The 144,179-nt window shown below is 45.9% G+C and overlaps 4 protein-coding genes across 12 annotated transcripts in view; all 4 read left to right on the top strand.

Moving 5' to 3' along the window:
* The first annotated feature begins 13,507 nt into the window (after positions 1 to 13,507).
* Positions 13,508 to 23,486, top strand: LOC139583504 (gamma-aminobutyric acid receptor subunit rho-3-like). The gene is made up of 10 exons (XM_071414659.1): positions 13,508 to 14,425; positions 15,077 to 15,189; positions 17,545 to 17,612; positions 17,713 to 17,936; positions 18,030 to 18,112; positions 18,309 to 18,446; positions 21,078 to 21,230; positions 21,365 to 21,426; positions 21,531 to 21,662; positions 21,964 to 23,486. Exons 1-10 carry the CDS (start codon positions 14,277 to 14,279, stop codon positions 22,267 to 22,269), a joined length of 1,428 nt encoding a protein of 475 aa, XP_071270760.1. The 5' UTR covers positions 13,508 to 14,276; the 3' UTR covers positions 22,270 to 23,486.
* Positions 23,487 to 32,433: 8,947 nt separating this feature from the next.
* Positions 32,434 to 60,391, top strand: LOC139583505 (uncharacterized). Of its 2 annotated transcripts, none has more exons than XM_071414660.1 (16): positions 32,434 to 35,880; positions 39,266 to 39,392; positions 39,535 to 39,663; positions 39,758 to 39,806; positions 40,761 to 40,897; positions 41,111 to 41,214; positions 54,040 to 54,150; positions 54,580 to 54,633; positions 54,831 to 55,034; positions 55,114 to 55,193; positions 55,374 to 55,598; positions 59,268 to 59,313; positions 59,449 to 59,595; positions 59,672 to 59,769; positions 59,945 to 60,044; positions 60,137 to 60,391. In XM_071414660.1, exons 1-16 carry the CDS (start codon positions 32,524 to 32,526, stop codon positions 60,287 to 60,289), a joined length of 5,121 nt encoding a protein of 1,706 aa, XP_071270761.1. In that variant the 5' UTR covers positions 32,434 to 32,523; the 3' UTR covers positions 60,290 to 60,391. The 2 variants fall into 2 exon arrangements, with proteins under 2 accessions (XP_071270761.1, XP_071270762.1); XM_071414661.1 differs by having other exon boundaries at positions 55,117 to 55,193.
* A 1,649-nt stretch (positions 60,392 to 62,040) lies between these two features.
* LOC139583506 (disco-interacting protein 2 homolog C-like) lies at positions 62,041 to 120,672 on the top strand. Of its 5 annotated transcripts, none has more exons than XM_071414666.1 (37): positions 62,041 to 62,162; positions 68,038 to 68,109; positions 68,659 to 68,760; positions 68,949 to 69,074; positions 69,464 to 69,766; positions 69,846 to 69,968; positions 70,431 to 70,691; positions 70,868 to 71,065; positions 71,157 to 71,248; positions 71,390 to 71,500; positions 71,675 to 71,798; positions 71,916 to 72,025; positions 72,216 to 72,318; positions 72,528 to 72,592; positions 72,685 to 72,778; positions 72,935 to 73,054; positions 73,149 to 73,263; positions 73,442 to 73,581; positions 73,713 to 73,849; positions 74,102 to 74,310; positions 74,462 to 74,576; positions 91,120 to 91,321; positions 112,859 to 112,959; positions 113,056 to 113,136; positions 113,309 to 113,432; positions 113,918 to 114,039; positions 114,598 to 114,709; positions 114,799 to 114,908; positions 115,124 to 115,254; positions 115,339 to 115,507; positions 116,097 to 116,267; positions 116,477 to 116,538; positions 116,624 to 116,681; positions 116,892 to 116,966; positions 117,077 to 117,251; positions 117,334 to 117,457; positions 117,657 to 120,672. In XM_071414666.1, the coding sequence occupies exons 3-37, from the start codon at positions 68,661 to 68,663 to the stop codon at positions 117,907 to 117,909; spliced, it is 4,716 nt and encodes a 1,571-aa protein (XP_071270767.1). In that variant the 5' UTR covers positions 62,041 to 62,162; positions 68,038 to 68,109; positions 68,659 to 68,660; the 3' UTR covers positions 117,910 to 120,672. The 5 variants fall into 5 exon arrangements, with proteins under 5 accessions (XP_071270767.1, XP_071270763.1, XP_071270765.1 ...); XM_071414662.1 differs by lacking the exon at positions 62,041 to 62,162 and adding an exon at positions 62,362 to 62,747; XM_071414664.1 differs by lacking the exon at positions 62,041 to 62,162 and adding an exon at positions 62,362 to 62,747 and having other exon boundaries at positions 70,500 to 70,691.
* Positions 120,673 to 124,865: 4,193 nt separating this feature from the next.
* Positions 124,866 to 144,179, top strand: part of LOC139583507 (vasoactive intestinal polypeptide receptor 2-like) — a 24,166-nt gene continuing 4,852 nt past the window's right edge. Inside the window, exons 1-6 of one of the 4 annotated variants that reach the window (XM_071414668.1) lie at positions 124,866 to 125,578; positions 133,860 to 133,958; positions 134,368 to 134,475; positions 135,007 to 135,101; positions 142,830 to 142,927; positions 143,227 to 143,365. In XM_071414668.1, the coding sequence (XP_071270769.1) occupies positions 125,443 to 125,578; positions 133,860 to 133,958; positions 134,368 to 134,475; positions 135,007 to 135,101; positions 142,830 to 142,927; positions 143,227 to 143,365 (675 nt within the window). In that variant the 5' untranslated portion in view covers positions 124,866 to 125,442. Of the gene's footprint in view, positions 125,579 to 133,855; positions 133,959 to 134,367; positions 134,476 to 135,006; positions 135,102 to 142,829; positions 142,928 to 143,226; positions 143,366 to 144,179 lie in introns of all 4 variants that reach the window. The other 3 variants (XM_071414670.1, XM_071414669.1, XM_071414671.1) reach the window with 3 other exon arrangements.

A 144,179-nucleotide genomic window follows, 5' to 3' on the forward strand; every position in this document is an offset into this window, starting at 1 on the left:
AAAGGAAAACCAGCTATGTTGCGGACACCGACGCCTTGCTTCCAGACAAGCTAAATACGTTCTTTGCCCTCTCTGAGGATAACACTGTGCAACCGACGTGGCCAGCTACCAAGGACTGTGGGCTCTCCTTCTCTGTGGACAACGTGAGTAAGACATTTAAACGTGTTAACCCTTGCAAGGCTGCAGGCCCAGACGGCATCCCTAGCCGCATCCTCAGAGCACGCGCAGACCAGCTGACTGGTGTGTTTAAGGACATATTCAATCTCTCCCTATCCCAGTCTGCTGTCCCCACATGCTTCAAGATGGGCACCATTGTTCCTGTTCACAAGAATGCAAAGGTAACTGAACTAAATGACTATTGCCCAGTAGCACTCGCTTCTGCTTTGAGAGACTAGTCAAGGATCATATCACCTCCACCTTACCTGTCACCCTAGACCCACTTCAATTTGCTTACCGCCCCAATAGGTCCACAGACGATGCAATCACCATCGCACTGCACACTGCCCTAACCCATCTGGACAAGAGGAATACCTATGTAAGAATGCTGTTCATTGACTATAGCTCAGCATTCAACACCATAGTACCCTCCAAGCTCATTAAGCTCGGGGCCCTGGGTCTGAACCCCGCCCTGTGCAATTGGGTCATCCCAATTGCACACCACCTGACGGGCCGCCCCCAGGTGGTGAAGGTAGGAAACAACACCTCCACTTCGCTGACCCTCAACACTAGGGCCCCGCAAGGGTGCGTGCTCAGCCCCCTCCTGTATTCCCTGTTCACCCATGACTGTGTGGCCATGCATGTCTCCAACTCAATCATCAAGTTTGCAGATGACACAACAGTAGTAGGCTTGATTACCAACAATGACAAGACAGCCTACAGGGAGGAGGTGAGGGCTCTGGGAGTGTGGTGTCAGGAAAATATAATCTCAGTCAACATCAAAAAATCAAAGGAGATGATCATGGACTTAAGGAAACAGCAAAGGGAGCACCCCCCGATCCAAATTGACAGGACACCAGTGGAGAAGGTTGAAAGTTTTAAGCTCCTCGGCGTACATATCACCAACAAACTGAAATGGTCCACCCACACAGACAGTGTGGTGAAGAAGGCGCAACAGCGCCTCTTCAACCTCAGGAGGTGGAAGAAATGTGGCTTTTACAGATGCACAATTGAGAGCATCCTGTCGGGCTGTATCACCGCCTGGTACTGCAATTGCACCGCCCACAACCGCAGGGCTCTCCAGAGGGTAGTGAGGTCTGCACAACGCATCACTGGGGGCAAACAACCTGCCCTCCAGGACACCTACAGCATCCAATGTCACAGGAAGGCCAAAAAGATCATCAAGGACATCAACCACCTGAGCCACGGCCTGTTCACCCTGATATCATCCAGAAGGCGAGGTCAGTACAGGTGCATCAAAGCTGGGACCGAGAGACTGCTTCTATCTTAAGGCCATCAGACTGTTAAATAGCAATCACTAGCACAGAGAGGCTGCAGTCTACATACACAGACTTGAAATCATTGAGACTTTAATAAATGGAACGCTAATCACTTTAATAATGTTTACATATCTTGCATTACTCATCTCATATGTATATACTGTATTCTATCCTATCTACTGTATCTTAGTCTATGTCACTCTGACATTGCTCGTCCATATATTTATATATTCTTAATTGCATTCCTTTACTTAGATTTGTGTGTATTAGGTATTTGTTGTGAAATTATTAGATATTACTTGTTAGCTATTGCTGCACTGTCGGAACTAGGGGTGGCAAAAGGTTGCATCCCTGAGCTGACAAGGTAAAAATCTGTCGTTCTGCCCCTGAACAAGGCAGTTAACCCACTGTTCCTAGGCCGTCATTGAAAATAAGAATTTGTTCTTAACTGACTTGCCTACTTAAATAAAGGTAAAATAAATACACTAGAAGCACAAGCATTTCACTACACCCACAAAACATCTGCTAAACATGTGTATGTAACAAATAACATTTGATTTGATCATTAGTAGCCTACCAAACTTGCTAACTGCCTGGTACTCAGCACTCTGTTGTCCCTCTAATCACTCTGACATCAATGCAAATGTTATTGAAAATCTAATCTAACATTTAGGGGCGACAGTGTTGGGCCAGTAACCGAAAGGTTGCTGGATTGAATCTCTGAGCTGACAAGGTAAAAATATGTCGTTCTGCCACAGAGCAAGGTAGTTAACCCGCTGTTCCCTGGGTGCCGAAGATGTGGATGTTGATTAACGTTCTAAACACGTTTCATGGGACGTTGCAAGAAAATTAATGTGTCCAGTTTTCTGAGGATTGGGAGAATATTCCATCAACGTTCCACCAAACATACACAGAAGATGTTTGCCATGTTTTGGGAATATACAATATTAGTGTCCAAGACACGTTTCATTGAACGTTGCAAGAACATTCATGTGTCGTCCAGTTTTCTGAGGGTTAGAAGAATATTCTGTCAACGTCTCACCAAACATACAGACATGGATATAGAACAAGACAAGGCACGTTTCATGGGAACGTTGTAAGAACATTTCTGTGTATCAGTTGTCAGGACGTCGCCTGATGATTCTAAAGAAACGTTGCCCCCCCCATATTTTAAAATTACACCTTGTTAGTTGCCAAACCCATGATTGGTGAACCACTGATGCATTCACAGCTCTTTTTTGTCTGTTGGCAAGGTTACACGCACACAGTGCTTTTAACATGTTTTCAACTTACATATAAACACACGTGATTATATTGGGCATGTTAATTTATACAGAAATTATTATTCAACATGTCGTCACCTGGGATTTGAACTCACAACCTTTTGGTTCACTGCATTCAGATATTCATTCTACACTACCATGTCTGTGGAAGTTATCAGTTACTTTGATTATTCTCTCATCATTGATTTGATAGTTGTCTAATGTTGGTGGGGCATATTTAACCTTTTTTAATGATACTCATGAATCACTACAATCAATAAAGTGTTTCTTGATTGTACTTTTACCAGAGCTGATAGTTACTTCAAAGTGCATTGATCCTATTGTTTACACCTATCAAGTTGTTTCAGATCTACACAAGTGCCGAGGGAGGAGGGGTTAGGGTTTCTTCTGGACAGAGCCTAACTACACTGGTCAAATAAGAACAAGCTCTACAGATATCCCTTATTTGGACAGTGTTTAGGGTGTTCGTCATTGGTGGTGGTCTGGGTTTGAGACGTGCTAGTGGAGTCACCATGCTCTCACATTCCTACTCTCCCCTATCGGATCTCAATCCCAGACCACCAGCACCAATGACTAACTCCCATATCGCTGTCCCATAAGGGATATATCTAGGGCATGTGCTTATTGGACCAGTATAGTATAGGGTGAATGCACTTTGAACTAAATCTCAGCTCTGTTAAAGGTAGACTCAAGAAAATATTTTATTGATCATGGTGATTCAGGAGTATCATTAAAACACGTTAATATGCCCCACCAACATTAGTCAACTATACAGAAAGCCCTTAAGTTTCTGAAATACGTGAAGAAAATCAATGATGAGAGAATAGTCTGATGAACTGATACCTGACATGGTGGCGAAGCAGGAAGATTGGAGTACCGTGAACCAAGAGGTTGGAGTTCAAAATCCCATGTTAGAACATGTTGAATAATAATTACTGCAATGTTCTCATTTAACGTGTGTAGAACATTAATAGTTTATATTCTGAGAATATGTCAACCATGTTCTGTGTGTTGTTGGTGGGACGTTGATGGAATAATCTCCTAAACCATAGAAAACTGGACACGAATGTTCTTGCACCATTCTCATTTAACGTGTCTAGAACATTCATATTTTATGTTCTCAGAACATGGTAACCACATTCTGGGTATGTTTAATTTAACATTTCGAGAATGGTCTCTTGGTGATGGGTTCTGACTTCTCAACTTGAAATATGGAATATCCTTGTTCATGGTACGGAGGGAGAGAGGTGAATGCGAGGGGAATGCGTTCTGTCAGAACACATTATTGTTAGACATCAGGTATCCTTTGGAAAGGAGAAGGGCCACAGTCTGGTTGCTACACGAGAAGTGAATGATTATCTGTAGGAGGAATTTATATGGTGGAGTCAATCAAGGTTGCATATAAGCCATGGCCTCGGAATGTTACTGAGTAAGGGAAAGGCAATCACATGGTTGCTGTCACTGATAAGGATGGATAGCGGTGGATTAGTGAGGAATGGGGGCCGAGGAGGAGAACAAACATAGGAGGAAGGTTTAAATACCAGTGCTTGAATCAACATGTCGTTGTCTGTTCTGTTGTCTGACCCTTTGGGGGAAAAAACGTAATTTGAGCTTTTCATAGTTGTCCGCCAGTTTTTACCCTGTTATTTAGAACCTAACATCGGAAACAGGAACATTCCTATTAAAACGTTATTTAATTACCTAATGAGACTCTTGGGTGGGGAATAGGCAGGGTATATGCTATTTAAATACTGTAGTATTTACTATAGTTAACAAAAATGACTTTTGTGATTTTGCGGACATTACTGCAGTATTTACTACAGAGTTCTGTTATAGATAATACTGTAGTATTTACTATATCATTCTAGAGTATACTACAACATTCTATAGTAAGTAATGCACATGATCGAGGGATACTTCCTTGTGCAGTATAGTATTCTACAGTATACTACTGTTTAATACAGAATTCTATAGTATTATAGTATTCTGTAGAAAAGTGTTGTATATTTCCATGTGAGTGTAATACATACAAAAATGCAGGTAAACACTCTTGGATTTTGTATTGGTATTTGGTCATGGCAATCCTTGATACTGTACATTACTTTGCCTTTACTCCTGACTCCTTTACTCCTGAGATAGCTTAGTCAAAAACTCAGTTATCCAGTCTGTATCACATCCGGACGTGATTGGGAGTCCTATAGGGCGGCGCACAATTGGCCCAGCGTCATCCGGGTTTGGCCGGGATAGGGCGTCATTGTAAATAAGAATTTGTTATTTAACTGACTTGCCAAGTTAAATAAAAGTTAAATAAAATAATTTTAAAATACTGTAAGTTAAACTGACCAGCAAAACTGTCTTGATTTGGGTACATGGCTCTTTAGACAAAGGCTTGGCGCTCCATTCTGGTGTACGTTTGGTCAGACAGTCAGGAGAAACCACTGCCACCTCACCCTGGCCCAGCCACACTCTGACCTGAAGAAAGACTACTGCACCTTATTCCTCCCTCTTACTCATAGCACAGCACCACCTATTCCAGGAAACGCAGAGATTTACTTGTACTGTATATTAATAACCTCTACTTGCTACCAAACCCGGATCCGGGAGCACCCCCCACAGTAAAAAAGCTGACTAGCATAGCCTAGCATAGCGTCACAAGAAAATAGTAGCATCTAAATATCATTAAATCACAAGTCCAAGACACCAGATGAAAGATACAGATCCTGTGAATCCAGCCATCATTTCTGATTTTTAAAATGTTTTACAGGGAAGACACAATATGTAAATCTATTAGCTAACCACTGATAGCAAAAGACCTCATTTTTTTTTCACCATTTTTTTCCTGCATCAGTAGCTATCACTAATTCGACTAAATAAAGATATATATAGCCACTAACCAAGAAACAACTTCATAAGATGACAGTCTGATAACATATTTATGGTATAGGATAGTTTTTTTGTGCATTTGTGCATTTTTCAGGTATAAATTACAGTTTACCATTGCAGCTGCAATCTGAAATAGCGTTGGAAGCAGCCGGAATAATTACAGAGACCGACGTCAATTACCAAAAGAATCATCCTAAAACACTTCAGAAAAATACACAGCCTACAGCAATCTAAAGACACAGATCTTGTGAATCCAGAGAATATTTCAGATTTTCTAAGTGTTTTACAGCGAAAACACAATATAGCATTATATGAGCGTACCACAATAGCCAGAATCACAACCGCATTTACCAGCTGTAAATGTTAGCGATCGTAATAACCCAACAAAAGATATATAATTTTACTAACCTGGATTTACTTCATCAGATGACAGTCCTGTAACATCATGTTACACAATGCATATAGCTTTTGTTCGAAAATGTGCATATTTAGCAGCATAAATCGTGGTTATACTATGTAATCACTACAAACATTGCATGTATTCTGGCCGGCGCCATTTTGGATTAGCGCCTATTCTTATAAAAATACTATTCATAAACTTGACAAAAAAATATAAGTTGGACAACAATCGAAAGATAAATTAGTTCTTAATGCAATCGCTATGTTAGATTTTTAAAATTAACGTTACTAGACATATAGTGTGCGTTGCAGCCAGACCAGTGCCTGCAAAAGTGGCGCGCAAACACTATGACATTTTTCCACATAAATACGTAATAACATCATAAATAGTTCCTACTTTTGGACGAGCTTCCATCAGTATCTTGGGCAATGTGTCTTTTCTTCAAAAGAATAGTTGCTTTGTTGTAAAACGTCCTCTTCACCTTTGGAACTAGCTGCTACCATTAGCTATGTCGCACAAACATGTCCAAATCCTCAAACTAGATACAAAGGAAATTCAGAAAAATAGCACTATACTCGCATAAACTGATATAAATCGGTTTCAAATAACATCGTTATGATGTTTCTAAAACCTATATTTAATTAAATTACAGACGGATACATCTCTGGTCGATAACTGAGCGTTCCAAAATTTCATCCTGAGTTGTTGCCAGGCGCCATTACGAACGAGGAAAAGAAATGTACTCTCGTTCCATCCGGCTTTATAACCTCGGACAGCTACGTAGAGAGCCGATTCCACTTCTCATTGGTTACTGACATCCAGGGGAAGGCGGGGGCAGTTCATTTCCAGCCATAGGATATACACAGGCTTTAAAACTGAACCCAGATCAGAGGATAATTCTCAGACCTTCGCAAGTCATGTCAGGATTTTTGCTGTAGAGGGAGTTCTGGGTCACCCACAGACATAATTCAAACGGTTTTAGAAACTAGACAGTGTTTTCTATCCAATAGTAGTAAGGATATGCATATTGTACGATCAAGAATTGAGCAATAGGCCGTTTAATTTGGAGACCAATTTTCGCTAAGTCGAAACAGCACCCCCTATATTCTCAAGATTAAATAACTGTGTCACGTTCCTTGGGTATGAAGAGAATGTGACCATTCAGGCTGTGCACTCATAAAATAATAACTTGTTCCTTTACCATGCTCCTTTTCTGAACATCAAACATTTTCACAATAATCATAATAATGCAGTCTCCACCACACTGTAAAAAAATGATGTTGATTCAATGTACAATTATAAGGCAACCAGCTGCAATAGGATTGTGAGTTGGCTGAAGATAATTTTTACACACAAACTTTTTGTTGTGAGTTTGCTCAACAACATTTCTGTTTGAGCACAATCCCATTGCAGCTGGTTGCCTTATAATTGTACGTTGAATCAACATACTTTTTTCCAGTACAAAGTCTGTGCGTAAATGGTTTTGCTTTGACAAATAAAACACTTATAAAACACTTAAGATCACATTAATTTCTCTGTGCTGTGGGTGAGCTGCCCAAATTAAACTATGATAAGATGCAGTAATAATGAGCAATAAAAATAACATGTCTTATATTGATTTGTTTATAACCAAAATGTTTTCAAATTATACATTTTCTGAATTACCATGTTTCACCCTCAACCCTTATCCAGATGGAGAGAGGTTTACAGATGTTCTGGAGACAGATGTTCCAAAACACAACTCAGTTGTTAACATCTCACCTGTTACTCCCTTATCAAGTCAGATTGTATCAGTAGTACCTGTTCAGGCTGGGCGTGGAAATTAGTCAGAGTTATGTTGTATTTTCAGAGTTAAGTTTATTTCATTAACCCATGCCCTTCTGAAAAGCTATCATCGAGGCAAAGGGTGGCTACTTTGAAGAATCTAAAATATATTTTGATTTGTTTAACACTTTTTTGGTTACTACTTGATTCCATATTTGTTATTTAATAGTTTTGATGTCTTCATTGTTATTCTACAATTTAGAAAGTAGTAAAAATAAAGAAAAAACATTGAATAATTAGGTGTGTCCAAACTTTTGACTGGTACTGTACATCCCTCATTGGCCTATCCCTCTGTTCTTTCACATATCTACTATTCACAAAGAACCTGTCAGAATCCCTCAACCTTGATCCACCCTCCTCTACTGTCTTTAGTACCTGAGCATATGACATCTTCTGCACTACTTTGACCCTGGCCACCTCAACCTGCCTCTCTGACCCTGGCCACCTCAACCTGCCTCTCTGACCCTGGCCACCTCAACCTGCATCTCTGACCCTGGCCACCTCAACCTGCCTCTCTGACCCTGGCCACCTCAACCTGCCTATCTGACCCTGGCCACCTCAACCTGCCTCTCTGACCCTGGCCACCTCAACCTGCCCCTCTCGTACTGGACACCTCCGATCCCCGGCAACATGGGCAACCCTACAGTTGGCACACATACATTTTTTCCACTGAAACTACACAGTCCTCTGTCCCATGTCCTCCTGCACACTTTCCACATCTTGGATTCTCCCTCCCACACGCAGCTGCAACATGCCCATAAACGTGACACCTATAACACCTCAGTATATTCGGCACAAAAGCTCTAACAGCATAACTCATATATACAAATATTAGTTTGTCAGGTAAAGACTCTAAATCAAAGTTCAAAAGAACAGAGGAAGTCTGCCTAGAAGGCCAGCATCCCGGAGTCCCCTCTTCACTGTTGACGTTGAGATTGGTGTTTTGCGGGTACTATTTATTGAAGCTGCCAGTTGAGGACTTGTGAGGCGTCTGTTTCTCAAACTAGACACTCTAATGTACTTGTCCTCTTGCTCAGTTGTGCACCGGGGCCTCCCACTCCTCTTTCTATTCTGGTTAGAGCCAGTTTGCGGTGTTCTGTGAAGGGAGTAGTACACAGCATTGTACCAGATCTTCAGTTTCTTGGCAATTTCTCACATGGAATAACCTTCATTTCTCAGAACAAGAATAGACTGTCGAGTTTCAGGAGAAAGTTCTTTGCTTCTGGCCATTTTGAGCCTGTAATCGAACCCACAAATGCTGATGCTCCAGATACTCAACTAGTCTAAAGAAGGACAGTTTTATTTTTTCTTTAATCAGCACAACAGCTTTCAGCTGTGCAAACATAATTGCAAAAGGGTTTTCTAATGATCAATTAGCCTTTTAAAATGATAAACTTGTATTAGCTAACACAATGTGCCATTGGAACACAAGAGTGATGATTGCTGATAATGGGCCTCTGTACGCCTATGTAGATATTCCATAAAAAATCAGACATTTCCAGCTACAATAGTCATTTACAACATTAATAATGTCTACATTGTATTTCTGATCAATTTGATGTTATTTTAATGGGCAAAAAATTTGCTTTTCTTTCAAAAACAAGGCATTTCTAAGTGACCCCAACCTTTTGATCGGTAGTGTAGGTGACAGCCACATGGTGGTACCACAGATAGAACAATGAGACAAATATTTCACTGGGTGTATACTAAGCAAAAATATAAACGCAATATGTAAAGTGTTGGTCCCACGTTTCATGAGCTGAAATAAAAGATCCCAGAATTTTTGATACACACAAAACCGGACAAATTTGTTTACATCCCTGTTAGTGAGCATTTCTCCTTCGCCAAGATAATCCATCCACCTGATAAGTGTGGCATATCATTTATCCAATCAGATCAAAACACACACACACACACACACACACACACACACACACACACACACACACACACACACACACACACACACACACACACACACACACACACACACACACACACACACACACACACACACACACACACACAGAGCGGAATACATCAGAAAAGAGGGCAGAGAAATCACAGGACAGGATGGAGCAACACATGGAATCAGAGAGAATCAGAACCAGGTTAGACATGGAACACATCTCCAGAATAATCACACTTGTTGAGTCATTACCCTCTGGTGCAGTGTTTCTCTTCTCTGTTCTAGCCTCCCACACGGGCACATGATTCAACTAATCAAGTGCTTGATGATTAATTGATTAACTAAATCAGGTGTGCTAGTGAAGGGCTAGAACATAATTATGATCTGGTGTATACCCATGCAGAAATAATAATGTTTCCCAGTTCATAAAAGCAGAAACACTTAACATGATCACACTTAATGATACCAACAAGTATTCAGCTGTTCTTTACTTCTTTATATCTTTTATTTTAATTTCCCCTTTATTTTAGCAGAGAGTCCCACTGAGACCAAGGTAGAGACCAAGGGAACCCTGCATGACCAACCGCAATTACTTGTACACATTAAATACTTCCATCAAAAGTATTAAGTGTTGATCAGAGTTATCTGGCTAACTTATTGATTCTGGTGTGTAAAAAAACACCCTGGTGTTGGTTTGTGTTCTGGTTAGGATTTTGGGGGTTAGTGTTAGGAAGGAATGGACTAAATGACTTAATATTATTACTACGTCTATAAAGTGTGTGTTCAGTGCTATATTGTGTATAGCTCTGTAGTGACTAAGTTACTTCCTATAAAAAAGAGAGAACTGAAAAGCACACTTGCGTGAGATAGTTACTACCCTGGTCCATGTTTAGAGAACATTAGGGAGGAAGAGGGGAGAGAGGAGGCCAAAGAGAGAACTGCTCCCAATTTCTTTTGAGAGTGAGGAGTTTGACTGGACTGAACCAACTGGTTACTTGGAGAACAAACACACACAGAAAAATCCCTGTGCTTTGAGGGAGAGTCAGGGGGGTAATTAGTTAGGAGGTGGGTATGACCAGTGGTGGAAAAAGTACCCAATTGTCATACTTGAGTAAAAGTAAAGATACATTCATAGAAAATTACTAAAGTCAAAGTCAAAGTCACCCAGTAAAATTCTACTTGAGTAACAGTCTAAAAGTATTTGGTTTCAAATATACTTAAGTATCAAAAGTAAATGTAATTGCTAAAACATACTTAAGTATCAAAAGTAAAAGTATAAATCATTTCAAATTCCTTATATTAAGCAAACAACATTACACCATTTTCTTGTTTTTTACATTTACGGAAAGCCAGGGGCACGCTCCCACACTTAGACATAATTTACAAACAAAGCATGTGTTTAGTGAGCCCGCCAGATCAGAGGCAGTAGGGATGACCAGGGATGTTCTCTTGATAAGTGTGTGAATTAGACCATTTTCCTGTCCTGCTAAGCATTCAAAATGTAACAAGTACTTTTGAGTGTCATTGAAAATGTATGGAGTAAAAAGTACATAGTTTTCTTTAGGAATGTAGTGAAGTAAAAGTAAAAGATGTCAAAAATAGAAATAGTAAAGTAAAGTACAGATATCCCCCAAAAGTAGTACTTTTAAGTATTTTTACCTAAGTACTTTATACCACTGGGTATGACAACACACACGCGCACGCACGCACGCACACACGCACACACACACACACACATTAGAGAGAACTCAAATACTGATAGATATGTGGACGTTCAAAGACACACACTAATGCGCACACACCTGGTCGTAGATGTTAATCCTGTGTAATTACAGTATATGCCATATTTGTATTAATTCGCAAGTGGAGTACAGCCTGATTACTGAAGGGAGTGTGTGTGTACAGTGGGGAGAACAAGTATTTGATACACTGCCGATTTTGCAGGTTTTCCTACTTACAAAGCATGTAGAGGTCTGTAATTTTTATCATAGGTACACTTCAACTGTGAGAGACTGAATCTAAAACAAAAATCCAGAAAATCACATTGTATGATTTTTAAGTAATTAATTTGCATTTTATTGCATGACATAAGTATTTGATACATCAGAAAACCAGAACTTAATATTTGCTACAGAAACCTTTGTTTGCAATTACAGAGATCATACGCTTCCTGTAGTTCTTGACCAGGTTTGCACACACTGCAGCAGGGATTTTGGCCCAATCCTCCATACAGACCTTCTCCAGATCCTTCAGGTTTCGGGGCTGTCGCTGGGCAATACGGACTTTCAGCTCCCTCCAAAGATTTTCTATTGGGTTCAGGTCTGGAGACTGGCTAGGCCACTCCAGGACCTTGAGATGCTTCTTACGGAGCCACTCCTTAGTTGCCCTGGCTGTGTGTTTCGGGTCGTTGTCATGCTGGAAGACCCAGCCACGACCCATCTTCAATGCTCTTACTGAGGGAAGGAGGTTGTTGGCCAAGATCTCGCGATACATGGCCCCATCCATCCTCCCCTCAATACGGTGCAGTCGTCCTGTCCCCTTTGCAGAAAAGCATCCCCAAAGAATGATGTTTCCACCTCCATGCTTCACGGTTGGGATGGTGTTCTTGGGGTTGTACTCATCCTTCTTCTTCCTCCAAACATGGCGAGTGGAGTTTAGACCAAAAAGCTCTATTTTTGTCTCATCAGACCACATGACCTTCTCCCATTCCTCCTCTGGATCATCCAGATGGTCCTTGGCAAACTTCAGATGGGCCTGGATATGCGCTGGCTTGAGCAGGGGGACCTTGCGTGCGCTGCAGGATTTTAATCCATGGCGGCGTAGTGTGTTACTAATGGTTTTCTTTGAGACTGTGGTTCCAGCTCTCTTCAGGTCATTGACCAGGTCCTGCCGTGTAGTTCTGGGCTGATCCCTCACCTTCCTCATGATCATTGATGCCCCACGAGGTGAGATCTTGCATGGAGCCCCAGACCGAGGGTGATTGACCGTCATCTTGAACTTCTTCCATTTTCTAATAATTGCGCCAACAGTTGTTGCCTTCTCACCAAGCTGCTTGCCTATTGTCCTGTAGCCCATCCCAGCCTTGTGCAGGTCTACCATTTTAGCCCTGATGTCCTTACACAGCTCTCTGGTCTTGGCCATTGTGGAGAGGTTGGAGTCTGTTTGATTGAGTGTGTGGACAGGTGTCTTTTATACAGGTAACGAGTTCAAACAGGTGCAGTTAATACAGGTAATGAGTGGAGAACAGGAGGGCTTCTTAAAGAAAAACTAACAGGTCTGTGAGAGCCGGAATTCTTACTGGTTGGTAGGTGATCAAATACTTACGTCATGCAATAAAATGCAAATTAATTACTTAAAAATCATACAATGTGATTTTCTGGATGTTTGTTTTAGATTCCGTCTCTCACAGTTGAAGTGTACCTATGATAAAAACTACAGACCTCTACATGCTTTGTAAGTAGGAAAACCTGCAAAATCGGCAGTGTATCAAATACTTGTTCTCCCCACTGTATATGTGTGTGTATGTGCTTGTGCATGTGTGTGTGTGCCCTCCCTCAGTTAGTAGATTAGTGAGAGATTGCCAGGGCTGCAGATAAGAGGATTTGAGTGGAATTTGTGTCATTCTATCGGCGGAGGAATAGATTTATATTGATTTTAATCAGAGAGAGACAGATTCACTGAACCACAGATAATATAGATGGGGAGAGATAGAGAGAGGCAGAGAAGGTGTCAGAGGTAAACACAGAAAGAGAGAGAGCAAGCAACTGACGAGAGGAGAGAGAATATTAGAGAGAAGATAGAGGTTCTCCAAAACAAAAACACACGACACGCTGGCCGGGTGTTTCTACACTTGGAGAAAGAATGAAAGATCAATGGAACATCAGGACACTTTTATGAGGACGAAGAGCTAACAACACACTCATCACATCTTGGAGTATTTGAAGAAATGCAGCTGTGTGGTGAGTGATCATCGACCACAACCATCAACATTGCAACCACGACCACAACCATCAACAGTGCAACAAGGACCACAACCATCATCACTGCAACCACGACCACAACCATCAACTGTGCAACAACGACCACAACCATCATCACTGCAACCACGACCACAACCATCATCACTGCAACCACGACCACAACCATCAACAGTGCAACAAGGACCACAACCATCATCACTGCAACCACGACCACAACCATCATCACTGCAACCACGACCACAACCATCATCACTGCAACCACGACCACAACCATCATCACTGCAACCACGACCACAACCATCATCACTGCAACCACGACCACAACCATCAACAGTGCAACAAGGACCACAACCATCAACCCCAACCCCTGACTGTGATCGGAGCGATCATAGTTCTATTGGAGTCCCTGCTTTAAGTGACCGTCATTTATTTTTCTAATATGCTTTTATTAGTTCATGTTTCCCTGGAAAAACAGTGACACATGTTATTGCTCTGTGGACTATACTGGCTACATAAAGATGAACTGAACTCCTGACCTCTAACTCCAACCCTGACCACATCATGAACGCTGTCCTTCTGGCCGTGAAGTGGCTGTGCTTGGTCTGGGCCGTGACGTGGCCTGTAACAATGGTGACAGGGATCCGTAACCCGGGACGACGGAGGCACAAAGACGTTTACGTGGGGGAGCACAGCAAGAACAAACACAGAGGGTAGGAGGACACATACTATAGGCACGCATGCTGGCCGGGTGTTGGGGTCAATTCCTTTTGAATTCCAGTCAATTCAGAAAGTACACTGAAATTCAAACTCTCCAATGTTTGGAATTGGAATTTGGTTTACTTTCTGAATTGACTGGAATTGAAATGGAATTGACCCCAACCCTGGCATGCACACACATAACTTCGTAACCCTGTAAACCACATACCTCCATAACCCTATACATCCTGTAATTCAGTGCTTCTCAAACCTCTCCTGGGGACACACAACCGTTCCATGTATTTGATCTATTCAGTGCTACAACAAAATTGTGAAATGTCTGGCAGTCCCAAGGAGACGTTTGAGAACCATTGCTGTTATTTTTTCATTGCTCTTACTCCCCGACCTGGGGTCCACCTTGGCTTCCAGCTATATCAGTCTTCATCAAGTTACGGAGTGCCGGCCCGGAAGAAGTCTGGAGTGATTCCAGGGAGTAGCTAATTACCAAATTTGGCAGTGTGTGTATGTGGGAGGGCTGTTGTGAAAACCGCAGGCTGTGTTTCTTCAATCAAACCCTACAATTACATTCTTATTAAAGAAACATATTTCTCAACTATTGCAGGGTGTTGGGGTGTGTGGGTTTATAATGTGTGTTGTCTTTCCAGGCGTATAGACCATAAACTGACGAGGCAGGACAGCACCAAGTCTCTACTCATTAAGACTGAACAGCTGCTGAGGATCGAGGAGCACGACTTCGCTATGAGACCTGGCTTTGGAGGTGAGAAACACGCATGTCCACCATACACAGGAAACACTAAAACTAATCCAATCAGTCACTCTCTGTCCCCCTTTAATGATGCGTACGATGGCTGTGCTATGAGAGGATCTGCAGGCCACTGGGTTTCCCTGAACACATCGCTCCCAAACCAACACTGACCCACATTACACTGTGTGTGTGTGTGTGTAACAGATGTGAAATGGCTAGCTAGTTAGCGGGTACGCGCTAGTAGCGTTTCAATCAGTTACGTCACTTGCTCTGAAACCTAGAAGTAGTGTTGCACCTTGCTCTGCAAGGGCCGCGGCTTTTGTGGAGCGATGGGTAACGACGCTTCGTGGGTGTCAGTTGTTGATGTGTGCAGAGGGTCCCTGGTTCGCGCCCGAGGTCGGGGCGAGGGGACGGTCTAAAGTTATACTGTTACATGTGTGTGTGTGTGTGTGTGTGTGTGTGTGTGTGTGTGTGTGTGTGTGTGTGTGTGTGTGTGTGTGTGTGTGTGTGTGTGTGTGTGTGTGTGTGTGTGTGTGTGTGTGTGTGTGTGTGGCCTACATACTACCCAAAGGCCTTCATACTACCCAAACAAGTAATTGACAGTGAGAGAGAGAGTTGACTGGTTAATAAGGCTTTAACTTTAATATAGAGATGTTTATTCTGTTGGTTTATGAGTCACTCTGTGTAACAGGAGGAAGCAGAGGCTTAATTAGAAGATGTGGTGTGTTTGTGTGGTTTGTTTAATTGTGAGGGAGGTTCATTTAAAACAATGTTTATTGGGCTGAAAGGCTGCTAGCATTCAGAGAACATCAACATACTTCACACCCATAAAAAAATGATCAATAAAAACACACACATATAATAATGGCACCACCGTTGATGGCTGCCGTTTTACGGACTCCCAACCAACCGTGCTATTATGTTTATTTTTTTGCATTGTTTGTAACTAATTTTGTACATAATTTTGCTTCTACCGTCTCTTATGACTGAAAATAGTTTCTGGTCATCACAACAGTGATTACTCACCTCCAACTGGACAAAGATTTTGTATTTAATGAGTCTGATGTGAAGGATATACTGGTTTGTCAAGACAAGGCCCAAATCACCGTCATCAGCGTGAAGAAAAGACGGAGAAAAAGGGGGTGGAGTGCCTTGTAAGAATTCGCCGATGAGTAGGTAAACCACCACTACCCTTCGTATTATTGGCCGACGTGCAATCATTGGAAAACAAACTGGACGATCTACGATTAAGACTATCCTACCAACAGGACATTAAAAACTGTAATATCTTATGTTTCACGAGACGTGGCCAAACGACGACACGGATAATATAGAGCTGGCTGGCTTCTCCGTGCATTGGCAGGACAGAGCAGCTACGTCTGGTAAGAAGAGGGGAGAGGGTGTGTCTATTTGTCAATAACTGCTGGTGCGCGATGTCTAATATTAAAGAGGTATTGTTCGCCAGAGATAGAATACCTTATTATAAGCTGTAGAACACACTATCTACCAAGAGAGTTATCATCTATATTTTTCATAGCCGTCTATTTACCATCACAAACCGATGCCAGCACTAAGACTGCACTCAACCAGCTGTATAAGGCCATAAGCAAACAAGAAAATGCTCATCATCCAGAAGCGGCGCTCCTAGTGGCTGGGGACTTTAATTCAGGCAAACTTAAATCCATTTTACCTCATTTCTACCAGCATGTCACATGCAACCAGAGGAAAAAAATACTCTTGACCCTCTTTACTCCACACACAGAGACGCATACAATGCTCTCCCTCGCCCTCCATTTGGCAAATCTGACTATAACTCTATCCTCCTGATTCCTGCATACAAGCAAAAACTAAACCAGTAAGTACCAGTGACTCGCGCAATAGGGAAGTGTTCAGATGACGCGAATGCTACACTACAGGACTGTTTTGCTAGCACAGACTGGAATATGTTCCGGGATCCATCCAATGGCATTGAGGAGTTTACTACCTCAGTCACCGGCTTCATCAATAAGTGCATCAATGACGTCGTCACCACATTGACCGTACGTACATTTCCCAACCAGAAGCCATGGATTACAGGCTACATCCGCACCGAGCTAAAGGCTAGAGCTGCCGCTTTCAAGGAGCGGTACACTAATCCGGACGCTTATAAGTGCTCGTCGGATGTGGCAGGGCTTGAAAAATATTACGGACTACAAAGTGAAACCCAGCCGCGAGCTGCCCAGATGAGCTAAATGCCTTTGATGCTCGCTTCGAGGCAAGAAACACTGAAGCATGCATGAGGGTGTTGGTGTTTGTTTCTCTGTTTTGGTGGTTTGGATGAGGAGCTCTGCCGGTCCTGACCAGATGTGTGTGCGTGTGTGTTCTCAGGTGCAGCCATCCCTGTAGGCATTGATGTTCAGGTGGAGAGCATCGACAGCATTTCAGAGGTCAACATGGTATGAGCCTGTGTACCCTTGGTGTTTAATCTATACATGTGTGTGTATAATCCACACACGTGTCTGAGTGTGTTTAATCATGAGTGTGTGTTCTGCTCAGGACTTCACCATGACTCTGTACCTGCGCCACTACTGGAAGGATGAGCGGCTGGCGTTTCCATCTCGTAGCAACGTGAGCAGGACATTTGATGGGCGTCTGGTGAAGAAGATGTGGGTTCCTGACGTGTTCTTCGTCCACTCCAAGAGGTCCTTCATCCATGACACCACCATGGAGAACATCATGATCAGGGTTTATCCTGACGGAAGCATACTCTACAGCGTCAGGTAGAGCATCAATGTGTGTGTGTGTGTGTGTTACTATATGTAGGTTTACTGTATCTTATCTGTTGGCATACGATTATTATGTGGGTGTTATAGGATCACAGTGACTGCTCTTTGCTCCATGGACTTCAGCAGCTTCCCTCTGGACACACAGAACTGTTCACTGGAACTAGAGAGCTGTGAGTCACACTGACATACACACATCACGCAGCAGCACACATGCACACACACACATACTGTAAATATAAACCTGCATATATAAATATAAACCCTAAATATAAACCTGCACCCACACTAACATTCTGATTGCTGATTGATTGGTTAAACAAGTACACACCAAACTCTCTCTCTCCCTCTCTCCATCCCCCTTTCTAGATGCGTATAATGAGAATGATCTAATGTTGTATTGGAAGAATGGCAACGACTCTCTGAGGACAGATGAGATGGTTCTGTCTCAGTTCTTCATCAAGAAGTTCCACCCTTCCAGTGGGCTGGCCTTCTACAGCAGCACAGGTCTGTCTGGATATTTGTGTGTGTGTTCTGCGTTCCATGTGTCTCATCTCTCATACCATTTAGACCAGGGGTACTCAACTACTATTTGAGAAGGTCCGGTCACACAAATTTCCTAGGTGGCAAGGGTCCGGATAGATATTTATTGGCATAGTAACAAACCCCCACCCAGTTTAAAAGCAAATTTCTTGCAATACTACACATTTTGCCATGTCTTATGTGTTTTCATATGATACCTGAGTGACTCAACAAAATCAATAGGGGCCCCCTGGGGGTCGAGGCCCCTGGGCACGTAATCTGGGCATGATAAATACAAGATTTAGATTGGTACGTTAGGCTAACCAGCTATCTAGCTAACATGGGCTAGTTGATCAACTGGACATTTCTGACAGGTTATAAATAGCTCTCTGACATCTATCAGTGAATTACATAACAAGAGGAAACTGCTGATGCACAACCAAATATCGAAATTGCACCTTGGGCATTACAGTGCCTTCAGAAAGTGTTCACACCCCTTGGCTTTTTCCACATTTTGTTGTGTTACAGCCTGAGTTTCAAATTGATTACATTGAGATTTTATGTCACTGGCCTACACACAATACACCATAATGTATAATGGAATGATGTTTACAAATTAATAAAAAATGAAAAGCTGAAATGTCTTGAGTCAATAAGTATTCAACCCCTTTGTTTTGGTAAGACTAAATAAGTTCAGGAGTAAAAATGTGCTTAACAAGTCACATAATAAGTTGCATGGACATATTGTAATAGTAGTGTTTAACTTGATTTTTGAATGACTGCCTTATAAATCTGCCTTCAAACTGGACAGTTTTATCTCAATCTCTTCATTCAAAGACTCAATCATGGACACTCTTACTGACAGTTGTGGCTGCTTTGCGTGATGTATTGTTGTGGCTGCTTTGAGTGATGTATTGGTGTCTCTACCTACTTGCCCTTTGTGCTGTTGTGCACAATAATGTTTGTACCATGTTTTGTGCTGCTACCATGTTGTGTTTCTACCATGTTGTTGTCATGCTGTGTTGCTACCATGCTGTGCTGTCATGTATTGCTATCTTGCTATGTTGTTGTCTAGGTCTCTCTTTATGTAGTGTTGTGTTTTCTCTCTTGTCGTGATGTGTGTTTTGTCCTATATTTATATGTTCATATTTTTTAAACATTTTATCCCTGCTCCCGTCGCGCAGGAGGTCTTTTGCCTTTTGTTAGGCCGTCATTGTAAATAAGAATTTGTTCTTAACTGGCTTGCCTAGTTAAATAAAGGTAAAATTATCTGTAAGGTCCCTCAGTCGAGCAGTCAATTTCAAACACAGATTCAACCCCAAAGACCAGGGAAGTTTTCCAATGCCTTGCGAAGAAGGGCACGTATTGGTAGATGGATCAAAAAAGCATACATTGAATATCCCTTTGAGTATGGTGAAGTTATTAATTTCACTTTGGATGGTGTATCAAGTCACCACAAAGATACAGGCGTCCTTCTTGACTTAGTTGCCGGAGAGAAAGGAAACTGCTCAGGGATTTATTTCACCATGAGGCCAATGGTGACTTTAAAACAGTTACAGAGTTTAATGGCTGTGATAGGAGAAAACTGAGGATGGATCAACATCATTGTAGTTACTACACAATACAACCTAAATGACCGAGTGAAAAGAAGGAAGCCTGTACAGAATAAAAAATATTCCAAAACATGCATCCTGTTTAGAAATAAGGCACTAAAGTAAAATTGCAAAAATGTGGAAAGAATTTATCTTCATGTCATGAATACAAAACGTTATGTTTGGGGCAAATTTAACCGAACACATCACTGAGTACCACTCTTCATATTTTCAAGCATGGGGGTGGCTGCATCATGTTATGGGTATGCTTGTCATCGGCAAGGACTAGGTATTTTTTGGTGGATAAAAATAAATGGAATAGAGCTGAGCACAGGCAAAATCCTAGAGGAAAACATGGTTCAATCTGCTTTCCAACAGACACTGGGAGATGAATTCACCTTTCAGTAGGACAACAACCCAAAACAGTAGTGCAAATATACACTGGAGTTGCTTACCAAGATGACATTGAATGTTCCTGAGTGGCCTAGTTCGAGTTTTGACTTAAATTGTCTTGAAAATCTATGGCAAGACTTAAAAATGGCTGTCTAACAATGATCAACAATCAATTCGACAGAGCTTGAAGAATTTTAAAAAGATAATTAGCAAATATTGTGCAATCCCGGTGTGTAAAGCTCTTAGAGACTTACCCAGAAATACTTAAAGCTGTAATCACTGCCAAAGGTGATTCTAACATGTATTGACTCAGGAGTGTGAATACTTATCTAAATTAGATATGTCTGTATTTAATTTTCAATCAATTTGCAAACATTTCTAAAAACTGGCTTTCGCTTTGTCATTATGGGGTATTGTGTGTAGATCGGTGAGAAAACAAATATATTTATTCCATTTTGAATTCAGGCTGTAACACATCAAAATGTGGAATAAGGGTATGTATGTAAGGGATTTAGTCACTTTGTCTCAATCTCTCACGCTGTCCCTTTCTTTATCTCTTTTTCTCTCCCCTCTCTCACCCCATCACCTATCCCCTCTCTCCCTCTCTCTCTCTCTCTCTCTCTCTCTCTAGGTTGGTATAACAGGTTGTATATAAACTTCATCCTGAGGAGACATATCTTCTTCTTCATGCTGCAGACATATTTCCCCACCATGCTGATGGTCCTGCTGTCCTGGGTCTCCTTCTGGATTGACAGGAGGGCTGTGCCTGCACGTGTCTCCCTAGGTAAACACAAACACACACCAGGAAACACACCCCTGAAAACACCTGGCTACACACCCAATTCACATGATTATACGCACACTCCTCTCCCTTCAGAGCTCTACAGCCCTAACACGCCTGCCGTCCTCTCCCTTCAGGTATCACTACAGTACTGACCATGTCCACCATCATCACTGGTGTGTCCTCCTCTATGCCACAGGTAAGTGACTGAGTGTGTATGTGTGGGTGGGTGAGGAACTAGCGAGTTTTCTTGAGTGTTTAATTCTTACTCTGTGTGTGTGTGTGTGTGTGTGTGTTTTCCAGGTGTCCTATGTGAAGGCAGTGGACATCTACCTGTGGACCAGCTTCCTGTTTGTGTTCCTGTCAGTGATAGAATATGCTGCTGTCAACTACTGCTCTACGCTGGAGGAGATGAGACGACTGAAGAGAGGAAAGGTCAGAGGTCATCCATATTATACCTGGAGCAGAGAGCGCCTGTCCCTGACAGGATATTTGTGGGGAGAGTATTCTCTCTGCACAACACTGCTCTCTAGTGGTTAGATAGAGAAAGGACGCCAAGAAATCATCACTTCCAGAAATCATCACAAGTTTCTCGCTAACTTTGTCCCCAGGTTGGAGACGATATTAGTTTATCTCCTAGTCTCCATGGTCTATGTGTATACATCTATAGATACACAGTATATCTATATGGAGATGTTATATATCTGTATGTGTGTCTGTCTGTCCCCCCATTCAGCTCCCAACCTCGTACAACGCCAGCAAAGCCATGGCCTTCGACGGCTGTTTCCATGACAGTGACATTGCGCTGACCCCGTTCTCCCGTCTGCCAACCTCCATGACCTCCAACCATCACAGAACTCCACTCCAGAACCCTGAGGACCCCCCCACCGAGGGGACACGTCTCCGCCGGCAACGGTCGGTGCAAGAGAACGTGGATCTGCTACTTAGCAACAGCTACTTGATCGACTCGTACTCCCGCATGGCCTTCCCTCTGTCTTACCTCCTATTCAATACCATCTACTGGAGTATGTACTCCTCCTGAGGGACCCTGCTGAGTATAGTGCTGGGACCCTACTGACTAGAACTCCTTCTGAGGGACGGTCCTACTGAGTACTGGGACCCTACTGAGTATGTACTCCTCCTGAGGGACTCTACTGAGTATAGTGCTGCGACCCTACTGACTATAACTCCTCCTGAGGGACCCTACTGAGTATAGTGCTGGGACCCTACTGACTATAACTCCTCCTGAGGGACCCTACTGAGTATAGTGCTGGGACCCTACTGACTATAACTCCTTCTGAGGGATGGTCCTACTGAGTACTGGGACCCTACTGAGTATGTACTCCTCCTGAGGAACCCTACTGAGTATAGTGCTGGGACCCTACTGACTATAACTCCTTCTGAGGGATGGTCCTACTGAGTACTGGGACCCTACTGAGTATGTACTCCTCCTGAGGGACCCTACTGAGTATAGTGCTGGGACCCTACTGACTATAACTCTTTCTGGGGGACGGTCCTACTGAGTACTGGGACCCTACTGAGTATGTACTCCTCCTGATGGACCCTACTGAGTATAGTGCTGGGACCCTACTGACTATAACTCCTTCTGAGGGACGGTCCTACTGAGTACTGGGACCCTACTGAGTATGTACTCCTCCTGAGGGAAGTATAGGGACCTTACGGAGTATTGACCACCTAAGGGAGGGACCTTACATGGACTCTTCCTGTGGGAATCTACTGAGGATACTACTGGCACCCTACGGAGTATGGACTCCTACTCAGGGGAAGTGTATAATACTGGAACCCTACCAAATTCTAAAGGGCACTTTTCTGTGTGTAATCCGATAATAATGTATGTAGCCCTTATTCTGCCCAGACTGAAACAATAAATGCTGGTCACTACCGATTAAGGACTATTAACAGAGGGGAACCTTTACTATAGCTAATTGTTGAGTGATTTGTGATTTTCAGTTTGTTGAAATTCTGTGGTGAATTAATGGTGTATCTTATGTCCTTTATCCACATATCCAGTCATATAAACTCAGCAAAAAAAGAAACGGCCTCTCACTGTCAACTGTGTTTATTTTCAGCAAACTTAACATGTGTAAATATTTGTATGAACATAACAATATTCAACAACTGAGACATAAACTGAACAAGTTCCACAGACATGTGACTAACATATATTGAATAATGTGTCCCTGAACAAAGGGGAGGTCAAAATCAAAAGTAACAGTCAGTATCTGGTGTGGCCACCAGCTGCATTAAGTACTGCAGTGCATCTCCTCCTCATGGACTCCACCAGATTTGCCAGTTATTGCTGTGAGATGTTACCCCACTCTTCCACCAAGGCACCTGCAAGTTCCCAGACATTTCTGGGGGGAATGGCCCTAGCCCTCACCCTCTGATCCAACAGGCCCCAGACGTGCTCAATGGAATTGAGATCCGGGCTCTTCGCTGGCCATGGCAGAACACTGACATTCCTGTCTTGCAGGAAATCACGCACAGAACGAGCAGTATGGCTGGTGGCGTTGTCATGCTGGAGGGACATGTCAGGATGAGCCTGCAGGAAGGGTACCACATGAGGGAGGAGGATGTCTTCCTTGTAACGCACAGCGTTGAGATTGCCTGCAATGACAACAAGCTCAGTCCGATGATGCTGTGACACATCGCCCCAGACCATGACGGACCCTCCACCTCCAAATCGATCCCGCTCCAGAGTACAGGCCTCGGTGCAACGCTCATTCCTTCGACGATAAACGCGAATCCGACCATCACTCCTGGTGAGACAAAACCGCGACTCGTCAGTGAAGAGCACTATTTGCCAGTCCTGTCTGGTCCAGCGGCAGTGGGTTTGTGCCTATAGGCGACGTTGTTGCCAGTGATGTCTGGTGAGGACCTGCCGTACAACAGGCCTACAAGCCCTCAGTCCAGCCTCTCTCAGCCTATTGCGGACAGTCTGAGCACTGATAGAGGGATTGTGCGTTCCTGGTGTAACTCAGGCAGTTGTTGTTGCCATCCTGTACCTGTCCCACAGGTGTGATGTTCAGATGTACCGATCCTGTGCAGGTATTGTTACACGTGGTCTGCCGCTGCGAGGACGATCAGCTGTCCGTCCTGTCTCCCTGTTGCATTGTCTTAGGCGTCTCGCAGTACGGACATTGCAATTTATTGCCCTGGCCACATCTGCAGTCCTCATGCCTCCTTTCAGCATGCCTAAGGCACGTTCACGCATATGAGCAGAGACCCTGGGCATCTTTCTTTTGGTGTTTTTCAGAGTCAGTAGAACGGCCTCTTTAGTGACCTAAGTTTTCATAACTGTGACCTTCATAACTGTGACCAGCCTAGCGTCTGTAAGCTGTTAGTGTCTTAATGACCGTTCCACAGGTGCATGTTCATTAATTGTTTATGGTTCATTGAACAAGCATGGGAAACATTGTTTAAAACCTTTACAATGAATATCTGTGAAGTTATTTGGATTTTTACGAATTATCTTTGAAAGACAGGGTCCTGAAAAAGGGACGTTTCCTTTTTTGCTGAGTTTATCATATCCAAGGAGCCTGAAATCTGACATTTTCATTCATCATTCAAATCAGTTGCCATGTAGTTGAGAGATTTTTTGAATAATAATTGGATTTAAACAAAAAATATTAAATGTCTATAATTTGTTGTTAATTACAAATTAGCTATATATACACACTACCAGTCAAAAGTTTTAGAACAACTACTCATTCAAGGATTTGTATTTATTTTTACTATTTTCTACATTGTATAATAATAGTGAATACATCAACACTATGAAATAACATATATCATGTAGTAACCAAAAAAGTTATAAAACAAATCTAAATATATTTTATATTTGAGATTCTACAAATAGCCACCCTTTGACTTGATGACAGCTTTGCAACCTCTTGGCATTCTCTCAACCAGCTTCACCTGGAATGCTTTTCCAACAGTCTTGAGGGAGTTCCCACATATGCCGAGCACTTGTTGGCTGCTTTTCCTTCACTCTGCGGTCCAACTCATCCCGAACCATCTCAATTTGGTTGAGGTCGGGGGACTGTGGAGGCCAGTTCATCTGACACAGCACTCCATCCCTCTTCTTCTTGGTTAAATAGCCCTTACACAGCCTGGAAGTGTGTTGGGTCATTGTCCTGTTGAAAAACAAATCATAGTCCCACTAAGCCCAAACGAGATGGGATGGCGTATCGCTGCAGAATGCTGTGGTAGCCATGCTGGTTAAGTGTGCCTTGAATTCTAAATAAATCACAGACAGTGTTACCAGCAATGCACCCCCACACCATCACACTTCCTCCTCCATGCTTTACGGTGGGAAATACACATATGCTGTTCACCCACACCGCGTCTCACAAAGAAATGGCAGTTGGAAACAAAAAAAAACTATTTGGACTCCAGACAAAAGGACAAATTTCCACCGGTCTAATGTCCATTGGTCGTGTTTCAAGGCCCGAGCAAGTTTCTTCTTCTTATTTGTGTATTTTAGTAGTGGTTTCTGTGCAGCAATTCAACCATGAAGGCCTGATTCACACAGTCTCCTCTGAAAAGTTGATGTTGAGATGTGACTGTTGAATTCTGTAAACAATTTATTTTGGCTGCAATTTCTGAAGCTGGTAACTCTAATGAACTTATCCTCTGCAGCAGAGGTAACTCTGGGTCTTCCTTTCCTGTGGTGGTCCTCATGAGAACCAGTTTCATCATAGCGCTTGATGGTTTTTGCGACAGCACTTGAAGAAACTGTCAAAGTTCTTGACATTTTCTGTATTGACTGACCTTCATGTCTTAAAGTAATGATGGACTGTCGTTTGTCTTTGCTTATTTGAGCTGTTCTTGCTATAATATGGACTTGCTATATTACCAAATAGGGCCATCTTCTGTTTACCCCCCTACCTTGTCACAACACAACTGATTGGCTCAAACGCGTTAAGAAGGAAAGAAATTCCACAAACAAACTTTTAAGAAGGCACACCTGCTAATTGAAATGCATTCCATGTGACTACCTCATGAAGCTGGTTGAGCGAATGCCAAAAGTGTGCAAAGCTGTCATCAAGTCAAAGGGTGGCTATTTGAAGAATCTCAAATATAAAATATATTTAGATTTGTTTAACACGTTTTTGGTTACTACATGATTCCATATGTGTTATTTAATAGTTTTGATGTCTTCACTATTATTCTACAATGTAGAAAATAGTCTAAATAAATAAAAACCCATGAATGAGAAGTTGTTCTCAAACTTTTGACCGGTAGTGTATATATAATATGTTTTTTTTGTCTCAGTTGTGGTGCCCATGGTTACAGAAAAATGTTGCTAGCTACATTACATCATGTCCTTTTGTTGGAGGTAGACTTGAAGGTCGGCGGTCTGAAAAGCAACACACTACTAGACTAGCTGTCACGTTCGTCGTAAGGAGGAGACCAAGGCGCAGCGTGATATGAATACATACTCTTTAATTAAACAAAGAAACACGAAACAAACTAACAAAAATAACAAAACGAACGTGAAGCTATAAACAACGAGTGACGCTCTGGACTGGGTACTGTCGCCGGACGCTCTGGACTGGGTACTGTCGCCGGACGGACTGCCGAGGTGCACTGGAGGCCTGGTGCGTGGTGCCGGAACTGGTGGTACCGGGCTGAGGACACGCACCTCAGGGCGAGTGCGAGGAGCAGCAACAGGGCATACTGGACCCTGGAGGCGCACTGGAGGCCTGGTACGTGGTGCCGGAACTGGTGGTACCGGGCTGAGGACACGCACCTCAGGGCGAGTGCGAGGAGGGGGAACAGGATACACTGGACCGTGGAGATGCATTGGAGATCCAGAACATAGAGCTGGCTCAATATGTCCTGGCTGGATGCCCATTCTAGCCCGGCAAATGCGAGGAGCTGGAATAGAGCGCACCGGGCTAAGAATGCGAGCTGGAGACACCGTGCGCATCTCTGCATAACACGGTGCCTGACCAGTTACACGCTCCCGACGGTAAGCACGAGGAGTTGGCTCAGGTCTCCTACCTGACTCAGCCAATCTCCTCATGTGCCCCCCCCAAAAATAAAATCTTGGGGCTGCCTCTCGGGCTTCCGTGCTAGCCGTGTACCCTCATATCGTCGCAGTTCCTCTATTCTCCGGTATTTCTCCTCGTAGTATCGCCGTTCCTCCTGCGCTGTTTCCACCTGCTTCCATGGCAAGGTCTTGTCCCCTGCCATTACCTCCTCCCTGGTCCAGGTTGTCCTCCACTCATTGATGTCCATGATGTCCACTCCTCTTTATCACGCTGCTTTGTCCTTTTATGGTGGGTTATTCTGTCTCGTTCGTCGTAAGGAGGAGACCAAGGCGCAGCGTGATATGAATACATACTCTTTAATTAAACGAAGAAACACTAAACAAACTAACAAAAATAACAAAACGAACATGAAGCTATAAACAAAGCATGCTGAAACAGGCAACTACACATAGACAACAACCCACAAAACCAAAATGAATAATGGCAACCTAAATAGGATCCCCAATCAGAGACAACGATAAACAGCTGCCTCTGATTGGGAACCAATTCAGGCCACCATAGACCTACATATGCCTAGACTACACACACACACCTAGACATACGAAAAACCCTAGACAATACAAAACAATCATACCCACCCTCATCACACCCTGACCTGACCAAAATAATACAGAATACATAGAATACTAAGGTCAGGGCGTGACACTAGCTAACATATGCAGAGGAGATTAAGTTAGCCAGGTGAGTTGCTTTGTGTATGTAGCTAATAATAGCTATCAAAGTAAACTCTTTCAGTAAGTTATTTGGTCAATGACTGTGAAAGCAACAGTTAGCTAACACATTGTCACCAAGGCTAACGTTGTGTCGGGAACCTATAAACAAAACTTCTTCACTGGTTTATTTTGATAGTCATATTGCTAACGTTAGCTAGTTAACTATGTCTAGCTTGATGGATGCTTACCTACCTAGCTAGCTAACTTTGCCAGATATAGCAACGGCCACTGGCACTTGGAACGGACTTCAGTCAGCTAAATTTGGCTAGCTAACGCGATTGCTGTTTTACTTTGAATGAAAGCGAATAAGGTAATTGAGTCAGGTGGCAACTCACCAATTTACAGCTGGCCAGTTGTCGACATTTTCGAAGTTAAGTTGACTAGCTAGCTAGCTTAAGTTATGTATGCTCGCTAAAAAAACATCCTAAAATAACTAACTTTATTAGTTAAGCTAAGCTAGTCTAAAATTGACATGAATGCTCCCACAAAAGCCAGCTGACTGATCTTTTAAACTCTTGTCTGCCAATGTGGTGCAACAAGCCACATACTGGACAGAGGTGATAGTCAGCTGTCATGGTCTCTCTGGTAAGTTGCTGTCAGATGTCCAGAGTCTGAAGCAGTAGATTGTGTCTGTGTCCTGCACCATGCACATTCTCTTCTCTATCTATATATGTCTTGCTATATATACACACACACTACATTACCAAAAGTATGTGGACATGTGCTCGTCGAAAAACATGTCATTCCAAAATCATGAGTATTAATATGGAGTTGGTCCCCCCACTTTGCTGCTAGATGTTGGAACATTGCGGCTGGGACTTGCTTCCATTCAGCCACAAGAGCATTAGTGATGTTAGGGATGTTGGTTGATTAGGCCTGGCTCGTAGTCGGCGTTCCAATTCATCCAAAAGGTGTTCGATGGTGTTGAGGTCAGGGCTCTGTGCAGGCCAGTCAAGTTCCTCGACCTCGACAAACCATTCCTGTATGGACCTCGCTTTGTGCACGGGGGCATTGTCATGCGAAACAGTAAAGGGCCTTTCCCCAAACTGTTGCCACAGAGTTGGAAACACAGAATCATCTAGAATGTCATTGTATGCTGTAGCATTATGATTTCCCTTCACTGGAACTAAGGGGCCTAGCCCGAACCATGAAAAACAGCCCCAGACCATTATTCCTCCTCCACCAAACTTTACATTGGCACTATGTATTGGGCCAGGAAGCCTTCTCCTGGCACCTGCCAAACCAAAATTTGTCCGTCGGACTGCCAGATAGTGAAGTGTGATTCATCACTCCAGAGAACGCGTTTCCACTGCTCCCAAGTGGAAACGCCTCCAACCAACGCTTGACATTGCGTATGGTGATCTTAGGCTTGTGTGCGGCCGCTCGGCTATGGAAACTCATTTCATGAAGCTCCTGACAAACAGTTCTTCTTTTAACATTGCTTCCAGAGGCAGTTTGGAACTCTGTAGTGAGTGTTGCAACCGACGACAGAACTTTTACATGCTACGCGCTTCAGCACTCGGAGGTCCCGTTCTGTGAACTTGTGTGGTCTATCACTTTGCGGCTGAGCCGTTGTTGCTCCTAGATGTTTCCACTTCATAATAACTGAACTTACATTTGACCGGGGCAGCTCTAGCAGAGCAGACATTTTTTAGAAAGGGGGCATCCTATGACAGTGCCACGTTGATAGTCACTGAGTTCTTCAGTAAGGCCATTCTACTGCCAATGTTATCTCTATGGAGATTGCATGGCTGTGTGCTCCATGTTATACACCTGTCAGTAATGGGTGTGACTCAAATAGCTAATTCCACTTTTGTGTGTATGTACAGTATATATATATATATATATATATATATATATACACACACACACACACACACACACACACACACACACACACACACATAGCTGAAGTCGGAAGTTGACATACACTAGTTTTTCAACCCCTCCACTTCTTGTTAACAAACTATAGTTTTGGCAAGTCGGTTAGGACATCTACTTTGTACATGACACAAGTAATTTTTCCAACAATTGTTTACAGACAGATTATTTCACTGTATCACAATTCCAGTGGGTCAGAAGTTTACATACACTCAGTTTACTGTGCCTTTAAACAGCTTGGAAAATTACAGAAAATTATGTCATGGCTTTAGAAGCTTCTCATAATTGACATAGTTTGAGTCAATTGGAGGTGTACCTGTGGATGTATTTCAAGGCCTACCTTCAAACTCAGTGCCTCTTTGCTTGACATAATGGGAAAATCAAAAGAAATCAGCCAAGACCTCAGAAAAAGAATTGTAGACCTCCACAAGTCTGGTTCATCCTTGGGAGCAATTTCCAAACGCCTGAAGGTACCACGTTCATCTGTACAAACAATAGTACGCAAGTATAAACACCATGGGACCACGCAGCCATCATACCGCTCAGGAAGGAGACGCGTTCTGTCTCCTAGAGATAAACGTACTTTGGTGCGAAAAGTGCAAATCAATCGCAGAACAACAGCAAAGGATCTTGTGTTGATGCTGGAGGAAACAGGTTCAAAAGTATCTATATCACAGTAAAACGAGTCTTATATCGACATAACCTGAAAGGCCGCTCAGCAGGGAAGAAGCCACTGCTCCAAAACTTCCATAAAAAAGCCAGACTATAGTTTGCAACTGCACATGGGGACAAAGATCGTACTTTTTGGAGAAATGTCCTCTGGTCTGATGAAACAAAAATAGAACTGTTTGGCCATAATGACCATCGTTATGTTTTGTGGAAAAAGGGGGAGGCTTGCAAGCCGAAGTACACCATCCCAACCGTGAAGCATGTGGGTGGCAGCATCATGTTGTGGGGGTGCTTTGCTGCAGGAGGGACTGGTGCACTTCACAAAATAGATGGCATCATGAGGGAGGAAAAATTTGTGGACATATTGAAGCAACATCTCAAGACATCAGTCAGGAAGTTAAAGCTTGGTCGCAAATGTGTCTTCCAAATTGACAATGACCACAAGCATACTTCCAAAGTTGTGGCAAAATGGCTTAAGGACAACAAAGTCAAGGTATTGGAGTGGCCATCACAAAGCCCTGACCTCCATCCTATAGAACATTTGTGGGCAGAACCGAAAAAGCGTGTGTGAGCAAGGAACAAACCTGACTCCGTTACACCAGCTCTGTCAGGAAGAATGCGCCAAAATTCACCCAACTTTTTGTGGGAAGCTTGTGGAAGGCTACCCGAAACGTTTGACCCAAGTTAAACAATTTAAAGGCAATGCTACCAAATAATAATTGAGTGTACATAAACCTCTGACCCACTGGGAATGTGATGAAAGAAATAAAAACTGAAATAAATCATTCTCTCTACTATTATTCTGACATTTCACATTCTTAAAATAAACTGATGATCCTAACTGACCTAAGACAGGGAATTTTTACTTGGATTAAATGTCAGGAATTGTGAAAAACTGAGTTTAATGTATTTGGCTAAGGTGTATGTAAACTTCTGACTTCAACTGTATACACACACATCCGTGTCTATGAATATCCTATCTATACCCAACCAGCTTCCCTGGTGAGCAGCAGCACCCATCGCTGAGAGGAGTCCAGACATCACATGACGTCAGATCAGTAGTTGGCCGTCCCAGCTAAGCCTCAGGTGCTGCTAACGCGGGAGACATGGTCACATGACCTCGGCCCGGAGCATCAACACCTGGTACCACAGCTCTCTGCTCACACGGGTCTGGTAGAGTAGATAACATGTAGGGCCAGGAGTTCTCTCAGCTATGTGACCTGACCAATCAAACCTAGTACCTAAGTAGAACCCAGAGTTTTTGTCAGGAAAACCTACTAGCTCTAATCATTAGATACAAGTCACACACTGCGGATAGCCACAAGGAGGAATGTGCAGTTGTTCGTAACTTGTAACACCCATAACTATTTTATCCCTCCTGCTGCTCAGAGCTTCAGTTGGTATTTAGCCATAGAGTCACAGTCTAGGCATGCCTTCTGTAGTGGCCTTGCAGGGAGAGAGAGAGATGGTAAGCGAGTGAGTCAGTCAAATAGAGAAGAGTCAGAGAAAACAAGAGAAACAGAGGTCAAGAGGGGATAGAGTAAGTAAAGAGGGAGAGATAGAAAAAGGGGGATGGCTTCCTCTATACTCTTGCATTGGTGCTCTTCTGGCCATGTGCCAGAATACTAATCCTATTCAAACTATAACCACACACACACACACACACACACACACACACACACACACACACACACACACACACACACACACACACACACACACACACACACACACACACACACACGGAGGCTTTCTTGAGTGGCAGGGCCATGTGAGCTCCTGAACATGTGCTATTCTGGGCAAGGGAGGAGTAAAGCAGAGAGGAGGAGGGGAAAGCAAGGGTTAGTTTGGGGTCTTTTCTTTTTGTGTGTGAGAAGGGTGAGTGAGAGGAACTGTGTCTGAGTGTTGGTGAAGTGCTGCTTTGCTGTTTTAGAAGCTGGTAGCGTAGTGAAAATGGGGTGCTGCTGCAGTAAGGAGCTGAGCCCAGGCCTGCTAAGTGAGAGGACCAGGCTGCTTCAGGCATCAAGCCCAGAGGCGCTGGGGATCAAGAACCAGGACAGACTACACACTAATGCTTTGGCTCAACATGTGTCTGACCAACTGGCTCAACACACGTGTGTACCGGACGGACCGGCCAAATGGAAACTTCAGGAACAGGAGAAGAAGAACAATGTCATCCCGGACAACGTGTCGACAGGCCCCAAGGCGAGGCATAGCAGTGTCCGTGGCATGCGGAGTGGGGGGCTACTCACTCCGCAACACTCACACGAGGAGGAACTGGCTATTATTAACGCCTCCACAGGCCCCAGCATGGTCACACAGACAAACACGGACACACACACACACATGGACTCGACGGAGGCAGGCGTGCCACACACACACGCTGCCAAGGCCAGCTGTGGGAATGTTCCATATTTGGAGGGGAGTGTGAAGAGCCCATTAAAACAGAAGATAGCAGAGAACACTATGGATAATTCTGTTAGACAAAGGATACAGAGCAGCATGGAGAACCCACCCAAACAGAAGATGGAGAAGACAATGGAGAACCTAGCGAGACAGATAGAGAATACCATTCAGAACCCAGACAGACAGAGGATAGAGAAGACCATTGAGGTCCCAGAAAGACAGAGGATAGAGAACACTGTGGAGAGCCCAGTGAGACAGAGGATAGCGAAGAACGCCCTGCTCAGGTCTACCTGGTTCAACCAGACCCCGGAGCCCGGCCAGGAAGAGACAGAGGGCTGGAGGACCCCCCTGGTCGGAACATCCCCAACCCACCAGCTGTATGATATCAGAGCTGGGGGGGATTCCACTAGAGTAGGACCAGAGGAAGATGAGGAGGAAGACTGTGTCATCAGGGCAACCTTGGGGCGGGGTTTCAGGGCCAGAGCTCAGAGCTTCTACAGCATCTGTTCCATCGATGCTGACGACCTAGACACTGACCAATCCAATACAGAGGAACATACAGCCTTCATCCAATCACACGCAGCGGAACCTAGAGCAATCGAATCACACATAGCCAAAACTACATCCTCTATTCAATCACACGTAGCCGAACATACAGCTTTCCAATCACATTCAGAGGAACATACAGCCTCTATCCAATCACACGCAGAAAAACCTAAAGCCAATGACCAATCACACAGAGTGGAACCTACAGCCTTTGACAAATCCCACGGTGAGCCCCCTGAGGCACCCGTTCTGCCGGACCTTCTCTGGAGAAGCTATGAGGACCCTCAGACTTCACAACAGGACAGCTCCATCGCCCCCGGAGACACCAGGACCCCACCACTAACTGGAGACATTACAGATCCCGACATACTTGAGCTGACATCACGCCAGGAGAAGAGTGTGTGTGTGAGGGACGAGAATGTGTGTGTTAAGAAGACAGGTATTTTGTCCACAGTGAAGACTGTTGATAGCAGCCAGGAAGGAGAAAACAAAAAGAGGGATTTGAACCTCCATGATACTCATAACAATATTCCCACCCCCACATACCCCTGCCCTCCTAACCCTACCATTACAGAGGAGCAACTCACACACAGCCTCAGCCTTAGCTCTAGTCCTAGCCCCAGATCCAGCCCCCTGCTTGGGGCAGTGGATGGGGCCACATGTGTAGAGGAGATGGAGGGGATTGAGGTATACCAAGCTGTCTCAGTGAGGATGATCAGTGAGGGGCTGAAAGGAGAGACAGAGGAGGAGGAGGAGGAGCAGGAGACCATACTCAGCAGCACAGTGGAAACCACACTAACAGAGGTATCACCAGTCTCCACACTCTCCTCACTATCCACAGTCTACCCAGTCTATGCAGTGTCTCTACCCATGGACTTTACTGTCCACTCATTCAAATCTGACCTTAGACCAGTGGATATGGAACATGAAGTTGGAACAAAACCTGATCAGTATAATACTACTTCTGACAGCAACGCCAAGCCTGATCAAAACACAACACATGTGTATGCTGGGAGACCTGATAGGGATGATGTAAAACCTACTGGAAATAACAGAAGCCCTGTTGATGACTCAGAGCTCACTGATTGGCCAGTCCAGGCTGAGGATATAGTGGGAAGGTCTGCAGCAACACAGAAGGAGCCGGAAACCAGTGTGGAACAGAAACACTGGCAGGAAATGGCTGCCATCACCAGTCACCCCACAAGAGAGAGCAGCTATCCTCAGAATTGTAGAGAGGACAGAGAGAGCAGCAATCTTTCTCAGGGTTGTGAGGACATAGAGAGCAGCCATATTTCTCAGGGTTGTGAGGACAGCGAGAGCGACCATCTCTCTGAGGAACGAGGAGGCTCTACTCCTGTCCCTCAGGACCTGCCTAGCGGGGACACTTACTTACAGCCCTGTCCTTCATCCTCCTCTTCCCATTTCCTTTCAATAGGTTCAGAATGGAGAGATGGGAGGTTGATTTCAGAGGGAGGAACTGAACCCACTGACTGCAGAAACCTGTCTGAGAAGAACACAGAGGACGGAACACCCGCGGAGGACGGAACACCCGCGGAGGACGGAATGCACGCGGAGGACGGAACGCACGCGGAGGACGGAACACACGCGGAGGACGGAACGCACACGGACAAAAGGGCAGAGATACACACTGAGAATAGAATATCCCTGCTAGAGGATTGTGCTGCAACAGACAGTAGTGTAGGAACACAGTCTGACAGTAGTTTAGGGACACTACCTGAGGACACTGAGTGTAGTAATATAGCAACAAATGACAGTATGTTTGTCACCCCTGTTTTCCCCCCTGTGACATTTGGATTCAGCCCATTTGATGAACCCCTGAAGTTTGTTTCCCACGGCGATGACTGCTCAGATGTGGACTACCCTGTAGACGATGCAACGACGGCAGATTCCTATTTGTTGGCGGGAGTGCTGGGAGTGGAGCCTGATCAGATTGACGTTTACGCCTCGACCCCCTCTTACCAGATACAGTTCCTGGGTCAGGGGTCACTGGCTGTCACCACGGACATGGACACCGTGGGGGTGAGAGGACAGGTCGAGGAAGGCGGCATGAAAGACATGGTGTCAGAACTGCTGGGAGAGGAAGGGGACCCCACCCTCTCTGGCCTCTACCCCTCTCCCTGGACGCATTTAGGGCCAGGGCTGGTAGAGGAAGAGGTCTGTGGAGGATGGGCCCAGGGGCTGGCCCAGGGTATGGTGCCCAGCCAGGGTGAGGGTGAGGAGGGCTGCGAGGAGGAGCAGCCCCCTAGCTCCATGGCCCTGCTGGGAGTCTACCCCACCTACAGCACTCTTCTGCCTCAGGACTCTTGTCTCTGGGAATGGCACCATCAGTACCAGCCTGTGAGTACTTCAGCGGTGTGTGTGTGTACTGTAGGGGTGAGAAAACACACGTACAGTGCATTCGGAAAGTATTCAGACCCCTTCACCTTTTCCACATTTTGTTACTTTACAGCCTCATTCAAAAAAAAATTTAAAAAATGTTTTCCACTCATCAATCTACACACAATACCCCATAATGACAAAGCAGAAACAGGTTTTTTGAAATGTTTGCAAATGTATAAAAAAAAATGAAATATCACATTTACTTAAGTATTCAGACTCTTTACTCAGTACATTGTTGAAACACCTTTGCCAGTGATTACAGCCTCAAGTCTTCTTGGGTATGATGCTACAAGCTTGGCACACCTGTATTTCTCAAGCTCTGTCAGGTTGGATGTGGAGTGTCGCTGCACAGCTATTTTCAGGTCTCTTCAGAGATGTTCAATCGGGTTCAATTCCGGGCTCTGGCTGGACAACTCAAGGACATTCACAGACTTGTCCCGAAGCCACTGTTGCGTTGTCTTGGCTGTGTGCTTAGAGGTCGTTGTCTTGTTGGAAGGTGAACCTTCAGCCCAGTCTGAGGTCCTGAGCGCTCTGGAGCAGGGATTCATCAAGGATCTCTCTGTACTTTGCTCCGTTCATCTTTCCTTTGATCCTGACTAGTTTCCCAGTCCCTGCCTCCAAAAAACATACTTACAGCATGATGCTGCCACCACCATGCTTCACCATAGGGATGGTGCCAGGTTTCCTCCAAACGTGATGCTTGGCAATCAGGCCAAAGAGTTCAATCTTGGTTTCATCAGACCAGAGACTCTTGTTTCTCATGGTCTGAGAGTCTTTAGGTGCCTTTTGGCAAACTCCAAAAAAGCTGTCATGTGCCTTTTACTGAGGAGTGGCTTCCGTCTGGTCACTCTACCATAAAGGCCTGATTGGTGGAGTGCTGCATAGATGGTTGTCCTTCTGGAAGTTTCTCCCATCTCCACAGAGGAGCTCTGTCAGAGTGACCATCGGGTTCTTGGTCACCTCCCTGACCAAGGGCCTTCTCCCACCATTGCTCAGTTTGGCCGGGTGGCCAGCTCTAGAGAGAGTCTTGGTGGTTCCAAACGTCTTCCATTTAAGAATGATGGAGGCCACTGTGTTCTTGGGGACCTTCAATGCTGCAGACATTTTTTTGGTACCCTTCCCTAGACACAATTCGGTGTTGGAGCTCTACGGACAATTCCTTCGACCTCATGGCTTGGTTTTTTCTCTGACATGCACTGTCTACTATGGGACCTTATACAGGTGTGTGCCTTCCCAAATCATGTCCAATATATTTAATTTACCACAGGTGGACTCCAATCAAGTTGTAGAAACATCAAGGATGATCAATGGAAACAGGATTCACCTGAGCTTAACTTCATTGCAAAGGGTCTGAATTCTTATGTAAATCATTTTCAAAGAATTTGCACACAAAAAAAAAAAACTATTTCCGCTTTATCATTATGTGTAGATTTTAATTTAATCAATTTAAGAATAAGGCTGTAACGTAACAAAATGTGGAAAAAGTAAAGCGGTCTGAATAATTTCCGAATGCACTGACAGTGGTGGCCCAAAATGTTGGCACCCTTGCACTTAAGTAACTCACAATTTTCCCTAAAAATAAGTTGAAATTGAACAAAGTATTTGGTCTCCACACTTCTTTATTTCACTGTTAATATTACAGAACTTTTGTTTTTGATTCAGAACTTAATATATCCATTAAAATCAGAAAATAAACAGAAATGGCATTGACAAAATTATTGACACCCTACTTAATATTTGGTAGTACAGCCTTTGGTCAAAATAACTGCAATCATGTGCTTCCTGTTACCATCAATGAACTTCCTGCACCTCTTTCCTGGCAGTTTGGCCCACTCTTGTACAAACTGCTCCAGTTCTCCCAGATTAGAAGGGTGCCTTCTCCTAACTGCTGTTTTCAGATCTCTCCACAAGTTTTCAATGGGATTTAGATCTGGACTCATTGTTGGCCACTTCAGAACAGTCCAGCGTTTTGTCTTGAACCATTTCTGGGTGCTTTTTGAAGTGTGTTTGGGGTCATTGTCCTGTTGGAAGACCCATGACCTTTGATTGTGACCCAGCTTTCTGATACTGGGTCTAATATTGCACTCCAAAATACCTTGGTATTCACCTGATTTCATGATGCCATGCAAACGTTCAAGACACCCAACGCCAGAGGCAGCAAAGCAACCCCAAAACATTACTGAACCGCCATGTTTGACTTTAGGGGTGGTGTTCTTTCCTTTGAAAGCTTCATTTTGTTTTCTGTAAACATAGAGATGGTGTGCTTTACCAAAAAGCTCTGATTTGGTCTCATCTGTCCACAGGACATTCTCCTAGAAGGATTTGGGCATGTTCAGGTGTGTTTTGTCAAATTGCAGTCTGGCTTTCTTAAGTCTGTCTCTCAGCAGTGGGGTCCTCCTGGGTCTCCTACCATATAACCCCCTTTCATTGAGTTGACGATGGATGGTGCGAGTTGAAACTGTCATACCTTGTGTCTGAAGGTCAGCTTGAATCTGTGTGGCAGTAGACCGAGGTGATTTCTCCACCATTCAAACAATCCTCCACTGCAATCTTCCATCAAGTTCTCTCTTGCGGCCACGTCCAGTGTGGTTGGCTACAGTGGCATGGGCCTTAAACTTCTTGATAACATTACGTATGGTGGAAACAGGAACATCAAGGTCTCTGGAGATGGACTTGTAGCCTTGAGATTGTCCATGCTTGGCTACAATGATGTCTGACCTCAGATAATTATCTGGTTTTCTTTCTTTTCTCCATGCTCATTGCGGTACACACAGTGACACAAAACAGGAAAATTTGTCCTTTTCTCTATTCAAACTGGTTGAATAGATGTTGTTTATATGATGTTGTTTATCTTTATATAAACGTGATGTTTATACTGCAGGCACCTTCAACTCACCACAGGTGAGTTCAATTCCAAAATAAATGAGAATCACCTGCTTGAAATCAAATTATTTATAACCACTTCTAGAAGGTGCCAATAATATTGTCCGGGCCATTGTAGGATTTCTTTGTGGAATTAGCTAAGATTTTAGTAAATCAATTCAAAAAAAATTGTTTTGTTAAACTGCACATCGAAGATATACATATGTGGATACCAAAATATGTTTTAATTTCAACAGTTTCTGGAAGAAATTGTGCATTATTTGAAAAAGTGCAAGGGTGACAATATTTTTGGCCACCGACTGTATATGTTAATTTGCACTGAGGTTGTGTGTGTGTGTGTGTGTGTGTGTGTGTGTGTGTGTGTGTGTGTGTGTGTGTGTGTGTGTGTGTGTGTGTGTGTGTGTGTGTGTGTGTGTGTGTGTGTGTGTGTGTGTGTGTGTGTGTGTGTGTTCTCTTGCAGAAATCCACCCTGGTCTCTGAGCTCAACCCCAACGCTCAGGTATGGGCCAATCACATGCTTAGTCTGGACCCCTCAGGCTCCATCTACACTGACTCCCGTCTACCATGGCTGGCTGTTAACCAGGAAGGTAAGCATGTGGAAGTAGACAGAGTATGGAACAGCGCCTAGCCATTAGTCCAGAGGTGGAAAGAGCTACTGGGTGTTCAGGCTTTTTCTTTGGCTTTTATTTGTGTCAGTCTTGTAAATGCCTTAACCTGATTGGTCCTCAGGGTATGACCAGGGATATGATCTGGAGGAAGTGGGCAAGGCTCAGCTGGAACCGAGCGTCGTAGAATTCCCAACGGTCACTATGGGAAACCTGTCAACCAATGGCCTGGTCCAGGACAGCTGTCTATCAGGTACTAACGTTACTGGCTGATGGAGCTTAGAACAAACAGGACTGTTTATCAGGTGACATCTGATACAAACATTATATGTTATTGATGTTTTCAGAGGAGCTCATCGATCAGCTGAAGACCTCACTGGAGTCCTGTCTGTCACGGTACGTATGTGTCACAGGCCGCTGATGGCACCTAAAAGAGCAACTGCCCCTAAAAATCAACTTCTCATTTTGAAAATGGTCTATGTGGCATCAATATGAGTCAGAAACATTTATTATAGAATACAAAGTGTAAATAGGATCAGTTTGGTCATAAAGTCAGTCTCGTTCAACTGAGATTTGCGAGATGATAGGAGATAATGGTATGTCACGGAATGAAGAGTACCGTAAGAGTGGTCAAATTGGGTTTGGCATTCGATATCCCTATGGGGCTAGTTAAGGACCATCAGTAAATTCAACAATGTACATGTAACAATATTTTAAAAAGTCAGTAGCTCAAAATTTCAATGACTTAAAAACCACCTATAAATTGTAGAAAGTCATATACAAATATTGAAAGCAATTAACGACACCACTAAAAGATGTGCAACATGAAAATATTGTCCCATTTACATTGTGTAATGTATTGACGGTCCCTAACTATCACCAGAGATAGGCTATCCAAAGTCAAACCAACTTTGCCATGGTCGCACACCAAACGGCTGAAGCCAATTGGCAAAATTATTTGGCTAACTCTTCCCACCTGCTAACACACACGAGACATCCCACATCAAACCACACCCAGAAACCAACTCACGTCTGAATTCAGTCATGGCCTCTTGCATTTCTTAATTATCAAAATCTAAGACAAAGACAAATCAGGAAGTGCAGTCACCCTTTAATTGGGATGGACCGGCTCACAGTAATGGCTGGAACGGGATTGGTTGTGTTGGATGCCATTCCATTTACTCCATTCCAGGCATTATAATAAGACTTCCTCCTCTCACGAGCGTCCTGTGGTCTGTGTGATTGGTCAGTGGGCAGTTAGGGTAGTTTCTGATTGGGCAGTGAAGGGTAGTTTGTTATTGGTCAGTAGGCAGTGAGTTTTTTTTAACTGATTGGCTGATGTCCCCTCAGGGAGAACCTTGCCAAAGACCTCTACCTCGTCTCCCAGATGGACAGCGACCAGTTTGTTCCCATAACAACGCTAGCCAACCTCGACCACATCAAGAATCTCAGCACGGACTTGGAACTCATCTCTGACGTCCTCAAGTGTGAGTAAACCTTTTCTGTGTGCATGTATGTATGTATGTATGTATGTATGTATGTATGTATGTATGTATGTATGTATGTATGTATGTATGTATGTATGTATGTATGTATGTATGGACGTATGTGGGTTATTGTTGTATTGTATTACATGATTGGGTAAGATGTTTACTGGAGGGAAGGCTCTGACCGTGTCCTGTCTCCTGATTGGCTCGTAGCCTTGCCGCTGGTGGAGGTGGCAGAATGCGGGCAAAAGGTACGGCCCAATCAGGGACGCTGTATCGTCATCCTCCGAGAGGTCCCGGAGACCACACCCCCAGAGGTAAGAACCCGCCTGTTAGAAACCTGTCTTAGTCCATGGGCCAGCTGAAAAAGGTCCACCTTGTGGTGGCAAAGGTTTGATGGAATTAAATTGTTTCCCACAAGCTCCTGATCAAATTGATATATGATAGCCTCTCCCAAAAAAATTGCTTTCTATGTTTTTCACACAATTATACATCTTGTTGTAAGGGAGTCTATGCAATATAATGTTTGCAGACTGATAAAGGAATGTTGAGACGTGAGAATGGTGACATGTTCATTGAAAATGACTGTATAGGTTTTTATCAATAAAATGTCACTATACTCTGCAGAGCGTTCGATTTGCAAGAAGACCCCCAGCCCCGCTAAAACCATAGACAACTATGTGCTGTTTCAAGGGATTGTTAAATAAACTATTTGGTTTTAATATAATCACTTCTTGAAGAGCATAGTCAGAACTACACATTTCGTATTATTCCACATTTAGCTCTATCATCAGAGTTGTACAGCATGTAACTGCATGCTTTTCATGATCAGCCAACATCAATAGATCATGTAATTTCAGATACATGAGGGTACTGTATCCCTTTGGCATGTAGCTAGCTAAGCAAACAACGTGTCAATCTTGCTTTTAGAAAGAGCTTGACATCAGTCCTTGTCCTGGTAAAATTGTCTGTCGGACATCTGTCATCAACCCTATACATGGCAAGCAAATCAAACAATATTTTTTATATATAGCCATTTATACTGAACCAAAATATAAACACAACATGTAAAGTGTTGGTCTCATGTTTCATGAACTGAAATAAAAGATCCCCAACATTTTCCACAAAAAGCTTATTTCTCTTTCATTTTTTGCACAAATTTGTTTACATCCCTGTTAGTGATCATTTCTCCTTTGTCAAGATAATCCATCAACCTGACAGGTGTGGCATATCAAGAAGCTGATTAAACAGCATGATCATTACATAGGTGCACCTTGCGCTGGGGACAATAAAAGGCCACTGTAAAATGTGTAGTTTTGTCACACAACACAATGCCACAGATGTCTCGACTGCAGGAATGTCCACCAGATTTGTTGCCAGAGAATTGAATGTTCATTTTACTACCATAAGCTGCCTCCGACGTCGTTTTAGAGAATTTGGCAGTACGTCCAACCGGACTAAATACTGCAGACCACATGTAACCTCTCCAGCCTAGGACCTCCACATCCGGCTTCTTTACCTGCGGGATCGTCTGAAACCAGACACCCGGACAGCTGATGAATCTGAGGAGTATTTCTGTCTGTAATAAAGCTTTTGGGGGGGAAACTCATTCTGATTGGGTGGGCCTGGCTCCCCAGTGGGTGGGCCTGTGCTCTCTAATAGCTCTTCTCTCCCTGACCATCATAATCTTAAAATGATGCTTTCTAACCTTCAACAGTACACGTTATTTAATGAAACCTAATAATTTCGTATACATTAGTTCAGTGGCTAGTTGACACGTTATAGAAATCATGTCATCAGTGATTAGAAAAAAATCCAGCAATTGGACCATTGCTGATGCCCTCGACAACCCTTAGCAGCCACTAACCAATACGTATTTCAGTAGACCCTATACTACATTATACTATTTTTTCCACAAAAAAAGTGTAACTAGTCACCATCTATGAAGGCTGTAAACCTAAGGCTTTAATACTTCACCAGCTATGTAAGTTGATGCCCTCATCATCAGGCGGCTTGTTAAAATGTCATATTGGAATGTAGTGTATATGACAGGATTCAAGACATATTTTATATTTAAACAATATGGCATAATATTGTATATCAATATAGTCATTACAAACCAGTGAAAGATCCCTTTAGGAATATTATAGATACATTTTTAATTGTTTGAAAATAAAATATTGTAACGGCTGTCCTCCTCATCTGAGGAGGAGAAGTTTGAAGGATCGGACCAATGCGCAGCGTGGTAAGTGTCCATAACGTTTATTTTAAAACATAAACTGAACACTATGAAATACAAAACAATAAATGTGAACATGAACGAAACAGAAAACAGTACCGTGTGGCAACAAACACTCACACGGAAACAAACACCCACAAACCAAAAGTGAAACCCAAGCTACCTAAGTATGATTCTCAATCAGGGACAACGATTGACAGCTGCCTCTGATTGAGAACCATACCAGGCCGAACTCAAACCCCCAACATAGAAAAACACACATAGACTGCCCACCCCAACTCACGCCCTGACCATACTAAATAAAGACAAAACAAAGGAAATAAAGGTCAGAACGTGACAGTACCCCCCCCCCCCTCCCCCCCAAGGTGCGGACTCCGGCCGCAAAACCTGAACCTATAGGGGAGGGTCTGGGTGGGCATCTGTCCGCGGTGGCGGCTCTGGCGCGGGACGTGGACCCCACTCCACCATAGTCATTACCCACTTCAGTAACGTCTTCAGAGCAGCGACCCTCGCCGCAGATCCCGGACTGGGAACCCCAATAAAGAGCCCCACTAGACTGAGGGGCAGCTCCGGACTGAGGGGCAGCTCCGGACTGAGGGGCAGCTCCGGACTGAGGGGCAGCTCCGGACTGAGGGGCAGCTCCGGACTGAGGGGCAGCTCCGGACTGAGGGGCAGCTCCGGACTGAGGGGCAGCTCCGGACTGAGGGGCAGCTCCGGACTGACGGGCAGCTCCGGACTGACAGGTGGCTCGGGCGGCTCCTGACTGACGGGCGGCTCAGGCGGCGCTGGACAGACGGGCGGCTCAGGCGGCGCTGGACAGACGGGCGACTCAGGCGGCGCTGGATAGACGAGCGGCTCAGGCCTGCCGAGGCGCACTGTAGGTCTAGTGCGTGGTGCCGGAACAGGTGGTACCGGGCAGGGAACACGCACCTCAGGGCGAGTGCGGGGAGCAGGAACAGGACGTACAGGGCTCTGGAGACGCACAGGAAGCCTGGTGCGTTGTGTTGGCACTGGTGGTACTGGGCTGGGGACACACACCTCAGGGCGAGTGCGGGGTGCTGGAACTGGAGCCCTGGTACGTGGTGCCGGCACCGGAGGGCTGGTGCAAGGAGGTGGCACCGGATAGACCGGACCGTGAAGGCGCACAGACCATGAAGGCGCACAGGAGGTCTCGAGCACCAAGCCTGCCCAACCTTACCTGGTTGAATGCTCCCCGTAGCCAGGCCAGTGCGGCGAGGTGTAATAGCCCGCACTGGGCTGTGCTGGCGAACCGGGGACACCATGCGTAAGGCTGGTGCCATGTACACCGGCCCGAGGAGACGCACTGGAGACCAGATGCGCTGAGCCGGCTTCATGGCACCTGGCTCGATGCCCACTCTAGCCCGGCCGATACGAGGCACTGCAATGTACCGCACCGGGCTATGCACACGCACAGGGGACACCGTGCGCCTAACGGCATAACACGGTGCCTGCCCGGTCCCTCTCTCTCCACGGTAAGCACGGGAAGTTGGCGCAGGTCTCCTACCTGAACTCGCCACACTCCCCGTGTGCCCCCCCCCCCCCCCCCCAATACATTTTTGGGGCTGCCTCTCGGGCTTCCAGCCGCGCTGCCGAGCTAGCTCCTCATAATGCCGCCTCTCGGCTCATCTGAGGAGGAGAAGTTTGAAGGATCGGACCAATGCGCAGCGTGGTAAGTGTCCATAACGTTTATTTTAAAACATAAACTGAACACTACAAAACAATAAATGTGAACATGAACAAAACCGAAAACAGTACCGTGTGGCAACAAACACTCACACGGAAACAAACACCCACAAACCAAAAGTGAAACCCAGGCTACCTAAGTATGATTCTCAATCAGGGACAACGATTGACAGCTGCCTCTGATTGAGAACCATACCAGGCCGAACTCAAAACCCCAACATAGAAAAACACACATAGACTGCCCACCCCAACTCACGCCCTGACCATACTAAATAAAGACAAAACAAAGGAAATAAAGGTCAGAACGTGACAAATATAGATATCAGTGATGCAAATACGGACCAAAACCATTGATATGAGTAGTGTTTTTGGTACATTTTTGGAACAGTTTTGCTAATGTTTTACAAAGATTATATATCTTGCAAACCTGGCTAAATTGGTTGTGTTATTTGCATAACTATAATCTATGTTTTATTGCCATTAGGCATATTCCACCTATTATTGAAAGAGTTGAAAGAGCCCATAGAGATACCATAATATGTTTTGTATTATGAAGTTTATAACATATCAAATTGCGTTAGTTTGAGAAGTTAATTCCCTGACAATACAAAATGATCATGTCCTCAATCCTGTTGGCCCAGCTAACTGCATAACATATGTGATGAGGAATATTTAAGATTTAATAAAGTTCATATTCAGTTAAGAGTAATTAACATAATGCTTAGCATATCTATGTTTTCCCGGCATTTATGTAATTCACATGATTTCAAGAGTTCTGTTTGTGTCAAGGGTTGATGGTTACGAGACTCGATGTTATGTATTAAACACATATCTGTTTATAGTAACTGAAACCAGACTGGATGTACAAGGACTGAGGACACTGATATGTTATTGTATTGATGACCTTATGAACACTGTGTGACTCTGCAGCAGCTGGCAAAGTATTTTGTTGTGACGTACAAGCCTCCCAGGCTGATGTTTATGGAACATTGGTGCTGTGAGATTGGGATTTAAGGCCCTGCTTAGAGAAGGCCAGTTAGACATTTTCTCTGCTTCTGTGCTGTAGGTGTGTCCCTGTCTCACTTGTAATAAACCAGATTGATTTACGATTGACTATATCCGAGAGTGCTCTTCTTTTATTCACCCCTTTACAGTTACCATACAGTGCATTCAGAAAGTATTCAGACCCCTTCACTTTTTCCACATTTTGTTACGTTACAGCCTTATTCTAAAATTGATTAAATTGTTTTTTGACCCCTCATCAATCTACAATCTGCCAACAATTATAAATGTTTGCAAATTTATATAAAATAAATCAAAAAACATGAATATCACATTTACTTAAGTATTCAGATCCTTTACTCAGTATTTTGTTGAAGCACCTTTGGCAGCGATTACAGCCTTGAGTCTTCTTGGGTATGATGCTACAAGCTTGGCACACCTGTAATTGGCGAGTTTCTCCCATTCTGTTCTGCAGATCCTCTCAAGCTCTGTCACGTTGGATGGGGAGCATCGCTGCACAGCTATTTTCAGGTCTCTCCAAAGATGTTAGTTCGGGTTCAAGTCCGGGCTCTGGCTGGGCCACTCAAGGACATTCAGAGACTTGTCCCCAAGCCACTCCTGCGTTGTCTTTGCAGTGTGCTTAGGGTCGTTGTCCTATTGGAAGGTGAACCTTCGCCCCAGTCTGAGGTCCTGAGCGCTCTGGAGCAGGTTTTCATCAAGAATTTCTGTGTACTTTGCTCCGTTCACCTTTCCCTCGATCCTGACTAGTCTCCCTGTCCCTGCCGCTGAAAAACATCCCCATAGCATGATGCTGCCACCATGCTTCACAGTAGGGATGGTGCCAGGTTTCCTCCAAACGTGACAGTTGGCATTCACGCCGAAGAGTTCAACCATGGTTTCATCAAATCAGAGATTCTTGTTTCTCATGGTCTGAGACTCCTTTAGGTGCATTTTGGCAAACTCCAAGCGGTCTGTCATGTGCCTGTTTCAGAGGTGTGGCTTCCATTTGGCCACTCTAAAATAAATAAATACTATTTTATTTGTCACATGCGCTGAATACAACAACACCTTACAATGAAATGCTTACTTACTTAACAATGCCGTTTTAAGAAAAATACAACAAAAAAAGAAAAAAGTAATAAGTAATTAAAGAGCAGCAGTAAAATAACAATAGTGAGGCTATATACAGGGGGCACCGGTTAGTCGAGGTAATATGTACATGCAGGTAGAGTTATTAAAGTGACTATGCATAGATAATCGATAATAAACAGCGAGTAGCAGCATCGTAAAAGAGGGGGGGGGGGGGGGCAATGCAAATAGTCTGAGTAGCCATTTGATTAGATGTTCAGGAGTCTTATGGCTTGGGGGTAGAAGCTGTTTAGAAGCCTCTTGGACCTAGACTTGGCGCTCCGGTACCGCTTGCCGTGCGGTAGCAGAGAGAACAGTCTATAACCAGCGTGGCTGGAGTCTTTGACAATTTTTAGAGCCTTTCTCTGACAGAGGTCCTGGATGGCAGGAAGCTTGGCCCTAGTGATGTACTGGGCCGTACACACTACCCTTTGTAGTGCCTTGCGGTCGGAGGCCGAGCAGTTGCCATAGCAGGCAGTGATGCAACCAGTCAGGATGCTCTTGATGGTGCAGCTGTAGAACCATTTAAGGATCTAAGGACCCATGCCAAATCTTTTCAGTCTCCTGAGGGGGAATACGTTTTTTCGTGCCCTCTTTATGACTGTCTTGGTGTTCTTGGACCATGTTAGTTTGTTGGTGATGTGGACACCAAGGAACTTGAAGCTCTCAACCTGCTCCACTACAGCCCCGTCGATGAGAATGAGGGCGTGCTCGGTCCTCCTTTTCCTGTAGTCCGCAATCATCTCCTTAGTTTTGGTTATGTTGAGGGATAGGTTGTTATTCTGGCACCACCAGGCCAGGTCTCTGACCTCCTCCCTATAGGCTGTCTCGTCGTTGTCGGTGATCAGGCCTACCACTGTTGTGTCATTGGCAAACAACATGGTGTTGGAGTCGTGTCTGGCCATGTAGTCATGAGTGAACAGGGAGTACAGGAAGGGACTGAGCACGCACCCCTGAGGGGCCCCCGTGTTGAGGATCAGCGTGGCGGATGTGTTGTTACCTACCCTTACCACCTGGGGGCGTCCAGGATGTCCAGGATCCAGTTGCAGAGGGAGGTGTTTAGTCCCAGGGTCCTTAGCTTAATGATGAGCTTTGAGGGCACTATGGTGTTGAATGCTGAGCTGTAGTCAATGAATAGCATTCTCACATAGGTTTTCCTTTTGTCCAGGTGTGAAAGGGCAGTGTGGAGTGCAATAGAGATTGCATCATCTGTGAATCTGTTAGGGTGGTATGGAAATTGAAATGGGTCTGGGGTTTCTGGGATAATGGTGTTGATTTGAGCCATGACCAGCCTTTCAAAGCACTTCATGGCTAAAGATGCGAGTGCTACGGATCGGCAGTCATTTAGGCAGGTTACTTTAGTGTTCTTGGGCACAGGGACTATGGTGGTCTGCTTGAAACATGTTGGTGTTACTGACTCAGACAGGGAGAGGTTGAAAATGTCAGTGAAGTCCTATTTAGGTCTTACTCACATCGGCTATGGAGAACGTGATCACACAGTCGTCTGGAACAGCTGATGCTCTCATGCATGTTTCAGTGTTACTTGCCTCTAAGCGAGCACAGAAGTCATTTAGCTCATGTCACTGAGCAGCTCGCGGCTGTGCTTCCCTTTTGTGCTCTGTAATAGTTTGCAATCCCTGACACATCCGACGAGCATCGGAGCCGGTGTAGTACGATTCAATCTTAGTTCTGTATTGACGCTTTGCCTGTTTGATGGTACGTCGGCAGGCATAGCGGGATTTCTTGTAAGCTTCTGGGTTAGTGTCCCGCTCCTTGAAAGCGGCAGCTCTTTTTTAATTTAATTTAATTTCACCAGTTGAGAAAAGTTCTCATTTACAACTGCGACCTGGCCAAGATAAAGCAAAGCAGTGCGACAAAAACAACACAGAGTTACACATGGGATAAACAAACGTACAGTCAATAACGCAATAGAAAAATCTGTATACAGTGTGTGCAAATGAAGTAAGGAGGTAAGGCAATAAATAGGCCAATGGTGGCAAAGTAATTACAATTTAGCAATTTACACTGAAGTGATATATGTGCAGATGAGGATGTGCAAGTAGAAATACTGGTGTGCAAAAGAGCAGAAATACAAGAACATATATGGGGATGAGGTAAGTAGTTGGTTGGATGGGCTATTCACAGATGGGCTGTGTAGAGCTGAAGTGATCGGTAAGCTGCTCTGACAGCTGACGCTTAAAGTTAGTGAGGGAGATATGTCAGTGATTTTTTTTTTTTTTTTTGCAATTCGTTCCAGTCATAGGCAGCAGAGAACTGGAAGTAAAGGCAGCCAAAGGAGGTCTTGGCTTGGGGATGACCAGTGAGATATACCTGCTGGAGCGCGTGCTACGGGTGGGTGCTGCTATGGTGACCAGTGAGCTGAGATAAGGCGGGGCTTTACCTAGCATAGACTTATAGATGACCTGGAGCCGGTGGGAATATGTATTGGAGGGCCAGCCAACGATACATACAGGTCGCAGTGGTGGGTAGTTTATGGGGCTTTGGTGACAAAACGGATGGCACTGTGATAGACTACATCCAGTTTGCTGAGTAGAGTGTTGAAGGCTATTTTGTAAATGACATCGCCAATCGTCAAGGATTGGTAGGATAGTCAGTTTTACGAGGGTATGTTTGGCAGCATGAGTGAAGGAGGCTTTGTTGCGAAATAGGAAGCCGATTCTAGATTTAATTTTGGATTGGAGATGCTTAATGTGAGTCTGGAAGGAGAGTTTAGAGTCTAACCAGACACCTAGGTATTTGTAATTGCCCACATATTCTAAGTCAGAACCCTCCAGAGTTTTGATGCTAGTCGGGCGGGAGGGTGCGGGCAACAATCGGTTAAAGAGCATGCACTTAGTTTTACTAGCATTTAAAAGCAGTTGGAGGCCACGGAAGGAGTGTTGTATGGCATTGAAGCTCATTTGGAGGTTTGTTAGCACAGTGTCCAAAGAAGGTCCAGATGTATACAGAATGGTGTCCTCTGCATAGAGGTGGATCAGAGAATCACCAGCAGCAAGAGCGACATCATTGATATATACAGAAAAAAGAGTCGGCCCGAGAATTGAACCCTGTGGCACCCCCACAGAGACTGCTGGAGGTCCGGACAACAGGCCCTCCGATTTGACACACTGAACTCTATCTCAGAAGTAGTTGGTGAACCAGGCAAGGCAGTCATTTGAGAAGCCAAGGCTATTGAGTCTTCCGATAAGAATGCATAGTGGAGAAGGTACGGTGGGATTCGAAATGGTCATTGATCTGTTTGTTAACTTGGCTTTCGAAGATTTTAGAAAGGCAGGGCAGGATGGATATAGGTCTATAACAGTTTGGGTCTAGAGTGTCTCCACCTTTGAAGAGGGGGATGACCACGGCAGCTTTCCAATCTTTGGGGATCTCAGACGATACGAAAGAGAGGTTGAATAGGCTAGTAATAGGGGTTGCAACAATTTCGGCTGATAATTTTAGAAACAGAGGATCCAGATTGTCTAGCCCAGCTGATTTGTAGGGATCCAGATTTTGCAGCTCTTTCAGAACATCAGCTGTCTGGATTTGGGTGAAGGAGAAGGGGGGGCTTGGGCAAGTTGCTGCAGGGGGTGCTGAGATGTTGGCCGGGGTAGGGGTAGCCAGGTGAAAAGCATGGCCAGCCGTAGAAAAATGCTTATTGAAATTATCGATTATCGTAGATTTAACGGTGGTGACAGTGATTCCTGTCCTCAGTACAGTGGGCAGCTGGGAGGAGGTGCTCTTATTCTCCATGGACTTTACAGTGTCCAAAAACGTATTGGAATTAGTGCTACAGTATGCAAATTTCTGTTTGAAAAAGCTATATATATTGGCTCCTGACTTCCCTGAAAAGTTGCATATCGCAAGGGCTATTCGATGCTAATGCAGAACGCCACAGGATGTTTTTGTGCTGGTCAAGGGCAGTCAAGTCTGTGGTGAACCAAGGGCTATATCTGTTCTTAGTTCTACATTTTTTGAATGGGGCATGCTTATTTAAGATGGTGAGGAAAGCACTTTTCAAGAGCAACCAGGCATCCTCTGCTGACGGGATGAGGTCAATATCCTTCCAGGATACCCGGGCCAGGTCGATTAGAAAGGCCTGCTCACTGAAGTGTTTTAGAGAGCGTTTGACAGTGATGAGGGATGGTCGTTTGACCGCGGACCCATTACGCACGCAGGCAATGAGGCAGTGATCGCTGAGATCTTGGTTGAAGACAGCAGAGGTGTATTTAGAGGGCAAGTTGGTCAGGATGATATCTGGTTACGGATTTGGTTACGGATTTGGGGTTGTACCTGGTAGGTTCCTTGATAATTTGTGAGAACAGCAGCTTGTGAGCTAAAGCTCTACCCTTTAGCTCAGTGGTGATGTTGCCTGTAATCCATGGCTTTTTGTTGGGGTATGTACTTACAGTCACTGTGGGGCTGACGTCATCTACACACTTAGTGGTTAGAGCGTTGGACTAGTAACCGGAAGGTTGCAAGATCGAATCCCCGAGCTGGCAAGGTAAAAATCTGTCGTTCTGCCCCTGAACAAGGCAGTTAACCCACTGTTCCTAGGCCGTCATTGAAAATAAGAATTTGTTCTTAACTGACTTGCCTAGTTAAATGAAGGTAAAATAAAAAATTGATCAAGCCAGTGACTGATGTGGTGTACTCAATGGAAGAATCCCAGAATATATTCCAGTCTGTGCTCTCAAAACATTCCTGTAGCTTAGCATCTGCTTCATCTGACCACTTTTTTATTGACCGAGTCACTGGCGCTTCCTGCTTTAGTTTTTGCTTGTAAGCAGGAATCAGGAAGATAGAATTATAGTCAGATTTGCCAAATGGAGGAAGAGGGAGAGCTTTGTACGCGTCTCTGTGTGTGAAGTAAAGGTGGTCTAGAGTTTTTTTTTTTTTTTTTTTTCCCCTCTGGTTGCACATTTAACATGCTGGTAGAAATTAGGTAAAACGGATTTAAGTTTCCCTGCATTAAAGTCCCCTGCCACCTCTGGATGAGAGTTTTCCTGTTTGCTTATGGCCATATACAAATCATTGAGTGCGGTCTTAATGCCAGCATCGGTTTGTGGTGGTAAATAGACAGCTACAAAGATTATAGGTGAAAACTATTTTGGTAGATCGTGTGGTCTACAGCTTTTCATGAGATACTCTACCTCAGGCGAGCAAAACCTCAAGATTTCTTAGATATCGTGCACCAGCTGTTGTTTACAAATATACATAGACTGTCACCCTTTGTCTTAACAGAGGCTGCTGTTCTATCCTGCCGATACAGTGTGTAACCCGCCAGCTGTATGTTGTTCATGTCATATGATGTTACAGTTTTTAATATCCTGTTGGTAGGATATACGTGCTTGCAGTTCGTCCACTTTATTATCCAGCAATTGTACGTTGGCCGATAGTACCGTTGGCAAAGGCAGATTAACCACTCGTCGCCGGATCCTTACAAGGCACCCTGATCACCTTCCGCGATATCGCCGTCTTTTTCTCCTGCGAATGACAGGGATGAGGGCCTCGTCGGGTGTCTGGAGTAAATCCCTCTCGTCTAACTCATTAAAGAAAAATTACTTGTTCAGTTTAAGGTCAGTAATCGCTGTTCTGATGTCCAGAAGTTATTTTTGGTCATACGATACGGTAGCAGCAACATTATGTACAAAATAAGTTACAAACAATGCAAAAAAACAACAAAATAGCCCAGTTGGTTAGGAGCCCATAAAACGGCAGCAGTCCCCTCTGGTGCCATTATACATAATAAAGGCCTGATTGGTGGAGTGCTGCAGAGACGGTTGTCCTTCAGGAAGGTTCTCCCATCTCCACAGAGGAACTCTGGAGCTCTGTCAGAGTTACTATCGGGTTCTTGGTCACCTCCCTGACCAAGGCCCTTCTCCCCCAATTGCTCAGTTTGGCCGTGCAGCCAGCTCTAGTAAGAGTCTTGGTGATTCCAAACGTCTTCCATTTAAGAATGATGGAGGCCACTGTGGTCTTGGGGACCTTTAATGCTGCAGACATTTTTTGGTACCCTTCTCCAGATCTGTGCCTCGACACAATCCTGTCTCTGAGCTCTATGGACAATTCCTTCAACCTCGTGGCTTGGTTTTTGCTCTGACATGCACTGTCAACTGTGGGACCTTATATAGACAGGTGTGTGCCTTTACAAATCATGTCCAATCAATTGAATTTACCACAGGTAAATGTAAAGTGTAAAGTGTTGGTCCCATGTTTCATGAGCTGAAATAAAAGATCACAGAAATGTTCCATTCGCACAAAAAGCTTATTTCTCTCAAATGTTGTGCACAAGTTTGTTTAAATCCCTTTTAGTGAGCATTTCTCCTTTGCTAAGATAATCCATCCACCTGACAGGTGTGGCAAATCAAGAATCTGATTAAACAGCATGAGTGTTACAAAGGTGCACCTTGTGCTGGGGGCAATAAAAGTCCACTCTACAATGTGCAGTTTTGTCACATAAAACAAGTTTTGAGAGAGCATGCAATTGGCATGTTGACTGCAGGTATGTCCACCAGAGCTGTTGCCAGAGAATGTAATGTTAATCTCTCTACCATAAGCCACCTCCAATGTCGTTTTAGATAATTTGGCAGTATGTCCAACCGGCCTCACAACCGCAGACCAAGTGTGTGGCGTTGTGTGGGCGAGTGGTTTGCTGATGTCAACGTTGTGAACAGAGTGCCCCATGGTAGTGGTGGGGTTATGGTATGGGCAGGCATAAGCTACGGACAATGAACAGAATTGCATTTTAAAGATGGCAATTTGAATACACAAAAATACTGTAACGAGATCCTGAGGCCCATTGTGAAGCCGATTTTTTTTAAAGGTATCTATGACCAACAGATGCATATCTGTATTCCCAGTCATGTGAAATCCATAGATTAGGGCCTACTGAATGTATTTCAATTGACTGATTTCCTCATATGAACTGTATCGCAGTAAAATCTTTGAAATTGTTGCATGTTGCGTTTATATTTTTGTTCAATATATGTTCAATTTGTCCTGCTGGCCCATGGATTATGTGTGTGTTTCAGTGCTGATGTGCGTGTTTATTTTGTTAAACCACCAGGAGGTAAAGGCTCTGTTTGCGTGTGAGAGCCTCCCCAGGATCCAGAGCTGTGAGTTTGCCCAGAACGACAACTGGTTCATCACCTTTAAAACTGAGGCTGACGCTCAACAGGTACAGCTGGGAGAGACAGAGACTGGGGTTACGGAGGTTAACAACAGCTGGGAGAAGGATTGATTCTCTAGACATTCATGCAGATTTCATTCAGCTGCAGATTTCATTCACGTGTGTGTGTGTGTGTGTGTGTGTGTGTGTGTGTGTGTGTGTGTGTGTGTGTGTGTGTGTGTGTGTGTGTGTGTGTGTGTGTGTGTGTGTGTGTGTGTGTGTGTGTGTGTGTGTGTGTGTGTGTGTGTGTGTGTGTGTGTGTGTGTGTGTGTGTGTGTGTGTGTGTGTGTGTGTGTGTACGGAGGTTAACAACAGCTGGGAGAAGGTTTGATTCTCTAGACATTCATGCAGATTTCATTCAGCTGCAGATTTCATTCACGTGTGTGTGTGTGTGTGTGTGTGTGTGTGTGTGTGTGTGTGTGTGTGTGTGTGTGCCAGGCATTTCAGTACCTGAGAGAGGAGGTGAGGACGTTCCAGGGAAAACCCATCAAGGTGAGTTGAGACTTTTTATTTATTTATTTAACCTTTATTTAACTAGGCAAGTCAGTTAAGAACAAATTCTTATTTACAATGATGGCCTACCCCTGCCAAACCCTAACCTGATCTAAATATTTTTCTATACATGATGCAAGTGCCAGTCACATGATAAAAGATTGATTCATTGCCTTGTTGAATAATAAATTGATCAGGCACGGATCAAGGCCAATGTGATGGCAGTCACATCTTACGCTCCAAAGAATGGCTACAGGCCCCGCGCAATGGACTCCTGCACCAATCAGCAGCCTTACAACCCCTACTACGCCCCTCCCACTTTCCAGCAGCCCCTCCCACAGCTTTACCCAATGACCAATCAAAGCTTGGCTGCCATGGCCGGATACACGGACCCTGACCTGGTGAGATGGACACACACACGTACACAGATGCAGGTACAAGCATTTTCTCTCACACTGGTGTCATTGGTGTTCTGTACAGCAGATGGCGTCATTATCTGGCTTCATGAACGGCTTCCCAGGAGGCCCCAGCTTCAACATTTCCCCCTCATACAGACACAGGTACTACACTCCTCACTCTCTTTCTCATTCTGGAGAGACGTCTCTCTCCTTCTCGCAAGCTATCATTTTCTCTCTATTTCTTTGTCTCTCTCTCTCTCCATTTCTGTGTTTTTCTTGATGGAACCATGGTTGTAGTTAGGTTGTTGTGATGTTACATGTGTTTCTCTCTCTCTCCTCCAGTAGGGGGAACCGTGGGCAGCGGGACCAGAGGCGGCGGTCTGGCGACAGGGAGCCGGGCCTTCTGGATGACCCCCCCTTCTTCCCAGAGCATGTACCAATAGGCCCCCCTGGCCCCCACAGGCAGGGCCGGCCACGGTTACCAGGCAACAGGCGTAGGGAGGGAGAGGGGGGTCGGCGTGGAGGGAGAAGGGAGTCAAGGTCCTCCCCAAGCACTGGCATAGGAAGGTAATGACCTTTAACCTCCAGCCCTTAGAGACGGGACTCTTCCTGATAACTTATGTTCAGTAGAGACTAAACAAAATATAAAATGTTTTTGAGGTACCACGTGAACTGAAGGAAGATAATAGCGATGTTTTCATTAACTTGTCCAGTGATTTTTTTATTAATTTTTTTACATTTAAGAAGTTTGCATAGATGCTAAAATTGCATGCTATGCTACAGTGCGTTTCCATTGAACTATATTGTCAATAAAATCAGCTGGATGTAATAATTTCACACCTAAAAAAAAACATTATCGCAAAAACCTACAATGTCGAATAGAAATGAATTGGTTGAAGTTTTTCCATTACCTACAGTATTTAGGCAAATTGCGCATAAGGCCTAATAAATTGGCGACAGTGCCCTCCCACCTATCTGTTTTATGTCTCAGGTAGCCTGCAAAGCCAGCATGGATAGAATGCAATAATTGACTAATATTTACCATATTCTAATAATTATTGTGTACCAACGTATCGCCAAGGTCCATGGTGCCATGGTGAAACTTGCACTCCTGTAGATCTGAAACAATTGTATGATGAAACTTGCCAGACAACCAGAACAGCAAGGCAAAGCAATTCAGGCATTCAGAAAGTCAGGACAAAAATAGATTTTGCAAGCAGTGGGCATTAGAATGAAATGTGGAGTGGAGCTTTATAGTTACGAGCACGGCCGACCAGCTCATTAGACAGAATTAGGAGGCCACCTATGGCATCAGATTGACGAGGGCGGTATTTTCTGAGCTAAACTGACCAAGACGCAACTCCAACAACAACACATGAAACCCCACATAATTCTGCTCAAAAACAATGACAATTTCTCACAACCAGTGGCATAAGGGATTTTTAGCTGAGTGCAAATGCCACCCTGTGATAAGCAATGCCCACTTTGTAAAAGGCAGGGGCACAAAATATTTTGCTTGTCCATTCACAGGGCGCCTCTCCATGGTACTGTTGGAGAGACGCATCGCTGTGGCGCAACACTAACGCAACGTTCCATAAATCATGTAACAGATATAGGATATGGTTAAAAGAGTGTGGCCTTTTCTGTAGCCTTCCTGGCTGGAGATGAAATGTATGACAATGTAATGAGACAGACACTTTTTACATCATGTAGGTTTCTCCGATCAAATAGCCTAACCTAAATGGCGCCCATTCAAATAAAAATGCACTGACATGTTAACAAACAACATATCCTAAAAACAGGACAAGTCAAAGGAGAATGGACAACCACAAGTGTTGTCTAGGAGTTTCACCCCATTGTCATGATCAGTGGTTTCAAGTTAGTATCCGTCAATTGTTTTGACAAGCTGATCATAGCGAAAAAGAAAATAGTTCTGCATTTCCAGCTTTGTAAACACATTGTAAAATAGGCTCACAATAACTCCTGATAAAGTTGGGTAGCTGATATTCAGAGCTTAAATAGCCTAATTAATTAGTCACAGGAATCAGGATTAATAAAGCCAATGCTACGGCCTACCACATGGAATGACATTCATAAAATTCTGTTGCAGGCCACATGGTAGTATACACCCCAGTAAGCACGAGCCGAAGACTTTTTGATGTCTTTTTTTGGTGTTTTATAAACGGTAGTCTTACCACATACAGTGCATTCGGAAAGTATTCAGACCCCTTGACCTTTTCCAAGTGTTGTTAAGTTACAGCCTTATTCTAAAATGGTTTGAATTGTTATTTTTCCTCATCAATCTACACAAAATACCCCATAAACTGGTTTACATAAGTATTCAGACCCTTTACTCAGTACATTGTTGAAGCACCTTTGGCAGTGATTTACATACTTGAGTCTTCTTGGGTATGACGCTGCAAGCTTGGCACGCCTGTATTTGAGAAGTTTCTCCCATTATTCTCTGGAGATCCTCTCAAGCTCTGTCAGGTTGGATGGGGAGCGTCGCGCTGCACAGCTATTTTCAGGTCTCTCCAGAGATGTTTGATCGAGTTCAAGTCTGGGCTCTGTCTGGAACTCTCAAGGACATTCAGAGACTTGTCCCAAAGCCACTCCTTCGTTGTGTTGGCTGTATGCTTAGGGTCGTTGTCCTATTGGAAGGTGAAACTTCGCCCCGGTCTGGAGCAAGTTTTTATCAAGGATCTCTCTGTACTTTGCTCCATTCATCTTTCCCTCGATCGTGACTAGTTTCCCAGTCCCTGCCGCTGAAAAACATCCCTACAGCATGATGCTGCCACCATCATGCTTCACCGTATGGATGGTGCCAGGTTTTCTCCAGACGTGATGCTTGGCATTCAGGCCAAAGAGTTCAATCTTGAGTTCATCAGACCAGAGAATCTTTAGGTGCCTTTTTTCAAACTCCAAGCGGGCTGTCATGTGCCTTCTACTGAGGAGTGGCTTCCGTCTGGCTACTCTACCATAAAGGCCTGATTGGTGGAGTGCTGCAGAGATGGTTGTCCTTCTGGAAGGTATTCCCATCTCCACAGAGGAACTCTGGAGCTCTGTCAGAGTGACCATCGGGTTCTTGGTCACCTCCCAGACCAAGGCCCTTCTCCCCCGATTGCTCATTTTGGCCAGGCGGTCAGCTCTAGGAAGAGTCTTGGTGGTTCCAAACTTATTCCATTTAAGAATGATGGAGGCCACTGTGTTCTTGGGGACCTTCAATGCTGCAGAATTTCTTTGGTACACTTCCCCAGATCTGTGCCTTGACACAATCCTGTCTCTGAGCTCTACGGACAATTCCTTCGACCTCATGGCTTGGTTTTCACATGCACTGTCAACTGTGGGATCTTATATAGACAAGTGTGTGCCTTTCCAAAGCATGTCCAATCAATTGAATTTATCACAGGTGGACTCCAATCAAGTTGTAGAAACATCTCAAAGATGATCAATGGAAACAGGATTCACCTGAGCTCAATTTTGAGTCTCATAGCAAAGGGTCTGAATACTTATGTAAATAAGGTATTTTGGCTTTTTATTTTTAATATATTTGCAAAAATTTCAAAAAACTGTTCCCACTTTGTCATTATGAGGTATTGTGTGTAGATTGATGAGATAAAAAAAAAAAAATGTAATCCATTTCAGAATAAGGCTGTCACGTAACAAAATGTGGAAAAAGTGAAGGGGTCTGAATACTTTCCGAATGCACTGTAGATGGGCATTCATAAGATTATATTTCAGGCAACACTGTAGGCTACACCTCAGTAATCATGGACCGACACCGATGCCTTTTGGACGTCTTTTTTTGGTGCAGTCCGGACCGGCCTTGATTTCCACATCCACTGATATTCGTTTTTGGTCCGGTCCGGACATTGGTTTTTGGTCTCCCCTAAGATGGCAGAACGGCAAGGACCGGCCCTGGTTACGCGATGACATCACGGGCCCTGCATACTTTCAAAATTATTCAGCAATCAATATTTATTTGAAAAATACTTTTTTTAAATTGATTGTCTTAGTAAAGCTTGACAAAAGAAAATCTCTGTCGAACGAAAATAAAAATCCACCTCTGTCGAACGAAAAGAAAAATCCACAAATTTCGATGATCTTTAGAAAAGTTATCCATATTCTGTTCTTTCCATTACACATGCCGCAGTGATTTTTTTGTTGTAGACATTGCTTTTGTTGAATAAAGCTGGGTCAATAAGAAACCTGCCTATTGATTCTCTCTCTCTGAAGGAGAGGCCCCATTGGTCAGAGGAGGAGAAGAGATGAGAAGTACACTGTAAGTACTTAACATGTGGATGGCTTTGGGAAAATGTCAAGGAAAAGCTCTTATTTGTGAGTGTTGTTTTTGTGTGTCTGTGGATATGTATGTCTGTGTATAACAATATGTGTATATAAACGTATGTATGTTTAGAGAGAGCCCCCCAAGTCGTCCCCCCGCTCCTTGTCTCCCAGTCTGGAGCTGGGCCCTTCTAGCTTCCCCCCACTGCCCCCGGCAACAGCCTCCAGAGAAACACTTACCATAGCAACCAGCAATCACAAAGCAACCTGCAACCACAAGGTAACCAAGAGTCACACACACATACACACTCACACATGCCGTCTACTTTCTTGTAAGGTTGTTTTTCTTGTTACAGAGTGCAGTTACAGACAGCAGTACCAGCCAATCAACCACTGTGACATTACAAGACCTCCAGCCTATCACAGTATTGCCTCAGAAAACCCTCCCCCCAGAGTGAGTATATTCTCCTTCCTTTGAATCATCATTGCTGTGGAATGGGTCCCTTTCACAATGTGTTTTGTATGATTACTTCAAGGAAGAAGAATACATGCAGACTCATGTCTGTGTTATGGTTGTGTTGTGTTATGGTTGAGGGTTGTGGTTGATGGTGGTTGTTGCTGTACCACAGGAAGCTGAAGGAAACCATGCCATCTCCCAAGAGGACCACAGCAGCTCCTCCGACCGTGAAAGAACCTCTCCAGACCACGAAGGAAAACAGACCAGCAGTGGTGAGACACCTCACAGACTACAGAGACAAACTGGTTATTAGTGAAAGTAGTGTATGCTGGGTACTGACCTGTCCTGTGTTGTGATTGGTTAGGAGTCCAAGAAGCCAAGCTACGCTGAGATCTGCCAAAGGATACGAGCCAATCAAACGCTTTGCGCAAACCCCATTGACCACACCCCATCCGGGGCGGAGCTTGCCCCAGCCTATCCTGCACAGGAGTCTGACCAGGCTCAGTTACCACGGTGACCAGAGTGAGATGGTTACTTTTGGTTGGGGAGGGCAAGAGGGGAGGAGGAGAGAAAAGGAAGATGTTTTTCAAGCCCAATAAAAAAATCTATAGCCCTTTAATGTTGAGGTTTTGATTTATTTGATTTATAAAGTTTAGTTAGTTTTAGAAGCCAAGTTGTAGAACTCTTGTTTCTCTCTGCTGTCTGTCTGTCCGTCTTGTGTCTGTCTGTCTGTCTGTCTGTCTGTCTGTCTGTCTGACTGACGGAACTCTCTGAATTCTTTACGGTTTAATATTGATTAATTTATTTTTATGAATATTGGTTAGTATTTTGAGCATCAGACATACTTCTGTATTAATTTCTAAGTCTAAATAACTTCAGCGGAACAGTTACAGTAACTACACTGGAACACACTGGAACAGTTGCAGTAACTACACTGGAACAGTTACACTAACTACACTGGAACAATTACAGTAACTACACTGGAACAGTTACAGTAACTACACTGGAACAGTTACAGTAACTACACTGGAACACACTGGAACAGTTACAGTAACTACACTGGAACACACTGGAACAGTTACAGTAACTATACGGAACACACTGGAACAGTTACAGTAACTATACGGAACACACTGGAACAGTTACAGTAACTATACGGAACACACTGGAACAGTTACAGTAACTACACTGGAACACACTGGAACAGTTACAGTAACTATACGGAACACACTGGAACAGTTACAGTAACTATACGGAACACACTGGAACAGTTACAGTAACTATACGGAACACACTGGAACAGTTATAGTAACTACACTGGAACACACTGGAACAGTTACAGTAACTACACTGGAACACACTGGAACAGTTACACTAAGTACAAACAGCCAGCCACTGAGTGCCAAGAAGCTAAAAAGCCAAGAAGCTAAACTGATTTCATATCAAAATTTGTTTCTGCATGAGTTTTAGATGTATTTATTTACTGTTTTATTTAGATGGAATGTCTTGTGTGTTGATTGGTTTGTGTTGTTTTGAGTTTGGAGGGTGGGTGTCTGTTTAGAAGAGAAACATTTGAGGTGGATATTGACATGTGTACATACAACACTGTTAGCGTTAACAAATTGAATTTGATTTGGAATCAGGGGTAGCTGAAGGGAGAGGGTGGGGGATGTAGATAAAGCTTTCAGTTCGCATTTCCTATGTTTGAGAGAGATTTAGTGTGCAAATGCGGGTAATCGATACAGAATTAAGGCACGAAAGTGAATATGTTATTTTTTCTGTACAGATGTAAATAATTTGACTATTATTAAACAAGTGCCTTTAATAATAAACAATGGGAAACTCTATGTTCGCTTAATTAATGTAAGGGAGCCTTCCCTTTAGTAGGAGGCTGTGGTCAGATTGGCAAAGTGGCGAATGGGTACACCTGAGACGGTCGCTTTCCACGGTCATGTGGTGCTGTGCTGAACTTCAGAGTTCAGTCGCTGTCTGCTTCTGTGGTGCTGAATCTCTGATCGCCGCTATTACAGCTTGTTTGTTTAACCTTTTCAATCCTGTGACAAAATCGACGCATCCTGCTGTTTTGTGTTATGACATGCCGTGATACTATATGGAGCCTGCTGCTGTGTCTATGTGCTGATTCTTGGTATTGCATTGGTTGTGGTTTCACGGTGTGACCAGCAGGTGGCAACATCACTACATAGTCACAAAAGCCATCTGTGTACAATACAATATCTTACAGAATCAGATGATGACGAGTAACCTTGCCTGAGACTTGACGACTTAAACTGAGCTCCAGAGCTAAGCCTAGTGGTGTGCAGACAACCCGGCTAGTGTGCTCCTTGGCTAGTCCTGGGGATTCATATGAAGACCAAATATCCACCAGCACGGTATTGTTGCTATAATTCAATGATATTAGATATATGCTATAATTTCCAATATGCGTGCGTGTGTGTGTTTGTGTGTGGAGAGGGTGTGGTGGTCGGGTAATAATACCCCCGCCTCCCACGCTGCGACCCCTCTCGGTCATTCCCGGTACTGCGCCTCTCCTATCTGCGTCACGTGACATCAGTAGGCGCTGTGAAACAGCGCGAGTCTCATCATCAGCACCGCATCGCCAGGCAAGCAGCCTCGAGACCCACCGACCAACGGACCCTCAGTGGTCCCTCATCACAAATACTATAATAACGGAGAGGAGGTAGACTCCTCACGAGACCATGTCAGGGCCCCGGTGAACAGACAAACAGATTTATTCTCTTTGTTCGCGTCGACGCACCGCTCGCCGCCGAGGAGGGGCCGCAGAATAGCGCTCTCGCTCTCTCTGGCGGAGGAGTGGGGGAAGAGGAGAGGAGAAAGCAACAGAGAGAACCGAGGTATTTTTCTACCGGATAACCTAATGGCAGAGCGCGAGGCGTCGCCGTTACCACTGGAGGTTCGCGCCCGGCTGGCGGAGCTGGAGCTCGAGCTGTCAGAGGGTAAGAACAAACCCCGGGCGCCCCGTTTTTCCGTTAACGTAGAGGAATCTCTACAGTAATGGCTCGTTCCACCCTAGACCCCCCTCCCTCTCCCCTGCTCCGCCCCTCCAGATGTTTGTCAGAGCCGCCCTCACAGTCTGCTCTAGCCGGGACCGGGTGAGGGAAGAGTGGGAGCCCACTGCGGGATTCACCCGCCTTTCTTTGTCTCTCTGGTCGTGACACATACACAGACATATGGCCCTGTGCTCGGTTCAGGTCTGAAAACTGTCTATTTGACCTTGAGAAGTACGTTTTGTCCGTGCGTCCACGGACCTGTGTGCGTGTGGTGTGTGTAGGCCTACGTGTGTGTCATGCTCAAACGAATGGATTTAATAATAGCGATACCGATGCAACACTGCGTGACAGGAGACGGTTCGGTGGTGTGTGTGTGTGTTCAGGCTCGGTGTTTTGGCCTACACGCACAGCAACTGATGATGATTTCGGTTAATTGTTATGCTGACAATTGAATCTAAAATAAAATAGCCGACACCGAATCTGTTAAATCACAACCAAGCGTATCCCACCAATTGAGTGCGGATATTATTTTGCCGCATGTTATATTGTCAGATAAATTGCGCATTTGTGTCTGCATTATATAATGTTGAAATTTTTTATTAATATACATTGTCCGCTCTATAGATTGCTCTCAACGCTCCTGGTGTATGTTGTGTGACGCGTCTAGCGGCCTGTGTGTATGTGGTTTACATGGACTAACGTGTTAGGGACACCCTGTTGAACGCCTATAACCTTGATGTGTTGTTGTCAACGTTTTCTATTGCAGACAGATTTGCAGTATCTTATGATTGCTAGAGTGTTGGTTCCCAACCCAGCTGTCCCTCCATATGCTGTTCAATCAGAGCAGAACCAGGACATGGCAGATACTGGTGGACAGTGTTTCCCCTAGGGTTTTTTTCAGCAAGGGTGGGTGCATTGCTAGTAGTGTAGCAATGCAATGACATGCTAGCTGTTCCCATTAACTTCCAGTCGTTGAGCCAACTACTTACCATTTAAAAGTATGTCTCGTGGGCCACCGCTGCTAAATGACTATAGAGGAAACACTGAGATAGACAGGTCCTGTATGTGGACATGGATGGATGGATGATGACAGACAGGAATGTATTAGGACAGATAGATCATGGTCTTTATCAGGTGCCACTCTGTAAAAACGTTGTTGATGTAGGTGTATCACTAAAGCTTTATTTAAAAGATTTCTTGTGGGAGCAGCCAAGAGTGAGCGGACAGTGCCTTTTTCTATAGGGGTTCTGTTTTTATCCAGCTCCTTTGGCAAGCTGCTCTCTTGTCAAATCAAATTACATTTTGTTGTCACATGCAGATGTTATTGCGGGTGTAGTGAAATGCTTGTGTTCCTAGCTCCAACAGTGCAGTAGTATCTAACAATTCACAACAATACACACATCTAAAAGTAAAATAATGGAATTAAGAAATATATCAATATTAGATTGAGCAATGTCGGTGTGGCGTTGACTATATACAGTAGAATATAATACAGTAAGTAAGTAAATAACAAAAGTTTGACCGGTAGTGTATATACTGTATTATATTCTACTGAAGCTAGTAGAGAGAATGCCAAGAGTGTGCAAAGCTGTCATCAAGGCAAATGGTGGCTACTTTGAAGAATCTCAAATATAAAATATATTTTGATTTAACACTTTTATGGTTACTACATGATTCCATATGTTATTTCATAGTTTTGATGTCTTCACTATTATTCTACAATGTAGAAAATAGTACAAATAAAGAAAAACCCTTGAATGAGTAGGTGTGTCCAAACTTTTGACTGGTACTGTACATAGATGAGTAAAGCAGTATGTAAACAATGTTTAAACATTATTAAAGTGTCTACTGTTCCATTATTAAAGTGGCCAGTGATTCCAAGTCTATGTATATGAGGCAGCAGCCTCTAAGGTGCAGGGTTGCGCAACTGGGTGGAAGCCGGCTAGTGATGGCTATTTAACAGTCTGATGGCCTTGCAGTCTCGGTCCCAGCTTTGATGCACATGTACATACCTCGCTTTCTGGATGATAGTGGGGTGAACAGGCCAAGGCTCGGGTGATGGATGTCCTTGATCTTTTTGGCCTTCCTGTGACATTGGGTGCTGTAGGTGTCCTGAAGGGCAGGTAGTTTGCCCCCTGTGATACGTTGTGCAGAGAGCCCTGCGGTTGCAGGCGGTGCAGTTGCCGTACCAGGCGGTGATACAGCCCGACAGGATGCTCTCAATTATGCATCTGTAAAAGTTTGTGAGGGTTTTAGGGGCCAAGCCAGTTTTTTTTCAGCCTCATGAGGTTGAAGAGGCGCAGTTGTGCCTTCTTCACCACGCTATCTGGACCATTTCAGATCGTCAGTGATGTGTGTGCCGTGGAACATTTCACCTTCTCCACTGTGGTCCCATCGATGTGGATAGGGATGTGCTCCCTATGCTGTTTCCTGAAGTCCACGATCAGCTCCTTTATTTTGTTGACGTTGAGTGAGAGGTTATTTTCCTGGCACCACTCTCCTAAGGCCCTCACCTCCTCCCTGTATGCTGTCTTGTCATTGTTGGTAATCAGGCCTACTACTGCAGTGCAAACATGATGATTGAGTTGGAGGCGTGCGTAGACACGCAGTCATGGGTGAACAGGAGGTACAGAAGGGGGCTGAGCACACATCCTTGTGTGGCCCCTGTGTTAAGGATCAGCGAAGTGGAGGTGTTGTTTCCCACCTTCACCACCTGAGGCAGCCCGTCAGGAAGTCCAGGACCCAGTTGCACAGGGCGGGGTTCAGACCCAGGGCCTCGAGCTTAATGATGAGCTTGGAGGGTACTATGGTGTTGAATGCTGAGCTATAGTCAATGAACTGCATTCTTACATAGGTGTTCCTCTTATCCAGATGGGATAGGGCAGTGTGCAGTGCGATGGCGATTGCATCGTCTGTGCATCTATTGGGGCGGTAAGCAAATTGAAGTGGGTCTAGGGTGACAGGTAGGGTAGAGTTTATATGATCCTTAACTAGCCTCTCAAAGCACTTCATGATGACAGAGGTGAGTGCTACGGCGCGATAGTCATTTAGTTCAGTTACCTTTGCTTTCTTGGGTACAGGAACAATGGTGGCCATATTGAAGCATGTGGAGACAGCAGAGTGAGATAGGGAGAGATTGAATATGTCCGTAAACACACCAGCCAGCTGGTCTGCGCATGCTCTGAGGATGCGGCTAGGGATGCCGTCTGTGCCGGCAGCCTTGCGAGGATTAACACACTTAAATGTCTTAGTCACGTCGGCCACGGAGAAGGAGCCAAAAATTATTGTGCTACACAGCATATTATTCTCCCACCTTCCTCTCTTTATTTCTCTGGCCCATCGAGTGACCATTCCGTGTGTGTGAGCCCTCTGGCCCAGCTCTGGACACGTTTGTGTATAGACACTGAGGATTCTGGGACACGAGTTTCAGCCTGAAGGCACAAAGTGTGTGTGTGTGTGTGTGTGTGTGTGTGTGTGTGTGTGTGTGTGTGTGTGTGTGTGTGTGTGTGTGTGTGTGTGTGTGTGTGTGTGTGAGAGAGAGAGATCACATGAAAGGAGATTGTAATGGATACAAAGATAAAAGGAGAAACCAGAGAGTGAAAGAGAGGGGGGGGGGGGGGGGGTACACAGAGTGATTGGCATGGCATCTCTCTCCCACTGTCTATCTGTGTGATTTTAATTTGTTCACAATGACCAATAGGGAAGGAATGCTGCTTAGACTGTAACCAATCACAGCTGGGTATAGATGTGATTCTGAAGATCAATGTGAGACACACAAAAACACACACTTTCCAAAGGTTCTATGTTGGTTAGCAATTTTCAGCCACTTGAAGGAAAATATAATTTTCTGTTTTATTACACATTTTCTAAATAGGAAAATGAGACATTGCTTTAGTGGTTGTGACATGGACTATAGATTCCCTCTCAGCTGTATTCATAGGTTGCACCTCCGTCACTCGGTCGTGTCATGCCATTGTTATGAATGTTCTCAAGCCTCCCTCTGCCGGCGGTGCCGGTGCCAAAAAGTAATGATAAGCCCAATAATTCTAGACGGAGGCTAACGGCTGTTTCTTCTAAATTACCCTATAGTGTCTTGGAAATACGATGACATTGCTAAAGTAGGCAGATATTTTGTAGGAAACAACTTTTCCATCATTATCATGTCATCAAATTTACTTTAAACAGATGGAAATGTTGTCATTAGCTAGCAAAGTTGGTCAAAAATAGCTAGCAATGCTAATGTTAGCTAGCTAAAATTCTTAACTAGCTAGCTGACGTTATACTCCATCAAAAGTCAATCTGGCGACATCAAAATCATGACACAAGGTTTTCCTACAAATTATTTGCCTCCTTTTGAAATGTCCAAGCCACAGTAATGCACTTTTGAGAGTCCAAAACATCCAAACGAATGTTCAAAACTATATTAAGACGAAATGTGCAAACCATGAATAGTATGAAACTGTGAGAGACCAAGAGAAAAAGATAATTTGAAGAACGAGAGAATAGGAGAGAGAGAGAACGGGCATAGGGTTGTTATGAACTCTGATAATTCAGTGTGGTGTTCTCTCTCACACACTCATGCAGGGATCATTAGCCCAGTTTTCACATCTGGAAATCCAAGATGGCCACCAGGCCTTCTCCAGGAGAACGGTTGCTAGGCAACTCCCTCCCTGCTCGGCTGCGATAAGATTGGAAGATGGTGTCTCCCTTTTTTAAATATTTTTTATTTAACCTTTATTTAACCAGGAAGGGCTCATTGAGATTTAAAATCTCTTTTTCAAGAGCGTCCTGGCCAAGATAGGCAGCACCAAGTCATTACAAAAATTACAGACAGACAACATGAAAAAGTAATCTAGTAAAAACCAGATTTTGTGTGTGTGTGTGTGTGTGTGTGTGTGTGTGTGTGTGTGTGTGTGAGTGCAGAAACAGGAATGCTGTATCTGATCTGCGGAAAAGCCTCACACACACACACACACACACACACACACACACACATGCCTGAATATCATAGCAAGGAACAGATGAGCAGATTGGACCCAGATGTTCTGGCCACTCTCCATGGTCAGATTGTGAAACACATGCTCTCGCTCTCATTCACTTGTCATTCACTCTAAAAAATAGAATGTTCTCTCACACACACTAAAGGGGTGGGTTCTGAGGCCTTGTCAAAAAACTGGGTTAACTGATACTCTTACACTCAAAACAACCTCTTTCTCTCCCCCTCTCTCTCTGCCAGGTGACATCACACAGAAGGGTTATGAGAAGAAGCGGTCTAAGCTGATCAGGGCCTACTTTCCTCATCCTGGAGGTACATAAATACACAGTCTCTGTCCTCTAGTAGAACACCAGTATGCAGCACATCTATTCTAGTCCCACTGGGTTTGACCCTCCTCGTTTAACCCCTCTCTCTCTCTCTCTCTCTCTCTCTCACTCTCTCACTCTCTCTCTCTCTCTCTCTCTCTCTCTCTCTCTCTCTCTCTCTCACTCTCTCACTCTCTCACTCTCTCACTCTCTCACTCTCTCACTCTCTCTCACTCTCTCTCTCTCTGGGTCACACAAGACTTTGTATTACTCCAATGCGCTGAATGTAGCAGCATATTGAATATGCTGAAAGCTACTTCCACACTGAGAATGTTGGGGGATTTTTGTGTCTCTCTCCGTCTGTGACTTTGACTGTATCTTTTTGACTCGCTCATTCTTTTTCTGTCTGACTTTCCCTGTGTGTGTGTGTGTGTGTGTGTGTGTGTGTGTGTGTGTGTGTGTGTGTGTGTGTGTGTGTGTGTGTGTGTGTGTGTGTGTGTGTGTGTGTGTGTGTGTGTGTGTGTGTGTGTGTGTGTGTGTGTGTGTGTGTGTGCAGGTATGGAGGGTATGTCTCACCGCCCCCCATTTGCCCCCCCATCTGCCGCTCGCTTCCACAGACGGCGCTCTTCTGGAACACGTGATGAACGCTACCGTTCAGGTAAACACACACACACACCTTTACTACAGATTAACCTGACTTTAGACCAGAGTTATTCAAACTGTTGGTCGATAGACACGCCTTTAGTCAGTCCTTTCACTATAAACATATAATATAGATCTAGATTTTGATTAAATTGACTAACATAATTCCTGCCCATCTCTCTCCAACATCATATCACCCCCTAGACGTCCACAGTGAGGCGGTGCAGGCAGTGTTAGCCAGACATGTGGAGAGCAACGTGGCAGTGCCTATGCCCTCCAAACGACGATCACTGGTGGTACAGACATCCATGGATGCGTACACACCCCCAGGTGAGACACACACACACATACACTTATCAGGTTATGTTCAGTGCTTGACTTGGGCAGGAGCTCCCCTGAACTGAGTAACTGCATCTCACATTTTCTACCGCTTGAGTTCCTGCACCCCGTATAGAATATTATTAGCTCCCAAGTATTGCAGATTTCCTGCACCTAAATATAATAAATCTAAATGAGTACCAGCTCCTATTTTAGTCCAAGTCAAGCACAGGTTATGATTATGTTAGTGTTATGCTGTAGTAAAGTTGGATGAAGGTTACTGACCGTCGCTAGGCCGGTCTCCACTGTGTCATAGGGTTGGGGTTAGGTTGTGTTTTAGTTAGCTATGGGTTGTAGTTATATTGTATGAAAGTTGGATGAAGGTTACTGACCCTCACTAGGCCTGTCCCCACTGTGCTCAGACTCGTCGTCGGGCTCAGAGGAAGAGGCGGGGCCAGGCAATGACATGCCCGGAATGGAACACTGGATGACTCGCCCTGCCCACTTAGGTCCAGCCCACCTAGGCTCCACCTCCTCGTCGTCCTCGTCCACTCAGAGCGGAGGAAGTGGCAACGCAGGACGACTGGCCGACTCGCTCGCACACACACACCTCTCACACCCACACCTGGCACACGCCCACCTCACACACACACACCTGACCCAGTCACACCACGTGTCAGCTCACCACTCACAAACACACCACGGTGAGTACAACTTCACTGTGTGTATGTGTGTGTACAGGATGTGTGTGTTTATGTCTAATCTTTATGTGTGTGTCTGCAGGTATAGGGCACCTGTCTCTGAAGCGTAAGGCCGCTCTGGGCATGGCGGAGAACGGAGGCTCTCTCAGAAGATCCTGTGAGTTCGGCTCTGATATGCTGTGGCCTCCACCGCTGGAGTCTGATGGTCAGTACGCACACACACATACCTTTTTTATACATGTGCCCCACCACTGCTTTAACTCTCCCTCTCTCTTTCTGTCTCTCTCTTTCTGCCTCTCTCTCTTTGTCTCTTTGTCTCTCTCCTCTCCATCTCTTTCTGTTTCACTTTCTGTCTCTCTCTCTTTGTCTCTGTCTCTCTCTCCTCTCTCCGTCTCTTTCTGTCTCTCTCTCTTTGTCTCTGTCTCTCTCTCCTCTCCATCTCTTTCTGTTTCTCTTTCTGTCTCTCTCTCTTTGTCTCTGTCTTTCTCCTCTCCATCTCTTTCTGTCTCTCTCTCTTTGTCTCTGTCTCTCTCTCCATCTCTTTCTGTCTCTCTCTCTTTTTCTCTCTCTCTCTGTCGCTCTCCTCTTTTTCTGACTCTTGCTTTCTCTATTTGTCTCTCTGTCTCTTTCTGTCTCTCTCGCTCCATCTCTCTCTCTGTGTGTGTAGAGAATCACTCTGCTCCTCCTGATGTGACTGGCTATTCGTCTGACTCCTCCCACTCCCGCCCCCACTCAGAGCGCCACATAGGAACCATCGCCCGAAACACTCAGAAATACGGCAATGCCGAACGCATGGAGACTGGAGACGGTGTCCCGGTCAGCAGTCGTGTGTCTGCTAAGATCCAGCAGCTAGTGAACACTCTGAAAATGCCTCGTAGACCTCCGCTAAGAGAGTTCTTTGTTGATGACTTTGAAGAACTTCTAGAAGGTAGGAGCTATCAACCAATAAATCTATAAATAAATGAACTAAGCTTTAAATCTAGCTGTCTAGCTATTTTCTTAGTCTCTATATTTAGTGAACGTTTCTACAGTAATCTGTAGTGTGTTTAATGGTCTTATTTGCATGTTTCACAATAAAGGCTGTCTCTCTTTCACTCTTTGTAGTCCAGCAGCCAGATCCTAAGCAGCCGCGTCCGGAGGGGGCAGAAATGTTGGCAGTAAGCGGAGAAGCCCTGGGGGTGGTGACTAACTGGCCCCCCTCCCTGGAGGCAGCTCTCCAACGCTGGGGCACCATCAGCCCTAAAGCGCCCTGTCTCACCAGCCTGGATACCACTGGCAAACCTCTATATGTACTCACATACGGTAACCACACACACACACCCACACACACACACGTACGTACGCACACACACACACACACACACACTTACTCAGCCTTGTGTTGTGTCCACAGGGAAGCTGTGGTCTCGGAGTATCAAGCTGGCCTATAACATCCTCCACAAGCTGGGCAGCAAGCAGGAGCCCATGTTGCGACCGGGGGACAGGGTGAGTACATGTAGAATATCCATCCCTTGAATGAAATAACTAGTAAAAATATAGTTTTTTTTGTAATGTTATTTTCAGAAGGATTAAGGTCAAGACGGATTGTAATATTTTCCCATTGTCTGTATTCGTCCGATCCGCTAGGTGGCGCTGGTGTTTCCTAACAATGACCCGGTGGCCTTCATGGTGGCTTTCTACGGCTGCCTGCTGGCTGAGGTGGTCCCTGTACCCATAGAGGTGCCCCTCACACGCAAGGTACAGTACATCTAGTGGATACATAAATCAGGGGTCAGAGCACTGAGCCCTGGGGAACACCTTATTTCATTGAATTAATGTATCTTTTGTTGTATAAGCAAGAAGCATATTCAATCAAATATATGTATAGAATTTTTTTGTCTTGGACTTAAAAGTGTCTATCTTGTCCAATAGGATGCTGGCAGCCAGCAGATCGGGTTCTTATTAGGAAGCTGTGGGGTTACCGTGGCGCTGACCAGTGATGCCTGCCATAAAGGCTTGCCCAAGAGCGCTACAGGAGAGATACCACAGTTCAGAGGTAAGTGTATGTGTGTGCATGTGTTTATACATACTATATTCAAAAAAAAGGTTAAAGTAATCAAGTCCCTTGACAGTGTATGAAGGCACCCTAATGATTGTCACTCTGTCTCTCTAGGGTGGCCTAAGCTGCTGTGGTTCGTGACTGAGTCGAAGCATCTCTCCAAACCTCCTAGAGATTGGTTCCCTCACATCAAAGATGCAAACAGCGACACAGCATATATAGAGGTAATGCACATTCATTACTGTTACAAGGAGAACTTCTAATGCAACTCAATACACATTTCTTTAGAAAAAGCTATGTTTAAAAAAAAAAGTATTTATTTGTTACTCTACACATAGACATTTTCACTTGCATTCTCTCTCTCTCTCTCTCTCTCTCTCTCTCTCTCTCTCTCTCTCTCTATCTCTCTCTCAGTATAAAACGTGTAAGGATGGGAGTGTCCTGGGCGTGACGGTGATGAGGATCGCTCTGCTGACTCACTGCCAATCCCTCACACAGTCGTGTGGCTACACAGAAGGTAAGACACTCACTTTAAGTCAAACAGACAGTCTCTCTCTCTCTCTCACACTCACTCACTCACTCACTCACTCACTCACACACACACACACACACACACATGTGCGCTCCCACAGACACACCCTCTGCCAGGTAATCTCTCACTCCTCTCTTTGTCTCCCTCCCTCTCTCACTCCTCTCTTCTACCCCCTCTACCTCTCCTCTCTGCAGCGGAGACCATAGTGAATGTTCTAGACTTTAAGAAGGATGTGGGACTGTGGCACGGCATCCTCACGGTAAGACCAGCTACTAGAGGTCAGGTGCAGGGAAAGTATGATAAGGGGTTAAGGGTTAGAGGTTGAAGGTTATGTGTGTCTCCCATCTCCAGAGTGTGATGAACATGATGCATGTGATCAGCGTTCCCTACTCTCTGATGAAGGTCAACCCGTTGTCCTGGATACAGAAGGTCTACCACTTCAAAGGTCAGACACACCAACCTGTCAATCAACCACTCTATAATCAATTAATCTGTCAATCTATAAGATATTCTCATCAAGTCATATGTCAATCATTCAGTCAGTATTTGATGCCAACTTTGTGTTAGAACTGATGAAAACACTGTGTGTGTCCCTCTCCAGCCAAGGTAGCATGTGTAAAGTCCAGGGACATGCACTGGGCTCTGGTGGCCCACAGAGAGCAGAAGGACATCAGCCTGAGTTCCCTCCGTATGCTGCTGGTCGCCGACGGATCTAACCCCTGTAACTATCACTCTACTTCCCACCTCAATCTATCTTGCCCTCCCCTCCTCTCCGCTCCTGTCCTCCTTTATCCCTCTTTCCTCTCGTCCTCCAGGGTCTATTTCGTCCTGTGATGCGTTCCTCAACGTGTTCCAGAGTAAAGGCTTGAGGTCAGAGGTCATCTGTCCCTGTGCCAGCTCTCCTGAAGCCCTGACCGTTGCCATCAGGAGGTGCACACACATCATCATAATCAGCAGCATTCTCACTTGGTCTATCCTAGAGTAACAGACTAAACATTTAGATTTTGTTGGTATGGAAAAGTATTCTCACTAGGTGAAGTGGCTGAGGGGGCACTAGCTTAGATGTGATATAGCTCTTCCTTTCTCTCCCTGTTTCTCTCTGATCCAGGCCAGTGGAGGACAGTAGCCAGCCCCCAGGCCGAGGGGTTCTCTCCATGCAGGGTCTGAGTTACAGTGTGGTCCGCGTCGACACCGAGGAACGATTGTCAGTCCTTACTGTGCAGGATGTGGGCACTGTTATGCCTGGAGGTAGGGGTCTGTGTTTGTGTGTGTGCGTGTACATGTACATACCTGTGTGTGTGTGTTAAGCCTCCTCTCTTCTTCAGCTCCAGTTTTGTGAGGGGTGAATGTGAGGTTTAATGTGTGTGTTCTGTCCCCAGCCGTAGTGTGTGTGGTGAAGCCAGAGGGTGTGCCTCTCCTGTGTAAGACAGATGAGATCGGGGAGCTGTGTGTGTGTTCTGTCGCGACGGGAACCTCTTACTATGGATTGACAGGCATGACCAAGAACACCTTTGAGGTAAGGAGACGTGTGTGTGTGTGTGTGTGTGTGTGTGTGTGTGTGTGTGTGTGTGTGTGTGTGTGTGTGTGTGTGTGTGTGTGTGTGTGTGTGTGTGTGTGTGTGTGTGTGTGTGTGTGTGTGTGTGTGTGTAAAATACATATAATGTGTGTGTGTATAATGTATGAGTGCATGTACAATATGTGTATAACGTGTGGGTGTTTGTTTATAATATGTGTGTATAATGTTTGTGTATGATATGTGTGTGTGTAGGTGTTCCCTGTAGCCTCAGGTGGAGGCCTGGTCAGTGAGTATGCGTTTGTGCGTACGGGGCTGCTGGGCTTTGTGGGTCCAGGCGGTCTGGTGTTTATCTCCGGAAAGATGGACGGCCTCATCATGGTCAGCGGGCGCAGACATAACGCTGATGACATCGTAGCCACCGCACTGGCCGTGGAGCCAATGAAATTCGTCTACAGGGGGAGGTATGCAGCCGGGCCACATGTTCTGGTCAAAAGTAGTGCCCTACATAGGGAATAGTATTCTCCTCTGTAGTCTGCATGTAAAAGGTAGCAGAACATATACAGTACCTTAATAACCATCTAACTCTAACCTTCTGTCTGTACGTGGCTCCAGGATAGCAGTGTTCAGTGTGACCGTGCTGCGTGATGAGCGTATCGTGGTGGTAGCAGAGCAGAGACCAGACTCTACTGAGGAGGACAGTTTCCAGTGGATGAGCCGTGTGCTGCAGGTAACACCACCGCAACACGACCACAGTACGACCATAATGCAGGTAACACCACCTCAACACGACTACAGTACGACCATAATGTAGGTAACACTGCATCAACACGACCATAATGTAGGTAACACTACCTCAACACGACCATAATGCAGGTAACACCACCTCAACACGACTACAGTACGACCATAATGTAGGTAACACTGCATCAACACGACCATAATGTAGGTAACACTACCTCAACACGACCATAATGTAGGTAACACTATCTCAACACGACTATAATGCAGGTAACACCACCTCAACACGACTACAGTACGACCATAATGTAGGTAACACCACCTGAACACGACCATAATGTAGGTAACACTACCTCAACATGACCATAATGTAGGTAACACTACCTCAACACGACCATAATGTAGGTAACACTACCTCAACACGACCATAATGTAGGTAACACTACCTCAACACGACCATAATGTAGGTAACACTACCTCAACACGACCATAATGTAGGTAACACTGTCTCAACATGACCATAATGTAGGTAACACTACCTCAACACGACCATAATGTAGGTAACACTACCTCAACACGACCATAATGCAAGTATTACTACCTCAACACAACTACAGTACGACCATAATGCAGGTAACACCACCTCAACACGACCACAGTACGACCATAATGCAGGTAACACTACCTCAACACGACCACAGTACGACCATAATGCAGGTAACACTACCTCAACACGACCATAATGTAGGTAACACCACCTCAACACTACCTCAACACGACCATAATGTAGGTAACACTACCTCAACACGACCATAATGTAGGTAACACCACCTCAACACGACCATAATGTAGGTTACACTACCTCAACACGACCATAATGTAGGTAACACCACCTCAACACTACCTCAGCACGACCATAATGTAGGTAACACTACCTCAACACGACCATAATGCAGGTAACACTGCATCAACACGACCATAATGTAGGTAACACTACCTCAACACGACCATAATGTTGGTAACACTACCTCAACACGATCATAATGTAGGTAACACCACCTCAACACGACTACAGTACGACCATAATGCAGGTAACACCACCTTAACACAACCACAGTACGACCACAATGCAGGTAACACTACCTCAACACGACCATAATGTAGGTAACACTACCTCAACACGACCATAATGCAGGTAACACCACCTCAACACGACTACAGTACGACCATAATGCAGGTAACACCACCTTAACACAACCACAGTACGACCACAATGCAGGTAACACTACCTCAACACGACCACAGTACGACCATAATGCAGGTAACACCACCTCAACACGACCACAGTACGACCATAATGCAGGTAACACCACCTCAACACGACCACAGTACGACCATAATGTAGGTAACACTACCTCAACACGACCATAATGTTGGTAACACTACCTCAACATGACCATAATGTAGGTAACACTACCTCAACACAACCATAATGTACGTAACACTACCTCAACACGACCATAATGCAGGTAACACCACCTCAACACGACCATAATGTAGGTAACACTACCTCAACACAACCACAGTACGACCATAATGCAGGTAACACTACCTCAACACGACCATAATGTAGGTAACACTACCTCAACACGACCATAATGTAGGTAACACTACCTCAACACGACCATAATTTAGGTAACACTGAATCAACACGACCATAATGTAGGTAACACTACCTCAACACGACCATAATGTTGGTAACACTACCTCAACACGATCATAATGTAGGTAACACTACCTCAACACGACCATAATGTAGGTAACACTACCTCAACACGACCATAATGTTGGTAACACTACCTCAACATGACCATAATGTAGGTAACACTACCTCAACACGACCATAATGCAGGTAACACCTTTCAACATGACTACAGTACGACCATAATGCAAGGAGCACCACCTCAACACGACCATAGTACGACCATAATGCAGGTAACACTACCTCAACACGACCACAGTACGACCATAATGCAGGTAACACTACCTCAACACGACCATAATGTAGGTAACACTACCTCAACACGACCATAATGTAGGTAACACTACCTCAACACGACCACAGTACGACCATAATGCAGGTAACACCACCTCAACACGACTACAGTACGACCATAATGCAGGTAACACTACCTCAACACGACCACAGTACGACCATAATGCAGGTAACACCACCTCAACACGACTACAGTACGACCATAATGCAGGTAACACTACCTCAACACGACCACAGTACGACCATAATGCAGGTAACACTACCTCAACACCACCATAATGCAGGTAACACTACCTCAACACGACCACAGTACGACCATAATGCAGGTAACACTACCTCAACACGACCACAGTAGGACCATAATGCAGGTAACACTACCTCAACACGACCACAGTAGGACCATAATGCAGGTAACACTACCTCAACACGACCACAGTAGGACCATAATGCAGGTAACACTACCTCAACACGACCACAGTACGACCATAATGCAGGTAACACTACCTCAACACGACCATAATGCAGGTAACACTACCTCAACACGACTACAGTACGACCATAATAGAGGTAACACTACCTCAACACGACCACAGTACGACCATAATGCAGGTAACACTACCTCAACACGACCACAGTACGACCATAATGCAGGTAACACTACCTCAACACGACCACAGTAGGACCATAATGCAGGTAACACTACCTCAACACGACCATAATGTAGGTAACACTACCTCAACACGATCATAATGTAGGTAACACTACCTCAACACGACCATAATGTAGGTAACACTACCTCAACACGACCACAGTACGACCATAATGTAGGTAACACTGCATCAACACGACCATAATGTAGGTAACACTACCTCAACACGACCATAATGCAGGTAACACTACCTCAACACGACCATAATGTAGGTAACACTACCTCAACACGACCATAATGCAGGTAACACCACCTCAACACGACTACAGTACGACCATAATGCAGGTAACACCACCTTAACACAACCACAGTACGACCACAATGCAGGTAACACTACCTCAACACGACCATAATGTAGGTAACACTACCTCAACACGACCATAATGCAGGTAACACCACCTCAACACGACTACAGTACGACCATAATGCAGGTAACACCACCTTAACACAACCACAGTACGACCACAATGCAGGTAACACTACCTCAACACGACCACAGTACGACCATAATGCAGGTAACACCACCTCAACACGACCACAGTACGACCATAATGCAGGTAACACCACCTCAACACGACCACAGTACGACCATAATGTAGGTAACACTACCTCAACACGACCATAATGTTGGTAACACTACCTCAACATGACCATAATGTAGGTAACACTACCTCAACACAACCATAATGTACGTAACACTACCTCAACACGACCATAATGCAGGTAACACCACCTCAACACGACCATAATGTAGGTAACACTACCTCAACACAACCACAGTACGACCATAATGCAGGTAACACTACCTCAACACGACCATAATGTAGGTAACACTACCTCAACACGACCATAATGTAGGTAACACTACCTCAACACGACCATAATTTAGGTAACACTGAATCAACACGACCATAATGTAGGTAACACTACCTCAACACGACCATAATGTTGGTAACACTACCTCAACACGATCATAATGTAGGTAACACTACCTCAACACGACCATAATGTAGGTAACACTACCTCAACACGACCATAATGTTGGTAACACTACCTCAACATGACCATAATGTAGGTAACACTACCTCAACACGACCATAATGCAGGTAACACCTTTCAACATGACTACAGTACGACCATAATGCAAGGAGCACCACCTCAACACGACCATAGTACGACCATAATGCAGGTAACACTACCTCAACACGACCACAGTACGACCATAATGCAGGTAACACTACCTCAACACGACCATAATGTAGGTAACACTACCTCAACACGACCATAATGCAGGTAACACCACCTCAACACGACCACAGTACGACCATAATGCAGGTAACACTACCTCAACACGACCATAATGTAGGTAACACTACCTCAACACGACCATAATGTAGGTAACACTACCTCAACACGACCACAGTACGACCATAATGCAGGTAACACCACCTCAACACGACTACAGTACGACCATAATGCAGGTAACACTACCTCAACACGACCACAGTACGACCATAATGCAGGTAACACCACCTCAACACGACTACAGTACGACCATAATGCAGGTAACACTACCTCAACACGACCACAGTACGACCATAATGCAGGTAACACTACCTCAACACCACCATAATGCAGGTAACACTACCTCAACACGACCACAGTACGACCATAATGCAGGTAACACTACCTCAACACGACCACAGTAGGACCATAATGCAGGTAACACTACCTCAACACGACCACAGTAGGACCATAATGCAGGTAACACTACCTCAACACGACCACAGTAGGACCATAATGCAGGTAACACTACCTCAACACGACCACAGTACGACCATAATGCAGGTAACACTACCTCAACACGACCATAATGCAGGTAACACTACCTCAACACGACTACAGTACGACCATAATAGAGGTAACACTACCTCAACACGACCACAGTACGACCATAATGCAGGTAACACTACCTCAACACGACCACAGTACGACCATAATGCAGGTAACACTACCTCAACACGACCACAGTAGGACCATAATGCAGGTAACACTACCTCAACACGACCATAATGTAGGTAACACTACCTCAACACGAACATAATGTAGGTAACACTACCTCAACACGACCATAATGTAGGTAACACTACCTCAACACGACCACAGTACGACCATAATGTAGGTAACACTGCATCAACACGACCATAATGTAGGTAACACTACCTCAACACGACCATAATGCAGGTAACACTACCTCAACACGACCATAATGTAGGTAACACTACCTCAACACGACCATAATGTAGGTAACACTACCTCAACACGACCACAGTACGACCATAATGCAGGTAACACTACCTCAACACGACCATAATACAGGTAACACTACCTCAACACGACCATAATGTAGGTAACACTGCATCAACACGACCATAATGTAGGTAACACAACCTCAACACGACTATAATGTAGGTAACACTGCATCAACACGACCATAATGTAGGTAAAACTACCTCAACACGACCATAATGCAGGTAACACTACCTCAACACGACCATAATGTAGGTAACACTACCTCAACACGACCATAATGCAGGTAACACTACCTCAACACGACCACAGTACGACCATAATGTAGGTAACACCACCTCAACACGACCATAATGTAGGTAACACTACCTCAACACGACCATAATGTAGGTAACACTACCTCAACACGACCATAATGCAGGTAACACCACCTCAACACGACTACAGTACGACCATAATGCAGGTAACACCACCTTAACACAACCACAGTACGACCACAATGCAGGTAACACTACCTCAACACGACCACAGTACGACCATAATGCAGGTAACACCACCTCAACACGACCACAGTACGACCATAATGCAGGTAACACCACCTCAACACGACCACAGTACGACCATAATGTAGGTAACACTACCTCAACACGACCATAATGTTGGTAACACTACCTCAACATGACCATAATGTAGGTAACACTACCTCAACACAACCATAATGTACGTAACACTACCTCAACACGACCATAATGCAGGTAACACCACCTCAACACGACCATAATGTAGGTAACACTACCTTAACACAACCACAGTACGACCATAATGCAGGTAACACTACCTCAACACGACCATAATGTAGGTAACACTACCTCAACACGACCATAATGTAGGTAACACTACCTCAACACGACCATAATTTAGGTAACACTGCATCAACACGACCATAATGTAGGTAACACTACCTCAACACGACCATAATGTTGGTAACACTACCTCAACACGATCATAATGTAGGTAACACTACCTCAACACGACCATAATGTAGGTAACACTACCTCAACACGACCATAATGTTGGTAACACTACCTCAACATGACCATAATGTAGGTAACACTACCTCAACTTGACCATAATGCAGGTAACACCTTTCAACATGACTACAGTACGACCATAATGCAAGGAGCACCACCTCAACACGACCATAGTACGACCATAATGCAGGTAACACTACCTCAACAGGACCACAGTACGACCATAATGCAGGTAACACTACCTCAACACGACCATAATGTAGGTAACACTACCTCAACACGACCATAATGCAGGTAACACCACCTCAACACGACCACAGTACGACCATAATGCAGGTAACACTACCTCAACACGACCATAATGTAGGTAACACTACCTCAACACGACCATAATGTAGGTAACACTACCTCAACACGACCACAGTACGACCATAATGCAGGTAACACCACCTCAACACGACTACAGTACGACCATAATGCAGGTAACACTACCTCAACACGACCACAGTACGACCATAATGCAGGTAACACCACCTCAACACGACTACAGTACGACCATAATGCAGGTAACACTACCTCAACACGACCACAGTACGACCATAATGCAGGTAACACTACCTCAACACCACCATAATGCAGGTAACACTACCTCAACACGACCACAGTACGACCATAATGCAGGTAACACTACCTCAACACGACCACAGTAGGACCATAATGCAGGTAACACTACCTCAACACGACCACAGTAGGACCATAATGCAGGTAACACTACCTCAACACGACCACAGTAGGACCATAATGCAGGTAACACTACCTCAACACGACCACAGTAGGACCATAATGCAGGTAACACTACCTCAACACGACCACAGTACGACCATAATGCAGGTAACACTACCTCAACACGACCATAATGCAGGTAACACTACCTCAACACGACTACAGTACGACCATAATAGAGGTAACACTACCTCAACACGACCACAGTACGACCATAATGCAGGTAACACTACCTCAACACGACCACAGTACGACCATAATGCAGGTAACACTACCTCAACACGACCACAGTAGGACCATAATGCAGGTAACACTACCTCAACACGACCATAATGTAGGTAACACTACCTCAACACGATCATAATGTAGGTAACACTACCTCAACACGACCATAATGTAGGTAACACTACCTCAACACGACCACAGTACGACCATAATGTAGGTAACACTGCATCAACACGACCATAATGTAGGTAACACTACCTCAACACGACCATAATGCAGGTAACACTACCTCAACACGACCATAATGTAGGTAACACTACCTCAACACGACCATAATGTAGGTAACACTACCTCAACACGACCACAGTACGACCATAATGCAGGTAACACTACCTCAACACGACCATAATGCAGGTAACACTACCTCAACACGACCATAATGTAGGTAACACTGCATCAACACGACCATAATGTAGGTAACACAACCTCAACACGACTATAATGTAGGTAACACTGCATCAACACGACCATAATGTAGGTAAAACTACCTCAACACGACCATAATGCAGGTAACACTACCTCAACACGACCATAATGTAGGTAACACTACCTCAACACGACCATAATGCAGGTAACACTACCTCAACACGACCACAGTACGACCATAATGTAGGTAACACCACCTCAACACGACCATAATGTAGGTAACACTACCTCAACACGACCATAATGTAGGTAACACTACCTCAACACGACCATAATGCAGGTAACACCACCTCAACACGACTACAGTACGACCATAATGCAGGTAACACCACCTTAACACAACCACAGTACGACCACAATGCAGGTAACACTACCTCAACACGACCACAGTACGACCATAATGCAGGTAACACCACCTCAACACGACCACAGTACGACCATAATGCAGGTAACACCACCTTAACACAACCACAGTACGACCACAATGCAGGTAACACTACCTCAACACGACCACAGTACGACCATAATGCAGGTAACACCACCTCAACACGACCACAGTACGACCATAATGCAGGTAACACCACCTCAACACGACCACAGTACGACCATAATGTAGGTAACACTACCTCAACACGACCATAATGTTGGTAACACTACCTCAACATGACCATAATGTAGGTAACACTACCTCAACACAACCATAATGTACGTAACACTACCTCAACACGACCATAATGCAGGTAACACCACCTCAACACGACCATAATGTAGGTAACACTACCTTAACACAACCACAGTACGACCATAATGCAGGTAACACTACCTCAACACGACCATAATGTAGGTAACACTACCTCAACACGACCATAATGTAGGTAACACTACCTCAACACGACCATAATTTAGGTAACACTGCATCAACACGACCATAATGTAGGTAACACTACCTCAACACGACCATAATGTTGGTAACACTACCTCAACACGATCATAATGTAGGTAACACTACCTCAACACGACCATAATGTAGGTAACACTACCTCAACACGACCATAATGTTGGTAACACTACCTCAACATGACCATAATGTAGGTAACACTACCTCAACTTGACCATAATGCAGGTAACACCTTTCAACATGACTACAGTACGACCATAATGCAAGGAGCACCACCTCAACACGACCATAGTACGACCATAATGCAGGTAACACTACCTCAACAGGACCACAGTACGACCATAATGCAGGTAACACTACCTCAACACGACCATAATGTAGGTAACACTACCTCAACACGACCATAATGCAGGTAACACCACCTCAACACGACCACAGTACGACCATAATGCAGGTAACACTACCTCAACACGACCATAATGTAGGTAACACTACCTCAACACGACCACAGTACGACCATAATGCAGGTAACACCACCTCAACACGACTACAGTACGACCATAATGCAGGTAACACTACCTCAACACGACCACAGTACGACCATAATGCAGGTAACACCACCTCAACACGACTACCGTACGACCATAATGCAGGTAACACTACCTCAACACGACCATAATGCAGGTAACACTACCTCAACACGACCACAGTACGACCATAATGCAGGTAACACTACCTCAACACGACCACAGTACGACCATAATGCAGGTAACACTACCTCAACACGACCACAGTAGGACCATAATGCAGGTTACACTACCTCAACACGACCACAGTACGACCATAATGCAGGTAACACTACCTCAACACGACCATAATGCAGGTAACACTACCTCAACACGACTACAGTACGACCATAATGCAGGTAACACTACCTCAACACGACCATAATGTTGGTAACACTACCTCAACATGACCATAATGTAGGTAACACTACCTCAACACAACCATAATGTACGTAACACTACCTCAACACGACCATAATGCAGGTAACACCACCTCAACACGACCATAATGTAGGTAACACTACCTTAACACAACCACAGTACGACCATAATGCAGGTAACACTACCTCAACACGACCATAATGTAGGTAACACTACCTCAACACGACCATAATGTAGGTAACACTACCTCAACACGACCATAATTTAGGTAACACTGCATCAACACGACCATAATGTAGGTAACACTACCTCAACACGACCATAATGTTGGTAACACTACCTCAACACGATCATAATGTAGGTAACACTACCTCAACACGACCATAATGTAGGTAACACTACCTCAACACGACCATAATGTTGGTAACACTACCTCAACATGACCATAATGTAGGTAACACTACCTCAACACGACCATAATGCAGGTAACACCTTTCAACATGACTACAGTACGACCATAATGCAAGGAGCACCACCTCAACATGACCATAGTACGACCATAATGCAGGTAACACTACCTCAACACGACCACAGTACGACCATAATGCAGGTAACACTACCTCAACACGACCATAATGTAGGTAACACTACCTCAACACGACCCATAATGTAGGTAACACTACCTCAACACGACCATAATGCAGGTAACACCACCTCAACACGACCACAGTACGACCATAATGCAGGTAACACTACCTCAACACGACCATAATGTAGGTAACACTACCTCAACACGACCACAGTACGACCATAATGCAGGTAACACCACCTCAACACGACTACAGTACGACCATAATGCAGGTAACACTACCTCAACACGACCACAGTACGACCATAATGCAGGTAACACCACCTCAACACGACCACAGTACGACCATAATGCAGGTAACACTACCTCAACACGACCATAATGTAGGTAACACTACCTCAACACGACCATAATGTAGGTAACACTACCTCAACACGACCACAGTACGACCATAATCCAGGTAACACCACCTCAACACGACTACAGTACGACCATAATGCAGGTAACACTACCTCAACACGACCACAGTACGACCATAATGCAGGTAACACCACCTCAACACGACTACAGTACGACCATAATGCAGGTAACACTACCTCAACACGACCACAGTACGACCATAATGCAGGTAACACTACCTCAACACGACCACAGTACGACCATAATGCAGGTAACACTACCTCAACACGACCATAATGCAGGTAACACTACCTCAACACGACTACAGTACGACCATAATAGAGGTAACACTACCTCAACACGACCACAGTACGACCATAATGCAGGTAACACTACCTCAACACGACCACAGTAGGACCATAATGCAGGTAACACTACCTCAACACGACCATAATGTAGGTAACACTACCTCAACACGATCATAATGTAGGTAACACTACCTCAACACGACCATAATGTAGGTAACACTACCTCAACACGACCACAGTACGACCATAATGCAGGTAACACTACCTCAACACGACCATAATGCAGGTAACACTACCTCAACACGACCATAATGTAGGTAACACTGCATCAACACGACCATAATGTAGGTAACACTACCTCAACACGACCATAATGCAGGTAACACTACCTCAACACGACCATAATGCAGGTAACACCACCTCAACACGACCACAGTACGACCATAATGCAGGTAATACTACCTCAACACGACCATAATGTAGGTAACACTACCTCAACACAACCATAATGCAGGTAACACTACCTCAACACGACCATAATGCAGGTAACACCACCTCAACACGACCACAGTACGACCATAATGCAGGTAATACTACCTCAACACGACCATAATGTAGGTAACACTACCTCAACACGACCATAATGCAGGTAACACTACCTCAACACGACCACAGTACGGCCATAATGTAGGTAACACCACCTCAACACGACCATAATGTAGGTAACACTACCTCAACACGACCATAATGTAGGTAACACTACCTCAACACGACCATAATGCAGGTAACACCACCTCAACACGACTACAGTACGACCATAATGCAGGTAACACCACCTTAACACAACCACAGTACGACCACAATGCAGGTAACACTACCTCAACACGACCACAGTACGACCATAATGCAGGTAACACTACCTCAACACGACCACAGTACGACCATAATGCAGGTAACACTACCTCAACACGACCACAGTAGGACCATAATGCAGGTAACACTACCTCAACACGACCATAATGTAGGTAACACTACCTCAACACGATCATAATGTAGGTAACACTACCTCAACACGACCATAATGTAGGTAACACTACCTCAACACGACCACAGTACGACCATAATGCAGGTAACACTACCTCAACACGACCATAATGCAGGTAACACTACCTCAACACGACCATAATGTAGGTAACACTGCATCAACACGACCATAATGTAGGTAACACTACCTCAACACGACCATAATGCAGGTAACACTACCTCAACACGACCATAATGTAGGTAACACTACCTCAACACGACCATAATGCAGGTAACACCACCTCAACACGACCACAGTACGACCATAATGCAGGTAACACTACCTCAACACGACCATAATGTAGGTAACACTGCATCAACACGACCATAATGTAGGTAACACTACCTCAACACGACCATAATGTAGGTAACACTGCATCAACACGACCATAATGTAGGTAACACTACCTCAACACGACCATAATGTAGGTAACACTGCATCAACACGACCATAATGTAGGTAACACTACCTCAACACGACCATAATGCAGGTAACACTACCTCAACACGACCACAGTACGACCATAATGCAGGTAACACTACCTCAACACGACCATAATGTAGGTAACACTACCTCAACACGACCATAATGCAGGTAACACTACCTCAACACGACCATAATGCAGGTAACACTACCTCAACACGACCACAGTACGACCATAATGCAGGTAACACTACCTCAACACGACCATAATGTAGGTAACACTACCTCAACACGACCATAATGCAGGTAACACTACCTCAACACGACCATAATGCAGGTAACACTACCTCAACACGACCACAGTACGACCATAATGTAGGTAACACCACCTCAACACGACCATAATGTAGGTAACACTACCTCAACACGACCATAATGTAGGTAACACTACCTCAACACGACCATAATGCAGGTAACACCACCTCAACACGACTACAGTACGACCATAATGCAGGTAACACCACCTTAACACAACCACAGTACGACCACAATGCAGGTAACACTACCTCAATACGACCACAGTACGACCATAATCCAGGTAACACCACCTCAACACGACTACAGTACGACCATAATGCATGTAACACTACCTCAACACGACCACAGTACGACCATAATGCAGGTAACACCACCTCAACACGACTACAGTACGACCATAATGCAGGTAACACTACCTCAACACGACCACAGTACGACCATAATGCAGGTAACACTACCTCAACACCACCATAATGCAGGTAACACTACCTCAACACGATCACAGTACGACCATAATGCAGGTAACACTACCTCAACACGACCACAGTACGACCATAATGCAGGTAACACTACCTCAACACGACCACAGTAGGACCATAATGCAGGTAACACTACCTCAACACGACCACAGTACGACCATAATGCAGGTAACACTACCTCAACACGACCATAATGCAGGTAACACTACCTCAACACGACTACAGTACGACCATAATAGAGGTAACACTACCTCAACACGACCACAGTACGACCATAATGCAGGTAACACTACCTCAACACGACCACAGTACGACCATAATGCAGGTAACACTACCTCAACACGACCACAGTAGGACCATAATGCAGGTAACACTACCTCAACACGACCATAATGTAGGTAACACTACCTCAACACGATCATAATGTAGGTAACACTACCTCAACACGACCATAATGTAGGTAACACTACCTCAACACGACCACAGTACGACCATAATGCAGGTAACACTACCTCAACACGACCATAATGCAGGTAACACTACCTCAACACGACCATAATGTAGGTAACACTGCATCAACACGACCATAATGTAGGTAACACTACCTCAACTAGACCATAATGCAGGTAACACTACCTCAACACGACCATAATGTAGGTAACACTACCTCAACACGACCATAATGCAGGTAACACCACCTCAACACGACCACAGTACGACCATAATGCAGGTAACACTACCTCAACACGACCATAATGCAGGTAACACTACCTCAACACGACCATAATGTAGGTAACACTGCATCAACACGACCATAATGTAGGTAACACTACCTCAACACGACCATAATGTAGGTAACACTGCATCAACACGACCATAATGTAGGTAACACTACCTCAACACGACCATAATGCAGGTAACACTACCTCAACACGACCACAGTACGACCATAATGCAGGTAACACTACCTCAACACGACCATAATGTAGGTAACACTACCTCAACACGACCATAATGCAGGTAACACTACCTCAACACGACCACAGTACGACCATAATGTAGGTAACACCACCTCAACACGACCATAATGTAGGTAACACTACCTCAACACGACCATAATGTAGGTAACACTACCTCAACACGACCATAATGCAGGTAACACCACCTCAACACGACTACAGTACGACCATAATGCAGGTAACACCACCTTAACACAACCACAGTACGACCACAATGCAGGTAACACTACCTCAATACGACCACAGTACGACCATAATGCAGGTAACACCACCTCAACACGACCACAGTACGACCATAATGCAGGTAACACCACCTCAACACGACCACAGTACGACCATAATGTAGGTAACACTACCTCAACACGACCATAATGTTGGTAACACTACCTCAACATGACCATAATGTAGGTAACACTACCTCAACACAACCATAATGTACGTAACACTACCTCAACATGACCATAATGCAGGTAACACCACCTCAACACGACCATAATGTAGGTAACACTACCTTAACACAACCACAGTACGACCATAATGCAGGTAACACTACCTCAACACGACCATAATGTAGGTAACACTACCTCAACACGACCATAATGTAGGTAACACTACCTCAACACGACCATAATTTAGGTAACACTGCATCAACACGACCATAATGTAGGTAACACTACCTCAACACGACCATAATGTTGGTAACACTACCTCAACACGATCATAATGTAGGTAACACTACCTCAACACGACCATAATGTAGGTAACACTACCTCAACACGACCATAATGTTGGTAACACTACCTCAACATGACCATAATGCAGGTAACACCTTTCAACATGACTACAGTACGACCATAATGCAAGGAGCACCACCTCAACACGACCATAGTACGACCATAATGCAGGTAACACTACCTCAACACGACCACAGTACGACCATAATGCAGGTAACACCACCTCAACACGACCATAATGCAGGTAACACCACCTCAACACGACCACAGTACGACCATAATGCAGGTAACACTACCTCAACACGACCATAATGTAGGTAACACTACCTCAACACGACCACAGTACGACCATAATGCAGGTAACACTACCTCAACACGACCACAGTACGACCATAATGCAGGTAACACCACCTCAACACGACTACAGTACGACCATAATGCAGGTAACACTACCTCAACACGACCATAATGCAGGTAACACTACCTCAACACGACCACAGTACGACCATAATGCAGGTAACACTACCTCAACACGACCACAGTACGACCATAATGCAGGTAACACTACCTCAACACGACCACAGTAGGACCATAATGCAGGTAACACTACCTCAACACGACCACAGTACGACCATAATGCAGGTAACACTACCTCAACACGACCATAATGCAGGTAACACTACCTCAACACGACTACAGTACGACCATAATGCAGGTAACACTACCTCAACACGACCACAGTACGACCATAATGCAGGTAACACTACCTCAACACGACCACAGTACGACCATAATGCAGGTAACACTACCTCAACACGACCACAGTAGGACCATAATGCAGGTAACACTACCTCAACACGACCATAATGCAGGTAACACTACCTCAACACGATCATAATGTAGGTAACACTACCTCAACACGACCATAATGTAGGTAACACTACCTCAACACGACCACAGTACGACCATAATGCAGGTAACACTACCTCAACACGACCATAATGCAGGTAACACTACCTCAACACGACCATAATGTAGGTAACACTGCATCAACACGACCATAATGTAGGTAACACTACCTCAACACGACCATAATGCAGGTAACACCACCTCAACACGACCACAGTACGACCATAATGCAGGTAACACTACCTCAACACGACCATAATGCAGGTAACACCACCTCAACACGACCACAGTAGGACCATAATGCAGGTAACACTACCTCAACACGACCATAATGCAGGTAACACTACCTCAACACGACCATAATGCAGGTAACACTACCTCAACACGACCACAGTACGACCATAATGCAGGTAACACTACCTCAACACGACCATAATGTAGGTAACACTACCTCAACACGACCATAATGCAGGTAACACTACCTCAACACGACCACAGTACGACCATAATGTAGGTAACACCACCTCAACACGACCATAATGTAGGTAACACTACCTCAACACGACCATAATGCAGGTAACACCACCTCAACACGACCACAGTACGACCATAATGCAGGTAACACTACCTCAACACGACCACAGTACGACCATAATGCAGGTAACACCACCTCAACACGACCACAGTAGGACCATAATGAAACCAGAACACAGACCGGTCAAAATGTTGCAGTAATCTGTTTTTTTACACTACTTTTGAACTGACAGCAGAGTTTTTTTTGTTCATGATCTCTTGACTCCTCCCCTGTGTGTGTGTGATTGACAGGCGATAGACAGTATCCATGGTGTGGGTGTGTTCTGCCTGGGGTTAGTTCCAGCCAACACCCTCCCTAAGACCCCCCTGGGGGGTATACACCTGTCTGAGACCAAACAGCTCTACCTGGAGGGGGGGCTGCACCCCTGTAACGTGCTCATGTGTCCTCACACCTGTGTTACCAACCTGCCCAAACCACGACAGAAACAACCAGGTGAGACAGACAGAGAAAAAGAGAGAGAGAGACACAGTGAGAGAGAGAGGGACAGAAAGAGAGAGACCTAGAGACAGAGCTAGAGAGGCAGAGAGGGAGTGTGAGTGAGTGAGTGAGTGAGTGAGTGAGTGAGTGAGTGAGTGAGTGAGAGAGTGAGAGTGAGAGAGATAGGAACCTAGAGACGGAGCTAGAGAGAGAGAGAGAGAGACCTAGAGACGGAGCTAGAGAGAGAGAGAGAGAGACCTAGAGACGGAGCTAGAGAGAGACAGAGAGAGTGAGAGGGACCTAGAGACGGAGCTAGAGAGAGACAGAGAGAGTGAGAGGGACCTAGAGACGGAGCTAGAGAGAGAGTGAGATGGACCTAGAGACGGAGCTAGAGAGAGACAGAGAGAGTGAGAGGGATCTAGAGACGGAGCTAGAGAGAGACAGAGAGAGTGAGAGGGATCTAGAGACGGAGCTAGAGCGAGACAGAGAGAGTGAGAGGGATCTAGAGACGGAGCTAGAGAGAGACAGAGAGAGTGAGAGGGACCTAGAGACGGAGCTAGAGAGAGACAGAGTGAGAGGGACCTAGAGACGGAGCTAGAGAGAGACAGAGAGAGTGAGAGGGACCTAGAGACGGAGCTAGAGAGAGACAGAGAGAGTGAGAGAGAGACCTAGAGACGGAGCTAGAGAGAGACAGAGAGAGTGAGAGGGACCTAGAGACGGAGCTAGAGAGAGACAGAGAGAGTGAGAGGGACCTAGAGACGGAGCTAGAGAGAGACAGAGAGAGTGAGAGGGACCTAGAGACGGAGCTTGAGAGAGACAGAGAGAGAGAGAGGAACCTAGAAACAGAGAGAGTGAGAGGGACCTAGAGACGGAGCTAGAGAGAGACAGAGAGAGTGAGAGGGACCTAGAGACGGAGCTAGAGAGAGACAGGGAGATTGAGAGGGACCTAGAGACGGAGCTAGAGAGAGAGAGAGAGAGACCTAGAGACGGAGCTAGAGAGAGAGAGAGAGAGACCTAGAGACGGAGCTAGAGAGAGACAGAGAGAGTGAGAGGGACCTAGAGACGGAGCTAGAGAGAGACAGAGAGAGTGAGAGGGACCTAGAGACGGAGCTAGAGAGAGAGTGAGATGGACCTAGAGACGGAGCTAGAGAGAGACAGAGAGAGTGAGAGGGATCTAGAGACGGAGCTAGAGAGAGACAGAGAGAGTGAGAGGGATCTAGAGACGGAGCTAGAGAGAGACAGAGAGAGTGAGAGGGATCTAGAGACGGAGCTAGAGAGAGACAGAGAGAGTGAGAGGGACCTAGAGACGGAGCTAGAGAGAGACAGAGAGAGTGAGAGGGACCTAGAGACGGAGCTAGAGAGAGACAGAGAGAGTGAGAGGGACCTAGAGACGGAGCTAGAGAGAGACAGAGAGAGTGAGAGACGGAGCTAGAGAGAGACAGAGAGAGTGAGAGGGACCTAGAGACGGAGCTAGAGAGAGACAGAGAGAGTGAGAGGGACCTAGAGACGGAGCTAGAGAGAGACAGAGAGAGTGAGAGGGACCTAGAGACGGAGCTTGAGAGAGACAGAGAGAGAGAGAGGAACCTAGAAACAGAGAGAGTGAGAGGGACCTAGAGACGGAGCTAGAGAGAGACAGAGAGAGTGAGAGGGACCTAGAGACGGAGCTAGAGAGAGACAGGGAGAGTGAGAGGGACCTAGAGACGGAGCTAGAGAGAGACAGAGAGAGTGAGAGAGAGAGAGTGAGAGGGACCTAGAGACGGAGCTAGAGAGAGACAGAGAGAGTGAGAGGGACCTAGAGACGGAGCTAGAGAGAGACAGAGAGAGTGAGAGGGACCTAGAGACGGAGCTAGAGAGAGACAGAGAGAGTGAGAGGGACCTAGAGACGGAGCTAGAGAGAGACAGAGAGAGTGAGAGAGAGAGAGAGTGAGAGGGACCTAGAGACGGAGCTAGAGAGAGACAGAGAGGGAGTGTGAGTGAGTGAGTGAGTGAGTGAGAGAGAGAGAGTGAGAGAGACCGAGAAACACAGAGAGAGAGAGAGAGAGAGAGGAACCTAGAGACGGAGCTAGAGAGAGACAGAGAGAGAGAGAGAGACCTAGAGACGGAGCTAGAGAGAGACAGAGAGAGAGAGAGAGACGGAGCTAGAGAGAGACAGAAGAGTGAGAGGGACCTAGAGACGGAGCTAGAGAGAGTGAGAGGGACCTAGAGACGGAGCTAGAGAGAGACAGAAGAGTGAGAGGGACCTAGAGACGGAGCTAGAGAGAGACAGAGAGAGTGAGAGAGACCTAGAGACGGAGCTAGAGAGAGACAGAGAGAGTGAGAGGGACCTAGAGACGGAGCTAGAGAGAGACAGAGAGAGTGAGAGGGACCTAGAGACGGAGCTAGAGAGAGACAGAGAGAGTGAGAGGGACCTAGAGACGGAGCTAGAGAGAGACAGAGAGAGTGAGAGGGACCTAGAGACAGAGAGAGTGAGAGGGACCTAGAGACAGAGCTAGAGAGAGACAGAGAGAGAGAGAGAGAGAGAGACGGAGCTAGAGAGAGACAGAAGAGTGAGAGGGACCTAGAGACGGAGCTAGAGAGAGTGAGAGGGACCTAGAGACGGAGCTAGAGAGAGACAGAAGAGTGAGAGGGACCTAGAGACGGAGCTAGAGAGAGACAGAGAGAGTGAGAGGAACCTAGACGGAGCTAGAGAGAGACAGAGAGAGTGAGAGAGACCTAGAGACGGAGCTAGAGAGAGACAGGGAGAGTGAGAGGGACCTAGAGACGGAGCTAGAGAGAGACAGTGAGAGGGACCTAGAGACGGAGCTAGAGAGAGACAGAGAGAGTGAGAGGGACCTAGAGACAGAGCTAGAGAGAGACAGAGAGAGAGAGAGGGACCTAGAGACGGAGCTAGAGAGAGACAGAGAGAGTGAGAGGGACCTAGAGACAGAGAGAGTGAGAGGGACCTAGAGACAGAGCTAGAGAGAGACAGAGAGAGTGAGAGGGACCTAGAGACGGAGCTAGAGAGAGACAGTGAGAGGGACCTAGAGACGGAGCTAGAGAGAGACAGAGAGAGTGAGAGGGACCTAGAGACAGAGCTAGAGAGAGACAGAGAGAGAGAGAGGGACCTAGAGACGGAGCTAGAGAGAGACAGAAGAGTGAGAGGGACCTAGAGACGGAGCTAGAGAGAGACAGAGAGAGTGAGAGGAACCTAGACGGAGCTAGAGAGAGACAGAGAGAGTGAGAGAGACCTAGAGACGGAGCTAGAGAGAGACAGAGAGAGTGAGAGGGACCTAGAGACGGAGCTAGAGAGAGACAGAGAGAGTGAGAGGGACCTAGAGACGGAGCTAGAGAGAGACAGAGAGAGTGAGAGGGACCTAGAGACGGAGCTAGAGAGAGACAGAGAGAGTGAGAGGGACCTAGAGACAGAGAGAGTGAGAGGGACCTAGAGACAGAGCTAGAGAGAGACAGAGAGAGGGAGAGGGACCTAGAGACGGAGCTAGAGAGAGACAGAGAGAGTGAGAGGGACCTAGAGACGGAGCTAGAGAGAGACAGAGAGAGTGAGAGGGACCTAGAGACGGAGCTAGAGAGAGACAGTGAGAGGGACCTAGAGACGGAGCTAGAGAGAGACAGAGAGAGTGAGAGGGACCTAGAGACAGAGCTAGAGAGAGACAGAGAGAGAGAGAGGGACCTAGAGACGGAGCTAGAGAGAGACAGAAGAGTGAGAGGGACCTAGAGACGGAGCTAGAGAGAGACAGAGAGAGTGAGAGGAACCTAGACGGAGCTAGAGAGAGACAGAGAGAGTGAGAGAGACCTAGAGACGGAGCTAGAGAGACAGAGAGAGTGAGAGGGACCTAGAGACGGAGCTAGAGAGAGACAGAGAGAGTGAGAGGGACCTAGAGACAGAGAGAGTGAGAGGGACCTAGAGACAGAGCTAGAGAGAGACAGAGAGAGTGAGAGGGACCTAGAGACGGAGCTAGAGAGAGACAGAGAGAGTGAGAGGGACCTAGAGACGGAGCTAGAGAGAGACAGAGAGAGTGAGAGGGACCTAGAGACGGAGCTAGAGAGAGACAGAGAGAGTGAGAGGGACCTAGAGACGGAGCTAGAGAGAGACAGAGAGAGTGAGAGGGACCTAGAGACAGAGCTAGAGAGAGACAGAGAGAGTGAGAGGGACCTAGAGACGGAGCTAGAGAGAGACAGAGAGAGTGAGAGGGACCTAGAGACGGAGCTAGAGAGAGACAGAGAGAGTGAGAGGGACCTAGAGACGGAGCTAGAGAGAGACAGAGAGAGTGAGAGGGACCTAGAGACGGAGCTAGAGAGAGACAGAGAGAGTGAGAGGGACCTAGAGACGGAGCTAGAGAGAGACAGAGAGAGTGAGAGAGAGAGAGAGTGAGAGGGACCTAGAGACGGAGCTAGAGAGAGACAGAGAGGGAGTTAGAGTGAGTGAGTGAGTGAGTGAGTGAGAGAGAGTGAGAGAGACCGAGAAACACAGAGAGAGAGAGAGGAACCTAGAGACGGAGCTAGAGAGAGACAGAGAGAGAGAGAGAGACCTAGAGACGGAGCTAGAGAGAGACAGAGAGAGAGAGAGAGACGGAGCTAGAGAGAGACAGAAGAGTGAGAGGGACCTAGAGACGGAGCTAGAGAGAGTGAGAGGGACCTAGAGACGGAGCTAGAGAGAGACAGAAGAGTGAGAGGGACCTAGAGACGGAGCTAGAGAGAGACAGAGAGAGTGAGAGGAACCTAGACGGAGCTAGAGAGAGACAGAGAGAGTGAGAGAGACCTAGAGACGGAGCTAGAGAGAGACAGGGAGAGTGAGAGGGACCTAGAGACGGAGCTAGAGAGAGACAGAGAGAGTGAGAGGGACCTAGAGACGGAGATAGAGAGAGACAGAGAGAGTGAGAGGGACCTAGAGACGGAGCTAGAGAGAGACAGAGAGAGTGAGAGGGACCTAGAGACAGAGAGAGTGAGAGGGACCTAGAGACAGAGCTAGAGAGAGACAGAGAGAGTGAGAGGGACCTAGAGACGGAGCTAGAGAGAGACAGTGAGAGGGACCTAGAGACGGAGCTAGAGAGAGACAGAGAGAGTGAGAGGGACCTAGAGACAGAGCTAGAGAGAGACAGAGAGAGAGAGAGGGACCTAGAGACGGAGCTAGAGAGAGACAGAAGAGTGAGAGGGACCTAGAGACGGAGCTAGAGAGAGACAGAGAGAGTGAGAGGGACCTAGAGACGGAGCTAGAGAGAGACAGAGAGAGTGAGAGGGACCTAGAGACGGAGCTAGAGAGAGACAGAGAGAGTGAGAGGGACCTAGAGACAGAGAGAGTGAGAGGGACCTAGAGACAGAGCTAGAGAGAGACAGAGAGAGTGAGAGGGATCTAGAGACGGAGCTAGAGAGAGACAGAGAGAGTGAGAGGGATCTAGAGACGGAGCTAGAGAGAGACAGAGAGAGTGAGAGGGACCTAGAGACGGAGCTAGAGAGAGACAGAGAGAGTGAGAGGGACCTAGAGACGGAGCTAGAGAGAGACAGAGAGAGTGAGAGGGACCTAGAGACGGAGCTAGAGAGAGACAGAGAGAGTGAGAGAGAGACCTAGAGACGGAGCTAGAGAGAGACAGAGAGAGTGAGAGGGACCTAGAGACGGAGCTAGAGAGAGACAGAGAGAGTGAGAGGGACCTAGAGACGGAGCTAGAGAGAGACAGAGAGAGTGAGAGGGACCTAGAGACGGAGCTTGAGAGAGACAGAGAGAGAGAGAGGAACCTAGAAACAGAGAGAGTGAGAGGGACCTAGAGACGGAGCTAGAGAGAGACAGAGAGAGTGAGAGGGACCTAGAGACGGAGCTAGAGAGAGACAGGGAGAGTGAGAGGGACCTAGAGACGGAGCTAGAGAGAGACAGAGAGAGTGAGAGAGAGAGAGTGAGAGGGACCTAGAGACGGAGCTAGAGAGAGACAGAGAGAGTGAGAGAGACCTAGAGACGGAGCTAGAGAGAGACAGAGAGAGTGAGAGGGACCTAGAGACGGAGCTAGAGAGAGACAGAGAGAGTGAGAGGGACCTAGAGACGGAGCTAGAGAGAGACAGAGAGAGTGAGAGAGAGAGAGAGTGAGAGGGACCTAGAGACGGAGCTAGAGAGAGACAGAGAGGGAGTGTGAGTGAGTGAGTGAGAGAGAGAGAGTGAGAGAGACCGAGAAACACAGAGAGAGAGAGAGAGAGAGAGGAACCTAGAGACGGAGCTAGAGAGAGACAGAGAGAGAGAGAGAGACCTAGAGACGGAGCTAGAGAGAGACAGAGAGAGAGAGAGAGACGGAGCTAGAGAGAGACAGAAGAGTGAGAGGGACCTAGAGACGGAGCTAGAGAGAGTGAGAGGGACCTAGAGACGGAGCTAGAGAGAGACAGAAGAGTGAGAGGGACCTAGAGACGGAGCTAGAGAGAGACAGAGAGAGTGAGAGAGACCTAGAGACGGAGCTAGAGAGAGACAGAGAGAGTGAGAGGGACCTAGAGACGGAGCTAGAGAGAGACAGAGAGAGTGAGAGGGACCTAGAGACGGAGCTAGAGAGAGACAGAGAGAGTGAGAGGGACCTAGAGACGGAGCTAGAGAGAGACAGAGAGAGTGAGAGGGACCTAGAGACAGAGAGAGTGAGAGGGACCTAGAGACAGAGCTAGAGAGAGACAGAGAGAGAGAGAGAGAGAGAGAGAGAGACGGAGCTAGAGAGAGACAGAAGAGTGAGAGGGACCTAGAGACGGAGCTAGAGAGAGTGAGAGGGACCTAGAGACGGAGCTAGAGAGAGACAGAAGAGTGAGAGGGACCTAGAGACGGAGCTAGAGAGAGACAGAGAGAGTGAGAGGAACCTAGACGGAGCTAGAGAGAGACAGAGAGAGTGAGAGAGACCTAGAGACGGAGCTAGAGAGAGACAGGGAGAGTGAGAGGGACCTAGAGACGGAGCTAGAGAGAGACAGTGAGAGGGACCTAGAGACGGAGCTAGAGAGAGACAGAGAGAGTGAGAGGGACCTAGAGACGGAGCTAGAGAGAGACAGAGAGAGTGAGAGGGACCTAGAGACAGAGAGAGTGAGAGGGACCTAGAGACAGAGCTAGAGAGAGACAGAGAGAGTGAGAGGGACCTAGAGACGGAGCTAGAGAGAGACAGTGAGAGGGACCTAGAGACGGAGCTAGAGAGAGACAGAGAGAGTGAGAGGGACCTAGAGACAGAGCTAGAGAGAGACAGAGAGAGAGAGAGGGACCTAGAGACGGAGCTAGAGAGAGACAGAAGAGTGAGAGGGACCTAGAGACGGAGCTAGAGAGAGACAGAGAGAGTGAGAGGAACCTAGACGGAGCTAGAGAGAGACAGAGAGAGTGAGAGAGACCTAGAGACGGAGCTAGAGAGAGACAGAGAGAGTGAGAGGGACCTAGAGACGGAGCTAGAGAGAGAGGGACCTAGAGACAGAGCTAGAGAGAGACAGAGAGAGTGAGAGGGACCTAGAGACGGAGCTAGAGAGAGACAGAGAGAGTGAGAGGGACCTAGAGACGGAGCTAGAGAGAGACAGAGAGAGTGAGAGGGACCTAGAGACGGAGCTAGAGAGAGACAGTGAGAGGGACCTAGAGACGGTGCTAGAGAGAGACAGAGAGAGTGAGAGGGACCTAGAGACAGAGCTAGAGAGAGACAGAGAGAGAGAGAGGGACCTAGAGACGGAGCTAGAGAGAGACAGAAGAGTGAGAGGGACCTAGAGACGGAGCTAGAGAGAGACAGAGAGAGTGAGAGGAACCTAGACGGAGCTAGAGAGAGACAGAGAGAGTGAGAGAGACCTAGAGACGGAGCTAGAGAGAGACAGAGAGAGTGAGAGGGACCTAGAGACGGAGCTAGAGAGAGACAGAGAGAGAGAGAGAGACGGAGCTAGAGAGAGACAGAAGAGTGAGAGGGACCTAGAGACGGAGCTAGAGAGAGTGAGAGGGACCTAGAGACGGAGCTAGAGAGAGACAGAAGAGTGAGAGGGACCTAGAGACGGAGCTAGAGAGAGACAGAGAGAGTGAGAGAGACCTAGAGACGGAGCTAGAGAGAGACAGAGAGAGTGAGAGGGACCTAGAGACGGAGCTAGAGAGAGACAGAGAGAGTGAGAGGGACCTAGAGACGGAGCTAGAGAGAGACAGAGAGAGTGAGAGGGACCTAGAGACGGAGCTAGAGAGAGACAGAGAGAGTGAGAGGGACCTAGAGACAGAGAGAGTGAGAGGGACCTAGAGACAGAGCTAGAGAGAGACAGAGAGAGAGAGAGAGAGAGAGAGAGAGAGACGGAGCTAGAGAGAGACAGAAGAGTGAGAGGGACCTAGAGACGGAGCTAGAGAGAGTGAGAGGGACCTAGAGACGGAGCTAGAGAGAGACAGAAGAGTGAGAGGGACCTAGAGACGGAGCTAGAGAGAGACAGAGAGAGTGAGAGGAACCTAGACGGAGCTAGAGAGAGACAGAGAGAGTGAGAGAGACCTAGAGACGGAGCTAGAGAGAGACAGGGAGAGTGAGAGGGACCTAGAGACGGAGCTAGAGAGAGACAGAGAGAGTGAGAGGGACCTAGAGACGGAGCTAGAGAGAGACAGAGAGAGTGAGAGGGACCTAGAGACGGAGCTAGAGAGAGACAGAGAGAGTGAGAGGGACCTAGAGACAGAGAGAGTGAGAGGGACCTAGAGACAGAGCTAGAGAGAGACAGAGAGAGTGAGAGGGACCTAGAGACGGAGCTAGAGAGAGACAGTGAGAGGGACCTAGAGACGGAGCTAGAGAGAGACAGAGAGAGTGAGAGGGACCTAGAGACAGAGCTAGAGAGAGACAGAGAGAGAGAGAGGGACCTAGAGACGGAGCTAGAGAGAGACAGAAGAGTGAGAGGGACCTAGAGACGGAGCTAGAGAGAGACAGAGAGAGTGAGAGGGACCTAGAGACGGAGCTAGAGAGAGACAGAGAGAGTGAGAGGGACCTAGAGACGGAGCTAGAGAGAGACAGAGAGAGTGAGAGGGACCTAGAGACAGAGAGAGTGAGAGGGACCTAGAGACAGAGCTAGAGAGAGACAGAGAGAGTGAGAGGGATCTAGAGACGGAGCTAGAGAGAGACAGAGAGAGTGAGAGGGATCTAGAGACGGAGCTAGAGAGAGACAGAGAGAGTGAGAGGGACCTAGAGACGGAGCTAGAGAGAGACAGAGAGAGTGAGAGGGACCTAGAGACGGAGCTAGAGAGAGACAGAGAGAGTGAGAGGGACCTAGAGACGGAGCTAGAGAGAGACAGAGAGAGTGAGAGAGAGACCTAGAGACGGAGCTAGAGAGAGACAGAGAGAGTGAGAGGGACCTAGAGACGGAGCTAGAGAGAGACAGAGAGAGTGAGAGGGACCTAGAGACGGAGCTAGAGAGAGACAGAGAGAGTGAGAGGGACCTAGAGACGGAGCTTGAGAGAGACAGAGAGAGAGAGAGGAACCTAGAAACAGAGAGAGTGAGAGGGACCTAGAGACGGAGCTAGAGAGAGACAGAGAGAGTGAGAGGGACCTAGAGACGGAGCTAGAGAGAGACAGGGAGAGTGAGAGGGACCTAGAGACGGAGCTAGAGAGAGACAGAGAGAGTGAGAGAGAGAGAGTGAGAGGGACCTAGAGACGGAGCTAGAGAGAGACAGAGAGAGTGAGAGGGACCTAGAGACGGAGCTAGAGAGAGACAGAGAGAGTGAGAGGGACCTAGAGACGGAGCTAGAGAGAGACAGAGAGAGTGAGAGGGACCTAGAGAAGGAGCTAGAGAGAGACAGAGAGAGTGAGAGAGAGAGAGAGTGAGAGGGACCTAGAGACGGAGCTAGAGAGAGACAGAGAGGGAGTGTGAGTGAGTGAGTGAGTGAGAGAGAGAGAGTGAGAGAGACCGAGAAACACAGAGAGAGAGAGAGAGAGAGAGAGGAACCTAGAGACGGAGCTAGAGAGAGACAGAGAGAGAGAGAGAGAGACCTAGAGACGGAGCTAGAGAGAGACAGAGAGAGAGAGAGAGACGGAGCTAGAGAGAGACAGAAGAGTGAGAGGGACCTAGAGACGGAGCTAGAGAGAGTGAGAGGGACCTAGAGACGGAGCTAGAGAGAGACAGAAGAGTGAGAGGGACCTAGAGACGGAGCTAGAGAGAGACAGAGAGAGTGAGAGAGACCTAGAGACGGAGCTAGAGAGAGACAGAGAGAGTGAGAGGGACCTAGAGACGGAGCTAGAGAGAGACAGAGAGAGTGAGAGGGACCTAGAGACGGAGCTAGAGAGAGACAGAGAGAGTGAGAGGGACCTAGAGACGGAGCTAGAGAGAGACAGAGAGAGTGAGAGGGACCTAGAGACAGAGAGAGTGAGAGGGACCTAGAGACAGAGCTAGAGAGAGACAGAGAGAGAGAGAGAGAGAGAGAGAGAGCTAGAGAGAGACAGAAGAGTGAGAGGGACCTAGAGACGGAGCTAGAGAGAGTGAGAGGGACCTAGAGACGGAGCTAGAGAGAGACAGAAGAGTGAGAGGGACCTAGAGACGGAGCTAGAGAGAGACAGAGAGAGTGAGAGGAACCTAGACGGAGCTAGAGAGAGACAGAGAGAGTGAGAGAGACCTAGAGACGGAGCTAGAGAGAGACAGGGAGAGTGAGAGGGACCTAGAGACGGAGCTAGAGAGAGACAGTGAGAGGGACCTAGAGACGGAGCTAGAGAGAGACAGAGAGAGTGAGAGGGACCTAGAGACGGAGCTAGAGAGAGACAGAGAGAGTGAGAGGGACCTAGAGACAGAGAGAGTGAGAGGGACCTAGAGACAGAGCTAGAGAGAGACAGAGAGAGTGAGAGGGACCTAGAGACGGAGCTAGAGAGAGACAGTGAGAGGGACCTAGAGACGGAGCTAGAGAGAGACAGAGAGAGTGAGAGGGACCTAGAGACAGAGCTAGAGAGAGACAGAGAGAGAGAGAGGGACCTAGAGACGGAGCTAGAGAGAGACAGAAGAGTGAGAGGGACCTAGAGACGGAGCTAGAGAGAGACAGAGAGAGTGAGAGGAACCTAGACGGAGCTAGAGAGAGACAGAGAGAGTGAGAGAGACCTAGAGACGGAGCTAGAGAGAGACAGAGAGAGTGAGAGGGACCTAGAGACGGAGCTAGAGAGAGAGGGACCTAGAGACAGAGCTAGAGAGAGACAGAGAGAGTGAGAGGGACCTAGAGACGGAGCTAGAGAGAGACAGAGAGAGTGAGAGGGACCTAGAGACGGAGCTAGAGAGAGACAGAGAGAGTGAGAGGGACCTAGAGACGGAGCTAGAGAGAGACAGTGAGAGGGACCTAGAGACGGAGCTAGAGAGAGACAGAGAGAGTGAGAGGGACCTAGAGACAGAGCTAGAGAGAGACAGAGAGAGAGAGAGGGACCTAGAGACGGAGCTAGAGAGAGACAGAAGAGTGAGAGGGACCTAGAGACGGAGCTAGAGAGAGACAGAGAGAGTGAGAGGAACCTAGACGGAGCTAGAGAGAGACAGAGAGAGTGAGAGAGACCTAGAGACGGAGCTAGAGAGAGACAGAGAGAGTGAGAGGGACCTAGAGACGGAGCTAGAGAGAGACAGAGAGAGTGAGAGGGACCTAGAGACGGAGCTAGAGAGACAGAGAGAGTGAGAGGGACCTAGAGACGGAGCTAGAGAGAGACAGAGAGAGTGAGAGGGACCTAGAGACAGAGAGAGTGAGAGGGACCTAGAGACAGAGCTAGAGAGAGACAGAGAGAGTGAGAGGGACCTAGAGACGGAGCTAGAGAGAGACAGAGAGAGTGAGAGGGACCTAGAGACGGAGCTAGAGAGAGACAGAGAGAGTGAGAGGGACCTAGAGACGGAGCTAGAGAGAGACAGAGAGAGTGAGAGGGACCTAGAGACGGAGCTAGAGAGAGACAGAGAGAGTGAGAGGGACCTAGAGACAGAGCTAGAGAGAGACAGAGAGAGTGAGAGGGACCTAGAGACGGAGCTAGAGAGAGACAGAGAGAGTGAGAGAGAGAGAGTGAGAGGGACCTAGAGACGGAGCTAGAGAGAGACAGAGAGAGTGAGAGGGACCTAGAGACGGAGCTAGAGAGAGACAGAGAGAGTGAGAGGGACCTAGAGACGGAGCTAGAGAGAGACAGAGAGAGTGAGAGGGACCTAGAGACGGAGCTAGAGAGAGACAGAGAGGGAGTTAGAGTGAGTGAGTGAGTGAGTGAGAGAGAGTGAGAGAGACCGAGAAACACAGAGAGAGAGAGAGGAACCTAGAGACGGAGCTAGAGAGAGACAGAGAGAGTGAGAGGGACCTAGAGACGGAGCTAGAGAGAGACAGAGAGAGAGAGAGAGACCTAGAGACGGAGCTAGAGAGAGACAGAGAGAGAGAGAGAGACGGAGCTAGAGAGACAGAAGAGTGAGAGGGACCTAGAGACGGAGCTAGAGAGAGTGAGAGGGACCTAGAGACGGAGCTAGAGAGAGACAGAAGAGTGAGAGGGACCTAGAGACGGAGCTAGAGAGAGACAGAGAGAGTGAGAGAGACCTAGAGACGGAGCTAGAGAGAGACAGAGAGAGTGAGAGGGACCTAGAGACGGAGCTAGAGAGAGACAGAGAGAGTGAGAGGGACCTAGAGACGGAGCTAGAGAGAGACAGAGAGAGTGAGAGGGACCTAGAGATGGAGCTAGAGAGAGACAGAGAGAGTGAGAGGGACCTAGAGACAGAGAGAGTGAGAGGGACCTAGAGACAGAGCTAGAGAGAGACAGAGAGAGAGAGAGAGAGAGAGAGAGAGACGGAGCTAGAGAGAGACAGAAGAGTGAGAGGGACCTAGAGACGGAGCTAGAGAGAGTGAGAGGGACCTAGAGACGGAGCTAGAGAGAGACAGAAGAGTGAGAGGGACCTAGAGACGGAGCTAGAGAGAGACAGAGAGAGTGAGAGAGACCTAGAGACGGAGCTAGAGAGAGACAGAGAGAGTGAGAGGGACCTAGAGACGGAGCTAGAGAGAGACAGAGAGAGTGAGAGGGACCTAGAGACGGAGCTAGAGAGAGACAGAGAGAGTGAGAGGGACCTAGAGATGGAGCTAGAGAGAGACAGAGAGAGTGAGAGGGACCTAGAGACAGAGAGAGTGAGAGGGACCTAGAGACAGAGCTAGAGAGAGACAGAGAGAGAGAGAGAGAGAGAGAGAGAGACGGAGCTAGAGAGAGACAGAAGAGTGAGAGGGACCTAGAGACGGAGCTAGAGAGAGTGAGAGGGACCTAGAGACGGAGCTAGAGAGAGACAGAAGAGTGAGAGGGACCTAGAGACGGAGCTAGAGAGAGACAGAGAGAGTGAGAGAGACCTAGAGACGGAGCTAGAGAGAGACAGAGAGAGTGAGAGGGACCTAGAGACGGAGCTAGAGAGAGACAGAGAGAGTGAGAGGGACCTAGAGACGGAGCTAGAGAGAGACAGAGAGAGTGAGAGGGACCTAGAGACGGAGCTAGAGAGAGACAGAGAGAGTGAGAGGGACCTAGAGACAGAGAGAGTGAGAGGGACCTAGAGACAGAGCTAGAGAGAGACAGAGAGAGAGAGAGAGAGAGAGAGAGAGACGGAGCTAGAGAGAGACAGAAGAGTGAGAGGGACCTAGAGACGGAGCTAGAGAGAGTGAGAGGGACCTAGAGACGGAGCTAGAGAGAGACAGAAGAGTGAGAGGGACCTAGAGACGGAGCTAGAGAGAGACAGAGAGAGTGAGAGGAACCTAGACGGAGCTAGAGAGAGACAGAGAGAGTGAGAGAGACCTAGAGACGGAGCTAGAGAGAGACAGGGAGAGTGAGAGGGACCTAGAGACGGAGCTAGAGAGAGACAGTGAGAGGGACCTAGAGACGGAGCTAGAGAGAGACAGAGAGAGTGAGAGGGACCTAGAGACGGAGCTAGAGAGAGACAGAGAGAGTGAGAGGGACCTAGAGACAGAGAGAGTGAGAGGGACCTAGAGACAGAGCTAGAGAGAGACAGAGAGAGTGAGAGGGACCTAGAGACGGAGCTAGAGAGAGACAGTGAGAGGGACCTAGAGACGGAGCTAGAGAGAGACAGAGAGAGTGAGAGGGACCTAGAGACAGAGCTAGAGAGAGACAGAGAGAGAGAGAGGGACCTAGAGACGGAGCTAGAGAGAGACAGAAGAGTGAGAGGGACCTAGAGACGGAGCTAGAGAGAGACAGAGAGAGTGAGAGGAACCTAGACGGAGCTAGAGAGAGACAGAGAGAGTGAGAGAGACCTAGAGACGGAGCTAGAGAGAGACAGAGAGAGTGAGAGGGACCTAGAGACGGAGCTAGAGAGAGAGGGACCTAGAGACAGAGCTAGAGAGAGACAGAGAGAGTGAGAGGGACCTAGAGACGGAGCTAGAGAGAGACAGAGAGAGTGAGAGGGACCTAGAGACGGAGCTAGAGAGAGACAGAGAGAGTGAGAGGGACCTAGAGACGGAGCTAGAGAGAGACAGTGAGAGGGACCTAGAGACGGTGCTAGAGAGAGACAGAGAGAGTGAGAGGGACCTAGAGACAGAGCTAGAGAGAGACAGAGAGAGAGAGAGGGACCTAGAGACGGAGCTAGAGAGAGACAGAAGAGTGAGAGGGACCTAGAGACGGAGCTAGAGAGAGACAGAGAGAGTGAGAGGAACCTAGACGGAGCTAGAGAGAGACAGAGAGAGTGAGAGAGACCTAGAGACGGAGCTAGAGAGAGACAGAGAGAGTGAGAGGGACCTAGAGACGGAGCTAGAGAGAGACAGAGAGAGAGAGAGAGACGGAGCTAGAGAGAGACAGAAGAGTGAGAGGGACCTAGAGACGGAGCTAGAGAGAGTGAGAGGGACCTAGAGACGGAGCTAGAGAGAGACAGAAGAGTGAGAGGGACCTAGAGACGGAGCTAGAGAGAGACAGAGAGAGTGAGAGAGACCTAGAGACGGAGCTAGAGAGAGACAGAGAGAGTGAGAGGGACCTAGAGACGGAGCTAGAGAGAGACAGAGAGAGTGAGAGGGACCTAGAGACGGAGCTAGAGAGAGACAGAGAGAGTGAGAGGGACCTAGAGACGGAGCTAGAGAGAGACAGAGAGAGTGAGAGGGACCTAGAGACAGAGAGAGTGAGAGGGACCTAGAGACAGAGCTAGAGAGAGACAGAGAGAGAGAGAGAGAGAGAGAGAGAGAGACGGAGCTAGAGAGAGACAGAAGAGTGAGAGGGACCTAGAGACGGAGCTAGAGAGAGTGAGAGGGACCTAGAGACGGAGCTAGAGAGAGACAGAAGAGTGAGAGGGACCTAGAGACGGAGCTAGAGAGAGACAGAGAGAGTGAGAGGAACCTAGACGGAGCTAGAGAGAGACAGAGAGAGTGAGAGAGACCTAGAGACGGAGCTAGAGAGAGACAGGGAGAGTGAGAGGGACCTAGAGACGGAGCTAGAGAGAGACAGAGAGAGTGAGAGGGACCTAGAGACGGAGCTAGAGAGAGACAGAGAGAGTGAGAGGGACCTAGAGACGGAGCTAGAGAGAGACAGAGAGAGTGAGAGGGACCTAGAGACAGAGAGAGTGAGAGGGACCTAGAGACAGAGCTAGAGAGAGACAGAGAGAGTGAGAGGGACCTAGAGACGGAGCTAGAGAGAGACAGTGAGAGGGACCTAGAGACGGAGCTAGAGAGAGACAGAGAGAGTGAGAGGGACCTAGAGACAGAGCTAGAGAGAGACAGAGAGAGAGAGAGGGACCTAGAGACGGAGCTAGAGAGAGACAGAAGAGTGAGAGGGACCTAGAGACGGAGCTAGAGAGAGACAGAGAGAGTGAGAGGGACCTAGAGACGGAGCTAGAGAGAGACAGAGAGAGTGAGAGGGACCTAGAGACGGAGCTAGAGAGAGACAGAGAGAGTGAGAGGGACCTAGAGACAGAGAGAGTGAGAGGGACCTAGAGACAGAGCTAGAGAGAGACAGAGAGAGTGAGAGGGATCTAGAGACGGAGCTAGAGAGAGACAGAGAGAGTGAGAGAGACCTAGAGACGGAGCTAGAGAGAGACAGAGAGAGTGAGAGGGACCTAGAGACGGAGCTAGAGAGAGACAGAGAGGGAGTTAGAGTGAGTGAGTGAGTGAGTGAGAGAGAGTGAGAGAGACCGAGAAACACAGAGAGAGAGAGAGGAACCTAGAGACGGAGCTAGAGAGAGACAGAGAGAGTGAGAGGGACCTAGAGACGGAGCTAGAGAGAGACAGAGAGAGAGAGAGAGACCTAGAGACGGAGCTAGAGAGAGACAGAGAGAGAGAGAGAGACGGAGCTAGAGAGACAGAAGAGTGAGAGGGACCTAGAGACGGAGCTAGAGAGAGTGAGAGGGACCTAGAGACGGAGCTAGAGAGAGACAGAAGAGTGAGAGGGACCTAGAGACGGAGCTAGAGAGAGACAGAGAGAGTGAGAGAGACCTAGAGACGGAGCTAGAGAGAGACAGAGAGAGTGAGAGGGACCTAGAGACGGAGCTAGAGAGAGACAGAGAGAGTGAGAGGGACCTAGAGACGGAGCTAGAGAGAGACAGAGAGAGTGAGAGGGACCTAGAGATGGAGCTAGAGAGAGACAGAGAGAGTGAGAGGGACCTAGAGACAGAGAGAGTGAGAGGGACCTAGAGACAGAGCTAGAGAGAGACAGAGAGAGAGAGAGAGAGAGAGAGAGAGACGGAGCTAGAGAGAGACAGAAGAGTGAGAGGGACCTAGAGACGGAGCTAGAGAGAGTGAGAGGGACCTAGAGACGGAGCTAGAGAGAGACAGAAGAGTGAGAGGGACCTAGAGACGGAGCTAGAGAGAGACAGAGAGAGTGAGAGGAACCTAGACGGAGCTAGAGAGAGACAGAGAGAGTGAGAGAGACCTAGAGACGGAGCTAGAGAGAGACAGGGAGAGTGAGAGGGACCTAGAGACGGAGCTAGAGAGAGACAGAGAGAGTGAGAGGGACCTAGAGACGGAGCTAGAGAGAGACAGAGAGAGTGAGAGGGACCTAGAGACGGAGCTAGAGAGAGACAGTGAGAGGGACCTAGAGACAGAGAGAGTGAGAGGGACCTAGAGACAGAGCTAGAGAGAGACAGAGAGAGTGAGAGGGACCTAGAGACGGAGCTAGAGAGAGACAGTGAGAGGGACCTAGAGACGGAGCTAGAGAGAGACAGAGAGAGTGAGAGGGACCTAGAGACAGAGCTAGAGAGAGACAGAGAGAGAGAGGGACCTAGAGACGGAGCTAGAGAGAGACAGAAGAGTGAGAGGGACCTAGAGACGGAGCTAGAGAGAGACAGAGAGAGTGAGAGGAACCTAGACGGAGCTAGAGAGAGACAGAGAGAGTGAGAGAGACCTAGAGACGGAGCTAGAGAGAGACAGAGAGAGTGAGAGGGACCTAGAGACGGAGCTAGAGAGAGACAGAGAGAGTGAGAGGGACCTAGAGACGGAGCTAGAGAGAGACAGAGAGAGTGAGAGGGACCTAGAGACAGAGAGAGTGAGAGGGACCTAGAGACAGAGCTAGAGAGAGACAGAGAGAGTGAGAGGGACCTAGAGACGGAGCTAGAGAGAGACAGAGAGAGTGAGAGGGACCTAGAGACGGAGCTAGAGAGAGACAGAGAGAGTGAGAGGGACCTAGAGACGGAGCTAGAGAGAGACAGTGAGAGGGACCTAGAGACGGAGCTAGAGAGAGACAGAGAGAGTGAGAGGGACCTAGAGACGGAGCTAGAGAGAGACAGAGAGAGTGAGAGGGACCTAGAGACGGAGCTAGAGAGAGACAGAGAGAGTGAGAGGGACCTAGAGACGGAGCTAGAGAGAGACAGAGAGAGTGAGAGGGACCTAGAGACGGAGCTAGAGAGAGACAGAGAGAGTGAGAGGGACCTAGAGACAGAGAGAGTGAGAGGGACCTAGAGACAGAGCTAGAGAGAGACAGAGAGAGTGAGAGGGACCTAGAGACGGAGCTAGAGAGAGACAGAGAGAGTGAGAGGGACCTAGAGACGGAGCTAGAGAGAGACAGAGAGAGTGAGAGGGACCTAGAGACGGAGCTAGAGAGAGACAGTGAGAGGGACCTAGAGACGGAGCTAGAGAGAGACAGAGAGAGTGAGAGGGACCTAGAGACGGAGCTAGAGAGAGACAGAGAGAGTGAGAGGGACCTAGAGACGGAGCTAGAGAGAGACAGAGAGAGTGAGAGGGACCTAGAGACGGAGCTAGAGAGAGACAGAAGAGTGAGAGGGACCTAGAGACGGAGCTAGAGAGAGTGAGAGGGACCTAGAGACGGAGCTAGAGAGAGACAGAAGAGTGAGAGGGACCTAGAGACGAAGCTAGAGAGAGACAGAGAGAGTGAGAGGAACCTAGACGGAGCTAGAGAGAGACAGAGAGAGTGAGAGAGACCTAGAGACGGAGCTAGAGAGAGACAGGGAGAGTGAGAGGGACCTAGAGACGGAGCTAGAGAGAGACAGAGAGAGTGAGAGGGACCTAGAGACGGAGCTAGAGAGAGACAGAGAGAGTGAGAGGGACCTAGAGACGGAGCTAGAGAGAGACAGAGAGAGTGAGAGGGACCTAGAGACAGAGAGAGTGAGAGGGACCTAGAGACGAGCTAGAGAGAGACAGAAGAGTGAGAGGGACCTAGAGACGGAGCTAGAGAGAGACAGAGAGAGTGAGAGGAACCTAGACGGAGCTAGAGAGAGACAGAGAGAGTGAGAGAGACCTAGAGACGGAGCTAGAGAGAGACAGAGAGAGTGAGAGGGACCTAGAGACGGAGCTAGAGAGAGACAGAGAGAGTGAGAGGGACCTAGAGACGGAGCTAGAGAGACAGAGAGAGTGAGAGGGACCTAGAGACGGAGCTAGAGAGAGACAGAGAGAGTGAGAGGGACCTAGAGACAGAGAGAGTGAGAGGGACCTAGAGACAGAGCTAGAGAGAGACAGAGAGAGTGAGAGGGACCTAGAGACGGAGCTAGAGAGAGACAGAGAGAGTGAGAGGGACCTAGAGACGGAGCTAGAGAGAGACAGAGAGAGTGAGAGGGACCTAGAGACGGAGCTAGAGAGAGACAGAGAGAGTGAGAGGGACCTAGAGACGGAGCTAGAGAGAGACAGAGAGAGTGAGAGGGACCTAGAGACAGAGCTAGAGAGAGACAGAGAGAGTGAGAGGGACCTAGAGACGGAGCTAGAGAGAGACAGAGAGAGTGAGAGAGAGAGAGTGAGAGGGACCTAGAGACGGAGCTAGAGAGAGACAGAGAGAGTGAGAGGGACCTAGAGACGGAGCTAGAGAGAGACAGAGAGAGTGAGAGGGACCTAGAGACGGAGCTAGAGAGAGACAGAGAGAGTGAGAGGGACCTAGAGACGGAGCTAGAGAGAGACAGAGAGAGTGAGAGAGAGAGAGAGTGAGAGGGACCTAGAGACGGAGCTAGAGAGAGACAGAGAGAGTGAGAGGGACCTAGAGACAGAGCTAGAGAGAGACAAAGAGAGTGAGAGGGACCTAGAGACGGAGCTAGAGAGAGACAGAGAGAGAGAGAGAGACGGAGCTAGAGAGAGACAGAAGAGTGAGAGGGACCTAGAGACGGAGCTAGAGAGAGTGAGAGGGACCTAGAGACGGAGCTAGAGAGAGACAGAAGAGTGAGAGGGACCTAGAGACGGAGCTAGAGAGAGACAGAGAGAGTGAGAGAGACCTAGAGACGGAGCTAGAGAGAGACAGAGAGAGTGAGAGGGACCTAGAGACGGAGCTAGAGAGAGACAGAGAGAGTGAGAGGGACCTAGAGACGGAGCTAGAGAGAGACAGAGAGAGTGAGAGGGACCTAGAGACGGAGCTAGAGAGAGACAGAGAGAGTGAGAGGGACCGAGAGACAGAGAGAGTGAGAGGGACCTAGAGACAGAGCTAGAGAGAGACAGAGAGAGAGAGAGAGAGAGAGAGACGGAGCTAGAGAGAGACAGAAGAGTGAGAGGGACCTAGAGACGGAGCTAGAGAGAGTGAGAGGGACCTAGAGACGGAGCTAGAGAGAGACAGAAGAGTGAGAGGGACCTAGAGACGGAGCTAGAGAGAGACAGAGAGAGTGAGAGGAACCTAGACGGAGCTAGAGAGAGACAGAGAGAGTGAGAGAGACCTAGAGACGGAGCTAGAGAGAGACAGGGAGAGTGAGAGGGACCTAGAGACGGAGCTAGAGAGAGACAGAGAGAGTGAGAGGGACCTAGAGACGGAGCTAGAGAGAGACAGAGAGAGTGAGAGGGACCTAGAGACAGAGAGAGTGAGAGGGACCTAGAGACAGAGCTAGAGAGAGACAGAGAGAGTGAGAGGGACCTAGAGACGGAGCTAGAGAGAGACAGTGAGAGGGACCTAGAGACGGAGCTAGAGAGAGACAGAGAGAGTGAGAGGGACCTAGAGACAGAGCTAGAGAGAGACAGAGAGAGAGAGAGGGACCTAGAGACGGAGCTAGAGAGAGACAGAAGAGTGAGAGGGACCTAGAGACGGAGCTAGAGAGAGACAGAGAGAGTGAGAGGAACCTAGACGGAGCTAGAGAGAGACAGAGAGAGTGAGAGAGACCTAGAGACGGAGCTAGAGAGAGACAGAGAGAGTGAGAGGGACCTAGAGACGGAGCTAGAGAGAGACAGAGAGAGTGAGAGGGACCTAGAGACGGAGCTAGAGAGAGACAGAGAGAGTGAGAGGGACCTAGAGACGGAGCTAGAGAGAGACAGAGAGAGTGAGAGGGACCTAGAGACAGAGAGAGTGAGAGGGACCTAGAGACAGAGCTAGAGAGAGACAGAGAGAGTGAGAGGGACCTAGAGACGGAGCTAGAGAGAGACAGAGAGAGTGAGAGGGACCTAGAGACGGAGCTAGAGAGAGACAGAGAGAGTGAGAGGGACCTAGAGACGGAGCTAGAGAGAGACAGTGAGAGGGACCTAGAGACGGAGCTAGAGAGAGACAGAGAGAGTGAGAGGGACCTAGAGACAGAGCTAGAGAGAGACAGAAGAGTGAGAGGGACCTAGAGACGGAGCTAGAGAGAGACAGAGAGAGTGAGAGGAACCTAGACGGAGCTAGAGAGAGACAGAGAGAGTGAGAGAGACCTAGAGACGGAGCTAGAGAGAGACAGAGAGAGTGAGAGGGACCTAGAGACGGAGCTAGAGAGAGACAGAGACAGTGAGAGGGACCTAGAGACGGAGCTAGAGAGACAGTGAGAGGGACCTAGAGACGGAGCTAGAGAGAGACAGAGAGAGTGAGAGGGACCTAGAGACAGAGAGAGTGAGAGGGACCTAGAGACAGAGCTAGAGAGAGACAGAGAGAGTGAGAGGGACCTAGAGACGGAGCTAGAGAGAGACAGAGAGAGTGAGAGGGACCTAGAGACGGAGCTAGAGAGAGACAGAGAGAGTGAGAGGGACCTAGAGACGGAGCTAGAGAGAGACAGAGAGAGTGAGAGGGACCTAGAGACGGAGCTAGAGAGAGACAGAGAGAGTGAGAGGGACCTAGAGACAGAGCTAGAGAGAGACAGAGAGAGTGAGAGGGACCTAGAGACAGAGAGAGTGAGAGGGACCTAGAGACGGAGCTAGAGAGAGACAGAAGAGTGCGTGTGTTTAGCGGAGCTGATTTAGTGAACAATGATAAGCACACTTGTCTGAAACCTGAAGAATACTGTTAGCTATTATATTCTTAACGTTTTGGACACGTCTTTACCTTGTTTGTGTCTGTGTGTATGTGTGTGTTGTAGAGATTGGTCCTGCCTCTGTGATGGTGGGGAATTTGGTGTCTGGGAAGAGGATCGCTATGGCCAGCGGCAGAGACCTGGGACAGACTGATGACAACGACCAGGTAACACGTCATTCCATTGCCACAGAAATTATGGCTTGAGATGGATTATTATTATGTTGGTGTCTGTGATATCATATCCTGTCGTGTGTCCTGTAGTTCCTGTTCCTGTCAGAGGTGCTGCAGTGGAGATCTCAGACGACGCCTGACCACATCCTCTACACACTGCTCAGCTCCCGGGTAACACACACACACACACACACACACACACACACACACACACACACACACACACACACACACACACACACACACACACACACACACACACACACACACACACACACACGCATACTATGATTTTTTTAAGGATTCTGTTATGATTGCTCTCTCTATCTCTCTCTCCCTCTAGGGGCTAGTGTCTAGTTCTCTGACCTGTCTTCAGCTCCATAAGAGGGCGGAGAGAGTTGCTGCTTTGCTGCTGGAGAGAGGAGGACTACAGGAGGGAGACCACATAGCACTGGTCTACCCACCAGGTAACACACACTCACTTAGCATGTACCCCCACACACACACACTCAGTTAGCATGTACCCCCACACACACGCACACACTCAGTTAGCCTGTACCCCCACATACACACGTACACACTCACTTAGCATGTACCCCCACAAACACACACTCAGTTAGCATGTACCCCCACACACACGCACACACTCAGTTAGCATGTACCCCCACACACACACACACACTCAGTTAGCATGTACCCCCACAAACACACACTCAGTTAGCATGTACCCCCACACACACACACACACACTCAGTTAGCATGTACCCCCACACACACACACACACACTCAGTTAGCATGTACCCCCACAAACACACACTCAGTTAGCCTGTACCCCCACATACACACGTACACACTCAGTTAGCATGTACCCCCCACACACACACACACACACACACACACTCAGTTAGCATGTACCCCTAAATACACTCCTCACTCCTTTGTGTGTTGCAGGTATAGATTTGATCGCAGCGTTCTACGGTTGCCTTTACGCTGGCTGTGTTCCTATCACGGTCAGACCGCCCCACCCACAGAACATCTCAACCACACTGCCCACAGTCAAGATGATCGTAGAGGTGAGAGGTCAAACACTGAGGTCAACTAGGGGTCAATACTGCCCGGTCAACTGGTAGAGAGGGGGATAAAGATGTAGTAGCATTCTATCTCTCTGTCCCTTCATCATCTCTCTGTCCCTTCATCATCTCTCTGTCCCTTCATCATCTCTCTGTCCCTTCTTCATCTCTCTGTCCCTTCATCATCTCTCTGTCCCTTCATCATCTCTCTGTCCCTTCATCATCTCTCTGTCCCTTCATCATCTCTCTGTCCCTTCTTCATCTCTGTCCCTTCTTCATCTCTCTGTCCCTTCATCATCTCTCTGTCCCTTCTTCATCTCTCTGTCCCTTCATCATCTCTCTGTCCCTTCATCATCTCTCTGTCCCTTCATCATCTCTCTGTCCCTTCATCATCTCTCTGTCCCTTCATCATCTCACTGTCCCTTCATCATCTCTCTGTCCCTTCATCATCTCTCTGTCCCTTCTTCATCTCTCTGTCCCTTCATCATCTCTCTGTCCCTTCATCATCTCTCTGTCCCTTCTTCATCTCTCTGTCCCTTCTTCATCTCTCTGTCCTTCTAGGTCAGTCGTTCGGCCTGTGTGATGACCACAGCGGTCATCTGTAAGCTGCTGCGGTCGAAGGAGGCGGTCGCCACAGTGGACATCAGGAACTGGCCTCCCGTCCTGGACACAGGTCAGCTCTGACCACATGCAGTGTATCTGTCAGGCTGTTAGCTGGTTGTTTGTACTGGTGTATAACTGAATATTATTCTGTGTTTTCAGATGACCTGCCAAAGAAGAAGCCTCCAGCACTATATAAGCCCTGTAACCCTGATGCCCTGGCCTACCTGGACTTCAGTGTGTCCACTACTGGCATGCTGGCTGGAGTACAGGTAACATTAACCCCTAACCTCTGACCTCCATCCATGACCTCTATCCTTTGCTATGCCTAGTGTCTGACATGTTTCGTGTGTGTGTGTGTGTGTGTGTGTGTGTGTGTGTGTGTGTGTGTGTGTGTGTGTGTGTGTGTGTGTGTGTGTGTGTGTGTGTGTGTGTGTGTGTGTGTGTGTGTGTGTGTGTGTGTGTGTGTGTGTGTGTGTGTGTGTAGATGTCCCATAATGCGGTGGGAGCGTTCTGTCGATCGGTGAAGCTGCAGTGTGAACTGTATCCCTCCAGAGAGGTAGCCATCTGTCTTGACCCCTACTGTGGCCTGGGCTTCGTCCTCTGGTGTCTCTGCAGGTACACACACACACACACACACCTGTTAAACAACTGTTTCAATGTCCAACAATTGACTTCCCGTTCTAACCTCTACCTCTCCAGTGTGTACAGTGGCCACCAGTCGATCCTGATCCCCCCAGTAGAGTTGGAGTCTAACCCAGCCCTGTGGCTGCTCGCTGTCAGCCAGCTCCGAGTCAGAGACACCTTCTGTTCCTACAGCGTCATGGAGCTCTGCACTAAAGGACTGGGCCTGCAGACAGAGGCACTGAAGGTACACAAACACACACACACAAACACATTTCACACGCAGAGAGAACTAAATACGCAGAGAGAACTAAATCAAGTGCTCTTTGAATTGACTCAGTTAACAGTGTGTTTGTGGCCTGAGGTGTTGTCTGATTGGTCGCTGATCGACAGGCTGAGTTTATTTTAAGAGGTTAACTTTCACCAATGGAAATTGCCATGGAAACTGAGCTGACTCACTGAGAGAAACACATAGAGAACAGATCCAGGAACAAACAACAGCTTTATATAGCCATCAGTAGGATGAGAGGGAGGTAACGATTGAAATGTTGTGTATTTAAAGTTAATACACCCTCCCCTCACTTCTCTTCCCCCCTCTCTCTTCACCCCATCCCTCCTCCTCTTCACCCCACTCTCTCCTCCTCTTCACCCCTCACACCTCCTCTTCACCCCATTCTCTCCTCCTCTTCACCCCACTCTCTCCTCCTCTTCACCCCACTCTCTCCTCCTCTTCACCCCACTCTCTCCTCCTCTTCACCCCACTCTCTCCTCCTCTTCACCCCACTCTCTCCTCCTCTTCACCCCACTCTCTCTCCCCCCCTCCTCTTCCTCTCCAGGCACGGGGCCTGGACCTGTCCCGTGTGAGGGCGTGTGTTGTGGTAGCAGAGGAGAGACCCAGGATGTCTCTAACACACTCCTTCTCCAAGCTGTTTAAAGACCTGGGCCTGCACCCCCGATCTGTCAGCACAGCATTCGGCTGTAGGGTCAACCTGGCTATCTGTCTACAGGTAGGTGTGTGTGTGTGTGTGTGTGTGTGTGTGTGTGTGTGTGTGTGTGTGTGTGTGTGTGTGTGTGTGTGTGTGTGTGTGTGTGTGTGTGTGTGTGTGTGTGTGTGTGTGTGTGTGTGTGTGTGTGTGTGTGTGTGTGTGTGCGTTTATGTACTGTACATGTTTGTTTGTGTGATAACATGGTCACTCTGTGCTGTGATTGGTTACAGGGCACCTCTGGGCCGGATCCCACTACAGTGTACGTGGACATGAGAGCTCTGCGGCATGATAGGTAAGTTTGCCGGTCAATCACAAAAACAACCAATCAGATCAATCATCCAATCAACTTGTATAACAGTGTTTTTTGTTTCTCTCAGGGTGCGGTTGGTGGAGAGAGGTTCTCCTCACAGTCTCCCTCTCATGGAGTCAGGAAAGGTGGGTCCTGAGCCATGTTTGAACATTTACAATCATAACGCTTCATAACTGTAGAGTCCTTAGACTCAGCTTCTCTCCTGACTGTGGTTCACTGGGGGGTTCGGCTGCAGCTCTCTACACATTGACCAGAATGCCTCATATGCTACAGTATATGCCGTATGTGGACCTGGGGATGGAAGCATTGTAGCGTAACCATGGTGACTGTTTCAGATCTTACCTGGCGTCCGCATCATCATCGCCAACCCAGAGACCAAGGGACCCCTGGGAGACTCCCACCTAGGAGAGGTCAGCACACACACATACACACTAATTGATTTAATGAACTTGTTTCATGATTTTATGTTGCCCCAATAAAGATGATTTAAATGCAATTCTCTGTCTCTCCCCCTCTCTAGATCTGGGTGCACAGTGCCCATAATGGCAGTGGATATTACAGTGGTTATGGAGAGGAGGTCCTCCAGTCTGATCACTTCACCTCCAGACTCAGCTTCGGAGACACGTCCACCATCTGGGCTCGCACCGGATACCTGGGCTTCTTACGACGTACTGAACTCACCGATGCCAGCGGAGGTATACACACACACACAAACATACACACACACACACACACACTAACACACACACTCACCCTTTCTCTCTGTTTCCTCCCCAGAGAGACATGATGCTCTGTATGTTGTGGGCGCGTTGGAGGAGGCCATGGAGCTGAGGGGGATGAGGTACCATCCTATAGACATAGAGACCTCCGTCATCAGGACGCACAAGAACATCATGGAGTGGTATGTTGCTATACACGCCTAAAATAGCTGTTTCTATTTCAATTCTTAATTAAGGTATAATCACTATAGATGTAAATTACGTGTGTGTGTGTGTGTGTGTGTGTGTGTGTGTGTGTGTGTGTGTGTGTGTGTGTGTGTGTGTGTGTGTGTGTGTGTGTGTGTGTGTGTGTGTGTGTGTGTGTGTGTGTGTGTGCCACAGTGCGGTGTTTCCCTGGACTAACCTGCTGGTAGTCGTAATAGAACTAGAAGGCTCGGAACAGGAAGCCCTGGACCTGGTTCCCATGGTGACCAAGGCGGTGCTGGAGGAGCATTACCTCATCGTTGGGGTCGTCGTAGTAACGGACATCGGGGTGATCCCCATCAACTCTCGCGGGGAGAAGCAGCGCATGCACCTCCGGGACGGCTTCCTACAGGACCAGCTCGACCCCATCTACGTGGCTTATAACATGTAACCCAGACGCCCCATCCTGGGGGGGTGGACCTGAGTGAGGGAGATGTGTGTGTATGTGTGTGTTAGCATGCGTGTGTATGGATATGTGCGTGTATATCGCTGGTGTTCATTTTAAATCAAGACGTACTGTATTTTTGAATCTGCACATGGTCATATGGTGTGGTGCCAGTTGTCTGATCCTTTAGTTGTGCTGTGGTGGAGGTATGGCTGTTTCTGCACCCCCGGTTAAACCTGACACCTAGACAGGAAGTCACTGTACAAAACCTTAAGGGAACACTGTGTATCGATAGACAGGAAGTCACTGTACAAAACCTTAAGGGAACACTGTGTATCGATAGACAGGAAGTCACTGTACAAAACCTTAAGGGAACACTGTGTATCGATAGACAGGAAGTCACTGTACAAAACCTTAAGGGAACACTGTGTATCGATAGACAGGAAGTCACTGTACAAAACCTTAAGGGAACACTGTGTATCGATAGACAGGAAGACTGACTGGACCACTAGTAGTTGTTGTTAGGAGAGAGAGAGAAAATATCTCTGAACATATCTGTTTTCTTGATGAAATACACATTAAAAATAATGTTATTAAAGTATATTGTCAGAAGAAGACAGGGGGTTCAGATTAGTGTATAAATATAAATATTGTATATAAACATAATCTATATGGAGAGATAACTAAAACACACTGAGGACTAGCCCTGTTATACAGCACTCTCCACCCACACCCTGTGTACATGTGTGCGCGTGTGTGTGTGTGTGTGTGTGAGCGCAATGCAGCAATCCTCTTATCAGAATCACATTCTCGATTTCTTTCCTAAAACCCATTGACTCCTAAATGCCAAGTGAATCCGTTAGAAGTAAACCATTGTTTCTATCCCACATTGTTTAAACATTGTACGCATATGATTATGGTAATATGTGATTCTGCTAAGCAGAGAGCCCAGTAAGTAGCAGAGGAAAAATGTAGTTGCAAGGAGTTGTAAAACTGAGCTCTGGACCAGAGACACAATGCTTTCTGAATGGCCCCCTGTTTCCTTTATAGTACACTACTTAGTACAAGTAGGACTCCATGTAGGGAATGAGGTGGTATTTGAGACACACCCACAGTGAAGTGTTCTAACAAAGAGACACACCCACAGTGAAGTGTTCTAACAGAGACACACCCACAGTGAAGGGTTCTAACAGAGACACACCCACAGTGAAGTGTTCTAACAGAGACACACCCACAGTGAAGTGTTCTAACAGAGACACACCCACAGTGAAGTGTTCTAACAGAGACACACCCACAGTGAAGTGTTCTAACAAAGAGACACACCCACAGTGAAGTGTTCTAACAGACACACCCACAGTGAAGTGTTCTAACAGAGACACACCCACAGTGAAGTGTTCTAACAGAGACACACCCACAGTGAAGTGTTCTAACAGAGACACCCACAGTGAAGTGTTCTAACAGAGACACACCCACAGTGAAGTGTTCTAACAGAGACACACCCACAGTGAAGTGTTCTAACAGAGACACACCCACAGTGAAGTGTTCTAACAGAGACACACCCACAGTGAAATGTTCTAACAGAGAGACACACCCACAGTGAAGTGTTCTAACAGAGACACACCCACAATGAAGTGTTCTAACAGAGACACACCCACAGTGAAGTGTTCTAACAGAGACATACCCACAGTGAAGTGTTCTAACAAAGAGACACACCCACAGTGAAGTGTTCTAACAAAGAGACACACCCACAGTGAAGTGTTCTAACAGAGAGACACACCCACAGTGAAGTGTTCTAACAAAGAGACACACCCACAGTGAAGTGTTCTAACAAAGAGACACACCCACAGTGAAGTGTTCTAACAGAGAGACACACCCACAGTGAAGTGTTCTAACAGAGACACACCCACAGTGAAGTGTTCTAACAGAGAGACACACCCACAGTGAAGTGTTCTAACAAAGAGACACACCCACAGTGAAGTGTTCTAACAGAGAGACACACCCACAGTGAAGTGTTCTAACAGAGACACACCCACAGTGAAGTGTTCTAACAGAGACACACCCACAGTGAAGTGTTCTAACAAAGAGACACACCCACAGTGAAGTGTTCTAACAGAGAGACACACCCACAGTGAAGTGTTCTAACAGAGACACACCCACAGTGAAGTGTTCTAACAGAGACACACCCACAGTGAAGTGTTCTAACAAAGAGACACAGTTTAGTTTTTTTATTTTATATATATGTTAGTCATAAGCTATTACTTATGGCATCTTATATGCATGTTATCAGTTATAACTTTTCTGTGAAAAACATTTTAGTGCTCCTTATGCTTTGTTTACATTCAGCTTTTGAGTTTGATCATTATAAACACAACACATTTCATTCTTATTTAATTCATCAGCTACTTTTGTCTCAGAGAGCTATAATATGATGCCATGTATGAAAAACATGCATATCATGACGTGTATTTATTTGCTTGTTATTCTGTACTGGAGAATGTTGATGGCATTATCAGCCCCTGACTGTGTGTTGGAGAGAAACGAGTCTGGTGGGTAGGGTTAAACCTGGTCCAGAAACTAGAGGTGAGAGAGACTGCACGGTGTGTGCGTGTTCGTATGTATATATTGTGTGTAAATAGTGTTGATTTTGTACGGTACAGGTGTGTGTGACTGTTTTGTACACATGATGAAAAGATCAAAAGGACACTTTCATAAGAGCCTTCCATTGGCTCAATGTCACACTATACGGTGCAATAAAGTGCTTTGATTGGTGTGCTGTTATTGGTTCACATGCTTTCAGTTGTGCTCAGCTGAGAGGGGAAGGAGTATCACATGTTCTACGATCAGTTCCCTTCACCAATCCTAACCTGAAGCAGTAGGGGGTGGAAATGCTAAACTGACCTTAGATCTTGGTTGACTTCTAACCCTACTCTATGGACAGATTTTTCAACACTAATGGGGGCTTCCAGTGCAGGGGTTCCCAAAATGTTTCACTTGGAGCCCCCCTTCCAGCATTGGGGAACACCCCAATGAATTTTGCAGGTTTAAAGCTTATTTCCTGCAATTCTCCACATTTTGTCATGAGGTACAAATACAATTTTTCAGATTTAAAGCAAATTTTCTTGCAATTCTATACATTTGGCCATGTCTAATGTGTATTCATGTGATGTTTGAGTGACTAAAAAATGACAACTATCTATGGGCTAAAAGACATTAGCTGACATGGGCTAGTTGATCTGGACATTTCTGACAAGTTATAAATAGCTCTAAGGTGTGTAATGACTGACATGACAAGAGGAAGTGATGATGCACTACCCAATTTAGAAATTGCACCTTGTGCATTCTACTATTACAACTTTCAACAGTAACCACTGCTCTAGCGGACAAGTAGGAACTGAATAGAGGCTACTCAGAGCATCAGTGGGTTCCCATATTTACATTATCATGTCATAACAGGAAACTGTGTGTGTGTCACACATGAATATGTTGGTACTGAGGCGCAGACCCACACACACACTTTAAAACACACACAAACGGATCTCAGACAAACACATCTGAAGATGAATTTGTCCAAATAAGGCTAACATTCGTACTATTCCTCTGAAGTTCCCAATATACGGTACAGTACCAGATACAGTACATCAGTACAATACTCAACCAATGAGAGAGAAGGAAATAGGGAAAAAGAAAGAGGAGAACTGTGAAAACAGACAATCTGATGGATGTTATATATTAGGAAACGTCGTCAAAATATTTCCAAACCGGGTGGGTTGTCTCTAATTTATGCTTTGGCCACAACTACAAGGATGAGTCAATAACATTTTGGGGTATGAGTTGATATGACATGAGCTGTTAAAAATGAGGGACTTTCAAAGATCTGAGACTATCACTCGCCCTCTTTTCTTTCTTTCTCACTCCCTTTCCCCACCCTCTTGTCATGGACAATACCACAACTCCTTTAAGACCATCTCAGGCTATTAAATCGAACCTTCCAGGGACTTAATGTGACAGAAGTGGTTGTGTGAGGACTGAATCTCTCTCTTTATTTCTCTCTCTTTCTCTCGCTCTCAGCCATGTGAATGTTGTTATGGTATAAAGACATTCTTCATCATCACATTAAACTCGTAAATGACTGAATGATCTGTGAGGCAGACAGAACACAGCTGGGATGAGTTTATCACTGGAATTTCATCCTCTCGTCTCTCCTCTTTTCATTCTATGCTGTTCTTCACTCTATGCTGTTCTCTCCTCTTCACTCTATGCTGTTCTCTCCCCTTCACTTTATGCTGTTCTCTCCTCTTCATTCTATGCTGTTCTCTCTCCTCTTCATTCTATGCTGTTCTCTCCTCTCTTCTCCTCTTTTCACTCTGCTGTTCTCTCTTCTCCTCTTCACTCTATGCTGTTCTCTCTCCTCCGCTTCACTCTATGCTGTTCTCTCTCCTCCTCTTCACTCTATGCTCTTCTCTCTCCTGCTCTTCACTCTATGCTGTTCTCTCTTCTCCTCTTCACTCTATGCTGTTCTCTCTCCTCCTCTTCACTCTATGCTGTTCTCTCTTCTCCTCTTTTCACTCTATGCTGTTCTCTCTTCTCTTCACTCTATGCTCTTCTCTCCTCGCTTCTTATCTTTTCACTCTATGCTGTTCTCTCTTCTCCTTTTCACTCTATGCTGTTCTCTCTTCTCCTTTTCACTCTATGCTGTTCTCTCCTCTCTTCTCCTCTTCACTCTATGCTCTTCTCTCCTCGCTTCTTATCTTTTCACTCTATGCTGTTCTCTCTCCTCTTCACTCTATGCTGTTCTCTCTTCTCCTCTTCACTCTATGCTGTTCTCTCTTCTCCTCTTCACTCTATGCTGTTCTCTCTCCTCCGCTTCACTATATGCTGTTCTCTCTTCTCCTCTTCACTCTATGCTGTTCTCTCTCCTCCTCTTCACTCTATGCTGTTCTCTCTTCTCCTCTTTTCACTCTATGCTGTTCTCTCCTCTCTTATTCCGCTTCACTCTATGCTCTTCTCTCCTCGCTTCTTATCTTTTCACTCTATGCTGTTCTCTCTTCTCCTCTTCACTCTATACTGTTCTCTCTTCTCCTCTTTTCACTCTATGCTGTTCTCTCTTCTCTTTTCACTCTATGCTCTTCTCTCCTCGCTTATTATCTTTTCACTCTATGCTGTTCTCTCTTCTCCTCTTCACTCTATGCCCTTCTCTCCTCGCTTATTATCTTTTCACTCTATGCTGTTCTCTCTTCTCCTCTTCACTCTATGCTCTTCTCTCCTTGCTTCTTATCTTTTCACTCTATGCTGTTCTCTCCTCTCATTTTCACTCTATGCTCTTCTCTCCTCGCTTATTATCTTTTCACTCTATGCTGTTCTCTCTTCTTCTCTTCACTCTATGCTCTTATCTCCTCGCTTCTTATCTTTTCACTCTATGCTGTTCTCTCCTCTCCTTTTCACTCTATGCTGTTCTCTCTTCTCTTTTCACTCTATGCTGTTCTCTCTTCTCCTCTTCACTCTATGCTGTTCTCTCTCCTCTTCACTCTGCTGTTCTCTCTCCTCTTCACTCTATTATGTTCTCTCCTCTTCTCCTCTTTTCCCTCTGCTGTTCTCTTCTCCTCTATGCTGTTCACTTCTCTTTTCACTCTATGCTGTTCTCTCCTCTCTTCTCTCCTCTTCACTCTATGCTGTTCTCTCCTCTTCACTCTATGCTGTTCTCTCTTCTCTCCTCTTCACTCTATGCTGTTCTCTCTTCTCTCCTCTTCACTCTATGCTGTTCTCTCCCCTTCACTCTATGCTGTTCTCTCTTCTCTCCTCTTCACTCTATGCTGTTCTCTCTTCTCTCCTCTTCACTCTATGCTGTTCTCTCCCCTTCACTCTATGCTGCTCTCTCTTCTCTCCTCTTCACTCTATGCTGTTCTCTCCCCTTCACTCTATGCTGTTCTCTCCTCTTCTCCTTTTTTCACTCTGCTGTTCTCTTCTCCTCTATGCTGTTCTCTTCTCTTTTCACTCTATGCTGTTCTCTCCTCTCCTCCTCTTTTCACCTTATCCTGTTCTCTTCTCCTCTTTTCACTCTATACTGTTCTCTATTCTCTCCTCTTCACTCTATGCTGTTCTCTCTTCTCTCCTCTTCACTCTATGCTGTTCTCTCCCCTTCACTCTATGCTGCTCTCTCTTCTCTCCTCTTCACTCTATGCTGTTCTCTCCCCTTCACTCTATGCTGTTCTCTCCTCTTCTCCTTTTTTCACTCTGCTGTTCTCTTCTCCTCTATGCTGTTCTCTTCTCTTTTCACTCTATGCTGTTCTCTCCTCTCCTCCTCTTTTCACCTTATCCTGTTCTCTTCTCCTCTTTTCACTCTATACTGTTCTCTCCTCTCTTCTCCTCTTTTCACTATATGCTGTTCTCTCCTCTCAATCGACTCCCCTCCCCCTCTCCTTTCTCTGTTCTTCTCCTTACCCTCTCTCTCCTCTTCTCCCCTCTCTCCTCTCTTCTTCTCTTTTCTCCTCACAGGAATACACCAGAGTACCTCTGATGGGACATCTATCTTTCATTATAATTATCTGACAGTCAGTCTGGCATTACAGAGCACTATCAGCTATCAGGTTTCTAAGACTACGAGCATGTAGAGTGTAGTTCAGGTGAAGGCCGCTAGAGGTCCCTGTGGTGGTGCTGTAAACTGAAGGCGGGGGAGAGGGCACACCAGGCAGGTAAACCTAAGCTACATGTCCTTCACTCTGACCCTCAACTCATACCTCATAGTCCTACTCCAAACAAGCTAAATACCCTTTAGACAACTGATTATCTTTGCCGTCCAGACAGAAATGATTGGAGACTAGGAGTCTAGGGAGTAGGCTACTAGGCCTAATCTCTGTCCTTAACCAGAACCACAGTTTTAGTACACTGAACAGAAACTACAACACATCTTCTCTTTTTGAAGAAAATAAACGAACCATCCAGGGACTTAATGTGACATAAGTGGTCATGTGATGAGTTACCTTGTCTAAGACTGAATAATTGCCCTTGACCCCAACCCCAGCCTTATACAATGTCTCTCTCTCTCTCTATTTATCGTTCTCTTTTTCTCTGTGTGTGAGAGTGAGTGCTGTTGTTATTGAGCCCACTGACTGCCTCGGTAGCGCGGGCAGAGGCTGGACGGAGTTGACGGGAACGCGCAGTGCCATAAGTTAACGGGAAAGAGATCTCTGCTGTCAAACCGACCTCCGCCTCACTTCTGATAGCTGCCCTCAGAGCTTTCTGTGGCTCCGACTGACTCCCCACCTTTCCAGCATTCTCTTTCTTTTTCATAGTCTCCCTGTTTTTCTCTCTCTCCTTCTTTCTCTCCATACCAGTACAAACAGCTTTCTGGACGATTTTAACGGACACCTCGTGGAACGTTTTTTTTGTTGCGTTTACAAGCTGTGATTATTTTCTTCACCAACACCAATTGACTGATGACATTTTAATGTGTACTTTTTTCGGTGTCTGATGACTTATTGATTTTTCGGGGTTAAATATTATGCGGGCTCTACCCTCGAGCTGCGCCCTGAGAGGGATCCCATGAGTTCCGCTAAGTGTGACAAGACCCCACGGTGCGCTTGGACATTTCGGAGTACTACTTGCTCGTGCGCGCCCTGCAACCATGGAGCGGTCACGGGTCGGTCTGCTGTTCCTCGCGCTCTGCCTTTTACGTGTGGTGAGTAGATGTCAACTATAGGTAGGTTCTGTGGCGATTTTAGCATGTAAATCTTGGTGGGACAAAAATAAAAATACTTGCATAACAGCAAAGCCACTACACAATACTAAACAATACATTTATTGCACTATAACGGTGACAAACGGTGTCCACAAACTGTTGGGGCCTACATAAAGCTGTCCCAACCGCAGAGCTTTCTTTTCAGCACCATGGAGTGAATCCTTATCCCACTACACCTGGCTATCAGCAGAGCCTTGTCTGGCAGTGAAACAGTTAATTCAGCCTTGTTTACTGTCTTTTAAAAAACATAGCTGATATGGCTGACTTGCTTTAAGAAATGTGGTTTCTACTGACAATTTAGATGTACAAACTTTGGCATTAGGGGATCACAGCTTATAAAAGCCAATCCATAATTTCGGTTAAAATATTAATGAGTGAGCTAGGATGGACGTAGCCAATTGAACTATTTGTTTAGCACTTTTGAAATGTACAGTGACAGAATTCAGAACATGGGCCGTTCTTACAGTGTTCTACCTGTACAACAAGTCCGAACCGTAGGATAAATAAAGGGGGCATATAAGCAGACAATCAAAGCTCTTACAATTACAATGTTCAATGATTACATTTCTCTAAAACAGGCTAATGGCTACATGTGCACCACCAAGTCAGAACAGTAGGCTAAGTCATGATGGGAAAAGGGACCAAATTATTAGGGTGAGGCACATGGGCTACTAACAGCTTACTACACAACAAACACTTAGTATTACTAAAAAAAAAAAGTAAAATGTATTACTTTCTTAGCTACAGTATACATATCTCCCTGGCATATTACATAATTTACACAGCAGCATACAGTACATTTTTGGACTCGCCTTGTTGTGCTGTGCTCACTTGAACAGGAAGGTGGCGCGGCGGTCCTTGTGGGCAAATTTTGGCATCAAAGTCTGGCATTCTCTGGATTTATGGTGCTTTCAAAACAACCCCGGGGGAAAAAACAAGGTTGAATCATGATGTCAGTGATCTTCAGGTCGGAGCTCTAGGAAGAAGCCTGAGTTCCTTATCTGGAATTCCGAGTTGGATGACTGTTCAAAATGTATTTTCCCAGTCGGGGCTCGTTTTTGTCAGAGTTGCCAGTTGTCTTGAACTCTTACATTTCCCAGTTCCAAGTTTCCAGATGTTTTGAATGCGGCAGAAGTCATATGAATGTCATGTGAATGTTTATCCTTTTAAGCCTGGAAAGAGACCATTAAAACCAGACTTGGACCACACAGCCACTCCACTGAATAGCAGGCTAATGATTGCTTTGCAACGCTTACAGTTAGCCACTGATTCCTTCCAAACCACTCAATGTAGAATTAGCGATTTCCAACTTGTGTAATGTTTATGTCCAATGGCCGATGAGCTCCGATAAGTTTTATCTATAATTTTCTTCATATGACAAGGATTGAAAAGGATTTACCAGTAGATTGTGGACATGATTCATGATGATGACTGCTTGTTTAGCTTGCTAGCTAATATTTTGAAAGTATGATGTTGACATGATCAGTCCAAGGTAGATATTTTATCTGTGGCCAATGACCTTGAGCCTTTTGGATGGGCACTTCTAATGTAAGTCGATGGCAGCACCCAAGGGGCTTGAATTTTCGAGCGGTGATGTAGTGTCCTCATGAGTGACAGAACACTGAGCCAATCACTGCGCAACTAGAGAACATTACCAACTCCTATGATCCGTATTTTCCGCTGGCTGGCCCACCACCACAGAAAGCACTGAGCTAGGCTGAAACACTTGCATTGTGGAGCTGCCTTACTCAAGAAAACAAAAAAGAGACCATGTTTGTATGCGGCTTTATTAACTTAATTATATATATTTTTTTACATGTTTGTAAACTGATATGTGACACGTATTAATGCCAAAATAACGTGCAGAACAGATGGGCCTCAAAACAAGTTTGTAAACAATGGCGGGTCGCCACTGGCTAGGTGCACTGTAGAAAGTAATTGCCCAACTCATTAAACCAATTGAATAAGTGTTACTCAAACATCTCCAACTGCCTGTAGAACTCAAATCATATATGTGGTACTCAGTCTGATGTAAAGCGGATGTTCTTATAACTTAATGTTTTTGAGTATTGTTAACAAATATTAGGTTATTGAGTAAATATAACTTTATTTATCTGCTCTGCTAATCTAACGTTATTGAGTTTTTACAATTTATGATTATTTCAAGTCAATCTAACACTTATTAAATAAGTTGTTCTTACTTGAGTCTATTATGTTATACATCTTTATTTAAAATAATAAAGTAGTAGTCAGACACATTGATATTTGTGTGAAATATCAATTGATTGATCTATGTTGTGCTTATTCAGTCATTTCCAAGTTTTCTTTTATCCCTCAGAAATTTTAAGACTTTGTCAAGCAACTAGTAACTGACAACAACAAAAACTATTTAGGCCTACCGTGATTTCTGTGATAATATGGAGGAATGAAAAATTATCTCTCCTTTGTAAAAGCCTATCAGTGGTGGACAGCTAAGCTGACAATGTGGACGCAATGGTAAACGTTGTGACATCTGACATACAGGTAGATTTATGTACTCTGAAAAATATAGAGCCACTATACCTGAAAAGAAACAAAAGAATGTAAATGTATATTTAGTTTCCAGTATTTATATGTCTTTATACCAAGTTGAGATTCTCATCAGTCAGATGCAATTGGAAGTGAGTTGTTAGCCCATAGCGTTCTTTCATGGTATGCTAGAGGGCCTTCAGAAAGTATTCATACCCCAGGACATATTCCACATTGTGTTGTCTTACAGCCTGAATTCAAAATTGATAAAACAATTATTATAATAATCACCCATTTACAGTTGAAGTCGGAAGTTTACATACACTTATGTCGGAGTCATTAAAACTTGTTTTTCAACCACTCCACAAATTTCTTGTTAATAAACTATAGTTTTGGCAAGTCGGTTACGACATCTACTTTGTGCATGACACAAGTAATTTTTCCAACAATTGTTTACAGACAGATTATTTGACTTATAATTCACTGTATCACAATTCCAGTGGGTCAGAAGTTTACATACACTAAGTTGACTGTGCCTTTTAACAGCTTGGAAAATTCCAGAAAATGATGTCATGGCTTTAGAACCTTCTGATAGGCTAATTGACATCATATGAGTCAATTGGAGGTATACCTGTGGATGTATTTCAAGACCAACCTTCAAACTCAGTGCCTCTTTGCTTGACATCATGGGAAAATCAAAAGAAATCAACTGAGACCTCAGAAAAATAATTGTAGACCTCCACAAGTCTAGTTCATCCTTGGGAGCAATTTCCAAACGCCTGAAGGTACCACGTTCATCTGTACAAATAATAGTACGCAAGTATAAACACCATGGGACCACGCAGCCGTCATACCGCTCAGGAAGGAGACGCGTTCTGTCTCCTAGAGATGAACATACTTTGGTGCGAAAAGTGCAAATCAATCCCAGAACAACAGCAAAGAACCTTGTGAAGATACTGGAGGAAACAGGTACAAAAGTATCTATATCCACAGTAAAACGAGTCCTATATTGACATAACCAGAAAGGGCGCTCAGCAAGGAAAAAGCCACTGCTCCAAAACCGCCATAAAAAAGCCAGACTACGGTTTGCAACTGCACATGGGGACAAAGATCGTACTTTTTGGAGAAATCTCCTCTGGTCTGATGAAACAAAAATATAACTGTTTGGCCATAATGAACATCGTTATGTTTGGATGAAGAAGGGGGAGGCTTGCAAGCCAAAGAACACCATCCCAACCGTGAAGCACGGGGGTGGCAGCATCATGTTGTGGGGGTGCTTTGCTGCAGGAGGGTCTGGTGCACTTCACAAAATAGATGGCCTCATGAGGGAGGAAAATTATGTGGATATATTGAAGCAACATCTCAAGACATCAGTCGGGAAGTTAATGCTTGGTCGTAAATGTGTCTTCAAAATGGACAATGACCCCAAGCATGCTTCCAAAGTTGTGGTAAAATGGCTTAAAGACAACAAAGTCAAGGTATTGGAGTGGCCATCACAAAGCCCTGACCTCCATCCTATAGAAAAGTTGTGGGCAGAACTGAAAAAGTGTGTGCGAGGAAGGAGGCCTACAAACCTGACTCAGTTACACCAGCTCTGTCAGGAGGAATGTGCCAAAATTCACCCAACTTATTGTGGGAAGCTTGTGGAAGGCTACCTGAAACGTTTGACCCAAGTTAAACAATTTAAAGGCAATGCTACTAGATACTAATTGAATGTATGTAAACTTCTGACCCACTGGGAATTTGATGAAAGAAATAAAAGCTGAAATAAATCATTCTCTCTACTATTATTCTGACATTTCACATCCTTAAAATGAAGTGGTGATCCTAACTGACCTAAGACATGGAATTGTTACTAGGATTAAATGTCAGGAATTGTGAAAAATTTAGTTTAAATGTATTTGGCTAAGGTGTATGTAAACTTCCGACTTCAACTGTACACACAATACCCCATAATGACAAAGTGAAAACATGTTTTTAGAAATCATTGCAAATTTATTGAACATGAAATACATATATCTAATTTACGTAAGTATTCACACCCCTGAGTCGATACTTTGTAGAAGGATCTTTGGCAGCGATTACGGCTGTAAGTCTTTCTGGGTAAGTGTCTAAGACCCACACCTGGATTGTGCAACATTTGCCCATGAATCTTTTCAAAATTCTTGAAGTTCTGTCAAATTGGTTGTTGATCATTGCTAGACAACCATTTTCAGGTCTTGCCAGATTTAAGTCAAAACTGTAACTCGGCCACTGAGGAACATTCACTGTCATCTTGGTAAGCAACTCAAGTGTATATTTGGTCTTGTGTTTGAGGTTATGGTCCTGCTGAAAGGTGAACTAATCTCCCAGTGTCTGGTGGAAAGCAGACTGAACCAGGTTTTCCTCTAGGATTTTGCCTGTGCTTAGCTCCATTCTATTTTTTATCCTGAATAACTCCCCATCCTTAACGATTACAAGCATACCCATAACATGATGCACCTACCACTATGGAGAGTGGTACTCAGTAATGTGTTGTATTGGATATGTCTCAAACATAAAACTTTGTATTCAGGACAAAAAGTTAATTGCTTGCCACATTTTTTGCAGTTTTTCTTTTAGTGCCTTGTTAAAAACAGGATACATGTTTATTTTTATTCTGTACAAGCTTCCTTTTCACTTTGTTAATTAGTTTGGTATTGTGGAGTAAATACAATGTAGTTGATCTATCCTCAGTTTTCTCCTATCAAAGACAAACTCTGTAACTGTTTTAAAGTCACCATTGGCCTCATGGTGAAATCCCTAAGCGGTTTCCTTCCTCTCCGGCAACTGAGTTAGGAAGGACACCTGTATCGTTGTAGTGACTGGGTGTTTTGATACACCATCCTAAGCGTAATTAATACCTTCACCATGCTCAAAGGGATATTCAATGTATGCTTTTTTTAACCCATCTCCCAATAGGTGCAAATTGGAAACCCTCCCTGGTCTTTGTGGTTGAATCTGTGTTTCACTGCTCAACTGAGGGACCTTACAGATAATTGTATGTGTGGGGTACAGAGATGAAGTAGTCATTAAAAAATCATGTTAAACACTATTATTGCACACAGTGTGTCCATTCAACTTATTATGTGACTTGTTAAGCACATTTTTACTTCTGTACTTATTTAGGCTTGCCATAACAAAGGAGTTGAATACTTATTGACTAAAGACAATTCAGTTTTTAATTTTTATTAATTTATAAAAATGTAGAAAAACATCATTCCACTTTGACGTTATGGGATAAACTCAATTGAATCTATTTTAAAGTCAATACAACAAAATATGGAAAAGTCAAGGGGTGTGAATATTATCTGAAGGCACAGTAAAAGTCTGATGGCACCGGCGCACGTATCTGTCACGCCCTGGCCTTAGTTATCTTTGTTCTCTTTATTATTTTGGTTAGGTCAGGGTGTGACGAGGGTGGTTTGTGTGTTTTTGTCTCGTCTAGGGTGTTTGTATTGTCTAGGTTTTTTTTGTAGATTTATCCAATTTGTAAGTCGCTCTGGATAAGAGCGTCTGCTAAATGACTTAAATGTAAATGTAAATGGGGTTGGGTTCATTCTAGGTGTTTATGTAAGTCTATGGTTGCCTAGATTGGTTCTCAATTAGAGGCAGGTGTTTATCGTTGTCTCTGATTGGGAACCATATTTAGGCAGCCATGTTCTTTGGGTATTTTGTGGGTGATTGTTTCCTGTGTCAGTGTTTGTGCCACACGGGACTGTTTCGGTTTGTTCACGTTTTTGTATTTGTGTTCATGTTCAGTTTTCCATATTAAAACATGGACACCTACCACGCTGCGTATTGGTCCGATCCTTGCTACACCTCTTCAGAGGAAGAAGAGGATGACAGCCGTTACAGTATCGCCCATATCGGTGGCCATTTTAGGTCGTACCGGTATGTCAGATTAGCTTAATCGGCAATTTATCAGTCTCGGAGCACCACAGAAACACAGCACTTTGAATGAATAACAGACACATGTTCATAACAAGTGGCTAAGGATGAAATTGATCAAAATATCTATTAAAAACATGAAAAAAATACAAAATATTGACTATAAATGTGTGAAAATGTTAAAATATATGCTTATTTTGGGGAATTTAAACCATTTACCTGTGTTACAAAAGGATATTAAAATTTAAACTGTTACTGCTTGACAGAGGGTGTCTTTGCAATCATTATCAATTTGGTGTAAAAAATGACCCCAATTGACACTTTTAAGCTAAAAATGTGTTGGTTAATCCTATTGTTACTTAATTTGATCCAGGGTGGGTTCTCTTCAGACAGATAACTCTCCCAACAAATCACGAGGCAGACATGCCAGAACATCGCGATTAAAAAACTAAGTTTGCAGGCAAAACCTTTGCAGTGGTTCTTGTGAAAGTAGTTGAAGCAAACTAGCCACTAGCGAAATGCACTCATTAAAAGTAATCTCTGTGATCTCAATCTTGCTAGCTACTATTTAGTATTTTGTTCAAGCGAATAAGGTAATGACTTAGTTCCTCTATACCAAACTGACGTTCTATTACATACAGACGTGTTAAACCGGAATATTTGAAAATTGTGGGAGGCAACCTGGATGTCTAGAGAGACTACTCTCCATCTGTCTCTCTGTCTGTCTGTCTGTCTGTCTGTCTGTCTGTCTGTCTGTCTGTCTGTCTGTCTGTCTGTCTGTCTGTCTGTCTGTCTGTCTGTCTGTCTGTCTGTCTGTCTGTTTTCTCTCTCTCTCTCTCTCTCTCTCTTTGTTTCTCTCCATTCCTCTCTCTCTCTCGGAAACCCGCACAGTGTCAGGATATTGAGAATTTGAATTTTGTGTGCAATAAATAAATTACATATTATAGGATGTTACACGTTTCCATTGGTAGTGGTGAGATAACGTGTGATTGGTTGAGACAGTAACGAGGAACTGTGTGATTGGTTGAGACAGTAATGAGGTTGTGGGTTATTGGTTGTTTGTGTTCTGGTGACAGTAGAGTTGATAAATCAGCTCCAAAAGGAACATAGATGCCAAGAGGATGCGGCCGATGCAGGTGAAGGAGTGGCAAGGAGTGAAAGGTGTAATTACAATGATTGTCCTGAACTGTGGCAGAGCGAAGCGTTAATTCACAATATAAACTTCATAGATCACCCGGCTTAACTACTCACACGCACGGATGCACACATACACACATGCACACATGCACACACAATACAAGCATATGAACCCCACACACAGTTTATGTTTGTCTGTAAGTGAATATCCTAAAGCCTGCAAGTCAGAAGACATACCTAGCACAGGGATGGCTGTGTGTGTGTCTGTCTGTGTGTTTGTGTTAAGTGGAGGGGGTTGTTCTTGGTTTGTTTGTTTGGATGTTCCTGTTGCCTGTGGTCACGATAAGTACCCAATGCCTTTAACCCTCTCCACACAGTGAGCTCTGTCCAAAGGAATGCAAGAATCTCTCTCTCGCTCCATCTCTTTTCCATCTCTCTTTACACTCCCCCTCTCTCTTTCCACCCTTGTCTTTCTCCCTCTCCCACAGTGTTTCTCATGTAGTTCAATATTCCAAATGGTACAGCCAATATGTCTGCCTAAATAGATGAGTGAAGGAGATGAGGAGAAGAAAAGAGAAAACGAGGAGAGAAGACAGGGAGTGGAGGCAGTTAAGACCGTTGAGACACATCCATTGACTGTCTTTCTACTCCCTCTCTGTCTAGAAAGTCAGCGGGAGAAATCCCACGTGTCACTTCCTCTGGGAGCTGCAGAGGGCAGAGCTAGTATGTCACTATGAGCTGAAGAAACAATCCATGGAGCCTGCAGGTAGACACATTCTCTCTCTCTCTTGCTCTCTCTCTCTCTCACACACACACACACACACACACACACACACACACACACACACACACACACACACACACACACACACACACACACACACACACACACACACACTTATTAACTGTTTGTACGTGTTTACACCAAGCGTAGCTGTAGTGAAAGTGGACAGAATCATATCTGTTGGTACACAGGGTTCCCTAACGCCTGTGACCTGTGTCTGCTTTCCCACGGGGTGTGTGTGTTTGTTTGGCGTGTGTGTGTGTGTGTGTGTGTGTGTGTGTGTGTGTGTGTGTGTGTGTGTGTGTGTGTGTGTGTGTGTGTGTGTGTGTGTGTGTGTGTGTGTGTGTGTGTGTGTGTGTGTGTGTGTGTGTGTGTGTGTGTGTGTGTGTAGGCTGTGGTGGCCTATGGGACAACATTTCGTGTTGGGCCCCAGCAGCAGTAGGGGAGGTGGTGACTCTCTCCTGCCCCCCTGCTCTCACACACCTCTTCGGACGACAAGGTAAACACAAATCTATTCCTCCATCCCGCTGTACCTCAATCATTCCATAAGCCATACTGTACAACCTGTCAGGATAAAAATTATAGTTGCAAATTAAATGTATTAGTGGCCTCTCGATGACCCCACTCTGAGGTTAGGGGTCACCATAAAGCAGGATTTAGCACCCTGAGAGACCTTCTCCTGAGGCTTAGGCCGGTGGCTGTAACCCAGCTAAAGGTCTGTCCAGAAGATAGAATCATCTACAGTTCACTCTGACCCACTGTTGTCATGGTCTGGGCCTGGCACTGAGGGAACCAACAGATAAGGAATGAGCATATTACGAGTGGTTTGTTCTTCACTCGGCAGTAGATTGCTGCGAGACTATCCAGAGGACCGTGTCTGTCTCCCGTTGCACCCGTCTGTATGTCTATCTGTCTATTAAACATTTTAAAATATAGTATGTGTTGGCCTTATCTTTGCATTTTCACACCTTGGGCAAATTCTCGATTCCTGACAATCCCTCCTTCTATTCCTGTATGTTCTCTCTTTTAGGCAACATCAGTAGGAACTGTACCGAGGCTGGCTGGTCTGACGTCTACCCCAGCCTCAGCACTGTCTGCTGGTCCAGTGACAACAAACCCAACATGGTAGGATTAACCACGGCAACTCCACAGTTAGTGAACCAACATGGCAGAGAAACCTTAACTACTGAACCAGAATGAAGAAACAGACTCCATTCACTACTAAATCACTATACAGTCAGACATTGCACTGAGCTGGAACAGGTTGTTCAAGCAGTTGTGACTCAAATGGAAACTTCTCTTTTGTCTGCTTGATGATAGTGGGTTATAAGGTCAGGGAGCCCAGGGAAATTACATTTTGATCCCTCCAAACATTTCACAATGTTTGTCATACCCTACCTCTGAGTGTGTGTGTACTCCCTGTGGGCCTGAGGCGTCCTGTATGACGAGAGTAGAGAGTCATAGGGCTTACGTGGCCTGGCTAGGTTATTGCAGGGATATAGGAGACTGCATTCCAGTGCTCAAAGGTCATATTGAGCCTTAATCAGTAGTTGTTCCCAGCCTTGTTTCTTTAATGGCATGTTCTTAGCCTGGTTAACAAACAGGCTAACTGCAATGTAACTACCAGGTTATAGAGAATATCTGGAACTGGTATCTGGTATCTGGTATCTCTCTCTCACATGGCATGATAAAAAACTCATTTCAGTGATGTCTTTTTATGTCTCTTTTTATGTCTCTCTCTCTCTCTCTCTCTCTCTCTCTCTCTCTCTCTCTCTCTCTCTCTCTCTCTCTCTCTCTCTCTCTCTCTCTCTCTCTCTCTCTCTCTCTCTCTCTCTCTCTCTCTCTCTCTCTCTCTCTCTCTTTCACTCTCTCTCTCTCCGTCCTCCTCCTCGGTGATTCCATATGGTTGATCTTTGGTGGTATGACAGCATCTGTGGTTGAGTTAGTCCAGACCCCCCAGGTGTTCCATTGAGATTACACAGTCAGAGGAGAGGTTTCTGTCTGGAAGAGAAAGGGATGAAAGGGTTCCATGCCTTACAACTGTCGAGAGGAGTCTGGACTTTCTCCCCAAATAGGGTCAAGGTCAGGGGTCAGAGGTGAAAGGTTAAGCACAATATTAAGGTTTGAACAGTTTTATGTTTGAATGTTGATATACACAATTGTGTGTGTGGTATATGTTTGAGTGTGTGCGTGTGTGTTTGTAAGTGTGTGAATGCATGTGTGTGTCGCAGATGGTGTCTCAAGCAACAAGCTCTCACAGTTTCACTGCAGAATCCAATGTTTTGTCCATAAATGTAAATTTTGGAGGTTAGGGGAGACCAGGGTTGGTTGTCACACGTTTACTCTTGTGTGTATTTCTCAGCACCAGGATATCTTACAAGACTCTTTTCAACATTAATGGGAAAGACCAAGGTTCTGGGTTGAAATAGGGCTCATTTGTATACTCACATCTTCAAATCAAATCAAAGTTTATTTGTCACGTGCGCCGAGTACAACAGTGAAATGCTTACTTACAGGCTCTAACCAATAGTGCAAAAAAGGAATTAAGTGAACAATAGGTAAGTAAAGAAATAAAACAACATTAAAAAGACAGTTGAAAACAGCAGTAGAGAGGCTATATACAGACACCGGTTAGTCAGGCTGATTGAGGTAGTATGTACAGTCGTGGCCAAAAGTTTTGAGAATGACACAAATATAAATTTTCACAGTCTGCTGCCTCAGTTTGTATGATGGCAATTTGAATATACTCCAGAATGTTATGAAGAGTGATCAGATGAATTGCAATTAATTGCAAAGTCCCTCTTTGCCATGCAAATGAACTGAATCCCCAAAAAACATTTCCACTACATTTCAGCCCTGCCACAAAAGGTCCAGCTGACATCATGTCAGTGATTCTCTCGTTAACCCAGGTGTGAGTGTTGACGAGGACAAGGCTGGAGATCACTCTGTCATGCTGATTGAGTTCAAATAACAGACTGGAAGCTTCAAAAGGAGGGTGGTGCTTGGAATCATTGTTCTTCCTCTGTCAACTATGGTTACCTGGAAGGAAACACGTGCCGTCATCATTGCTTTACACAAAAAGGGCTTCACAGGCAAGGAAATTGCTGCCAGTAAGATTGCACCTAAATCAACTATTTATCGGATCATCAAGAACATCAAGGAGAGCGGTTCAATTGTTGTGAAGAAGGCTTCAGGGCGCCCAAGAAAGTCCAGCAAGCACCAGGACCGTCTCCTAAAGTTGATTCAGCTGCACCACCAGTACAGAGCTTGCTCAGGAATGGCAGCAGGCAGGTGTGAGTGCATCTGCACGCACAGTGAGGAGAAGACTTTTGGAGGATGGCCTGGTGTCAAGAAGGGCAGCAAAGAAGCCACTTCTCTCCAGGAAAAACATCAGGGACAGACTGATATTCTGCAAAAGGTACAGGGATTGGACTGCTGAGGACTGGGGTAAAGTTATTTTCTCTGATGAATCCCCTTTCCGATTGTTTGGAGCATCCGGAAAAAAGCTTGTCCGGAGAAGACAAGGTGAGTGCTACCATCAGTCCTGTGTCATGCCTACAGTAAAGCATCCTGAGACCATTCATGTGTGGGGTTGCTTCTCAGCCAAGGGAGTGGGCTCACTCACAATTTTGCCTAAGAACACAGCCATGAATAAAGAATGGTACCAACACATCCTCTGGGAGCAACTTCTCCCAACCATCCAGGAACAGTTTGGTGAAGAACAATGCCTTTTCCAGCATGATGGAGCACCTTGACATAAGGCAAAAGTGATAACTAAGTGGCTCGGGGAACAAAACATTGATATTTGGTCCATGGCCAGGAAACTCCCCAGACCTTAATCCCATTGAGAACTTGTGGTAAATCCTCAAGAGGCGGGTGGACAAACAAAAACCCACAAATTCTGACAAACATTGATTATGCAAGAATGGGCTGCCATCAGTCAGGATGTGGCCCAGAAGTTAATTGACAGCATGCCAGGGCGGATTGCAGAGGTCTTGAAAAAGAAGGGTCAACTCTGCAAATATTGACTCTTTGCATCAAATTCATGTAATTGTCAATAAAAGCCTTTGACACTTATGAAATGCTTGTAATTATACTTCAGTATTCCATAGTAACATCTGACAAAAATATCTAAAGACACTGAAGCACCAAATTTTGTGGAAATTAAAATTTGTGTCATTCTCCAAACTTTTGGCCACGCCTGTACATGTAGATATAGTTAAAGTGACTATGCAAATATGATGAACAGAGAGTAGCAGTAGCGTAAAAGAGGGGTTGGCGGGACAAAATGCATGCAGAGAGTACGGTCAGCCAATGTGCGGGAGCACTGGTTGGTCGTGCCAATTGAGGTAGTATGTACATGAATGTATAGTTAAAGTGACTACGCATATATGATAAACAAAGAGTAGCAGCAGCGTAAAAGAGAGGTTGGGGGGGGGCACACAATGCAAATAGTCCGGGTAGCCATTTGATTACTTGTTCAGAAGTCTTATCGCTTGGGGGTGAAAACTGTTGAGAAGCCTTTTTGTCCTAGACTTGGCACTCCGGTACCGCTTGCCATGTGGTAGTAGAGAGAACAGTCTATAACTGGGGTGGCTGGGGTCTTTGACAATTTTTAGGGCCTTCCTCTGACACCGCCTGTCCTGGATGACAGGCAGCTTGACCCAAGTGATGTACTGTGCCGTACGCACTACTCTCTGTAGTGCCTTGCGGTCAGAGGCCGAGCAATTGCCGTACCAGGCAGTGATGCAACCAGTCAGGATGCTCTCGATGTTGCAGCTGTAGAACCTTTTGAGGATCTCAGGACCCATGCCAAATCTTTTTCGTTAGGCTTTGTCGTGCCCTCTTCACGACTGTCTTGGTGTGTTTGGACCATTCTAGTTTGTTGGTGATGTGGACACCAAGGTACTTGAAGCTCTCAACCTGCTCCACTACAGCCCCGTCGATGAGAATGAGGGCATGCTCGGTCCTCCTTTTCCTGTAGTCCACAATCATCTCCTTAGTCTTGGTTACGTTGAGGGATAGGTTGTTATTCTGGCACCACCAGGCCAGGTCTCTGATCTCCTGTCTCGTCGTTGTCGGTGATCAGGCCTACCACTGTTGTGTCATTGGCAAACTTAATGATGGTGTTGGAGTCGTGCCTGGCCGTGCAGTCGTGGGTGAACAGGGAGTACAGGAGGGGACTGAGCACGCATCCCTGGGGAGCTCCAGTGTTGAGGATCAGCGTGAAAGATGTGTTGCTACCTACCCTCACCACCTGGGGGCGGCCCGTCAGGAACTCCGGGATCCATTTGCAGAGGGAGGGTTTAAGTCCCAGGATCCTTAGCTTAGTGATGAGCTTTGAGGGCACTATGCTGTTGAATGCTGAGCTAGTAGTCAATGAATAGCATTCTCACATAGGTGTTCCTTTTGTCCAGGTGGGAAAGGGCAGTGTGTAGTGCATTAGAGATTGCATCATCTGTGGATCTGTTTGGGCGGTATGCAAATTGGAGTGGGTCTAGGGTTTCTGGGATAACGGTGTTGATGTGAGCCATGACCAGCCTTTCAAAGCACTTCATGGCTACTGACGTGAGTGCTACGGGTCTGTAGTCATTTAGGCAGGCTACCTTAGTGTTCTTGGGCACAGGGACTATGGTGGTCTGCTTGAAACATGTTGGTATTACAGACTCAATCAGGGACATGTTGAAAATGTCAGTGAAGACACCTGCCAGTTGGTCAGCACATGCCCGGAGCACACGTCCTGGTAATCCATCTGGCCCCGCAGCCTTGTGTATGTTGACCTGTTTAAAGGTCTTACTCACATCGGCTACGGAGAGCGTGATCACACAGTCGTCCCGAACAACTGATGCTCTCATGCATGCCTCAGTTTTGCTTGCCTCGAAGCGAGCATAGAAGTGATTTAGCTCGTCTGGTAGGCTTGTGTCACTGGGCAGCTCGCGGCTGTGCTTCCCTTTGTAGTCTGTAATAGTTTGCAAGCCCTGCCACATAAGCCAAGCGTCGGAGCCGGTGTAGTATGATTCAATCTTAGCCCTGTATTGACGCTTTGCCTGTTTGATGGTTTGTCGCAGGGCATAGCAGGATTTCTTGTAAGCTTCCGGGTTAGAGTCCCACACCTTGAAAGCGGCAGCTCTACCTGTTAGCTCAGTGCGAATGTTGCCTGTAATCCATGGCTTATGGTTGGGGTATGTACGTACAGTCACTGTGGGGACGACGTCCTCGATGCACTTATTGATAAAGCCAGTGACTGATGTGGTGTACTCCTCATTGTCATCGGAAGAATCCCGGAACATGTTCCAGTCTGTGAAAGATGGGGTTGAAAATGCATAATTTTATGCCTTGAGAAAAACCTTTGACATTTTGAGTAAATTTGCATGTGTCATGTGTGGGTGTGTGACAGACAAAAATATGTGTGTGAGAGAGAGGCAACAAACCCAGATAGCACAGATACCTCTGCACAACGGATGTACATATGATGCATTGAGCAGTTTAGACATGGTTTGCTCATGGCAAGATGTCTCAAAGATGTGTGTAGAATGCCTACATTCTAAATTCTACAGTTCTACATCGTTTAGACGTCGGCCAGGCGTCAACATTCTATTCTGATGTCTGCAATGTTTAACCAATATGCAAACGTTCTCCACACTACATATTCCCAACACATTTTGATATGTCAGCCAAAGCTGTTTGTGTTTACTTGTAATGGAGGTCTCTATAGCAACAGCATAAAATAGCTTGGGATTTATTATACTGCATACTGGCAGTGGCAATGTCCACGAACAATATAGTAATAATGTGTTTGATAGTGACAACTAACCCCACATTCTATATGACATCCATCGCCACCACTTTCTCCAATGCTAATTAAGATTTTTATTTGTGATTGCATTTGTTAAGGATCCCCATTAGTTCCTGCCAAGGCAGCAGCTACTCTTCCTGGGGTCCAGCAACATTAAGGCAGTTACATACCGTTTAAAATATTACATGACATTACATTTCATAACACTTTACCCAATACTTTTACTGAGTTGCCTCGGGGCACTACTCCACTATCACATATTTACAATACAACATCAACTAACCTGTACCCCTGCACACTGACTCGTTACCGGTGCCCCCTGTATATAGCCTCGTTATTCTTATTGTATTACTTTTTACTTTAGTCTACATGGTAAATATTTTCTTAACTCTTCCGTAACTGCACTATTGGTTAAGGGCTTGTAAGTAAGCATTTCACTGTAAAGTCTACACTTGTTGTATTCGGCGCATGTGACAAATAAAGTTTGATTTGAACATGTTTGTAGAGTGCACGTCTTATCATTTGGAAGTATGTCTGTGCCTGTGTGTGTCTCTTCACAGTCCCTGCTGTTCCATAAGGTGTATTTCTACTGATTCTACTGCATGCATCAGTTACCTGATGTGGAATAGAGCAAACCCCAAGCCTACATTTATTTATCTAGGCAAGTCAGTTAATTAAGAACAAATTATTATTTACAATGACGGCCTAGGAACAGTGGCTTAACTGCCTTGTTCAGGGGCGGAATGACATATTTTTTACCTTGTCAGCTCTGGGATTCGATCTAGCAACCTTTCGGTTACTAGTTCAACGCTCTAACCATTAGGCTACCTGCCACCCCTTGATGGTAATAGCGCTCACCGTTGCCCATAGTGGTTGGTTTTGAAGTAATATCTCGACGTCCTGCTTACCTGGACGGACTGCAAATTTTTGCAACCTGGCTAGGGGAATGTTGTTTATCAGGATGAGAGGTTGATGGGGAGGAGAATGGTTGTTTATCAGGATGAGAGGATGATGGGGGGGAGAATGTTGTTTATCAGGATGAGAGGATGATGGGGAGGAGAATGTTGTTTATCAGGATGAGAGGATGATGGGGAGGAGAATGGTTGTTTATCAGGATGAGAGGATGATGGGGAGGAGAATGGTTGTTTATCAGGATGAGAGGGTGATGGGGAGGAGAATGTTGTTTATCAGGATGAGAGGATGATGGGGAGGAGAATGGTTGTTTATCAGGATGAGAGGATGATGGGGAGGAGAATGGTTGTTTATCAGGATGAGAGGATGATGGGGAGGAGAATGGTTGTTTATCAGGATGAGAGGATGATGGGGAGGAGAATGGTTGTTTATCAGGATGAGAGGATGATGGGGAGGAGAATGGTTGTTTATCAGGATGAGAGGGTGATGGGGAGGAGAATGTTGTTTATCAGGATGAGAGGATGATGGGGAGGAGAATGGTTGTTTATCAGGATGGGAGGATGATGGGGAGGAGAATGGTTGTTTATCAGGATGAGAGGATGATGGGGAGGAGAATGGTTGTTTATCAGGATGAGAGGATGATGGGGAGGAGAATGGTTGTTTATCAGGATGAGAGGATGATGGGGAGGAGAATGGTTGTTTATCAGGATGAGAGGATGATGGGGAGGAGAATGTTGTTTATCAGGATGAGAGGATGATGGGGAGGAGAATGGTTGTTTATCAGGATGAGAGGATGATGGGGAGGAGAATGGTGAAGAGCAGACAGACTAAGATATACACACACACACACTAGTTGCAGGTATTTCCCAACCTCTCGTGGTATGACATCTATGAGAGGAAAGGGGTAATTGATGCAGGTTTGAAGCTAAACAGCGCTGGTGCAACCATGGACATTATCTTTTGCATACCAAACTGGTTGTGAAAGAAGCACTTGTAGAGACAGACTGTTTTGACATCAGCAAGGCTTTTTATAATGCAGGCAGAATGTATGCCTATGTGTGACAGTGTTTGTGTCTGTGTGTCCTTGATGTAGCTGGTGTGTTGCGATATGTGTGTGTATATGACTGTATGTGTGTCTCCTCCAGCTGCTGTTCTACTCGGTGGTGAAGACTCTGTACACTCTGGGCCACAGTCTCTCCCTCATCGCTCTCATCACCTCTACACTCATTCTCTGTCTGTTCAGGTAACCAACACACACACACATAGAGACACACACACACATGCTTTGTGAAAGGAGTAGTGTTTTGGCAAGTTGTGTGCTTTTCTGTTTTTAATACGGGGGTTATCAAGGATCCTTCTGGATGTTTATATTTCCCATAATTCACTTATAGACACCGTTAATAAACATTCTTATCATGACCCCATGTCTTATGTGTGAGTTTGTGTGTGTGTGTGTGTTGTGTGTGCGTGCGTGCGTGTGTTGTGCGTGCGTGTATGCGTGCGTGTGTGTGTGAGTGTGTGTGTGTGTGTGTTTGTATGTAGGAGGCTCCACTGTACTAGGAACTACATCCATGTGAACCTGTTTGTGTCGTTCATCTTGCGAGCTGTGGCCGTGCTGGTTAAAGACTCTGTTATCTTCTCCCATAATGAAAACACTGACTGTAGCACGCAGCCCTCACTGGTGAGATTCCCACTGTATATTGCAAAATGTATGCCAATGTCTGTCTCCAAGTACTGTCTCCAATATCTGTCTCCAATGTCTGTCTCCAAGGACTGTCTCCAATATCTGTCTCCAATGTCTGTCTCCAAGTACTGTCTCCAATATCTGTCTCCAATGTCTGTCTTCAATGTCTGTCTCCAAGGACTGTCTCCAATGTCTGTCTCCAATGTCTGTCTCCAAGGACTGTCGCCAATGTCTGTCTCCAATGACTATCTCCAATGTCTGTCTCCAAGTACTGTCTCCAATGTCTGTCTCCAAGGACTGTCTCAAATGTCTGTCTCCAAGGGCTGTCGCCAATGTCTGTCTCTAATGACTATCTCCAATGTCTGTCTCCAAGGACTGTCTCCAATGTCTGTCTCCAATGTCTGTCTCCAATGACTCTCTCCAATGACTGTCTCCAATGTTTGTCTCCAATGTCTGTCTCCAAGGGCTGTCGCCAATGTCTGTCTCCAATGACTATCTCCAATGTCTGTCTCCAAGGACTGTCTCCAATGTCTGTCTCCAATGTCTGTCTCCAATGACTCTCTCCAATGACTGTCTCCAATGTTTGTCTCCAATGTCTGTCTCCAATGACTGTCTCCAATATCTGTCTCCAATATCTGTCTCCAATGTCTGTCTCCAATGTCTGTCTCCAATGACTGTCTCCAATGACTGTCTCTAATGTCTGTCTCCAATGTCTGTCTCCAATGTCTGTCTCCAATGACTGTCTCCAATGTCTGTCTCCAATGTCTGTCTCCAATGTCTGTCTCCAATGTCTGTCTCCAATGTCTGTCTC

This window comes from Salvelinus alpinus, chromosome 8 (genome assembly GCF_045679555.1).
Source record: "Salvelinus alpinus chromosome 8, SLU_Salpinus.1, whole genome shotgun sequence".
Lineage (NCBI taxonomy): Eukaryota > Metazoa > Chordata > Actinopteri > Salmoniformes > Salmonidae > Salvelinus > Salvelinus alpinus.

Coding starts and splice junctions, on each gene's coding strand:
- LOC139583504 (XM_071414659.1), top strand. CDS start 14,277: ATGAACGCTGTCCTTCTGGCCGTGAAGTGGCTGTGCTTGGTCTGGGCC. Junction 18,113..18,308: donor TTCACTGGAACTAGAGAGCT/GTGAGTCACACT, acceptor CCCCCTTTCTAG/ATGCGTATAATGAGAATGAT. Junction 18,447..21,077: donor GGCCTTCTACAGCAGCACAG/GTCTGTCTGGAT, acceptor CTCTCTCTCTAG/GTTGGTATAACAGGTTGTAT.
- LOC139583505 (XM_071414660.1), top strand. CDS start 32,524: ATGGGGTGCTGCTGCAGTAAGGAGCTGAGCCCAGGCCTGCTAAGTGAG. Junction 41,215..54,039: donor CGGAGACCACACCCCCAGAG/GTAAGAACCCGC, acceptor TTAAACCACCAG/GAGGTAAAGGCTCTGTTTGC. Junction 55,035..55,113: donor GATACACGGACCCTGACCTG/GTGAGATGGACA, acceptor TGTTCTGTACAG/CAGATGGCGTCATTATCTGG.
- LOC139583506 (XM_071414662.1), top strand. CDS start 62,669: ATGGCAGAGCGCGAGGCGTCGCCGTTACCACTGGAGGTTCGCGCCCGG. Junction 62,748..68,037: donor GGAGCTCGAGCTGTCAGAGG/GTAAGAACAAAC, acceptor TCTCTCTGCCAG/GTGACATCACACAGAAGGGT. Junction 117,252..117,333: donor ACTCACCGATGCCAGCGGAG/GTATACACACAC, acceptor TTTCCTCCCCAG/AGAGACATGATGCTCTGTAT.